Source organism: Anolis carolinensis, chromosome 1 (genome assembly GCF_035594765.1).
Source record: "Anolis carolinensis isolate JA03-04 chromosome 1, rAnoCar3.1.pri, whole genome shotgun sequence".
NCBI lineage: Eukaryota > Metazoa > Chordata > Lepidosauria > Squamata > Dactyloidae > Anolis > Anolis carolinensis.
The window spans coordinates 287,914,641-288,058,819 of NC_085841.1; the positions used below are offsets into that span (position 1 = coordinate 287,914,641).

At 39.4% G+C, this 144,179-nt stretch overlaps 1 protein-coding gene across 3 annotated transcripts; it reads right to left on the reverse strand.

Annotated features, from left to right (window-relative positions):
- Positions 1-10,612: 10,612 nt before the first annotated feature.
- slc6a5 (solute carrier family 6 member 5) lies at positions 10,613-117,402 on the reverse strand. Of its 3 annotated transcripts, XM_003214676.4 has the most exons (16): positions 116,923-117,401; positions 111,368-111,811; positions 105,543-105,687; positions 100,478-100,609; positions 98,230-98,403; positions 87,973-88,117; positions 84,092-84,224; positions 83,183-83,317; positions 77,594-77,697; positions 58,120-58,244; positions 52,169-52,281; positions 51,760-51,891; positions 51,138-51,237; positions 29,552-29,652; positions 24,745-24,912; positions 10,613-19,066 (listed from the first exon to the last, which is right to left on the reverse strand). In XM_003214676.4, the coding sequence occupies exons 1-16, from the start codon at positions 116,923-116,925 to the stop codon at positions 18,911-18,913; spliced, it is 2,310 nt and encodes a 769-aa protein (XP_003214724.2). In that variant the 5' UTR covers positions 116,926-117,401; the 3' UTR covers positions 10,613-18,910. The 3 variants fall into 3 exon arrangements, with proteins under 3 accessions (XP_003214724.2, XP_062823869.1, XP_062823868.1); XM_062967799.1 differs by lacking the exons at positions 111,368-111,811; positions 116,923-117,401 and having other exon boundaries at positions 105,610-105,686; XM_062967798.1 differs by lacking the exons at positions 10,613-19,066; positions 24,745-24,912; positions 29,552-29,652 and adding an exon at positions 47,437-51,023 and having other exon boundaries at positions 116,923-117,402.
- Between the last annotated feature and the right edge of the window lie 26,777 nt (positions 117,403-144,179).

The window sequence follows — 144,179 nt, forward strand, 5'->3', positions numbered from 1 at the left end:
TGATGTTGGTTTGCTCTTTAGTGTGCAGATAAGACCCATTGACTTTATTAAAGTGGAGATTAAAACTGCTAGAACACATTTATTGATTTGGATCAACACATTTGCCTACATTTTAGGATTCTCTTTGTGGGTATGGAGCTAGATTATGAGGATCTGCACTCCAACATTTACCATAGAAAAGCAGCTATGTAACCAAGTAGATACATTCTTGAACTTTATTTCCAATCTCTTCTGGCAAGCTTAACCAGATTATTTTTAAATTATGATTTTTTAGAAGTATTTATTGGTAGGTTTCATATTTTAACTGATTGTAAGTGCTGTGCGTGTTGTTGCTCTTCTTTATCCCTACCCATAGAGGTAGGTGCGTAGGAAATGTATCCATGGAGGAGATATTACTGAGCATACCTTGCAGACCGACAACCATGGATAATAGTGAACTCTGCTGAAATGAGTGATTTCCACAGGGCATTTTGATATAAGAAGACCTAGAAAATTAACAGAGAAATGAAATATTTTGTCAGATGCAGGTAGGTTAAACTGAAGTATGTGAGTCATTTGTTGTTGTTGTTGTTGTTGTGATGTTTGCCATTCTTGCAACAAGCACATTTGTAATTTGGAATAGTCAAAATTCATTTGATGAGTCTTGTAAATGGATTAGCCATGATATAAGGATCTTTTTCAAACTACCTACTAATTGTATGCTATGGAAACTGGCTGATCACAAATTCTTTTTGGTAATTTACAGGTCTTGGGAATAAGGGCCTTCAGGTCTTTTTCTAGTTATCTGTGTTGTGAGGACATTTTTCAAATTTGCAAATGAGATGGAAGCATTAGTTTCTTGGCATAAACTCCAAATTCTACGCCATACACTTTGACTTGGAATAATTGGCTTGGCAGCCCTAACTAAAACTGACAGTTTTCTTCCAATGAAGAGGGAAATGACTGAAATGAGCTACAAAAGGTGAAGAAAAGGAGAGAAACTAAGATATCATGGAACATGAAAATCCAATTTATAAGCAACACATTATGTATTTCCTAACCATAACTTGTGAATTCAGTAGCATCAGTGTGATTAGCCTCATGAAGATCTCAGAAGTAAACTTTGCAAAATGAAAGAGCTGGTATTTGCACCAGGCTTTGGATGAAATTTGTCAAAGTCATCATTTTCTGTAGATTATCTCTGGCTAATCCTTGGAAAAGAAATATAGGTTCAATTTTGGAAAAATAATTTGTCTTTTTGGGAAAAACAATTTATTGTGAAGATTTGTATCCAGCTATTCTACGATAAACATATTAAGAAGATTTACAGTGTTTTAAATTATTAATGTAACAATTAAAACAATTAGGTGGGGTATTTTAAATTTAAGTACAGTAGAGTCTCGCTTATCCAACTTTCGCTCATCCAATGTTCTGCATTATCCAATGTAGTCTGCCTCCTGCCCGGATCCACAGCTGTTTTTCTAGGCAGCAATGCACAGTGGGCCAACACGCCCAACAACAACAACACAAGTGCAGCCGCACTTCTAAACAAGTGGCAGACTTGTTGTAAAACATGATGTTTTGGTGCTTAATCGTAATGTAATTTGACGTTTAATAGGCTTTTTCTTAATCCCTTCTTGTTATCCAACATTTTTGTTTATCCATTGTTCTGCGAAACCATTTATGTTGAATAAGCAAGACTCTACTGTAGTAATTAAATACAAACACAAAGAAGAAAAAGCCTATTAGAACGCTGCAAATAAATAGAAAGCACTGAGCACTAAAAAAGATGTATAAGTGAAGGCTGAGCTAACCTTCCAAAAGAAATTGGACAGGATACCACATTTGACCCAATAAAGATTTATGTCACCAGTCCGAGATATCTCTTGGATGTTATCACTGTAATGTAGTAGCATCTAAGCCTGAAAATTCTATCTTAAGAGGTATGAGCCTGCTTGCGGCAGGGGCAATAGTATTCATGCAATAAATGTGTGGTGTGAGATATATGGGATCTTTACCTCTTGACTTACCTCATGATCTTTACCTCATGTGAGTGTGGAGAAGAGCAAATCACAGAATCACTGCTACAATGCAGTCTGAGCCCTGCCATGTGCACAATGGAGGACCTTCTTACAGCAACACCAGAGGACTAGCTTCTGGTCAAAGGAAATTTAGTGTAATACCAAGTTTTAACTTTGTGGTTTTTTAATGCATTATAACTGTGTTCCTAATTTGCTTCTGACACAATAAATAAATAACTTCATGACTACCTCCAATTCCTTTCAATAAGGCTACTGCTGACAGAAACAAGCAGCTTATTTCCAAAGTCTGGATGAAAGACCACAAAGTATTGCTAAGTAGTAGACATGAGCAGCAAACACATTCCTGTGAGGCTTTTATGTCTTCAAGAATACCTGAAGAGTGTTGTAAATGTTCTGTGCCCTGTGTTGTGATGGTCCTTGACTCTACTCTGGGATAGTTGCATTGTTTCCTATCAAACAAAGTGTGGCAATATGGCCACAATAAACCATTGTTTCATTTACTTGAGTGTTATTGTTGAAGGGAACCACAAGGGCCATCTAGTTCAACCTCTGCCATGCAGGAAAATATAGTTGCAGAGTTCCTGAGATGCCCATCCATCCTCTGTTTAAGACTTTCAAAGATGTCAGCTTCTGAGGCAGTCTCTTCCACTGCCTAACTGCTCTTTTCAGAGGGGAAAAAATCTTCCTAATGTTTAGCTAGTATCTCTTTCTTTGCAATTTGTAGTTTCCAGAGCAGCAAAAAAACAAGCTTGACACATCGTCAGTATGGTTAGCAGGTTGGCTTTTTCTGTGTTCATTTCAAAATGTACTTTCTGTAGAATGTGCCTGATTATTTCTAATGAAAACCGAGTCAAGCCAGACACTACTAATCTCTACCATGTCATTCAGTGGTCGGTTCAACCCAGGAGTCACCTCACTGTTTCCCTTCCTAGTAGATCTGGACGCTTAGTTTAAAACATATTACTTCATGAATTTATCAAGGTCAGTTCAAAACAGTCTCTTTGCCTCAATTCAGCAGCAAAAGTTGCATATAATTGAGAAAAATATGTCACTAGAGACCTTTTTATAGTTATTGAATTATGATTCCACTTTAATTGCAATGAGAACACGCTATGAAATCCTAGAATCTGAAGCTTAGGAGGAGTATTTTGAATCCTCTGCAAGAGAATTATTCTAGGGCCTTTGCAAACCCCAATATTCTGTAGAAATCTGCCATGCAAAGTAAAGTGAAATCATAGTCTTATAAGGACACAGCATGAAAGGCTCCCTATAGGTGTTGCCTTTCCCCCCATAGCGTTCATTGTGATGGGAAGAGCTGCCCCTGACAGCGCATTCCAAGTGTGTCCTCAGAGGTGCTGTTGGCACTAAGGCACAGATTGGGAAAGTTACTTTATTTGGACCAGGATTCCCACAATGCCCAGGCAGCACTCCTTCAATGGGTCCTAACCCTTCGGTTGGCAAATGACCATTTATTGCAGTTTCAAACTGGTGTTGAAGAAAGTGGTTTCGCTGTGCAGGAAATCCTGGAACCACTTTGAAGCCCAGACAGTGATTGCACAAACCACAAAGTAATGACACACATAAAGGGCTTTTTAAACATGCTTTTGGGGGTGTTTGTCTGGTCACTGCAGTTTGGAGCTAGCTTTGAACTGCATTGATGGTCAGTGTAGATGGGGCCTTAGGCCCCTTCCAAACTGCCATATAAAATTCAGATTATCTGCTTTGAACTGGATTGTATGACAGTGTAGACTCATATAATCTGGTTCAAAGCAGACAATGTGGATTATCAGTTTTGATAATTTGGATTGTAAGGCAATGCAGAAAAGGCCTTAGAGACTGAGTGAAAAACATTGGTAGCATAAAATTTCACAGACTAAGAATGCAATTTAATCACCACTGTAAGTGCTCAATTCTATGGAATGATGACAGTTGTAGTTTTACAAGGATTTACACCTTCTCTACCAAGGAGTGCTGGTGTCTCAGCAAATTATAAACCTAGATTTGTATAACATACAGCAATAGCAGTTAAAGTGTTATCAAATTGCATTAATTGTATAGTGTAGGCTTTGTCTGTTTCCTCAGAGGCATGGAGTGAAGTGCTCAGAAACAGATGATATGATACGGTGATGACATGACAAGTTGAATTCTAATTATGGTCACTGAGGGACAAAGGCAAGAGGAAAGACATTGCCTAAAGTCAGGGCGAAGAGATAAACATATGAATGGTGGAGGAATTTAATAGAGTGTAATCTGATGCTGGCTAGGGACCAGAAAGGAGATGTGACAGACTGGCCAAGAGAGTCCCCATGAGGCAGGGGTGCTAACTAGTGTTATCATATATGTAATGTGCCAGGAAACCATCATCTCTGTTCAACTGTCAATTGACTAGATATATTCCAGTTTTGCTGTTTCTCTTTGTCATCTTCCTTTGTAGTTTTTCTGTTCAAGGACAGATGTTTTGAGGTCAGAAATTGAATGCCCAGGGAGTTTGGAGTGTTATGCAACTGTTTTTTCTGTATTCCCATTTCTTATTGTCTGATGTATGCCCATGTATCCTCTGGCACAGTGACTGGTCTGTTTGTCCAATGTAGAGTGCTGAAGTGCATTGTTGACAGTAAATGGCATACATCACATTGAGGATGAGCAACTGAAAGTACTGCAATTACATTGCCTGAGTAGATGTGTGGGCAGAATTGGCATCTAGGTTTGTGAAACTGTCTTGTGCCTATCTATGTGGCATGTTCCCCTGTACGGTAAGTAATGGTTTAGAATTGAGAGCCTGTCTGTAGACAAGTAAAGGTCTGCTACCAAGACCCTTTGAGAGGGCAACTAGATTGAAGACAGTGGTTATTTTATCTATATGGGGTCTTCAAAAATCTGAGCTGACATGACAACAGTTAATAACATATACACATGCGGTGCAATTTTGTGTTAACCAGCTTGAAAATCATGTCCAAAGCCCCCAAACATGTGAAAATGTGTAAACATCCTTCACACAAAAATGCTTTCACTGCCACTTTGGAGAGGGAGAGGAAATGGAGTAAAAGGATAAGTATGTTGGTGTGTTTTCATTGAGGTATAGGTTGTGGGGAGCACTCTCTGGGAGTACCCCTCAAGAATTTAATTTAGACAGGAGACTTTCCCATTCTTAATTAGAGATGCTGGACATTGAATCTGAAACCTTCAGTGTGAAAAGCATGAATTTCTTTCATTGAGTTATAGCTTGGGTAGCCATGTTGGAACAAGGCAGAGTCCTATAACCTTTACTGGCTGTTGGTCTGCTTCTGGGCATATTTCAAAGTGCTGGGTTTGACTTATATGGCTCAGATTCAGGGTGTTGTTTTTTTTTTTTTGAAGGATTATATTCACCCTTAAGAATGTCAACATGGTGTAGTGGCTTGAGTATTGGACCATGACTCTTGAAACTAGTGTTCGAATTCCTACTTAGACATGGAAACCCTCTGGGTGACTTTCTGCAAATTCACATTCTCTTAGTCTGAAAGGATGGTAAAGCAAATTTCATGTAAACAAATCTTTTCAAGTAAGCCCCATGCTTAGGTTCACATTTTTCTTTGTCCCACCACCTTCACAGCTACATCTGTGGGAACATGGGAGAGGCTTTCTTAATGGCTGCCCTTCGACTCTGGAACTCCTTTCCTAGAGAAGTTAGCCTGCCACCTATTCTCTTTTCACAAACAAGTAAAAGTGTTTCTATTCTCACATCTATTTGATGAGTGATTATATGACCTCCATCTTACATAATGTGCTGGATATTGCTAATTGTTATGCTGGTGAGTGTGTTATAGGTTTTACTCTTTTTGAAAACATTTGTATCTTATGCAGGAAAGGTGGGACAGAAGATAACAACAATGGCAGCAACTACTCCTCACCCTTCTACAAACCATATGGTGGAACCATGGGAGTTAATGTAGAACAATACTGCTATATGTAGTGTGAATAGGGACCTGAATATTATGTTAACTGAATGCCATAAGCACCATCAACTACATGGACAAGCCACTTGGATCTCTAGATAGATGACGATTTCAAAATATTGTAAATTATCATTGCTATATGGTTCTCCTCATCACACTTAACCAAAGGAAAGACTTTTACTTTCAATGAACACATTTAAATGAAATCTTGCAAGTGTCATTGTCACTTACCTCGATTCCCCAAAAATAAGACCCACCCTGAAAATAAGACCTATCATGATTTTTCAGCATTTCTGACGATGCTTGAAATATAAGCCCTATTTCAAAAATAAGCCCTGGATATAGTTCATTTAAAAAGTCAATTTGGAAAAATAAGACTGCCCCTAAAACAAGCCCTAATGCATCTTTTGGAGCAAAAATTAATATAAGACCCCATCTTATTTTGGAGGAAACATGGTAACTTGCCATGTATTTTTGGTAGTTTGTTATATATTTAGGTCCCTATCCTTACAGCCACATAATCATTAATGCTCTATAAAAATATCATGAGGAAATTAATCATATATATAATAATATCCATTAATCCCTCTCAGCTACCCTTTTCTGATCTAAAATAAGTCCTAGACAGTTTAAAGATTCATTTTCACTGACACTCATCAACCTGCTATTTGTCTTCCTTTTATCATTGTAAATGATTCATATAAGAAAGTGGGTCTCATTAAAACAGGTGACAGAGAAAGCTGTTTGCCCTAGTAAATAAGCCATCAGTATAGAGTGAAGAAGAGCAGGAAAGGAAAAATTGCAGTGAAATAATGACTGGAGATAGTTTGTTCTGTAGCTTAAGAATATCATTATGAAGGGCTCAAATGAAAGAGGGAAAGAGTAGGTTACATTAAAACATTCTTACTGCCCTGGAATCAGTTTGTTTTATAATCCACTTTTGTTAATTTGGAGATGACTATGACATTGCATTTTTCAAACATGAAAATATTTGAGAAAATAAGTGGAAATCATCATTATAAAAATTAGTAATGGAGAGGCACAATATGTAGTTATAATATGTCTTGTTCATAGTAGTCTATGACATTGTGCATTCTCTCCCAATTCAAGGTAGTTTAATGATGCATCCTAATGAATGCAAGACCCAAGCAAAGATTTGTTTGTAGATGCCAAGAGAAACCAAAGGACTATGTTTTTAAGAAGTGCAGAGCTGTCTCTGCATCCTATTGTATTTTTCTCTCTCTATTGATATAATGTTGGCTGGCATTATAAAATTTCTATATATCCCAATTTTTGATAAAAAGAAAACACTTGTCTCCAAACTTTTCTTGGCAACAAGTGCTTCTAGCATTTTAGCTTTGTCTGAGTCAGGTGTGGAAAACTTTGTCTCAAGGCTATCTATGCTAAGTGCAGAATCTGGTTTCCTTGCCAAAAAACAAAGAGATAAGTAAATGCCTTTGCTGGAAAGATAAGATCAAAGTGTATGCAATCTGTCAAGCTGTACGGCACTTTCAGTCAGATTAGAAGTTCAAGAAAAAAGGAGGATGTTAAAACATATTTTAAGTTTATATTGTGAACTCTAGCTGCTCCAAACATAAGTTATTGTCTTACATGTTGTCTTTATTTATTCCAGAGGATCTGCACAGCTATCAAGACTTTGATTTATTAATTTCAACTTTTGCTATTTTCTGGAGTTTTTTATAGCAACTTTGCAGTTTGCCAAACAAGAGAACTGGCAAAAATAGTATCCCTCATTTCCTCCAGAAATAGTCTTTGCCCAGTGCCAGCCAGTAAGTGCCCTTCTGTTCATGGAAAGGATAGTCTGATGCAATTTCCCAAATGATCCTGAAATGTCACTATATGCATAGTTTATTGCTCAACCTTGCCATATTGATTTCTGGTAGTAGATGTTTGTGTCACAGTTTACATTGTATACATTGATGAGTCATTTAATGGCTACGTTTTGGTGGGATCTTTGAGTGAGAAACAGTTGGGAACTATTTGAAAATGAATCAAGTGATGTTTGATGCTATGCTGTTGCACTAAGAACCTCATCACACTTACCAAATTAAGTGTCCTAGGATGCTTGCTAGTCAGTTGAGGGATGGATGGGCATGCAGCCCATTACATGACATCCCTCAACGTCTGTCGGAGGCCCTGCCCCCAACCTAGGACACTTCCTCGTCAATATGGGAAGGCTCCCATGTTGTGCTGGTTCCAATGCTGGGGGGGGGGGGGGATAAGGTTCTAAGAGTCAAATTTCAAAATTATATGGATCCTATATGCTCCGTATATAACAAACTCTTTTCTTGTATCTTTATAGTGAATTTTTTTCAACTCTGTATTTCTGTTTATAGACTCAATACTATTACCATTTCTAACTACTGTAAACCTATTGAATCAATTGTCAATTCTGAGTCAACATGTAGGTAACATTAATTGGTAAAACATCCGGGTGTCCCATTGCAACATCCTTGCAGATGGCCAGTTCTCTCACACCAGAAGTAACATGGAGTTTCACAAGTTGCTCCTGACACTAACAAAAAAGGTTCTTTAGTTCTATGGAAGCCACAAGACTTTACAGAACTAAAATTTACTATTATCTTAGGACCCCAAACATCTCATGTTAGAGCTTTTTTTTTAAAAAAAATGTGGCTGCACAAGATAAGGAGACAGAAATGCAGACTAGAGCTAGAATTTTGGCATAATCCAAAATTCTGAAAAATAGCATCGTCTGGATGTATTGGACTATAACTATAACCAGCTGATATGTTTCAGCCCAACACATCTGGAGAACTCCAGGTTAAAAGGAGGCTGGTCTAGCCTTTCATTTTGCACAAGCTCCTCTACAAAGTTAGGCTTCCCCAATAACTACAAAGTAGAAGAATAAATATTATTTGTCTTACATTTTAAAGAGCTGTACTCCATGCAGATCACCATGCTGCAGCCCCTATTCACATAGGTTTGAAACGTGTGCTGCAATGGGATGCAAAGATGTTTACAACAAATGTACCATGTTGAAGCTTAAATTTAATGTGAACTTTGGCCTATGTCTTCATAACCATAACATTATGCACATATCCTCTTCAGGTTGCTTACTCATTTTGTTTGTCTCTGTATCACACTGTGGTCTTATGATTAAGTGTCATTTGCCTGCTTTAGTTCTTGGAGAAGAGTTATCAGAATCATTTGTTTTTCAGCATGTATCAGTACTAGCTCAAGTAACTGATACCATTACAATATGTTTATTATGAAAGAGTACATGCCTTTTTATCACATAGTGTGCTCATCTTTATATTTCAGCAAAAGCTCATATTGACATTTCAAATTTTACAAGATCTGCGAGTGGGATGGAAAGGCATCTGACAAAGTTATGCATTTTCAGTTAGATGATTTAAATGTGATACTAATTTAGCACATAGATTCATACAGTTGAAAGAGACTACAAGGGCCATCCAGTCTAAGCCTTGCCATGCAGGAGTACACAATCAAAGCACTCCTGCCAGAAGACCATCCTATCGGCATTTAAAACCCTCAAGAGAAGGGCACTTCATTCACTATAGTTGGAGGCAGTGTATTATATTGTCAAACAATTATTCCTGTCAGGAAGCTCTTCCTAATATTTAGATAGATTCTATGGCTCTGTGTGCTTGTCTCTGAGGCACCAGAAAACAGGCTTGCTCCCTATTCAATATGACATCTGTTCAAATATTTAAGCACGTTACTTCTCAACCTTCTCTTCTCATCGCTAAACATACCTTGCTCCCTAAGTCATTCCTCATAGGACATGGTTTCCAGATCTTTACCATTTTGGTAACCTTCCTCTCAACAAGTTCCCCCTTATTAATATTCTTCTTGAATTGTAATGCTCAGAACTAGACACAATATTCCAGGTAAATTCTGATCAAACTAGGATAGGAGGCTACTATTATTTTCCTCAGTCTAGACCCTATCCTAATATTGATGCAGCCTAGAATTGCACTGGCTTTTAAAATTGCTAGATCACACAATTGGCTTCTTTTCACCTTGTTGTCTACTAAGAATTCTAGATTTCTTTAGTCTCTCCCATTAACATAAATGGGTGCTTGAATTTATTTGCTTTGGCCTTGTTGCAGCACCTGGGCCAGTTGAACTGTGTGTGATCCTAAGCATGTTTATACAGGCACAAGCATGTTTCAGTGACACTGACCTAAGCCTGCAACCTATGTTAGAAGTCAGTCTTAACACTGCATCCTTTTTCTTTTCTTTCTTCCATGAATTGTGTTTTGCTCTAAATGTCTTTTTCTTCTTCTATTTTTGTTTAATATTCCATGTGATTGATTTAATGCACTAAAAGGATTTGAACAATTCCAATCAGTTCTTTGATAAGTAATTAATTATTCAATGTGTAGCAGAGCATGCTTATCGTTAAGGCTCTAGCCATCTAATTGATATTTGCTTCTGCATCTGTGCGATATTTCATTCCCATAAGAGCACTGGAGGTTTTATTTTAGGGTTTTTTTGGTTGCCAGTCAAGTTTTTTAATAAGCATATGAATGGCTTTTCATAATGAAGAGGAATGCCAAGTAGTAGTAACAAATGTTTACAGCAAAATAGTAGCTGTTTTGAAATATGTGTTATATCTTAAAATATTCAAAAAAACACTGTCACAATCCATGTCTTTTAAACACAGGACATTTATTTAGGTTTTTTTCCCCCTGAACTCATACATTATAGGATAAATTCTAATCTGTAACATCGGAATATAATAGCCAAATATATAATACAGTAAATTGCATTTTTACACATAAATACAAAATTTGAGGTAGGGCCTCAAAAACAATGACTTTTTAAATGAATAATGTATAATATATTATCATAGGTGCTATATAAGATACATATATATTTATATATAAGATATGCATCCTTTGAAACATAATGTATTCTTTTCCCATTAGCTTATACATGGAGAAAATATAATGTCCTGATTAGGGTACATATCTTTATCCATAGGCAGCAGTACCCCTATAGAATGCCTGTAAGTATTTATGACATTACGCAAGTAATTAAGTATTAACCTATTCCATGATAGGTTGACCATAAAGTGCCTAGAAGACACAAAGTACACTATATACTTTCGATGACGGACAACAATATATTCTAGTCAAACACTAATTATTTCTAACAATGAAATACACCTATAAGGCAAATGGTTACCTGAAGATGTATTTAAAACATGGCGGACAAAATCATACTATTGCAAGCAATACGGTCCAGCCCAGCTTTCACATTTAAAATTCAGCCCCTCTAAGATACACACTCTCGCGCTCTTTGGTTATTGGCTGCCTGATGATGATGCAAAGGCAGAAACCATTAATACTTTAATTGCATTTTTCTTCCCTTCCTTTCAAGTCTAAAGTGGAATGCTAAGTTTCAAGCAGGTCAGTATGCAAAGTGGATTATATGCAAGACATTTTAGTTACAAGCAAGGAAATCAAGAGTCACACAAAACGCACTGTGGTCAGTGGCAACACTTAAGGACTTCTGCCTGGAATGCTTCCTGGGATTAACCCAGGAGACCTCACTCCCTATGAGGTGGTAGTGAGAGTCACATTTAAAGGGATGGAGGCTGTACAGCAGCAGCAGAGTTTGCTGGATTGACCTCTCCCTGTAGCAAAGGAATACCTGGCATGCCTGCAACTGGAAGCACTGACATTTCATTCTCATCTTTGCTCATTTGAGTTACAAAACTTGCAAAAAGTGCAGTTTAAGAGGAAAGGAAAAAAGCAGCATCTGCATGTAATAAGCAATAAGTCTAGGAAGAGATCTCTATAAACCCATAAACCACATAATTGCACACACATATATATAAAGGGGAATAGAGAAAAGGTTCATTAATGTTAAATGACATTTTATGGCAAAATAGAAACCATAATAAAGTGGAAACGATTATTATAATTATCAGTATTATTATTACTGCCCTGTGCAGAGGCACATCCGTTCAATTAGTGGAGTAGAACCCAATTCAAACAATAACTTGACCCAAATGAAACATTAGCTTAGGGACAGTCTAAGGCTTATTTTGTTAAACCCTTGTTTTGGCACCAAAGGGCTGCTGTGTGAAACAGAAACACAGGTCCTCTGTACAGATGACCCTAAAGAATTTGAAGGTAGATCATTTTGCATTGAACATTTTAAATGTATACAACAGTGCATCTGGCTTACTCAAAATTGAGACTCATTTGTTAGACAAAATGTGCCACAAGGACAATCTACCATGGGATTCTCAGTCTTTCCCCATTATTATTTTCAAGGTCATATTATAAACACTATATTACCTTTATGTAAATATGGCTTTTCTTTCATTGTTTATTCTTTAACATTTTTAAAAAATTAGCTACTAAAATACTTTGATGGTATTCAGGAAGTGCTCTTCAAACATGTGCAATTGTTACTAGACAACTCAAACAGTTATGAAATACTTGATTATTTTATAACCAACATTTGTTTAATAGATTAGAGTCAAATACTATGCCTGATTAATTTAAGCATGAACTAATGTTTTTCCCCTCCACTGAAACTATCAGGACAGTGAAGATTGATTTTTTGTTTTAAAAAATTTATAGATTCTGTACTGTAGGCACTAGACAGAAACTAAAATTAGACTGTTCACTTTGAGCACCCTCGACTGAAGCTTTTGTGTCAAGAGTTTTGCCATCAGATTCAATGGAAAATTACTACCATTTGTAAAATAAGAATTTTATAAGAGTTATTTCTCCCCTAAATGACTCAGTGCTACCAACTGATGTTCGTATCCCATAGCATATACTTGCTCTAGATTACATGCTTTGCAGTTCTCTGGCTCAGTTGTGCATTTTAAAGTGACTGTATAGATTTCTGTGGCATTAGATGCAATTTAAGTGCCACTGTCACTCAACCATCAGAGTCACAATGACCCTTGAAAACTGTTTGACATATTTGTGCATATTGGCTCACTGCTTGCAAACTCCCAGAACAAAAACGTTCAGATCTGCCACCCCCTGCCTTTTTCGAGTGACTGACAGTGTTGGCCAAATTCTGAGAACACCATGTGGCCACAGCTGTGCATGATTGGCAGGGAACCAACTTTCAAAGGCTTTTCAGAAAGGTCAGTATGTGTCCAGATGGTTATATGAATCAGACCAAATTCGGGCACCCGTATTTTGAGGTCGACAGTTTGTTCCGGTTCAACAAATATAGCTTCTCAGAGAGGGAACTCGCCATAGCAGCAGACCTGAAAAGTAAGCTTCTCAGGGAAGTATAATGGTAGTCTGAAGGCAGAATGTATAGCCTCTTTTTAAAAAAGTTGCAGACAGACAATTTATGTAAAATATTGAACTCTTATTGGTACAGGTTGGGCATCCCTTATCCAGAATTCCAACATCCAAAATACTTCAAAATCCAAAACAGTCCACATAGGTGACTGAGAGAGTGACACATTTGCTTTCTGGTGGTTCAGTGTAGACATACTCTGATTCATACACAATATTAATAAAAATATTGTTTAAAATTACCATCAGGCTACATGTATAATATGGATATGAAAGATAAATGAATTTCATACTGAGATCCCATTTCTAAGGTATCTCAATAGGCATATGTGAGTACTGTATTCCAAAGTAAATCAACCAAAAATCCAAAACATAGAACACTTCTGGTCCCAAAGATTTTGGAGAAGGAATGCTCAACCTGTAACAACTGGAGAAAGTTCAGCATGTGTGTAAGTTAGCACTGAAACTAATATGATGCTACCACCCATAACTTTGGCACAACAATATCCTATTTATTTTCAATTGCAGAAAATAATGGCTATTCTCCAGGTTGCATTGGCACTGCTGTGGTACCAGTTATAAACATTAGGTGTGCAAGTGAAGTGTATTATTTTCCATAGGAATGAAAATACTTAGCCAGTGTAATATAAAACATGTAGGCATAGGAAGCTGTTTTAGACTGAGTCACAGCCAGCAATGAATTTATGTGCAAGTTAAATAAGCTGAGCTCCAGGGCACTAGACAGAGGGAGGCTTCTAAATGCAAAAAGAAAAGAAAAACCCAAAATGCAAAATTTCTGATTCTTTTAGAATACATTTTTGGAGTTAAAGAGAGCCCCTAGTGCATCTTAAATCTGATATAGCATAGGTCCTGTGCATGTCTTAATCCAGTTCTAGTCAGAACCGTTATTCATTTGATCTAGTGCTGTTTACAATGACTGGCAGCAGCTCTCTCTAAAAAGATACCCTTCCAGCACTGCTTACCAGGGGAGTTCACAGGGATTTCTCTTTATCAGTGGTTCTCAACCTGTGAGTGCCCAGATCATTTGGCCTTCAACTCCCAGAAATCCTAACAGCTGGTAAACTGGCTGGGATTTCTAGGAGTTGTAGGCCACAACACCTGGAGGCCCACAAGTTGAAAACCACTGATCTACATGAAGTGAGTGTGCTCTGCTATTGTAGTTCCCACTCTAGGTGGAAGAATATTTGGTGTCATTGCCCATATATAAGAAAAAATTAGAAATACCCATATATTTGGGCTTTTATTTATTTATTTATATTGTGGTTATTGTATCTGTTGAATTTACCACTGATTGCCTGAAATAATATGCAGTCTCCTTCAAGAATCCAAAACCTCCTACAGCTTGAGGAGAAATGGCAATTTGCTTTTAATTGATATTTTTGTCTGGTGTTGCTGTGCCGGGCTTAGCACAGCAGGTTGGTTGGCAGTTCAAGCCCGGGTCGGGGTGAGCACCCACCCTCAGCATCAGCTCCCTGCCTACCTAGCAAATCAAAAACAGAAATGCAGGTAAATAAATAGGTACCACTTTAAGCAGGGAGGTAATAAAAGGTGCCCAAAAAGACATGCCAGCGATTTGATCAAAAGGAATCTAAGGACGACAAATTTCTTGGCATGGAAGATGAAGCAACAGCATACATCCCGGTGGCCGGAGTCAAGCACAGCCTCCAGATGCTGGAAATGGAAAAGATGGGAAAACCTTTATCTCTGTTTATGTAATGTCTATCCTTGTTAATTGTATAACGGCACTGAATGTGTGCCGTATATGTCTTCTGTAATCCACCCTGAGTCCCCTCGGGGAGATAGAGCAGAATATAAATTCTTATATATATATATATATATATATATATATATATATATATATATATATATCTTTTGCTTTCCTTAGTAGTTGCTTTGAATGCTGTTTTCATAATGCTCATGACTAAGCACTGCTTTTAAAAAAGCAAATAATAAAATATTTAAAAATATAATCTGTGTTTAGAAAGTAACTTGATTAGGGCTAACCCATAAAATGAAGTCAGATTTAAAACAGAAAAATTAAAAAATGCACAAAACAAGGTCACCTATAATTTATTACCCAGTATGAATTGACTTAAGTTGACTTGTTTTTGTCATTAATTTAAAAATATTCTATTCTGATTACTCATGTTAGTGTCCAATACACATTGATGTGTGTTTGCAAAAGTTCATTTTCAGCTCAGGGTTATGAAACTGAAATGGATCTTTAAAGCACAGCTCAAACAAACAAACTAAATCCCACCTAGACCAAGTGTAGAATAGTAGTTCCCCACTGAATCATCTGGCAAAAGTGTTCCCAGCACTCAAAATTAAGGCTGGTACACTAATGAAAGGTGCACATACTTAATTCTTCAAGCTACATCAGGATCAAGACAGACCCCCAAAAGGCACACACAACATACTGAAACATCACCTGCCCAGTGGAATCAAAGAGACTTTGCACATGTCCCTGAATTTCCTAGAATATCTGAGAGGGCGATCCCAGCAAATTGTGCTTAATATGGGGATGGGGAGGGGGAGCGGGCTAGTAGAACATTTTAAAATCTTTTTCCATTCCAACTGATGGCAATTTGTTTGATTGTGCTTCCTGTCGGCTGCCCAAGGGCTAACAGTCATCCAATAGCAGCAGAGAACTGGCAACATTATTCTGCCCTTTCAGAAGAGAAAGTTCAGCAAAATGATTCCAGGCAACAGTCCAGCCAAAGTCAAGCACATTTAACTCTCAGTTATTTGGATGGAAGTAATTTATCATACTTTTAATTTTTCCCACTGAAATCAATGGCAAGTGCTCAGCTTTTGCTTTGACTGGAACATGCCCCCAAATTTCTGTATTCCATATAAATATACTATGAATATTTAGATATAATATTTTAAAACATCTATTAAGTTTCAATCATTTTAGATTCTGTTTTTAAAACATTTCTCCCTAACAGGATGAAAACAGTAAATCTACAAAACAGAGATATATATATTTTCAAACTCAAGATTTACCTGAGACCCTGTAATGGGAAGACAAATAGAAAGATGAAGGAAAGGTTATGATGTAAAGAACAGTTCCCTGAAAGGAAATACAGTTAGACTGGCTACCACAAACACTGGGAGGGGAAAATAAACAAGCAAAACTACTCTAAACTCACCACCTCTACACATTGGTTGCTAAGATATTTCATAGGGACATCTAACAGCACTAGTACACACTACATGAACACTGATCACGTCTTAAAACCTCATATATGCATGTATAGAATACAAGATGATAGTAAAGGTTACAGTTTTGCCAATTATTAAAGATGTATTTTTCTCCCTCATTGTATAGTGCATGTACAATAAATAGGGTGGTTATTCCTATGGAGTTCATGGAATGTATTCTTACAAGCTTTATTTTTGACATACTTGATAGTTTAAAAAGTATTGATTAATTCTTGTATATCACTGCACATATTGTAGTGCAATGCTATGGAGTGTGCCCTAAGCAGCACAACACAGAGGTGTTAATGGATGATGTACCAACATATTCTTCTTTATTTCTACACGGTCCCTCTACTTATTTGAGTTATGATGGTGGTTTGTGGCCTGCGAGTTTTAAATGATCAGAAGGATGAGGACAGGGGAATAAAAGTATGTACACATCAAACTGGCTGTTTTGAGGAGTAATCTGACATTGCGATGAATTGTACATTATAACTATAATAATAATTACAGTATATCTATTTAGAATAACTTCAGGGTTCAGTTCTTTCTCTCACCCTGTGGGATGAAAGAGGAGAATACATCAAAAGGCTGTCTATAAAGAACCTTGTAAAAATGGCATGGGCAAATCACACTGCTGAACTACACAGGTAAATGCTAACAGTTATTTTGTACATGGAAGCTTGAGTATATATATTGATACCACTGTAGCAATATAAAATTAGGCACAAATTATATGATGGCTTCTTGAGATTGTAAACAAAAGTGAAGAAAGCAAAGAAACTGTACATGGGATAAACTGAAAAGCAGGTTTTGTCCTTCTTCAGTTTATCACTAAAACTGAATCAGTAAATATATTCAGAACAAAAGACTTTTAATGAAAGGGAGGCTAGTAGATCATTAACTGAACTGCATGAAATTAATTAAGACAGAGGTGCCCATCTGCCTCAGCTTGGCACTCTTTTTACATCAGATTTCAGAAGAATGTAGCTTTGTCTCACACATTATATCTCCTTATGCTTTCACATTATTTTTACCCTGCCCCACAACACACCTTTAAAAAGCCTAAAAGGCTCACTAATCTTTCTGCATCAAGGCCAAGTCTCATATTATATCAGTGCACCTTATTGAAAGACTGCCTCCTTGCATGCATTGAAGGCAGCTCTGCTAGTGTCAATATAACTAGCAGCCACTGAATGGAAGACATGTTGGCAGAATTCCTGGGCCATGTTTGGCTCCTATGGCATAAATAGTGGAGTACTCTGTTCAAATTCTGCATGAAGCCCTTCTGCATTTTTGTCTAGCAATACCGAGGTAGGAATCTAGTTCCATATGTTGCATAATATTCTCAGCTGCATCGTGCAATAGTTGATGGCGTTTCATACATCCAACTCTTACTTTGTGAGTATGTGATAATCATAACTTCAGGTGCAAAATAAGGGGCCCACCGCTTTGTATAAGAGTACAGATATCTTCACATATGATGTCTCAGAATAAAAGGATATCAGGACAGGAAAGGCTTTGGCTTAAGCCACCTGGCATCAGAACTGGTTTTAAGTCAGTCAGTAGCAATAGGCTACTAGCCTGATTGTTCTGTTTATGTATCCAGTTACAACCAGACATTGCATTAAAATGCTATGATACTGTAGTTATAACTTGGGGCAAAAGTACAAAACAGGTTTACCTAGATGACATCTGAACCACTTAGTTTTAGTCATCAGATAGTTATGCTTAATTTAATACCCTTTAAAATCAACAAACACAGAGCAGGAAACCAAATGGTATGCTTTCTCTACCCTCAGCAATGCATAGTCAATTTGTGCAACCCTAAAATTAGGCAATAGAACCTCTGTGCTGGACTGATTTTGTGACGTGAAAGGCATACATTTTTTAAAAACCCAACAAGATGGCAAGCAAGCATAAACATATAACTTCTGACGAGTTATCTGCCTTGTATTGTAAACTCACAGTTGCCAGCTCATTTCTGTTTCAGCAAATTGATGTAGGGGTCATGGAGTGCCCAGATGGTGCTAGAAAACTTGCATTCTACCCATGTGGCCACAAGAAATTAAACTAAGTTATGTAAATTAATTAGTCCCAAGAGCAGAATTGGCCCAACATTCACAAAAACAATTTCCTAATATAACTCACTGATTGTCACTGTTCCACGGTGAAAGCACTCCTTCCTGGGCACCACTGTATAGGAACTAAATCCCAGTACTTAAAGTGGTCTATAGTTCTTTACTGTATGCATGCAACAATAAATCTTACTCCCTAACAACCACTTTCAGGCACTGTGAGAAAAGAAAGAAAGAAAGAAAGAAAGAAAGAAAGAAAGAAAGAAAGAAAGAAAGAAAGAAAGAAAGAAAGAAAGAAAGAAAGAAAGAGAAAGATCAAAGCAATGGGCTGTACAACAGGGCCACAAGTGGGAGAGTTACTAGCATGGTGTCTCCAATTCAAAATCTTTTGGTGGCAGTTTAAGTCCAAGAGATGATGTTCCCAGTGGGTCTATCATGTTCTGGTAACGTTCCCCACGATGCTTAGCCAAGAATGGTCCCCAATCCGGCTGTGGAGAGCAGACCAGCTTGAGCCTCTAGAATTGAAGGGAAAAGATCAGATGTAAAACAGATGAGGGAGCACTGAAATTACTAGTGTAAATTTCCCTATATACTCATGTATAAACCTAGAAATTATAGTCAAAGAATTTGCCCAAATAACTTGGGTCAATGTATCCACAGGTCAGTGCAAGTATGGTATCTTAGCTCTTATCAAAAAGGTAGCCATCCCCTTCTCTATGCAGAGTGGCAAAAGGCAAGAGCTTAGATCATCCAGGCAGAACCTAAAAGAAGCACCAATGCCCTTTATACAATCTCTGCTGTGGCATGGCTTCTGACTTTTTTGAATGCCTGGGTGGTAAAGTAGTGGCTTTGGCAGCACTAGTCCTTTCCCCTCTCCACAGAATGACCCTCGACTTATCCACGGGTCATTATTTTGGTCCAAAACCTGTTCTTGACTTATACATGAGGTTGACTTGTACATGAGTATATATTATAATCTATATAACAACAGAAAAATATCCTGCTCATTGCAGTTTGTTTTGTGTAAAATGAGCAGGGAATAGACAGTATACATTTTAATTATATTTTTACCATCTCCCCCCCCTCTCTTCCGTTCCTCTATCAGAAACAAGAAAACAATTTACACTCATAGTCACCACTCACCAAGTTCTCACACCAAAGGAAGTGAGTGAGTTATATTATTAGCAGTTTGTTTCTACCTCAGAATAATTAGATTGTTGTTTAGAAAATTTCCCCAAAGTATACCGACCCAAAAAAGTAAAGCATTTCAGGGAATGAGCAAAGATTTTAATTATCATACCATAAATTAATTTAATTCTGTCTGTACTGTGAGTGCGGATAGATGGTGCTTAGCTAATTTTGCAGAGATGAAAATTTTGCTCATCGTGCCACTGAGACTTCTTAGTTGAAGATAAGATTTGATGGGTTCATTTTATATGGGAAAACAGAAAGAAAACTTATTTATGATGTTTTAAGAGGAAACAATTATATCTTTATTATCTGTTAAAGTGAACCTAGTCCCAATAACAGTTATTTCAATTTCTGCTTAATTACCAACTTGCAACCTTTGACTTTCTAATCAACCATAATGAACTGGTTAATTCAGGCAGCATTGTGCTGAAAATAAATAAATAAATGCTGTAGTGAAATTAAATCTGTAGTGAAATTAACAAATCAACAAGGCATAATTATTTTGGTACTGCTTTGAGTAATTTGGTTTAAAAGTAGTACTGATGCCCCTACTTTGACTAAGCAATTTTTAATATATTCCTGAATCCTTCATAAAACTAAATGTTCAGAAAAAAGGAACTGGGAGGGAGAGACCTCATCAGAGAACCAGGAAAAGGTTACAATTTTCAGAATGTATGTTAACTCACTTAATTAAATATGCATTTATACTCATGAATAAGTCAACCCCATGTTCAAGTTGAGGGCAGGTATAGGGGCCAAAATTATGGATTTTGATATAGCCTGTGGGTGGGCCAAGTGTCATTCCATGAAGAGGGCAAAGTGCCAGTGTCTTCTGAGGGGGACAGCCACCCCAGATGCCATTGCCACCATTTTCCCATCCAAACATTCAAGAAGGCTTTTTGCCACTCTGCTCAGAGGAAGGGGATGGTTCTTTTACTGATAAAACTACATTACAGTATTAACTCTTACCCACACCCCAAAAAAAGAACCAACCCTTCTTTGAATAGAATGGCAAAAGGTAAGAATCTGAAAGAAACACCAGCCCCCTCTACTCTCTCAATGCTCCTTTGAGGGGAAGTACTAAAGGGTTACTATGGCCATTTTCCCACTAAGGTATTTTAAAAGGTGCTGTGGTTATTGCTTCTTTGAGTTGACCTGGGATAGACTACATTCTTGCCTTTCACCATTCTACTCAGAGAAGGGGATGGACTACTTAGATTGACCTTTGGATAAATTGATCCAGATTTTGAAGTTCATTTTTAACTAATATTTCTAAATGAATATATGAATGTAAACAGTACTTAAGCAGAATCAAAATAAAAGTATATATTTTAGTTGTCCTTGTGGGAATGCATGATCCCTAAAACTCCCAAACTGTATTCTTTTCTAATTTTGGCCAAAAAAAAAGTCTTATAAATGGTACCGTAGAGCCCAAATCCTGCTTCATCTGTTTCTTTTGTGGTTTTGTACCATTTCATTCATTCAGGTTGCATGGAATGGAACAACCCCATGGGAACAAAAGAAATTGTGAAACGAATTTAAAAAGAAACAGTAGCCGTTTGGTCGGCTGATTTTCAGAGCTTGGCTGTAGGCCCTGGCTGGCAGGGCCTACAGCCAAGCGCCAGGCACTCGATGGTTCGTAGGCCCTGCCTGCCAGACCTACAGTTGAGCGCTCAACTGTAAGCCCTGCAGGTTGGGACTATGAGCCATTCAATGCTCGATGCTCGTAGGCCCTACCTTCCATGCCTACAATTGAGCACTCGACTGTAGGCCTGGCTCACAGGGCCTGATGCTTTGCTGCCCAATGCCTGAAAAATCTTTTTTTTCTGGACCTTGGATGGAAAAGACTATTTGTTCCATTCATATAGACACCCATTTCCATAAGCAGCGGACGGAAACGGAAACAGGGCCAAACGAATGGAACAAATGGAAACGGTAAGTAATTTTATACAAAAACGCAAGTCTAATAAATGGTGTGAATGATGCATTATGCTTATCTCCAATTCTGTGGTTGTCCTAAGTTCTAAGGATGTATTGCTGTCTTATTCCAGTGTACATGTATTATTAATTAATAATGATTTAATGTGCATTTATTAAAAGATATATGGAAATATTTAGAATCTTCAAAACATCTTACACAAATTGTTTCAAAAATACTTCAGACCACCCAAATTGTTTTGCCTTGATTCTATCATTTCAGAGATGCTTTGAAAAACTACTTTTGAGACACTGTAGCACCACTGCTCCCTTAGTGTCGAATCATTATTATTTCAATCATTTTAGAACGGAGCTGACATAAATTTGGTCCTTAAAATTCTCATCCATACAAATTCCTTAATTTGTATGTCAAGTACCCCCTAGAAATTCTCTGGCTGTTTAAATATTCTGAAAATATTATCTGAGCCGTCCATGTAGATCAAGCAACCTGCTATTCTCATCCTAATTTCAAAAGCCCTCAGCAAGTGCCCAGTTCAGACCTCTGGCAATAGCCATCTGTTCTTTTCCTGAAATTACATTCAGCACAGAGAAAGAGACAAGGCAAACACAGAAAGGTAAGGCAAAGACAGATTTCAAAAAGGAACGTTGGAGCAAAAGAGAAATAGCCTGCTGATTTTCAACTGCAGTTCAGAACTTCAAAATGCTACATTTGGGTTCTAGTTCCCAAAATGTCCCAGCTACCATGGCCAGTAGAATTCTGGGGAAATTATGATTTTGTAAAGAGGAGTGACATTTCTAGGCTCTGCCCAACATTTGGCTTCCTTTCTTCCAACTGCTGGCATGTGCCACAAGTAGATTAGCCCAAAACAAAAGCAGCCTGCTAGGGAAAAATGCCCCTCACCTGACATAGAATTTTATACTCCCATAGCTAAAAATACAAACCTAAATAGTTGTGTGCTTGGCTGGTTCAAGGTAATAACTTTAGGAGAATCAAACTCAAATTGCTAACCAAACTATTTATTGTTCTCATTGACTACTGTCATATTGGCAATAAGAGACCTCTAAGTTGTGCTATCATCCACAGCCCTATTCTTGAAAACATAGGAACATGTTTTCATTTGATTGACTCTATTCATCTGGAATGTGGTTATCCTCCTTTCCTACTTCCTTCTAAATTATCAAGCATTATTGCCTTTTCTAGTGACTCATGTGTCCTAATGGTATGCCCAAAGTACAACAGTCTCAATTTAGTCATCATGGCTTATAGGGAGAATTCAGGTTTCATTGGCTCTAAGACCCATGGAGGTATCTTTCCACATTGTTCATAGAACTCTCCTTCAGCACCATATTTTAATGAGTTGATTCCTTCCTATCAGTTTTCCTTACTGTCCAGCTTCCACAACCAACATAGAAAATAGATATCCCACAGCATGGAAAATTCTAACTTTAATTTCAGTTATATTTCTTTGCACTTTAGGGTTTTGTCTAGTTCCTTCATAGCTGAAGGAACATATGCATTGGTGCATATGCATTGCAGAATTAATGCAATTTGATCCCACTTTAACTGTAATGGCTCAATATAATGGAATCATGAGAATCGTAGTTTACAGGGTCTTCAGTTGCAAATAGTGCTGGTGCTTCACCAAACTACAACTTCCATGATTCCACACCACTGAGCCATAGCAGCTAAATTGGGGTCAAACTATCTTAATTTTATAGTGCAGATGCACCCTTAGTGTTCTTCTGATTTCTTGACTACAATCTCCATTCTGATTAATTACCGAGCCAAGAAAAATCTTGAACTTTATTAATGATTACATCATCTGCTTTAAAGGTATGTAACTTATTTGTGGTCATTACTTTTGTTTTCTTAATGTTCAATCTACCTTTGCACTTTCTTCAATAATTGTTCTAAGCATTTGCTATTTTCTGCTAATGGAATGGTGCCATCTCTACAACTTAAATTGATGTTCCCTTCCTTCAAGTGTAATTCTATTTTATATTTAATGTTACAATATACAAGTTAAACCATTAGGGCGACAGAATGCAGCCTTGACTGACCTTCTTTGGCAATTGAAAATCATTCTGTTTCTCTGTATTCTGACCAAACAGCAGCCTTCTGTCCTGAATACAGGTTACACATCAGGACTATATACCAGCTTTTAAAAAATGAAATCTTTACATGGATACATGTGCTACATATAGAGACTAGAAGTCAGCTGTGTATTGAAAGTAACTATTAAAACTGTGAAGTACAATCTTTCTTAGTTATAATATTTAAATATGTTTAAATTATGCAAATGCTTTAAACTCTAAGGCACTTTGGAGACAGACACTTTCCAGGATGAATTTTCTAAATCATCAAAAGAAATTTTGTTTTGGCCTAGACCTATTCAGAACTCTCTTTCCCTCGTATAAATGAATGAGATGTCATTCTTTTCTAGCTATGTAAGCTATTGGTACACTACTCTGTTCTTTATTGCTGGGAAAATGTGCAAAGCACTGGGCCATGAGGGAACAGCCCATGCCATCGTTCCCTCTTGCAAACATATCTATATTATTGCAGTACAACACCAGTACTGAAACAACATATGGTGTGAAATTTCAATGAGTCGAAGAACTGGATGAATAGGAAGAAATAGAACTCCATTATCTCCTACACCAGCTGTGTAACATCAGACCCTAACCTCTTTTTTTAAGCCTCTGAAGACTTCCGAGACACTCTAAAGTCCCCAGACCAAAAGGAAGGCAGAAATGGGCCCTTTCCTCAGCTTAGCTGCCCACTGCTGTGCCCCATTTGAATATCTGCAGATCCGTTTCCCTGCAGACCTCTTGTAGGCAGCATGACTTCAACATCAAGTCAGCTTTTCCTTTCCCTTATTCTGCAGCACCTTCCTGTGAAAGAAATCTAGAACTCTCAAAAGTCATATACATCTTCTCTCCCTCTTAGTTAGCTCTATAAAACATGCGTTATCTTAATATGGATTCTGAATTTTGTTTCTCCAACACATAAGTCCTTATCCTTTCTTTAAAAACAAAAAGGGAAGTAAGATAAAAGACTTACCTCAATAAATTTGCCAGGAGCTATGTGCATTTTTATAACAAACATAATAGGAATCCAGATAACAGAGCAAGCCAACATCAACCATCCGAGTACCATAGACCATCCTGGATAGTGGTAGCTGCCATAAGTCATTGGTTCCCATTGGTAAAAGCTGAAGCAAAGGATGAACTGATAAAAAGAAACAAACACATATTTTAACTGTCAACACCTTCCAAAACTAACTGTTCATTCATGATAAAATCTGTGTGTGTTTATTTTATTTTTTTATAAAAAATATATGTACCCCTGCATGCATAACAAGCACACATCCATACACAACAATAAATGGGTCTAAGTCATGAGATCATTGGCTGTGTGATGCCACTGTAAATCAAGCATAGCCCCCCCCCCCCCGCCGCCGCCCACCCCCCAGCAATCAATGAAATGGAGTTAGATTTACAAGCAGACATGAAACCAGAGACTTGTACTGCCAGTAACAAAAAAAAAATCTTATTACACAGTCTATTGGCAGTATAGCTTAATATAATTATCTTGTTACTCCATTGCACTTGTGGTATAAAGAGCAATGCCTCTGCTTCTGTTGGTGCATAATTCAGGAATGCCTGTGAACTGCCTACACATACAATAACTTATTGCATAAGATTTAGAGCTATGTTACCACAAAGGGACATATGACAGCAGCTAGTATTATTTCAGGAGATATGGATCAATTTCAACTGTAACCTTAAAGCATGCCAATTCATCAAATATTAATGTTAATGAAGAGAGCAAAAGAAGGCAAGAAGCTTCTTTATCTTTCTGTTTTGTACCAAAAACTGCATTTTCAACCATGAGTAGAAAAATTGTGTTTTTTTATAGTCAAACCCTGGTTAATTGTACAGTTCCATATTCTAAAATTTACCCAAATCACACTGTGGGTGGAATGAGAAGCATGCAAATGACCCTGAGTTGAAAAAAAGCAGGAATAGAAGGAGCTCAGCACTGCTTCTTCCACCATTTCCTTTATTTAAACGATCTCACGCTGCCTTGAGTCTAGTTATAGAAAAGATATAAACAACTGCAAGTCAATGGCATTTCATTATTTTAACTAGCCTCATATTAGCCAAGTGCTTTATTTCTACTTTCCCTCATTATTGTTCTCTTACAAGATCAGCTTTTATAAGTGATAGCCCATTTCTTATTTCATTTAGGAAAGCAAAGCTTGGGTCAGGAAAGTGTAAGGGTCAACATTTGAAACAATTACACATATAAAAGACTGATCTCACTAAAACATGCCCAAGGCTGTTATTTAGACTAGCAGTGGTCAACTGCATTGCATTTTCTACATATCTTAAGAACAATTATCAGAGAGAAAAGATCACTGTGGTTCTAATAGTTGCACATAGTTGTGTTTGAAGCTGTTCTACTCCACTAAGCCATTCATGTGACAAGGAGGGGAGGAAAGTGTTTCTTAAAAAGCTCAGTGCTTAGAAAAGATAATGGACAAGATCACAGTGGGAAGGAAGCACAGAAGTCTCCTTGCCTAGGAATTCAGATTCCAGACAAAGTGAACATATTATTCTCCTGTTCTTCCTTTAGAATATTGAATCTGATTGTGGACATGTTTTAATATACCCTGAAAATATAATGTATTCCTACCCTCCTTAACTCTTTCAAATGCATGCTGCAGTGAAACAGAACTCTGGCTTCTTTTGGGGCATTATAAATCTCTGTCTCTATCAGCACCTCCCAAAAACACACAGACCTTATCTTGAAAAAGGTAAACTGAAAAATGGAAATGAAAAAAATGTAGGCCTGTAGCTTTAACTGTCATTTTTTCTTCTGCATGCTTTTTAATATCCTTGCCTGATGAAGAAGCCAATAGAGCTTCGAAAGCTTGCAAGATATATTTTGTGAACTTTTGGTTGGTTGAAATATTAATGTTTCCGGGCAAGCAGTAGCTGGGGGGGGGGGGGGGCTTGAGGGGCTTCAGCCCCCCTCCCCCGAAATTCTCAGGATGGTTATTGAGAAGGCCTCAAATTTATTAAACTGTTGTCTTTATTCATATCATGATCTGATCACCATGCTCAATATATCCCATATGCATGGGGGTATTGGGATAACGATACTAAAAGTTTACTAGGGTAGATCCTCTCTCACTCAGACTCAGCCCCCCCCCCCAACCAAAATCCCCCCCCCCCAATAAAAATCCTGGCTATGGGCCTGTTTCCGGGCTATTGGAAGTTGCTGTACTTCTCGCTCAGGTTCCACTGGTGTTCCTGATATAGAGTGACACCTAGTGGTACTAGGAAGCAGCCCATCCTAAATGGCTCTGTAGATTTGTTCTCTCTGTAAGGAATCTTTTGCTATGCAATGGAATACATTAGCTGTGCATAGAAAAGCAAAATCCATGTTTAGTACAATGATTTGTCACAACAGCTTAGCTTCAGTAAGTGAACATGATTAACAGAGTAAACATTCTAGCGAGAAATGAACACTTGGCAAGAGATTGTGCCTCAAATATGGGATCACTTTTAAGCATGGTGGCAGTTCCACTGCCACTCTGAAAAGGGCGTCATGCCATGTCTGTTCTACAACATATGGCTTATTTTAATATACTCATCCTCATATCAACTACCATGAGGCTCTTTTGTGTCTGTAAGTGCCTTGCCAAACCTGGACGCTCAGATTTAATGCTTTCCAAACTGCCAAATAAAATTAGGCTTAGGAAAAGCTGTCACTTTACATTAGTTAGACAACATTAGTTTCATGATTATTCCACCCAATGCCACACTGTTGTGTTTTGTGTGCTAATACAGTAGAAGTCCCTTCTGGGCTAACTCAGATCAAGAGGACTTAGCAACTTTTTCACATCCAAAAATGTTACTTTTTTAACACTACAACTCTCCCAATGAGTAACCATGTTAACTGGATTCTAGGAGTTGAAGTTATTTCCAGCAGACTATCCAAGAAATGTAGAAGACAATCTTTATGTTGTACCATCTTTATACTTGAGCCTAAACATCTAGATCACTCTCCTCTTTTCAGACCAGGTTACATAGGGATGGGGGCAAGTTCTCACTAAGTAGCTTTGGCATACATAAACTAGCATATCAATGTAAGATCCCAGCATGAAGCACCTCCCAGAGGCCCTAAGCAGTGGTTCTCAAACTCTGGGTCCCAGGTGTTTTGGCCTACAACTCCCAGAAATCCCAGCCAGTTTACCTGCTATTAGGATTTCTGGGACTTGAAGGCCAAAACATTTGGGACCCACAGGTTGAGAACCACTGTCTTAAACAAAGGATGGATGGGTATCTCAGGAACTCTGCAACTATGTTTTCCTGCATGTCAGGGGGTGAACTAGATGTCCTTTGTGGTTGAGAACCACTGCCCTAGAGCATGGGCAGGGAACATTTGTACCTTTGGGTGTTGTTAGAAAGCACTCTGATCAGTCCTAGCAAGAATAGCAATGATGAGAGTTTTCAGAAGATGCAATCCAGCAGTATCTGTGCATTCGCTATACTTCTTCAGGGTATTCAGTGACACTTTGTGGCTTTGCAGGATTAATTGTCAGTATAATAATATATAATAATATAGTCATGAGTGAATGCAGGACCAGTATCTTCAGTTTCATTAATCAATGTCTGGCATAATATGTCCTCTCTAGACATTGTTGGCGGGTTTTCCAGTGAAATATGTTATTGTTGGGATAGAAGTCCTTCATTTCAATAGGGTTCACTATTATCCACTGTTTCAAAAATATATCCCCTGTAGATATGGAGGCTGTATTGTGAATTGTTAATACAATGAACCTTTGAACCTCCAGATATTTTGGACTGGAGCAGGCATGGGCAAACTTTATTGCCTTGGGGCCACATTGTGGGCCCAATCGAGGGGGCCGGGCTAATAGGAAGGGCGGCCAGGCACATGCTGGGTGGGACAGGCCTGGAAGGGAGAGGGCCTGTGAGAGGGTGGGGCTGAGAGGGGGCAGAGCAGGGCCGGGTCATCCTCAGGTTGTCCTCCTGGCATAAGGATGGGGCTGCTCATTCCATCCTTATGCCAAGAGGAAAATGAGTCATGCGGTGACTGCCCTGATCCTCCTCCTCAATCCTCTTCCCCCAATCTTCGGGCTGTCCTCTCAGCATTATGTCAGGAGGAGGGCAAAACAGGCTATGGATGAGAATGCTCTGGAGGGCCTCTCGGCATAAGGCACTGTCCTTATGCCGGGATGAAGGTGAGACATGCGGTGGCTTAGAGCAATCCAGAGGGCTATCAGCTGCTGTGTGTCTTCTTTCCCATCCTTTCTGCATAAGGATGCAGAGGACCAGCATGTCCTTATGCAACAGGGAAAATGAGGAGGGACTGATGTAAGCACCCAGGGGGCCTGCGGGCCTTAGTTTGCCCATGCCTGGACTCCACAGTCTCCACAGTTTCTATTGGCTATGATGGCTAGAGATTCTAGGAGGTCAAGTCCAAAATATCTAACATTCATCATGTGTGTAAGTGTGTGTGTGCATACGCACACACATAGATATATCACAAAAGTTAAGAGTCATGATTTAAAGGACAAAGAACATTCACAAGAGGTAAACAGATTATGCTGGGTGCATCAAACTCCACAAAGCTTCGATACACAAAATTATAGCATTTATGTGCATTTTTAAAGATGGTATTTCAGTTTCATGATTGCTGCCTTTGGGAAATAGCACATTTATCGAATAGAAGTTGAAGTCATTGCTGCATAAATAGTAGGATGGCAGAGAGTGAGAAAATAGATATTTTCCAGGGTAATTTTTCCATTTCAGCCCCCAATTCCTCTAGTCCTTACTGTTAAAATTGTTGGGGTCACAAAAGCCCAACAGACTTTCCAGAATATGCTTGGCTGGAATCCAATCATCATCTCTATATCTTCGCAAAATCTTTGCAAGCCTGCAAAATAAACAAATGTAAATCCAAAATACAAAAGAGATCAAGCTGTAGCTTACAAAAGAGCTATTGTGTTCTCCCCTGTGTCCAATTACGGGAATAGACACTTTGACTTGTCAGTCCAACTCTTCAAGAGACATTTCTAACCATATGGTAGAATGTGGGACTTTATATATGAAAAGCTGTTCTAATAAATTATTTATATGATACAAAAATGTTACCCATATTTCTGGGTTTTGTTCTCTTATTGAATTTGAATTCAAAGGATTATGAGTATTTTACTAAGTACGATTCTTCTCTTCATTTTCTCCCCAAAGAAGTCACACTGTGCCCCCCCTCCCCCAGTGTGATGAAGATCTCATAAAAATGAATGGTGGTTACAACAGAGTTTGCCAAAATGCTCCCTTGAAAACAAACTTTCAAGATATAGTATATATTTCCAAAATGCGTAGCTCTGTTCACACATTTGCTAATGATTCTGTTAAAACAGATGTAAATTGTTTCCCTGGATGTAGCCCTATTAATGTATTGCAGTGAACACAGCCAAGAGTCCTGTAGCAGCTAACCAGTTTATTACTATATGAATTTTCATGGATTATAGTCCACTTCATCAGATGCACAGCTAAATGAAATTAAAGCACATAGATAAGCTTTCACTTTATCATGGGTTGCTATTATTTCACATTTCCTTTACCAACCTAGTCAAACAGGCTGTGTGAGGAGCAGAAGAAAGTGTACCTTTGTGTTGAGTTCTTAATATTATATGTATGGACCCAGAACCAAAAGTATACAAAAGTAAATCTTGAAATGTAGCTATCCACCTTGATCCCCATAGCCATGCTCTTAAAGAAGGCAGTTGTGATAGCTGCTGTCTCTTTCTTTCTGTGTGTATGTGTGTAATCATAGAATTGGAAGAGACCATAGGGGCCATCCACCATACCCTGTCTACCATATATATCCACATAAATGAAGAGCCGAGGTGACTCAATGGGTTACACCCTTGTGTCAGCTGAACTGCTGAACTGAAGGTTGGGTTGTTGACCTGAAGGTTGCCAGTTCGAATCCACAAGATGGGATGAGCTCCCATCTGTCAGCTCTAGTTTGTAGAGACATGAGAGAAGCCTCCCACGGGATGGTAAGACATCCAGGCGTCCCCTGGGCAACGTCTCTATAGGCAGCCAATACTCTCATACCAGAAGCGACTATGTTCTCAAATCGCTTCTGACACAATTTTAAAAATACATATACACATACAGTACACATCCATTTTCAATATTCTTTGCCCCCTAAATGAGGGAGAAACAGTTTTATCCCAGCTATCTGTGTGGTACCTAAACCAGCAAAATAACCCATATACTACAGCACACTGACACAAATTCCCCTGTCCAAATTCAGTTCAAGATTTTCTCTTTTTATTCTGTTCCACCCATCCACATCTGAGCCCAGTCATAAATGAAGCCCCCACTGCTGAAAAAAAGGAAAAAAATTGTCATTCCCCTTGGGGCTACTGATCCACTACCTTCTCTGCCAAGTACCTCCCTCTTGCAAAACCACTTGCTCAGAGGTTAGAAAGAGGCACAGTCACACAACTGGTGATGAGGAGTAGCTCAATTGACCTGCTCAGCACCCCAAGGAGAAAGACAGTTTGTTTTGCCTTTTCAATGATATGGGTTAATCCCTCAATCACACCCCAACTCAAAGAGATACATTGGAAAAAATATTTCCTCTATAAACTGTGAAACAAAAAATTAGTTTTTAATGCATTCAATTCTCTCAAAAGCACTTTCACTGTTAAAGCAATTGTACCTTGTGTTTTCCTACCATATAGGGAATAGAGATGGATACAGATTTTTTTTCCTTTGGTATAGACAGTCCCTTAGAGCAGTGGTTCTCAACCTGGGGTCCCCAGATGTTTTTGGCCTTCAACTTCCAGAAATCCTAACAGCTGGTAAAATGGCTGGGATTTCTGGGAGTTGTAGGCCAAGAACATCTGGGGACCCCAGATTGAGAATGACTGCCTTAGAGGATAGCAATTTGTATCAGAAGAACAAGGAGGTTTGAAGTAGATGATAGCTGATATCATTATCCTTGAGAACTACAAAATCCCAGAGCTTCAACCCTGACTCCACTCCATCACCTTTCTCTGCATGGCAAACCTATCAAGGGTAAATTCTGTAAGTGTACTTGAGGGTCAAATGTGAGGATTACAATGCAAGGTGTGTTTAAGTTTGTTTCAGAAACAATATATTTGATTCTCTGTTGAAAAGATCATGTTAGAGACAATGAAACATGCAACCAAAAGAAAGCACGAAGCATAAAACCAATTGCAAACCATCTTTGGTAGTATATCTCAGCAGCAACAGAATCATATCTTTTGATGGCAGCAATAAAATTATAATATTATACTATAATAATATTTATCATATTATTTCAGTCCACTGCCTCTTTTGTTTAGCAGGCCTTTAAAAGACTATACATTGCTATCACTAGTTCTATATACACAGCAGGCACCTTCTGTCTTCATTAAAAGAAACTAATATTGATTGGGTGCAGCTTTTTTTTCAGACTTATGGCTCAGTGATACACATCTTTTACACCACATGATGACTAGACAGTATGATTTCTGTTTCTTTGACTTCTCACTGCTTTTCTCTGCACTTGTTTACTGCTAAGTAAACTGCCTCTGCTCAGTAACAGATGTTTTCTAATAGAAACCCACACAATACAGAAACATTGCCATAGCCGTTAATTATTCACTCCTAAAGAACAAAAATATCCCACTTCAAAACAAAACAGAAGGTGTAACTTCTCTATGGGTGACAGTGACAGATCAAAGCTGAATTTGCTGCTCTGGCATGCATTTCAAACGCTTAGGTCCACTCCAAGTAAAAGCAAAACTAGGTAAAGTGGAAGGCAGAGAGTCAGCATAGTACAGTGGATTGAGTGTTGAACTAGGACTCTAGGTGTTGTGGCTTCAAATCTCCACTCAACCATAGAATCCCACTGGATGACCTTGGGAAGCCATTCTTAGAGTAAAGCATTTAATAATTTTTGTTCAAAAAGTATGAAATGAAGCCAAGGTAGCTGCCATATTCATGTCCCAAGAAGTGTCCAAAAATTCAAGCAGCACTAGCAGATAGTGGTTCCCTGGTAAATTGGGCAGGGATTCCAGTATAGATTTTGATCTAAACTTCAAGAGTGCTATCCAAGGTGCTGAACTAGAACCCTGAAATAGGTCCCAGACTTTGGCTACTAGGACTCAAATTCAAGCCAAATCACCGCCCAAAGAGAGATGGGAGTTATTTCATGCCGCTGCTAGGTGACTGAGTTGATCCATGTCAACAACTCTAGCCGTTCTCATCTCCATCAAGAACAGGTCTTTTTAAAAGGTAATTAATTACCCACTAATTAATTACCCACTAATACAATCAGCCCTCCACATTTGCAGATTTGATTTTTCATGGATCTGATTTAAAGGTTCTCTCGAAGAATCTCTAGCTCCTCCATTGTGACTCTATATAGACAACATCTGTCAGAGGTTGACCATAGATTCATACTGGGAGGAGTACAAATTCCAAGACAGAACACTACTCAATCTCTAGGTCTTCTAATGCCAGTCTATGATTAACAGCTAGAAGATGTTGACCACAGAATTGTGCTGGAGGGCCTAGACATTTCTAAAGAGAAAAAAGTAGTGACCTTTTTATTTGTGGTTTTTCCACTTTTGTGGGAACCTTGTGCCCCTAATCCCAGTGAGTGTGGGGGGCTGGCTGTTGTTCTTCTCCCTGCTCTTTGCCAGCCCTTTTGGTTTTACCTCCTGTATGTCTGATACACAGCTAGGAAAAGTTATTTATTAAAAATAGGATTTCCAGAATTTGGTGTTGGCAATTTGGTGGTGAACACAAGATATTGTATCTTCAACATGTGTGACATATATCGCTTGAATAAAAGAGAAAAAAACAACAGTGATTCCTAGGCTGTAGTCCAAAGCATATTTACATATTAATATTACTTCCGAATAAATATTTATACTGGGAGCCAGCATGGTGTAGTGGTTTGTGCAATGGACTATGATGCTTGAGACCCAAGGTGTGAATCCCACCTATCCATGGAAACCCATCGAGTGACTACATGAAAGGCCATAAGTCAGAAATGAGTTGAAGGCACACAACAACAATGACAACAACAACAGCTACAAAATGGGACCTGTAGCCCAAGCCAGTAAGCTACATTGAGGTGTGAACTGGGCAGATGTCTAGGTTTCTGCAGTTCCAGTTTTGCACTGATGCTCACAATAATTTTTTAATTGCAGTTCCACTTTGGTGAGAACAAACATTAGTTTTGTGTAGACTTTGGGGATACAAGTAGAAGTACAGTTGCCTTAAAGTTTTATTTGATGTTGTCATGGGGACTTGCACATGTTCAGAGGAGCAGCAAACCAAGTGGTTATTTTCTGTCATGGACTACTGCACTGGGATTCATTGTGTCATTGGCCACTTTACTTTGCTGCCTGTTTGGGCAGAGTTACATAGACCTGGAGAAAGTTCACATTTCTGTATGTTTAGTCTTTTTGTGTCTGTTGGACTTTACACTAAGCAAGAGCAAAAGAAGTAGTAGCTATGAGGATGTGTTGTGTGCTTTTTAGGATACTTTTGAGTGCTCATTGTGAAAGACCATGTGGATCCAGAATATGTCTTCACAGTCATTTAGAGATACCACCACCACCACCCCACCCCACCAAGACTCCGCTTTAGGAAGACAATCATACTCAGCCATGAGTGATTGTCTATGATGATGATGTTGTTGATGATGATGATGATGATGGTGATGATGATGATGATGATGACGAGTGGATTGGGATCAGTTAGCATGGTTAGCTATGGAGATCTGAGGAGTCTGTGTGAGAAAGTTGGGAAGGCTGGGAGAAAGTGTGGTGTAGATTTTATGTCTGTGTATGTGCATTCAAGTTGTTGACTTATGGCAACCCCATGAATTTCAAGGTTTTTTTTTTAAGGCAAGACAGACTCAGAAATTGTGCCATTGCCTTACTCTGAAATATAGCCTACAGCAGTGTTTTTCTGACTATCTGATAAAGGGTAAATGCAACAATTACACTTCAATGTGCACTAAATCTATACTGATTGAGTACCATTGTTCCTTTCTTTCTTGGAAACTTGCCAGGAACCATGACTTTGAATAGGACTAAACTACAGCACCTTTTCCCAGAAAAAAATAAGAACCAACGTAGCTGCACTTTTATGTGTATATTTTAAGCAAGGGAGTGTGTTCAAAGCATTTTAGTGTCACTTCGCCTTTACTGGTGTCAATATGTTCCTAAAATTTTAAGAGGGGCTGAACAAAGCTCTGGAGAAAGGAAGAAGAAAGTCCCAAGTTAGTCATGTTTGGTTTTGCAACAACTGTGGCAAACTGTTAAGCTTCTGTCAAGCTTTAGGAAAAATTTCTGCACAACAAAGTTAAATATGCTTGAATCTCTCTGGACTGGAATGTAACGTGGACATTAGTGTTGTGTGCTGTATTGTTCCATTTTTTTTCATTCATGTATACATTTCGTACCATCCAATCGGAAGGCATGAAACGAAAGACCCCATTTTCAGATGAAACAAAAGACGACACGAAAGAGAAAGCTGCACGGTCACCGTGGCTTTCTTTTGTTTTCGGGCCGTGTGGCTTTCCAGGGGAGTTCTTCTTCAGTCATCAGAGGAGAAGGGGGTGATTGTTGGCCAATCAGAGGCCAAAGAAACAGTGATGTGGCCATTGGCCACAGGCTATTTAGGGAGGCAACAGCCCCTAAAGCGCCCCTTGTGGGCGCGTCCTTTGCTGGCTTCAGTGGCTTGCTTGCCTTTTGCCTTGCCTTGCCTTAGGGGCCTTGCCTTGCTTTGCTGCTTCCTTCCTTGCCTTGCTGGTGGGGAACGGTTTGCCTTGCTGCTGTGGAAAGATTTGTATTTTATTTTTTGCCTAGCTGCTTGGCATATTTTTTTTCCTTTGAAGGGAAGGGGCTGGGATTTTTGAAGGAGTGTGGGGGTGGGTTTGGCTGGGGGCCAGCGTGGGGCTTTGGGAGTGGAAGAAAGAAGGGGATTTCTCTCTTGTAGCTACTATCTAGCTAGCTTTGTTGTACTTTAATATTTAACATTCTTTAAATCTTTTCTTCTTAATTCTTTGCTTAAAACCCTCCTTTTCCTCCCGCATTGTGTGTGTGTGTTTTTTTTACAAAAGTAATATTTTTCAAAGGAAAGAAATTATTGGGATTCCTTTTTCAGTTTAGAAATCAAACCTGTTTTTCTCTATATCATCTGAAAATTTTTGTATTTTCAGATGCAAGTTAAAAATCTCATTTGGATATGGACCCATTTTCGGAAGCGGAAAACAAAAACAAAAACGGTCTGAAACGAATGAAACAAAACAAAACGGAAAGTGAATCCATACAAATGCACATCACTAGTAGACATATGCACTGTGATGGGAATTTACTGAGTAAAACTGCCCAGTCACTGCATTCCCTTTTAAAGCTACACCCTCTTTGTGGCTAAATATATTCATGCTGCATTTACGTGAGAACTTTAACTTCCCTCCTCAGACTGAATCAAATGTACAAAACCTCCTTTGAACTAAACAGATAACTTATTATAATAGGAATCAATGCATTTTCAATTGGAGCTATGCTGATTTGTCCTAATCTGATTTGCAGAATAATAGTCCTAATTTTTATACTCGCTTTTTTAAAGCTATATCTGCATGGAGGCATTTCTCTCTTCAGTCTATTATCTGTGCTTTTAAACCATGTCTATAGTTTTCTCAAATATGTTAATAAACCTTGTCTGTCAAGTGGTTTTTTAAAAAGACTACTTCTACAGGTATTATATATTTCCCTTTGTTGGTTTCAGTGAAAATGAATACAAGTGAACAAAGTGGTTTAAAAAAAAACCTAGGAAATACATGTACAGGGACACTTGCTTCTTGACCACAAGTTACTGATTGGCTGAATTTATTAGCAGATAGGTAAGACAAATGCTTTTGCTACAATTGTTTAATTTGCATAAGAGAAAGAGAGAGATGTTCATGTTTCAAGACACAACTGCAAGATAGATAGAAATAGAAAACCAGATCCTTTGCCTCTCTGGTGTCCTCTTGGCCCCACCCTCTGCCCCACAAGATTTACCCTGTTTCCCCCTAAATAAGACCTATCCTGAAAATAAGATCTATCATGATTTTTCAGAATTTCTGATGATGCTCGAAATATAAGCCCTACTTCAAAAATAAGCTCTAGATATAGTTCATTTAAAAAGTCAATTTGGAAAAATAAGACTGCCCCTGAAAACAAGCTCTAAAGCATCTTTTGGAAGAAAAATTAATATAAGACCCTATCTTATTTTGGGGAAAACAGGGTAGTAGGTACAAGTTGCTACTAAATATTACTGTGCTTAAAGTCATATCCATTCATGCATTTCTATGAACAATTTTAAACAACAAGGTAACTTAACATGTTATGATAATGCTGCTACAATAGGTAACCCAGCTAATAATAAGGTACTTGACAGCATATTCAAAAGCAGTTCTGAATATGATACTTGAACTTCCATGCTTCTAAATTAAAGATCCACACAGAATGGAATGTAGGCTTGGCTTGTTACTTAAGTGCTTGTCCTATAAATTTTATTTCATGTTAATATTTTGAAGTGATGTGAGAAAGTCCAAGACTACAAATGTATGTAAATCCAATTAAACATATTAGAGTATCTTTTGTGAGTAAACATGCACAGGATTGAACTGGGGGAGAACAATCCTCCACCCAATGGCAATAACCACAGATTCATCAGAAATAGGTTCATATTCAGATGTACTAGTGGATAAATCCTTAAAAGCTCACATGGAGGGTATATACACAACAGAAAAAATATTCCCATATTTTGGCCACAGATTCAAAAGTAAGTTCAGAAAAGAAGCATATGTCACCTCATCTCAATTTGTTTATCGTCTTCTCTTGAGAATGCTCTAGCTCCAGATGTCTTACCTCAAGCAAGAGGTTGGACTGAGGCCCTTAATACTACATAATAAAGCACTGGTGGCTCTGTCTAATGGCTTCCTTGAACTTTCAGTTTAAGAAGGGACATGTACACTTTCCAGTGTGCTCTAGCAGCTGATCAATTTGCAAACTCCACAGGATACAACTATGACAGATATCATAGTACTATATTTGTGTGGTATGAAAGAGTCTATTTGATGTAGGGGACTGGTAATCTTTTTTTTTTTCTAACGTGGCAAGAACCAGTACCATATTTCCTATTGACTACAACTGTTTCTCACTTTCCTGGCCATAGACTAGCAGCCAAAGGCTCACCAACTGGCACTAGTCCAAGGATCACCACTCAGTACAACTTCTCTTCCAAATCTATAACTGCTACATACTATCCAATATTTTGAGAAGAGCAGCAAAGCAACATTGATTGTGGTGAAGATGGCAAACATTATTAATGAGGAAGAAGGCACAGCTAAGGAATGACTGCAACAGTTAGCTTTTGCCCAAGCCTGCTGGGAAGAGAAAGATGTCATCACCTCCTCTTCATTCCTACGTTTCTAATTTGAATTCAGTTTGCAGAAATTGAACTAAGCTTAGGACAAAGGAAAAAAGTGGGAGAAGAAGGCAGAAACTTGAACATGGTAAAAACATATGGAAAAGTGGGACAACAGAAGGTTAACTGGGAATGTCCCTGCCCAATTGGGACAGTTGGAAGGTACGTTATGACAGGCTAAGTATCAATGTGTTGTCGAAGGTTTTCATGGCTGGGATCACAGGGTTGTCGTATGTCTTTCGGGCTGTGTGGCCATGTTCCAGAAGTATTCTCTCCTGACTTTTCACCCACATCCATGGCGGGCATCCTCAGAGGCTGCGAGGTATGGAAAAACCTCGCAGCCTCTGAGGATGCCTGCCATGGATGTGGGCGAAACGTTAGGAGAGAATACTTCTGAAACATGGCCACACAGCCCGAAAGACATACAACAACCCAGGTTAAGTATCCCTTATTCTAAATGTTTTGGGTCCAAAAGTCTATTGGATTTAGGATTTTTTCCAGATTTCAATATACCAGTATTGGAAATGAGACCAAGTCAAAATGCAAAATGTATTTATGTTTCAAATATACCTTGTACATATAACCTGAGTGTAATTTATCAATGATATTTTAAATAATTTTGTGCATGAAGCAAGGTGTGTGCATACTGAACCATCAGAAAGCAAAAGTGACACAATCTTAGCTACCCATGTGGACAATTTTGGATTTTGGAATACTTTGGATTTTGAAATTCCAGAGAAGGGATGCTCAATCTGTGTTTTCTCACCCAGCACTGGAAAAATTATAGATACATTAGAAAACAAAGACTGGTAATAGACTCACTTTTTGCTATAAGGGTGGGAAGAGAAATAGAATTACAGTTGATGGCCTACATTCAAATCTCAGTCTTATCCCAACCAAGGTAGACCCCTAAACCAATGCGAACTTCACAAATCTGCCGTTATGTAAGTTACATTGGTAATTGTATCAATTGTAGTTCCTGACAATTTATTCAGGTCAATGTAGGAGAAGTGAGCCTACTTTACAAAATGTATGATTAATAATAAGTATATGGAAAAATAAAGTGTTTGTGAAAAAGTAAGCACTTTCCCTTTGGAGAATATTAGGTATACAGCAGTCCATAATTTAAACATACAACTATAAAACACAACCATAAATTAGCAACAGCACAGCCTTATATTTCATCCCGTGACTATTCCTGCAGAAAGAAACATCTTGTGCACTCACTGAAACATAAAAAATAAGGCTAGTTTTGATTATTCTGTCATGGATAGGAGGGGAAAGATGGAAGCAAATTTAGTTTAAAACTGAAACTTAGTTTTCTTTCAATATTCAGAGCAGCTTAGAGGTTCTTTGTGTATTGCTTTGCGTTTCAGAATAAAGCAAATGAGGATTATGCAGGGAGATTATGACAGGCAATGTGAAAAGCCTTAATAGTGCCTTGGCAATCATTCATTCTTAATCGGGAGAACGAGCAAAGGAACATTTGTGTGTTCCACATGAAATCCATGCCAGCCTTTGGAAGGATTATAATGCAGAACGAACGCAACAATCTTTGGAAAGGAAAATTGGTGTCCCCCATCACCCATGCAAACACTTCACTCATTTAAAACTCAGTAAACTCAGTGAATAGAACATGCAACTAGAAGTGAAAATAGATTTGTTTCCTCAAAAAAGGCTCCATTAAATACAACACCAATCTGTAAGTACATAAAGGTGTTACCCTACACTGACCCTGTTTGACAGGGAACTCCTGATTTAACCTAACTCTCTGTTATCCCACTTGTTCAGTTACTTTTAAAATGTCCCAGAGTTTCTCTTCTCTGTCTGCTTTCTCCCTTTGCATTCTGCTTCCTTCTGTTACAGCAAACTGAGTTCAAAGTGCAGAAGCACTCATAAATTCCACTCTGCAGAGGGAAGAGAATTAGCAGAGCCAAATGTTGCACTTCCCATTAGACTCAAGTAAAAGCAAATTGCTGCAGCCATTCCTAGTTTGTGTGTTCTTCTTCAGAAATAAATTTTGCCATCTCGAAACACTCAAATGATGTTTGGCCACACATGTGTCAAATTTCATCTATAGCATGTTGCAGGATATATAGTTTGTGAAACTATTTGGAAAGAGGGAGGAAAACATAAGTGGCCAAGTGTTGATGGAATATTCCAAAAATGGGTATTTCTTGAAACAACATGAGCATTGGTTTATAGGGAGATGTTGTTAATGTGCTCTTGAAAAGAGAAGTCAGCCAATTTCAAATCAAATGATGCCTGACAAAGTAATGAGGGTTTGGCAAGGGGAAAAAAACCACGCAGTGCAAAACATTGTCTCCTCTACAAAAACATCCTTAGCTAATTCTCCTATATGGCACTTCAGAAGAAATGTTCCCAAAAGGCATGTCTGTTTGTATATGTGTGAGCATGAAAGGTTTTTTTAAAGAAATCAAGACTAGGGAAAACAATGAAGTAGAGCTGTGCTTTGCTTCCCTCATACTATTGTCCTAGTGAAAACAATATCTGGTATTGAATGCAATCCCATTCTTCATCAGTCTCCTCCTCCTATTTATACTGACAATTACAACCTACCATTTAACAGAATATCTGGCCCTTAGTAAGCCTAATCATCGCTAGAAGTATAGTTTAATGGGTTTATCCATGTGTTCTTAAACAGTTCTGTGCAATGGTTAGTTAGAGCTACAGAATTATGAGTGACTATAACTCCCATAATCTCTCAGCCAGGGGATTTTGGGAAGGGTAATCCAACTGTAAGGATTTCAAGATCTATATGGGACAACAAGCTTGAAATTAATTATCTATCTCTATTTTAAATATTGGTACTATTGTTTTTTAAAACTGTATTTTCCTGTTGCCTTGGGAAAATGTTTACAAACTAACAAATTGACATCATTGATTCCTCCTTTTTTTAAAAAGCTAGGAATGTGGCTGTTTTGTGATATGGCTGCAGGTGAAAAGGGAAAATACCATGCCTAGAAAAAGCATAGTACAATGCTGGAAGAGTCAAGACATTAACTATTGTAAATGATAATTTATGGTTTATCTGTTGAAATGCAGATGTGCCCAAAAGAAGGGTGACTTCATTTCAAAGAGGGGACCAATTGCATTGGAAGTACATGGGTTCTTTTTTATACTGGCAAAACCTGGGTTTGGAGAATGGTTGGGAAAGAATTGCCAGCCCCAGCCATGGTTATAAAGCGTGAAGCTCAGGAACCCTAGTGCACCTGAAAAACAATCTCTCTGACATTGACAGAAAGGCTATTAGAATGGAAGTCAGCAGAAGGGTTAGCACACACATTATCCCCCCATCGCTCTTGTTTACCACTCCTGAAACATTGCCTATTTATTGCGACTGACTGGCACCCCGGCTTGACACGGAAACAGCTTTTTCAGAGAATTGACAGGACTGTGAAGGAATTATTCTTTGACAAGATGGGTGTGCTCATCTCAATTTCACCTTTGGATAAACAGGTATTGCAGGTTCAAATGGGTCTTTTTAAGCTTATATAACCCACTTAACTAGATGTGACAGTGGGATGTAAAAATGTATACAGTTAGACCTCCATATCCTCCATTCTGCATCCAAGAATTCGATCATCCATGGAATATATATATATATATATATATATATATATATATATATATATATATGAAATTCAAAAAACAAACCTTGTTTTTATATGAGGGACATCATTTTACCAATAGGACTTGAGCATCCATGGATTTTGGCATTCACAAAGAATTGAGCAGGAGATGCTGTATGCTGTTCAGATTGTTTGCAACAGTTTTATACTTATATTTGATTTTCAACTGAGTATTTGGTTTTCAACTGAGCTGTTTTGATAACGGTAACAATTAATTATAGCTTCATATTTATATTTTGTAGGTTTTAAAATTATATAGTTTTTTAAGTTGTGCATTGGACAACGGGGAGGAGGAGGCAGATTATCATTGTTGTTGTCATCCTGGATACTAAGTTTGCTGCTTAATAACCTGAGTTATCACTGTTTGTGTATTTTGTACCATTATTTAGATTTACGTGTATCTCATTTGCTACTGAATTTCCTTTACTCGGTCTGATGTTATTTCACGCACATTTGTACTTTTATATGTTGGCCTCAGAGAAATGCTGTTCCTATGGCAACCAGTTATACAAGCTGTTGTCCAGTGGAGGCCAGATGAAAGAAAACGATGAAGGTTGCAGCATATGGCTGCTAATAAAATATACACACTTTCCTCACAAGGGAATACAACTTTATTGTTTACAAAACAAAACAAAAAAAAGTGTGCCTTCTGGGGTGTTTCTGCGCACAGCTGAGACCTGCACTCAGTGCTTGTGAGATCGGTCAACAGATGTAAAAAAAGAAGTAATAATCACAGAATGAAGACAGTTGAAGAACATTTGTCCTCAGCGGTCTCTTTCTGATGGCGAAATGTAGCTGAGCTTTAAAGGTAATAAAGGTAAAAATAAAGAATAAGCTTGTCCACAAAAAAGGGCTACTTGGGGATCTCACTCCGTGAATGAAGGAGGAGAAATAAAACTAGGAACAAAATGATGTCCTAAGTGTTTTTACAACTAAAAGATGATAGATCTTCGGACTTTATCACAACCCACAAATTTGAGAGCTACAATTATTATTTCAAGTTCTGTTGCTATCAATAAACATACATTTATGCTTAAAATACCAAGACTGTCCTGGTTATTGAATAGAAACAGAGTGGGTCTTTAGTAATCGCTGGCATTTGTGTCCGAGACTCCCCATGGATACCAAAATCCATGGATGCTTATATTCTTTTACATACAATGGTGAAGTAAAATGGCAAATCAAAGTTTACTTTTTTGAATTTTTAAAAAATCTTTTCAAGCCCTGAATGGTTTGGGGACTGGGATTAGCACAGCGGGTTAACCGCTAGCTGCAGAAAATCCTGCTGATCAAAAGGTCGGCATTTCAAGCCCGGGTTGGGGTGAGCACCCACCGCCAGCCCCAGCTCATCTGCCCACCTAGCAGATCGAAAGCAGAAATGCAAGGAGATAAATAGGTACCGCTTTTAGCAGGGATGTAATAAAAAGGTGCCCTTAAGGACATCGATTGGGAGGATGTCTAAGGATGACAAAGCTTCTTGGCATGGAAAGAAATACTAACTAGAAACTGGAACATATTAATTAGAATTAGAAAATATTAATTAGACATACATAGTATTCTTTATTAAGTAGACTGAAACTGGATTTTAAATTTTTGTGACTGTTTTAGCAGGATTGTATGTTTTTGTTTGATGATGTTACTTTTGTTGTATGGTTTCCTGTCAGAACCCTGCTTTCAGGGCCTGGATTACGGCACCAGAAATCAGGGTCACTGACATTATGAACTGATAAGACACCTGCAACACATAACCCTGAGAAGAAACGGCTGCTGGACTTGGCGGGGAAACTTCACAGGGGTTTTGTCGGGCGGGAACTATGTCTTTGAATGAGGGGGAGGGTATATAAAGGAATGCTGACTGGTGCCTCACATTCTTAGCTTTTTCATGTCGATTTTTCCTATAGTAAAGTTTCTAGTGATAACACAGCGAGTCTCGTGTCTTCATTTAGGAGCGGCTATAGTGAGCCAACAGTCTCCTATTGGCAATTGAAGGTTTTGCTTATGTTGGAAACCTCTCTGAGTCCTCTGAGGGAGATAGGGCGGTATATAAATAAAGAAGAAGAAGAAGAAGAAGAAGAAGAAGAAGAAGAAGAAGAAGAAGAAGAAGAAGATAATGATAGTGAGTCTTAGTAATGTTCCGTACCTGATAAAACTCCTTCACAAGAGTTGTGTAGTTCATCTCTAGAGTTGCAATACTTTAAAAGGGTTTTCATAACTGAATGGTTTCAACTGTTTTTAACCTGGCATATTTTGCTGGCCATGCTACTGTTTAATGCTGTACATCTAGGAATGATTTTATACTTGCTAAATTACATTTTGAAGTATAGGTATTCATGTTGTTGTGTGCATTCTTGAATTTTTAATTTTTGCTGTATTATATTGCTCTTTATGTTCACCTCATTTTTTAAGTATTTATTTTTGCTGCCTTGGGTAGAACGGGGAGGGAAGGCAGGCTGTTAATACAAACATTTAATAGAGTCATCTCAACAGTAGTAAAAGGTGGGTGTGGTTAAAAGGAAATGTTGAAGTTAAAGGCTAACACTTCAACTTCAATAGCATGTTAACTTCTTTATTTTGAATACAGTACTACTTCAAGTATCTCAAGTAGTTTGCTGTAGCCCTGCCACTCAGTGGCCAAAGACAGAACCGCACAGTTTTACTATATCAATCTTTATTTAAAAAAATACAGGGAGAAATCAAATATATTCTTCATGGGTGTTGGAGGAAAAATCAAAAGAGCAATCTTTTTGGCTGTTGTGCTCTGTAATTTTATTGATTTTAGTTGTGTATAATGTTATGGATTGTTTACTGAACAAAATAATTGTTCAGTAAGGAACCTTATACAGGAAATCATTAGGAACAAACAACAAAAACTCTTGCATTATGTGTCCCTGGGTTTCTTTAGAATTGTTGGATACTGTATGAAAAAGATGGTGTGTTAAATGAACCTTATAACCAAATGTAAATCTCTTTATTTTCCCAAATGGGCTATTTTGAGGAATCAGTAAAGGAAAGGCAATATTCAATTATTTATCAGGGGGTTTACCATCTGTTTACGGGCACCATAATGTCTTAGGTGCACCGTGTTCCCTCACTTATCGCAGGGGTTACATTCCAGGACCACCCACAATAAGTGAAAATCTGCGAAGTAGGGACAGTATATTTATTTTAATATTTTCACATTATATTAGTACTTAGGTGGCCTTTCTCCCCTTCACAAGCCCCAGGGAGGCTTGCGGAGCAGAGGCAGCCAGAGAAACGGAGAAAGGCGGAAGCCCTGAGGAGGAGAAGCAGCAGCAACACTTCAAGGGAAAACTGCCCCTGGACACCGATGAGAGGGAGGGCGCATGCGCAAAAGGGAAACTGACACTCAGAGAAAAACCGTGAAACAGCGAGTTCGCAATAAGCAAACTGCAAAGTAGCAAGGGAAGACTGTACATTCAAAAACCTATGATATTGATAACCCCAAGTACTACTTAATATAGTAAAAAGTTGTTTAGGGATGTAGAGTCAAAATCTAACATAATACTTGTTGTTGTGTGCCTTCAAGTCATTTCCAAGGAACAGAAACTCTAAGGTGATCCTGTCATAGGGTTTTCTTGGCAAGGTTTGTTGAAATGGGATTTGCCTTTGCCTTCCACTGAGGCTATGAGAGTGTGACTAGCCCAAGGCCACCCGGTGGTTTCCATGGCTGATCAGAGACCCCTTCTACACTGCCATATAATCTAGATTATCAAAGAAGATAATACACATAATCTGCTTTGAACTGAATTATATGAGTCTACACTGAGTCTCTATTTCAAAGGAGATAATCCAGATTTTATATGGCAGTGCAGAAGGGGCTAGAGATTTGAATCCTGGTTTCCAGAATCCTACCCCAATGATTAGACCAATACATCACACTGGCACAGCTGCCAGATTAACATAATTGTTACCCCATAGCAGCTATGGTCTAAGTGAAACTACAACAAATGCAGAACATTTTCTGCAACTTGATCATTTAATTCAGTCCAGGTTTACGCTCGCTCTGTGCAACAATACTTTTATTTACTGTTATGTTTAAATTTATTGTTTTTTTCTAATTTGGAATTTTTATTATAATTAACATGTTACCATCATTTTATTTTATTTTATTGATATTAAATCAAGTAGTTGTGGCATTGAATGTTTGCCATTTAATATGTATGTTAATCACCCTGAGTCTCTCTGGGGAGAGAGGGCCATCTGGAAATGATGATGATGATGATGATGACCACATGTTTGCACAAACTGCATTTAAAAAAACCTTCCACTAATGCTGAAAATGTAAAACTGCTAGAGCAGCAAGCCTGTAGTAATACAGTGACTTTTTAACTATGCCCTCAGACATTTCACAGTGGGAAATTGAGACACATGTCGCTGAGAAACATCAGAATGCAGTCGAAGTATCAAAAGCTATTAATGAAGAGCAGCACACAAGGTAGGAAAGGCTGCAGCAGTTTGCTTTTGCCGGAAACTTACTGGAAAGGGAAAGCTTTCACCTCTCCTCTCCACCCTGCTGAGTTAACACCGTACTTTTGCAGTCTGAACCTAGTTTGCAACAACTGAAGTATGCTGAAGACAAAGAAAGAAAGTGGAAAGTAGGAAGAGGAACTGAGCCATTTTAAAAGCTGCTGAATGAGTAGCAGAAAATAAGATCAATCAGGATTTCCCCTGCCAAATTGGGACAATTGAAGGGTGTGTGTTACACAGGTTAAAGAATTTAGAAACATTTGCCACATAACATAGTTATTATCAAAAGCTTTCAACACTGAAGCAAAAAAGCTCAATGACAACCTAAAAAGACTTGCCACGTGGGATCTGTGGCTACAGAGGGTTTCAAGATACAAATTTAAATACGTATGTACTTATATTATATAAACAAAGCAGCACTAAATATGCCCTGTTGTAGTAAAACTATAGTTAGGACTACCTCAAGGATAATTGACAAGCTACCTTTTTGTATATAGGTACAACTATATCAGAAAGCATGTGTATAACAAATAACAGAAGTGCATAGAGAAGCAATTGATAAAGGATGGAAAGAGTTGTCACCAGACTGACAGAATAAAGAGCTTGAAAAGAAAAAGTCAAGGATATTGAAGTTGAAAGAGTGCTAGCAATGTTGTTGTTGGGGGGGGGGGGGGGAGCAAGATCAGCCAGTACAGGCAGGCCCCAGGTTACAAACATCTGGCTTACAAATGACTCATAATTAAGAACAGGGTGAGACAACAGGATGTGAGAGAAATCTACCCCTAGAAAGGGAAATCTACCTAGGAAGGTTGGCGGTTTGAATCTATAGGATAGTGTGAGCTCCTGTTGTTAGCCCCAGCTTCTGCAAACTTAGCAGTTTGAAAACATACACATGTGAGTAGATCAATAGGTACCGCTTTGGTGGGAAGGTAATGGCACTCCATGCAGTCATGCCAGCCAAATGATCAAGGAGGCATCTATGGACAATGCTGGCTCTTTGGCTTAGAAATTGAGACCCCCCCCCCCCACCAGAGTTGGACCCGACTAGACTTAATGTCAAGGGGAAACCTTTACCTTTACTAAATTTCATGGGGGGAAAGTGTCTCAGCTGAAGCTTTGACTTACATACAAATTCAACTTAAGAACCTATCTTGTTCATAACTTGGGGATTGTCTGTAGTAACATCAGGGTTGGATGAGGTAAAATGATTTATGATAGAAAATTCATGCATCTCACACACTATTGTAACCTGTAGGCTTTTAAAGGAATCATGTGATCTCCCTTCCCTGAAGTTCTTTCCAAAGAGAAAAGAGCACAGCAATAGGATCTCTTGACTCCTTTTCTTCTACTTCACATTCTCATCTAGCACTTGAACATGTAAACAGAGCAGATCTACTCTGAGACAACTTATCTTCAGTGGTCCTTAAGCAGAGCTAAGAAGAAATGGTTAGCAAAAAGAAAGAAAGTCGGGAATGCCTTGCTTGAGGCAGGAACAGAATCCTGTTTGTGTCTCCACTAAGCACCAATTTCTTACAGCTTGTAAGGAAGCTGTTTTATGAGAATTCCTTCCACTTCCACCTAGGTCTATAATGTGTTTCTATTACAATAAAATAGCACAAAGGGGCAATACAAATCTTATAAGCAGGTCTTAAAGTTGAAATGCCTTGCAATATATCCAGTGAGCATTCAATTCATTTACAGTAAGTCAAACCAGAAGATGTAAAGAGAGATGCCTGACACTTTAATGCTTCCTTCTTGAGACATACAGCGGTACACAATCACCCATTTCATAAACAACATCTGGTGCAATGATTTGGGATACTGCAGTTGCTGCTGTAAATGGCACAGGCAGGGGTGGGAGGACCCACTTCATCACGGATCTACAGACAATACAGTCAAGATGGGTATTCTTCATTTCTGACTCAGGCCTGTCAGCAGCTTGTTTAGATCTAAATCTTTCTCTTAGATAAGGGCACATATGCCTTCCACTGGTTTCCATGGAAATAGGGTATGAGCATCCAATGGCTTTCAAGCATAACTTCTTCTTTTTCAACTAATGTGAGTAGTTAATTGTAAAGAATGGTGAGTTAATCCACTAGACATTTCATAAAGAGTGCCATTATTGGTATGTTTCTATTTATCTAAATCTCTAGAGTTGTTTTTGCTTCATTTTGAGAAGTCTGAAAGAAGCACCCAAAGCCATTACTCTTTAGGATTTCTCCAGTTCTTAATATTGCATTTAAAGGTCAATCATGCCTCCATGAAGGATGGCCAATCCTTTTATTCTACTTTTTTTAGATATGAAGAGGTGTCAGGGTCTGAATAAATGGTGGGTGTGAATCAGCAAAATATGGGGAAAGGCAAACAATAGTCCCCAGACTATAGGCCCTTGTTAGTGGAAAGAGTTGCTTTCGTGGGTCACAGTCACACTATACTGTATAATTATAGCACTATTATACCACTTTAATTGTTATGGATCCAGCCTAAGGATGGTAGTTTGGTGAGGCAATGGAGCACAATGGGGAGATTTCAAAATGCCTCTTCCTGCACCGTGAGTCCTAGGATGCCATATGATGAAAACATGGAAGTAGAATAACAGTGCTATAATTCTGTAGTGTGAATGGGGCCCGGCTTTGTGTTATTCTTCAACACAATCACTGTGATTGGCAAAAAGCTGCAATTTACAGTATCTGACATGGACCTATAAAGCTATTGGCAGGAACTTGGATACCCAGTCAGAATGACTGATCTGAAATCGACTGCACTGCCCTCAGACTGTCTTTTTATATCGTGGCTCAGCTTGCCTTCCTACTTTCCTGCTTGGTAACTAACAGCAATGTTTCAGATGGCCATAATGTAAAGGCAGCCCAGTATCATTACTCACAGAGCACTATATGTCATAACCTACCCAAAACCATTCAAGTCTGTTAAAATTTCCAAAATTAGAGAAAAGCTACTAGTGTTGATGCAGAATGGGATGAAGAGGCAAGGAAATTGCAAATGATGCCTCAGCAAAAGCAAGTGTAAATTCTGCGGAATAGTTTTGCACACTGGTTCAACAGCTTCTAACTGAACTGGCAATAACTAAACACCAAAGTGTTCTGAGAATTATCAACAAAAATCAACTCGGTGAGCAACTCAGCATAATAGAATCCATGCTGAGAACACTTGAGAAAGGGAGGAAACTCACAACTGCTCATAGAAAGGAAGCTCTTCTGTGCCTAATAGTCATATCAGCTATCAGAAACAGTATGCTGTGTATTTTTGACTGATTCAACACAGATTTTTAAAAAGATAATGAGAACCTGATCATGTAAATAATGCCAATGTTTACCCACCTGAGGTCAAGTTTAATTGTAATAAATTCCATTTAACTTATTGATAGGACATGCCTAGACGTATAAAAAAATTGTTTGAAGATCTATAAGAATAGTTAGAGTATGATTGCATGGAATGGCACAAGCATATTTTCAAATGCTTTTTGAGTTGATGAAGAGAAGCAGGGGAGAAGTGGCAACCAGATCCATTTTGGAATCCAGGTCTCATATTACCCACTTTCCTTAGTGGTGGGGTCAGAAGGTAAACATTCATACTCTGTGTTACCAAACAGTATATCTGGAGGAAACCGTGGATCAAGATAGAGGTGTTTCTATTTTTGGAGAGATAGTAAATATCCTGATTTCTGTGTATATTTCCAAAACCTTCTACTCTCTTTCAGTGGTTTTGGGGTAGACATCTGTACCATGTTCCCATTGATTAAATGGGTCTGCTCTAGCTGAAAGAAACAATTGGATTTGGACAGAACAATTGTATTTCTTCTAATGTTACAGGTCACAATAAAAATGTATATTTCCAGAAATAACTTTGTGAATATAAAAGTTTAATAAACTTGTTTTTTTTAGCTAATTTGGCAAGTCAGTAGGCTTATGGTTTATCCTGATCAAGAAATCACAAACCTTACTTTTTCTGAAGATGCTGGACAAAATAGAACCATGTTCAGCTGCAATGTCTTAATAACAACCAAATACTCTTAGCATATTTGCAGGTTGAAGAGAAATGGGGTAGCTGTTATGTGAGAATGCTGCATTCTGAACATGCTTGTATAAAGCAGCATTAGGAAAGGTTCAAAAGCTGGGTGTTTAAAAAGATCTCATTTTTTCTGCCATATCTTCCATGTGTGCAAGAGCAGCACATACTTCGTTAGTCTGTAATTAATAATATTGGTGAAAAAAATTCCTGCTTGAAGACCCCACCCATTAGATGTAATATATTGTATTGTATACATATTCATATCGTTTGTAAATGAAATTGTTACAATTGCAAGGACATGGTTGTGCAATCATTCTTAAAATAAAATAAATATAAGCCATTTGTAGAATTTGAAACTTGCTTTCTGAAAGCCCGACTGCACAAATTTATGCCAGTTAATTTGCTTCATCATTACTTGTACATTTCCCATTGCTATTAATTCTACATTCACATTAATTATATTTCACTGCTATCTATTTCAAATGACTTAATAATGTAACCTTCCCAGCTGTGGTGATATGAGCAAAGCTAGGCTTTTCAAGTGGAATTCAAAATAATTGCTTGTATGTGCTCTTTAAGGCTTATTTTGAAATGATGATGATGATGCCCTTCATTTCTAAAAAAGAAAAAAAAAATCTCTGTATTTTATTTATCCCATTTTCATATACACTGATCACATATCAACCATGCAACATTTGTGTAATGGACACATAATATATGTTTTTCTTACCATAAATGTATGAAATGCCAACAAGTTCAAAAATGGCTATTATAACCAGAGAGTAAGATGCTGCATAGGTGTCCACAAGCTGCAACATGTACATTCCACCCTAAAAATAAAATAGGTAATTACTGACAGAAATCCACAAAGCTATTTGGAGCTTGTCTATCAGCTACGCCTGGCTAACAGGTTCAGAAGTGGCACAGATTTGGGTTATGCCCAAAGTGGCATAACTGAGGGGACCAAATTCAGGGTATCTTGGAAAAGTGGAGAAACTTCACAGCCAATTCTGCTACCACTAGCAAAATGCCCTGTTTTACAGGGATGACTGACACCAGTAGATCAATATATATGCAACTCATGTCACCAGTAACATGGTGTAACTGGAACCTTCATGGAGGAAATGGTCCCCATAGTGATAGAATCCCATCTCTGACCTATGCTAACAGCAAGTAGATCTGGAGGTTAGGGCTGCTATGAAAACCTATTTTAAAATTTCACTTTGAGCTATACATTTTCTTTTCAAAGAGAATAGTTTCATGGAGCTATTACTATTAACTGTAACATCAGCCTTTTTCCACTGGAAGAATGCATAGCACATAATTTGTCTATGTCAAGAAAATGCTTTTACCTGAGTGATCATAGGAAAGCCCATGATGAAAAAGGAAACACAGCAAACAAGAGTGAACAGAGGCTTGTGGGTACGTAAATACTTCGGAAACTCATCCGCAACTGATGTCACTATTGTCTCAATAGTGGCAAACTGGGAATGTCAAAGAAGAGAACAAGTAAAAAAAGAGTAAATGTAGAAAAATACATGGCATATCTAATCCTTTTCTTAAAATCAGAAAACAGAAGCTTTAGTATGCAGGCTCTTTGAAGATTTTCTGGTTCACTCTTCAACTTAAAGAAAAGCCCATACTTTAACAAAAGCATCTCTGTCTTGAAGATGTAACCCCTTATCACTCAACATATATATAATGTTATGCATCATGTCCTCTAATGAACTACAGGAAAGTAGGTGAAAAGCCCAAATTTACCATCGTGTCCAAGCCAAGTGTTAGGAGCATCAAGAAGAAAATTATAGCCCAGAATGGTGAAAGAGGAAGCCGAGTTAAGGCTTCAGGATATACTACAAAGGCAATTCCAGGACCTGAAAGTAAGAACACAAGAAACAGATATTGTTATGTTGGTCTGCAATACCAAATAATTTTGAATTAGTTTATAAAATATAGAAGTTTCTGCTTCCTGCTTTCCAAGTTCATCACTATATCAAATGGTCACTGAATATGTGTTGCAGTGCTAAACCTCTTTAAGAGATAACGCTTTACTCATTTTCCTTAAGAGATAACTCCTAAAGAGAGGTGGGAGATAAAAACTGTAAAAAGATACCAAATGGCATTTGAACAGAAACACAGATTTTGCTATAAATATTGAATTACATATATGCTACAATAAAGGAATGAGAGAGACAGCAATGTTTTGAAAGTATTTTCACTATGCTCTGATGCCTCTTAGGAGCATCACTATTTAATTCTATTCTAAATCAGGGGGTTGGACTGGGTGGCCCATGTAGTTCTCCCAAGATAGCAGGAGAAGATTGCAACTCATTGAAAAGTGAATTGACATTCTTTAGGTCTTTTTACGCTACACAATCATAGCACTATGACTCCACTTTAAATGCCATGACCACATCTTATGGAACCCTGTGTGTATTTTGGTGAGGCATTAGAAGAGCTCTCTGCCTAAGAATTCTGAATACCTGTTCCTAAACTTCCAATTCCAGGTTTCCATGGAATAGAATCATGGTAATTAAAGTAGAATCTCAGCCCTATAATTGTTTATTGTGAAAGGTCCCTTCTTTTTGGCCAGAGAAAGGATGGTTTGTGGCTGCAAAAGGGGGTCTGCATGCAACCAAAGGATAATAGTTCATCCACCCCATTCCAAAATGTGCATAGATGCATGGGCCCTGGAATTATTTTTACTTTGATGCACAAGATGTTGTGAATTTTGCTTACTTACAAATTTGTAGGGGAGGGCAAATTACTTTCCCCATCTATTATCATCAAAACATCCTTAAATATGAAGGCTCCTATATGTACTCTGCATTAGAAGTGTCATCCATGTGTTCATAGAAACTTACTCCTAAGTAGATGTGTACAGGTTAGATTGCAGACAGTCTGTGCTATACCAGAGAGGGCTCAAGGACAATAATTGTCATGATGTTTCTTAGATCTTGCTCATTTAGTACACTTTTGATTGATAATTCCAAAGGGGAATAAACTACATAGCAATCCTGGCAGTCCAGTTTTTCAAAGTCATTTCAGTAGAGGTTCCTCACATTTTCCCATGTTTCAAGGTCAAGACACAGAGAAAAGAATGACTGTGTGAAGCCTTCTTCACTATTCCTTTATGTTATACCTACCACACATAGATTTCTACCTACTACCACCACTAGTTTTGAATGATGCTATTCTATAGCAGAGCTACTCCATTTCAGCAGCAAAATTGCTAATTTTAATATGCACTTTACAAAGTGTTTGGGATATCCTTGACAAACATTAAAAGTATTGCTGGTGGAAAAATATTTTTATTGCTGTGATGCCATGCAAGCAGCTCTCTTTAAAACCTGCTGTTAACTGGCAGTTTTTTCTGAGCAAAAAGGCTTAGGGGACCTTATATATTCATGAGCATGCTCTTTCATCTCTTGATTAAAGATTTCTTCTTGACTGCTGTAGATAAGAAGGTTGTTTGCTCTAGCATTTCGCATCTGAAAATTAAATTAAGGAATCAAAATAATGAGTTCCTAGAATTCATCATACCCTCTGGGAAAATTTAATTGAAGAAAATGAAATTGCAAATCTCCCTTGATTGGGATTCTCTAAATTAATCTCATGGGCAAGTAAGAGTTATGCCCAGCAAGAGTAGGATATATATTGGGCCAACTACTATATTTCTATAACTATTTGTGTAAAACAAACATTCTTCATTTTTCCAGAATAAGTCAACATTTAGGCAATGGTCCCACTCAGCATATGACTACCACCATGTTTGGATACAAAGCAGAATATAGCTACTTCCCTTACTACCCCCAATTATCTCATGTACTTTTCACTTTTATTGTGGTAAGACTCAAAATAACATATGTCATGTATAAGTTGACCTGAAATGTAAGTCAGGGTTTGAGGGCCAAAATTATGGATTTTGAGTTAGCCCATGGAGACGAGAGTCATTTCAGAGAGGGAAAACACTAATGCTGCATCAGGAGGCCACGTTCCTTGACCATCACTGCTGCCATTTCCCTGACCAGGTTTTCAAAAAGGCCAGAAGCAGCATCATTCAGGCACAACTAGAAGGGGTCCATGCTTCTTTTAGGTTCCCCTAGGATCCAGGTAATCTTTCTCTTCCATTTCCCATTATACTCAGAAAAAGGAATGGTTCCATTTTTTGGTAAGAGTTAAGCTAAGGATGAGCTATGGATGCATGGATAAGTAAACCTAGGTTTTTGGTGTTGATTTTTTACTTAAATTTATAGACTTATACATGAGTATATGGGGTATACATTCTACAAACTGCTGAAGTTATTTGGTTCTGAAGTTTTTGCTCTTGTCTGCATTAAAGATATAAACACTGAATATTAAGCAATGTACTCATGGTACTGATCTTTTCATTCCCTTCATTCACTGTTTTGTTGTCATGTGCCTTCAATTTATTTCTGATTTAGTGACATGAACCTCTCATGAGGCTTTCTTGGCAAGATTTGTTCAAAGATTAATCTTTTCTGTCTTCTGAAATGAAGGCTGGATCTATGCTGCCATATAATCCAGTTCAAATCAGATAACCTGGATTCAGAAACTGGATTATATGGCAGTGTAGATAGGGTCTAAGAGAATGTGACTTGACCAAACTCACCCAGTGGATTTCCATGGCTGAGTAGGGATTTAAACCTTGGTCTCTTGGTTTGTTTTCGAACGCATAAGCCACTACACCCTACTATCTCTCTCCTTCCACTAGGTTCCGGCAAAGTCATTTTGTGTTCTGTCTTTCATGTTATCTGACAAATGTAGGATTTGTTATGAAGTTCTTGTACTTTGGCAAATGACAATGAGTCTCAGTTTTGCATGTGTAGCTGTTATTTGGCTAGGTATTTTCTGTCAATAACTGGACAGAATGTTAGTCCATTTGATGAAAAAGAGATCACATCTCTCCACTGAACAAAACTGTCAGAAACGGCAGACAAACATGGGGTGTTTTTCTAAAGTGGATAATTCCATTCTTCCATTCTGTGAAAATGAATGACTTGCATTGCCTAGACTGTAAAACAAGCAACAGAGGTCACATCAGTCAGGAAAACAAATGCCTACCCTGAAATGGCTGCTTCCCCTTAAACAATAGGCAGTATGTTTTTCCAAAAGTGTTTTATGGGAAGCTGAAGAGGTATTATTAAGCTAAAGCCTTTCATGTTTAAACAATAGGAACAGTGTGCTCTGACAGAAATAAGGGAAACTGGGACTTCTAAACATTTTAAACATATGGGTACAGGTTTACTTGATACATATTCTCATATACTGTTTTTCATCACGTAATAGTCACATTTGTTGCCTTTTTTGGTCCAAAAAAAGGAGGCGCCCTTTTAGGTGCAATGTTTTTTTTATCGCGTAATAGGTGCACCAACTATTATGTGATTTTAAAAAATGCACCTAATATTCACTGGGTTTTGGGTTTATTTTTTAAAAAAAAACCTTTTTAGCCTCTGAGAGACAAGGAGCAAGGAGGGAAGAAGGAGAAGATCCTGCAAACTTCAGTTTGTTTTCTTTTTTACAGACTCTCTTACCTCCGAGAGAGGTTTTTTAAGAGCTTGCTTTAAAGGTGCATTTTCTTTATGTCTCAATGTACAGGCAACTGAGAAAGAGATTTTTTCTAAGGGAGGAGAGAGGATTAATGCGATGAATACATGAAGAAAAGCAAGAAACAAATTTTGGGACTCAAAAGAGAGAGTGATACTATTATGCAGTGGGAACTATTATACAGTAAAATACAGTATGTATCTATTCCAATAGTCCAAGGGCGCTTCCAGACAGGCATTTATCCCAGGAACGCTCACGTTTAAAAAAGCCTGTGCTTTCTGGGATGGGTGTCCAGATGTTCTCCCGGAACTTTCTGGGAGAACACCCGGACACTGCCACCCTGTCCCCAAAAGCCTCCCAAACCCCTTTAAAAAGTAAAAAAAAAAGTACTGTGTCTCCATTACAGTGTTCCAACAGCTCTCCTGGCACATAGCAATGATGTGCCAGGAGAGCGGGGGGGGGGGGGGGGGAGGAGCGATTCCCCCTGCTCTCAGGGCGCATCATTGCTACGTGCCAGGAGAGGTGCTGGAAAACTGTAATGGAGGCACTGTAAGTTTTTTTTATATTTAAAAAGGGGTTTGGGGGCTTTTGGGGAGGGGGGTGTGCTCACGGTTTTCCGAGCTAATTTAGCCTGGAAAACTAGAGGACTGCTGTCTGGAGTGCAGTCCAGACAGCAGAAGTACTAGATTTATCATGTATCTTCCTGGAAGGCACAGAATAAACCCACTATCAAATTAATTCATCACAAACCAGGGCTTTCCTGGTGTGTGGCGAATTCATTTGTGTTTTCCAAAAACATCATCTGGACAGCCCCCTTTTTGTTGTGGGAAGTCCAGCATTAAAGGGGCTGTCCAGATGGGCTCTAAGTTGCTGCACCTGAGGAGAGTATGGTTCTATGCACTTTTATCCTCAGAATAAGGCAATGGCAAATGTTTTCTGAATAAATCTTGCCAAGGAAATCTTATGATAAGATTGCCATCAGAGTTAACTTGGAGCAGCATTAAAAATTCAAGTACTAATCATATGGATTCCAGCCATACTGTTCCTTTTTCTTGATTCAGAACATAACCTAGGAAGACTCAGGCTAGCTATAATTTATTTTAGGTTTTCCTTTACTACTAGTACTACTAGACATCATTGCTATCCTGTCCATTGTTTCTGAGATTCTATAACAATCCAGGAAAATCAAAGTTCAGATGGGTCTTTGATCATCTTACTTTAGGAGAGTCCTTGGTGTCCATCTCCTGACCTTTTTGACCTGAGGACATAATGTGCTATCAATAGCTGGAGATGGCATGCCTATAACTCTCTTTGTTGAGATTATGCTCCAGCCAGCACTTCCTGTAGTGATGACAGCCCTGTCCTAACTCTCCTTTTGAGAATATATTCTGTTTTTCCTGATGTGACTCAGCTTTCTCTGTCATTACTTTGAACAGTCAGCAAGCTGTGAACTCTACTACAGTCATCTCTCCAGGCCTCAAACAAAGCCAGGATGACAGCACCACTCAATATTTATATATTCCTGTCAAAATACACAGTGCTCTACAAAGTAATGTGAGCCAAAAGATGAGCACTTTGTTCACGGTGGTTATAATTTACATTTTTACAGTTGTTGGTATACAGCAGAAAGAAAGACTGGTGACAAAGAAACAATGCACAACTGAATAAAAATTATTCAGATTATCTGGGAATTTATTGTAGCTATCCAAATGCATGACAAAACTATGGCTACCAATGGTCCTTCAAAATAAGATAATACAAGCAGAATGGCTTGCCTAAACAGTTTAATTCCAGCTACTCTAAGCAGCCCCATGTGTTTATTGATGTAATTCATCTCAGGATCCACAATCACGATGTGTTGAATATTACCAAGTTGGGAAAAACATAAGTTAATAGGATGACCTTCAGCCTGTTGTTGTACACTCATAAAAAAGGAGATGATCTGAAAGTATATAATTAATGTTTTAAAAGATAGTGATCAGAGTTTATCTATCAGTACCTGGAAGTGGTACCATTTTGGACCTTACATTTCAAAAGGCTCCCACTTGTGTTATCTACAAGTTGACTTGCACAGAGATCAAACAAACATTATTCCGTGTTGAAAAACTGATTAACTAGAGTCATACAAAAGCAAACAACCATACCTTGGTCTGCAACATCTTCAATGTCTACTTTGAGCTCATTTGCCATGAATCCAATAACTGAAAAAATGACAAAGCCTGCAAATATACTCGTGGCACTGTTGGTGCAAGTTACTATCAAGGTGTCCCTGAGGAAATAGGAGGGAAAAACAAATTTTAGCTGCATTAACAAGCAAATTAGATATGACTATTTATAGCCGTTATATCAGTGGTATTAATGGTGAAGTGTCAGTATACTAGTAAAAAAACCCTATTGTATACCTATTTTTAATTTTAAAAAATAACCCATACCCCTCCCTTCTATACAAGATAGTTAAATTATATTCTAATCTACTCTGCTACTATCATAGAACCTATCAATAGCAAGTAACCCATGTACAACTTCCCATTACAGAGGAGTCAACTGTAAAAAATGTATTGTAGAGATAGCAGTAGCAAAATGAAGGATGTTTGTAGCATAATAATTTGAGACTTTACCCTGAAGAGAATGATAACTGTGATTCTAGGGCACTCCATAATGCTATTAACATGCATATGGTAAACTTTGGTGAACTTAATAAAAAAAACTGAAGTCACTTACTCCCTCCACATCCATGCCTTTAGGATGAGAGGCTTCACACTAACTGATGATGTCTACATCATTCCACATGGTTTATAAATAAGCACAGAACAAAGGGGTTTAATGTCTAGAGTGTAATTTTTGAATGTGAAGATCCCTGGTTCAAAAGGCTATTTGGCTATGAAAATCACTACATAATTAAATCTCTCTCAAACTATTCAGGGAGTTGCTTCAGGGACATGCTTCTCTTCTTAAGTGCTGGAGGGAGATACAAGCATAAGAAACAAACAATAGCTAGAAGGAATGTCACATGTGTATGCAATTTGGATTGACAATATTTTAAAAATGAGGAAAGATGTATCAGGGAACAATATTACATTAGAACAAGAGCTATCTTGAAGTAACCCCCTAAGCTCCTGAAGCAATATACTTGAAGAAGTCACTCAGAGGATGAGCAAAAAAAAACCCCTGTCTATATGTGTTACATCTTTGGGCCTTCTGAACAAGATAGGTAATTCCATGACAATGTTGTGTTTATTCATGAAAGCACTCAGCTTTCCATGGGTTTAAGTGTGGCATTCGATATTACTTCTTTACTGCAGGTAAAATCAGCTTCACCGGGCTTAGAAACCTCTTACTTCCTTGCTGACCATGACTTTTCATTTCCTTTCTGCTTTCTCTTCCAAGCCAAAACTTCCTTGTTGGTCTCCATTTCCTCTTTAAATGTGCATTCAGTCTTTCATCCTCCTTACTGTCTTCCCCACCTTAGCAGGCATCAGCAACATTAGTTTCCCTAAGGGTTGCCATCTTCTAGTTGCCGAAGTGTATGTTATTTGTTCTTTATGGAAATCAGGTAGTGAATCATAAGACAATCAATTGCCATTGAAACCTTTTTTGAAAAACCACCTTTTATCTTCATAGAGCTCTTGTGCCTTAACAACTGCAGGAGATGCATGTATTCAATCATTTATTCATCAAGAAACTAGGTTACACAGAAGTACAACCTATGCTATGGAAACAGTGAGATAAACCAATGAAATTCAAATAATCTCATTTCCTCTGCATCACACCCCAGCTACACTGCCATATAAAATCCAGATTATTTGGTTTGAACCGGATTATATGGCAATGTAGACTAAAATAATCCAGTTCAAAGCAGATAAGTCTGGATTTTATATGACTGTGTAGATGGGGCCTCAGTCTCAAGGTTGTTTTTCCTAAAGATCCTGCTTCTTGTCATCTAGTGGTTTAACGATTTAGCGCCACATAGTAATTTAATACAGTATGGCAAACTATCAATAATACATTAAAAGTAATTAATTTCTAAAACAAAAATAGTCCCATGATGCAAAACCTCAAGGATTCCCTAGTCTGCATAACAAGTTTCAGAGATTTAGGTTTCAGAGGCTTTGATATTATCCTTGCGTCTTTTAATATTACAAGACACCTAGGAAAGACATATATTTCATTTAACCCAAAAAGTAAGCTGAACTGATATTCTAATGTTTTCTATGGAAATGGCTAGAATTCATTTAATGCAACAATTAATTCCCTGAAAAGGGTACAGGTTATTCAGCAGCATGTGAATTAACTTATGTTAGGAGGATTAACTGTGGAGATCTTGGAAGACTAAACCACCCAACCACCCAACCACCTCTGCAAATACCCTAAAACAAGTTTTTTGGGTTTTTTTTTGGGGGGGGGGGGTTATTGTGTGTTCTTACCATGTTCTGGGTGAATTTTTGAATAATGGGAAGTGAGAAGAAGTCACTTTCTTCTCCAAAAAAACCCTTCTCCTGAGCATAAATTGGCTGGAGTTATAATATAATAATAATAACATTTTATTTATATACCGCTCTATCTCCCTGAAGGGACTCAGGGTGGTTTCCAATCATAAAAAACAGCGTACACTACATAGCCAGCATAATAAAACACATTATTAAAATGAGGTAAAACTATACAATTAAAATAAACAATAAATAACAGTTACAACAAACCTTGATCAAGGGGACGGGGAGTTTCCAAAACAATGGCAGAAACACCCCCACACCACTAGAGGGCATTTTAGGGAAGAAGAAAATGAGACAATTTTGACCCTGGGGGCTACAAGAATGGCTCCTGGAGGGCTGCACTTTACCCAGCCCTATTATATGTGTTCGAAATCTTAGTAAATTCATAAAGGTGCTATAGACATCTGAACTATCTTCCTAGAGAATGAGGTTACTAAAAAGCTCTTGTAGTCCCAATTCTAGCAATAGTGACAACAATGCTCCTGCTCCCCCCCCCCCACACACACACACACCACTTAGCAATAGTTAGCTTTTGACCCAAAACAAAAAAGTAACTTTGCATGGATAATCATCATGATCATTGTTGAGACTGGGGCTAGAGCTACACTGTCATATAATCCAGATTATCAAAGCAGATAATCCACATTATCTGCTTTGAACTAGATTATATGAGTCTACACTGTCATATAATCCAGTTCAAAGCAGATAATCTGGATTTTATATGACAGCGTAGATCCAGCCTGGGAGGATGGAGAGGCCTTTCAATTGATGTTTGCGACTGTCAAAAATGAAAAGTGCTAAAGATATCCAAGCGCTCATCCACACTTCAGAAGAGCATTTGTTTCACTTTTACTGTCCTGGTTCAATCCTATGGAATTCTGGTGGTGGTTGTTTGGTGAGGCACTGGTGGTGTCTGCAAATCCTCGGATTCCACAGGATGAACCTATGATAATTATAGCAGAGTAATGATTTATACAGTTTGAATATCCCTTATCTGAAATGCTTGGGACCAGAAATATTCTGTATTTTAGATTTTGGTGGGTGAGGATTTAAAAATTCTTACATTGAAAATATAGTGGAGATGGGACTCATTGATAAATACAAAATTCATGTATGTTTCATCTACACCTTATACACATCACCTGAGGATAATTTTACACCCAACGTTTTTGATAATGTTATGCATGAGGCACAGTTGGTGTACATTGAATTATCAGAAAGTGAAGGTGTCACTATCTTAAACATCAATATGGATTATTTTGGAGTATTTTGGAATGCTCAACATGTAGCTTGGTAGTGTGAACACTCTGCACCTACCCAAGCTCCTATGTGGACTAGACCATTTGAAACAGCAATGCTGCAGTCAATACAATCAAGGTATCTCTTACAACCCCTTTCAGAAGTTCTCTTTTGCAGAATAATTGTTGAAATATATGTATTGACTTTTCTGCCCCTAAAGAGGAGTCAAACATGCAAAGTTCCAACATTGTAGAAAGTATTGATGAGCATAAGCAGCAACAGCAGCTGTATGTGTATGTGTGTGGTTGTGTATCTGTACACATACATGCATTAATAAAGCTGTTAATCAAAATGTAAATGAAGGTATTTCCTCCCACAAAATATCAAAAGCTTCTGTTCCAGTGACATTTATGTATTAAATGATGAAAAGTAGACTGGAAACCTGCCAAGAATGGCACCCTGCAGTTTCATAGGAATCTCTAAGGGAGAAACCTTAAGCAAAATAATGCAATCTATTATCATTTTTCCTTCCTGCTGAGCCTTGATAATGTTAACTACAGATGCAGATTGCTGTGTTCTAATCTTTTTCTCAAGAAAACTTTTTTTGGCTCTATATCAATTTCAAATGAAAAGACGCTCAGTTAGAAAGTTTATTACTCACACTGAATATTAAAATGAGATATGTGCAGCACCATAAACTGTTAGAATTTCAAGATGATTCAAGCTAAAATGCACTAAAGGGTGGCATGTTTAAAATGAAATTAAAGTTGTGTTTGCTGTGCTGGGAAAAATTATGAGGTAAAAGTAGTTCATTTCGTTATTTTTCTTTGCATTGTAATTGAACATGTTTATATGCAAACATGAGAATGGGAGAAGTCCCAGCAGATTGGAGGAGGGCGAATGTGGTCCCTATCTTCAAGAAGGGAAAAAAGAACGACCCAAACAATTACCGTCCGGTCAGCCTCACATCAATACCAGGCAAAATTCTGGAAAAGATCATTAAGGAAGTGGTCTGCGAACACTTAGAAACAAATGCGGTCATTGCTAATAGTCAACACGGATTTACCAAAAACAAGTCATGCCAGACTAATCTGATCTCTTTTTTCGATAGAGTTACGAGTTGGGTCGATACAGGGAATGCTGTGGATGTAGCGTACCTGGATTTCAGTAAGGCCTTCGACAAAGTCCCCCACGACCTTCTGGCAAACAAACTAGTAAAATGTGGGATAGACAAAACTACGGTTAGGTGGATCTGTAATTGGCTAAGCGAACGAACCCAAAGGGTGCTCACCAATGCGTCGTCTTCATCTTGGAAAGAAGTGACAAGTGGAGTGCCGCAGGGCTCCGTCCTGGGCCCGGTTCTGTTCAACATCTTTATTAACGACTTAGACGAAGGGTTAGAAGGCACGATCATCAAGTTTGCAGACGACACAAAACTGGGAGGGATAGCCAACACTCCAGAAGACAGGAGCAGAATTCAAAACGATCTTGACAGACTAGAGAGATGGGCCAAAACTAACAAAATGAAGTTCAACAGGGACAAATGCAAGATACTTCACTTCGGCAGAAAAAATGGAAATCAAAGATACAGAATGGGGGACGCCTGGCTTGACAGCAGTGTGTGCGAAAAAGACCTTGGAGTCCTCGTGGACAACAAGTTAAACATGAGCCAACAATGTGATGCGGCTGCTAAAAAAGCCAATGGGATTCTGGCCTGCATCAATAGGGGAATAGCGTCTAGATCCAGGGAAGTTATGCTCCCCCTCTATTCTGCCTTGGTCAGACCACACCTGGAATACTGTGTCCAATTTTGGGCACCACAGTTGAAGGGAGATGTTGACAAGCTGGAAAGCGTCCAGAGGAGGGCGACTAAAATGATTCAGGGTCTGGAGAACAAGCCCCATGAGGAGCGGCTTAAAGAGCTGGGCATGTTTAGCCTGCAGAAGAGAAGGCTGAGAGGAGACATGATAGCCATGTACAAATATGTGAAGGGAAGTCATAGGGAAGAGGGAGCAAGCTTGTTTTCTGCTGCCCTGCAGACTAGGACACGGAACAATGGATTCAAACTACAGGAAAGGAGATTCCACCTGAACATCAGGAAGAACTTCCTCACTGTGAGGGCTGTTCGACAGTGGAACTCTCTCCCCGGGGCTGTGGTGGAGGCTCCTTCCTTGGAGGCTTTTAAGCAGAGGCTGGATGGCCATCTGTCGGGGGTGCTTTGAATGCGATTTCCTGCTTCTTAGCAGGGGGTTGGACTAGATGGCCCATGTGGTCTCTTCCAACTCTACTATTCTATGATTCTATGATTCTATGATGGAAGCAGGGGGAAACACTATATTTCACTACTATCTCAGTTTCCTAAAATCCATGAACTAATGAACTTGAGCAGCATCAATCCATGGCTGTGATCCTATGACTGAGGGTAAAGAATTTAGCATGAGAGACACAACTACAATGTTTCTGCCTTCACAGCCAAGACTGCTTCAATAGTGCACACACACACACACACACACCCAGGCTGGGTGAGGGGACTGATCATTGTGGAGACAGAAGACAATAGCAACTTCCAGAAGGTTTAACTCCACTTTATGTTGACTCAACTCCATTTTATGCTGGAGATGATAGATAGATAGATAGATAGATAGATAGATAGATAGATAGATAGATAGATAGAAGATAGATATCAGCATAAAGTGGAGTTAATCTTTTGCATGCCACTAAGAGGATGCTGGCAATATGTGAAGAAATTATCATAATTTTCTTCTCATGTATCATTGTGTGCTTTCTAGTAATTTATAGCTGATTGCAGTCCTAAGTGGACCAATCACAGGATTTATTCAGAAGAGATTTTCCTTTTCCTTCCTCTGAGGCTAAATGAGTGTGATTTCAGCAAGAAGTCAAATATTAGTCACCAGAGTCATAGGACCTTAGACTGGGATTCACCATGCATCATGGTGAATCTGGTGGGGCCCAGTGTGGGGCATGGGAAACACAGCACCCTGTATTTCCCGGCTTCCCTTTCACCCCATCCCACGGGAGGAAGTGTCCACTACCCAGCTCCCCCTTCCCCCGTTGTTGCCTATGCAATACGGGAAGCCTCCTGTGTTGCCAGTGCAGTGGCTTGCAATGCTCCCTCTTCACTTGTACCATGAAGCCCCTGCTGGAAATAGATCTACACCACGGGATGAGAGCCAGTGGCCTCCGTGCCACAAGTGAAGTAGGAGCATCATGCGACTAGCAATTTTGCACATCTGATGAGGTCGATAGCTTAGTGGCTACCATCCTCTAAATGTGATAACAATAGTATGAGGCTTGATCTAAGTTCTTTTGGTGGTGATATTTTTTAAAAACCTGCAATAAGATTTACAAAGGCCCCATCTAATCCCAAATGCTTGAAATATATCATCTTATTCTAAAGGATGTTCTGTTTCAAACTACAGGAAAGGAGATTCCACCTGAACATCAGGAAGAACTTCCTCACTGTGAGGGCTGTTCAACAGTGGAACTCTCTCCCCCGGACTGTGGTGGAGGCTCCTTCCTTGGAGGCTTTTAAGCAGAGGCTGGATGGCCATCTGTCGGGGGTGCTTTGAATGCGATTTCCTGCTTCTTGGCAGGGGGTTGGACTGGATGGCCCATGAGGTCTCTTCCAACTCTACTATTCTATGATTCTATGATTCTATGATTCTATGAATGTACTGCTATGGGGTTTTCTGCCTATGGATTATAAATTAGCTTAAAGATCTGTGTTTTGCTTTGGATAATTTTATACCAGTGATTGAGATTCTTTATTCCTGTTCTTGCTTCAAGAGACAGGTGAAAAAAAACTGGCCTCACATACAATATAACTAAGAAATAAGCTAGCTATTATGGCTATATAGCCTTTCTTGTGTTGTGACAAGTCATATAAAGTACTTCCTTTGCACATGTTCCCTTCAATGTATAGTTATGAGAACAGTATTGTGTACATAGTTGTGCTGTTCCTTGGATTGAGGTCTTGGCTTAAGGTTACACAGTACATCCAGATTTCTAGACTATCAACAGTGAATGCTCTAATTTTACATCATTCTGTGTTTTGGTGCTTACAAAGAATTATTTTCTGAAATTAGAACATTCAATACTCTTCGACAAGGAAGATATGGGTTTAAAGCTTGAAGTTAATAGAGATACCTCAGGCAAGCACGTATCTTTCAGCATTGTGTACTTTGCAAACTTATTACAAAGATCAGTTAAAATGGGATGAAGGGACAAATTGAAACTTAATCTACACAAGAGAGAGGTCCTCCTGTTCAGTCAAAAAACTGACCAGGGATTCAGCCAATGCTGGACAGAATTTAACTTCTTCTGAAAGCTTGGTGTATTTCTGGAGTCACCCCACAAGTTGAATTCTAAGGTTTTAGTGGTTTCAAAAGAATGCATTTGCATAATTGAAACTATAGTACCTGTTTTGTCAATTCCTGAAAATGTGAGATCTGGAGACAGTTGCCTTGATAACATCCCATTTGTGCAACAGTAACACATTCTACATGGGACTGCTTTTGGAAACTGTTTAAAACCTTGGGTGGCTCTAAAATGCTGCAGTCAGAATGCTGGCCATGGCTGGTTACTGGGAACACATTACCCCTTTGTTGTGATGGCTTCCACAAGCTACCAATTTGTTTCTGGAGAAAATACAAAGTGTTTGTCATGACTGGTAAAGCCATTCACAGCTTAGGTCAAGAATTTCTGAAAGATCAAATCTCCCCGTAAAAGATTGTGTAGGTTTTAAGATTCTTGGGAGAGGGATTCCTCCCAATTACACAACTCTGTTTAGCGAAGACACATGACGCAGTCTTTTCAGCACTGTTCCCAGGCTGTATAATTGTCATACCCAGGAGCAAGGATGACCCTCTTTCTATTATCCTTCTGCTGAAGGGGAAATGCCTTTAAATATAAACAGGCATTTGGGGACTAACTAGATACATAGAAGAGTCTTTTTATAGGATTTTTATAGGATTTGTTCTATAATTATGTTTCAAAACTATGTTTTACTGTTTCAATTAATGACATTTTAATTTGATTGCATATTTAATTGTGTGTTTTTTAAACTTTTGTCTCATTTTAGCCATACCTTGTTTTAATCTTGTTGTAAGAGAAAAGTAGTATAAAATCAATGAAATCAACCCAAGCATACTACTTCTGCTTTTCGCCAAGAAGGCTTAAGACAAGTAATCACTGTTCTGCAATCAAACAGCCACTATGGGTCCCACACAGGAGTAAAATGGAATATAAATTTAAAAATATAAATGATAGTATAAACTTATCAACCTGAAATGTACTATTTGCCTAGTTCTCTGTCTGGCATTAAAGGGGATGTCCAAAAAGAGTGGAAACAGGAGCTAAAATGTACTTTTTGAAACTGCAGTTCTAAACTGATCAACCAGGAAATAAAACATTGTTCTCAACTGGTCTGAGTTAATGCACTTGGGACTGCAGTGCCAGTGTGGGAAAACTGCTTATGCTCAAAAATGGCAAAGTTAAAGATCTTCAATCTGCAGAGAGAAAAACTCTTTGCGATGGCTTCATCAGTATGCAAGAAGCAACCAAGAAATATTGATCATGGCCACACACCAAAAAGGTTAACAATCATTAGAAAACAAATCTAACGAGACTTCAACAACTCCCAAGTACAGCATTAATTATCTGCACCCAAGGGAACCTTGTATGGATTGTTTCATTGTGGGTTTTTAGGAAGATAATAGGCAGAACACCTTTAAGTATATTGGTGAGGCAGTAAAGTGATAGATAGTCTGTCTCTTCCAAAGCCCTGTCCACTCACACCAATCAAGGTATGCACAGCCGAGCAGGCTTGCCTCTCTTTTCCTGCTACTTACAAACCATATTTATTTTACCTCCCATTGGTTTTAATTTGAAAAAAGTCAATGGCTTCTCTAGATTGGGTGTAAGTGAGGAATCTGATCTTCAGCTTACAAAGGAAACTTAGCATGCCTTGGCTCCAGCAGATACCAGTCTGTCTCTGTTTCACCTCTGTCCTAGATGCCAGTCAGAAGTATCACCAGAAGCAGAGTTTTCCATTGGTGTATAAAAACTCACCAGGCAGATCATGCCTCCATACTGGGAGATCTCCCATTCATTTGCAGATAGGGTTTCCAGTTTATGATCATCCCAGGCCCTGAGGCTTCCAAGGCAAAACCTGAGACGTAGGGACATTCCCTGGAATGTGTCCATAGAAGGGTGACTGAAATGATCAAGGATCTGGAGAACAAGCCCTATGAGGAACGGCTTAAAGAGCTGGGCATGTTTAGCCTGCAGAAGAGAAGGCTGGGATGAGACATGATAGCCATGAGGGGAAGTCATAGGGAGGAGGGAGCAGGCTTGTTTTCTGTTGCCCAGGAGACTAGAACGTGGAACAACTGCTTCAAACTACAGGAAAGGAGATTCCACCTGAACATTAGGAAGAACTTCCTCACTGTGAGATCTGTTCAGCAGTGGAACTCCCTCCCCCAGACAGTGGTGGAGGCCCCTTTTTTGGAGGCTTTTAAACAGAGGCTGGATGACCATCTGTTAGGGATGTTTTGAATGCATTTTCCCTGCTTATTGGCAGGGGGTTGAACTGGATGGCCCACGAGGTCTCTTACAACTCTATGACTCTATGATTCTAATGTAAATCAACTGCTATGTGTTAACTACAATTGCTCATAGCATGTTTACAAACACACACACACACATGTACCATAATATTCCAGTTTTTAAATTAAGACAAAAATCTTAGCTTAGGAGCTGTCCCCAAACTGCAGTGAAATGAGGGGATTGTTCCTTCCCACTTACATGTGGGAGAGAAAATAATTGTATAGTCGTCTCCAGAAGGCACCACCTCAAATATTAGATTCAGCTTAGAAAGTCATTCAGGCTTACTATTTAAAATAAAACTTCTTGGTGGCAAGAGCAGTTCAAATGTGGAATCAACTGTCTTGGAAGATGGGAACTTTCCTCTGCTGAAGCTTTTTAAAATAGAGATTGGATTACCACAGCTCAGATTATGCTTTAATTATGGAATAATGTACAGGCAGAGGGTTGGACTACATGACTGTTGAAATCCCTTCCAACTCTATGATTCTATGTGCAGAGTTGACAAGTAGATAACACAATAAAATCTGTTGAATTAATTGCAAAGAAAACATAACTGACAATTTCATGATAGAAAATACCAGCTGAGATGGATCCGAAAAAAAGGGAATCAAATGTTATCAAATGCCATTTGCAAAACCTGGGTTATTATTAAATCAATTCATAAAGACAAGAAAAATTGCAATGTTTCCATGTGGTATCTTTCTAATATAATAAAAAGCACCCACAAAAATAAATACCTAAATAAATGCTTTGGGGAGGGATAGAAAGAGGCCCTGAGAGTTATGAAATGCAGTAATAAGCTTTTTCGGAGAAATTCCCACTCTTATCTTTAAAATCTTCTACAAAAGATGACAGAACTGGGGCATGTGTTACGAAGAACTGCAAAAATATCAGATTGTGCTGGTTAGCCCTGAGGCTAAAAAAAGCACACAAAGGGGGCCTGGTATCGCAGTTCGAACATGCATGCACTGTGTATTAATTTTACATCCACTTTGACATTAAATGCACAACAGCATCAAAGGTCTATAACTGAATTGAGGACGCTCCGTGGGCAAGTCTGCAGGATGCAGATGCCTTCAGCAGTGGCCTGGACAGAAATACTCCATGAAAGGTTACTTTTAAAATGTGGCATCTCACAAGACTATCCTTTGTTGATATTCACACACACACACACTTTTTAATGTCCTTTCTGGACTGCTTATGAGCTTCCCTGAATAGTAACCACAGTAATATCTGATTATGTCAAAGTGGGCAACATCTCAAATGTAATTAACTGTTTCAGTCCAAACTTTCGTATCATCCAAAACACCCACAGTCCCAATGCTGGGTGGGGCTAATGGTATCTACTAGGCATGAGCGATCCATGAAAAAAATGGTTCTAAACTCGCTTCTAAAGTAGGGGGCGCTGGCGCTTCGTTTCAGAAACTACTTCTGAAATTTGGCCCCAAAAAGTTTTGAAGCTTAAGAATATTCGGAATATTCAAATTAATTTGTTGGTGGCGTACGCGCATGCGCAGTGGCCAAAAACAGCACTGGGGGGAATTTTACAAAACTCTCCCACCCTCATTTTTGAGCTATCTTCTTCAGACTTGGTACAGTGGTAGAACACATTTAACACTGCTAGCTCACCAAAACTCAGAATGTTTCCCTTATCCTCTGATTTTTGGTGAAATTTCATAGTTTTTATAATAAACAATTTTTTAATAATTGGGGAAATCTGTTCCTGGTTTGAAAGTCTTATTTCCTGTTTCATTGGGTTGTCTTTACTTTGAAAGTCATTATTCTAATACAGAAACTTTGTTTTTGTGGCTGAAACTTTGTTAAATTGGTGGACAGTGTCCCAGGAAAACATAATGTGCTCCATGTCCCTTGCGCAAAGACAAAGTTCAGGCAGTGTCATAAATTTTGCCATGTTTTTATGACAGAACCAATTAGGAAATGACATTTGTCACCCAGGAACAGAAATCATAGTACACCATCAAATCATTCCTGACAGATGGCCATCAGCCTCTGAATAAGGAAATCAGTTCCTGGTTTGAAAGTGCTATTTTCTGTTTCATTTGCTTTTCTGGGGCTGAGAGTGTGTGACTTGCCCAAGTGGGTGGCTGAGTGGGGAATCAAGCCACAATCGGAGTCCAACACTCAAAACTCTCCCTCCCTCCCTCTCCCTCTCTCTCTCTAAACTTCTCATACCTTCCAAGAATTCACATACCGTATGAAAGTTTGGTCAAGATGGTCAGAGGAGGGCAACTAAAATGATCAAGGGTCTGGAGAACAAGCCCAATGAGGAGCGGCTTAAAGAACTGGGCATGTTTAGCCTGCAAAAGAGAAGGCTGAGAGGAGACATGATAGCCATGTATAAATATGTGAGGGGTAGTCATAGGGTGGACGGAACAAGCTTGTTTTCTGCTGCCCTGGAGACTAGGACGCAATGGAACAATGGCTTCAAACTTCAGGAAAGGAGATTTCACCTGATCATCAGGAAGAACTTCTTCACTGTGAGAGCTGTTCGGCAGTGGAACTCTCTGCCCCAGAGTGTGGTGGAGGCTCCGTCTTTGGCGGCTTTTAAGCAGAGGCTGGATGGCCGTCTGTCGGGGATGCTTTGAATGCAATTTCCTGCTTCTTGGCAGAATGGGGTTGGACTGGATGGCCCATGAGGTCTCTTCCAACTCTACTATTCTATGATTCTATTATTCTAAGTGAGGACAAAAAGGAGTGGGGAATGTTAAGAGGAGAGGGGGCCTAGGACATCTGGGAATTGTAGTTTTAAAGCAGGCATAGTACTATTGGAGAAACGTCTGCTTCAGCCCAATGCTTTTATAAATGGGGAAAATTCAGAGGCTTTGTTCTGCTTCATTTTTAAAGCTATTGGGATGAAATTTGCCACAATCGGAGCAAATATTAATTACTCTTTACCTATCAAGTTTCATAATGTTTGACCCATCCACTGATTTCTTGGGAATTTTAAAACATTTTTAAAAAAGTCTACGATAACAATGCCCTGCCTCTCCCTCCCTCTTCCTTCCACCCTGATTGGCTGAGAGGCATGCCAACATGGCTTCACCTCTCAGTGGGGCTACAGCTACACCGAAGACATCCGAGACAGACAAAAAAAAATGCCTTTTGATTCAAATTCTTAATATTAGGAAGGCAGTGAGCTGATGTGTCAAAACTCACTTCAAAAGTGCTTTAGATCTGAATTTGATACAAATTTAACGGGGATACAAAAAATTCACCCAACCCTAGTATCTACAAGCAAAATGACAAAAAAAGTCAAACCTTTCCTGATCCTGAATTAGAAGAATTGCCCCCTTTTTATGAAAGGAGTCCTGTCTAGGGATAAAGTAAAGCAGATATGATTATTGTTTGCACATCTAACCCAGTCATGTATAAAATACAACATGAAATCCAATGTTTACAACAAAGTAGGTGACAGAAGCTGAACTTTCTTCTCCTGGCCTAGCGCACACTATTTTTTTTCAGTCTAATTTTGATACTGTTCTTGACAGAAAGCAACATAATCTTTGAAAAGTCAAACCATGGTGAGTCCACTCAATTTCTTTCACCAGGATGCCCATGACATACTTGAGGTGCAGAGGCAAAGGCAATCCTCTTCACCCATACCCAACCAAGCTATCCTGGCACATGAAACAGAAAATCTCACTAACACCTCTTCCTATAGTGGTCAAGATTTGCTTCTAATTGCAGGGCTGGCCTTGCCTTCCATTTCCTGCTTTGTAAATTGAATGGGATGGTAGCTCACTCGTAACATGTGTAAGAGTGGTGATGGGGGATTCCCATTCATTCCTATGACTATAAAGCTTGGGCTTTATAGTCCCAAGATTCCATCCTATCTTCTGTGCAAATTGAATTATTTTATTAGGCACATTACATTATCATCTCAAAATACCAACCTTTTGTTTCCTTTTTGAGATTTATTGCCATTTCTACTCTTTTTTATGCTGATGGACAACATGTGCAGCAAAACTTGTAATTATATATGAGAAATAGGACTTACTGCACAAAATCCTTCACCCTAAAAATAGTCACAAGATAATTTATGGCACTGAAATAAACCCATTTAGATATCTAAATGCAATTTACAGAATCAGAAAATTGCAAGGTATATTTGCCAATATCTGCTTCATCATTAAACTGTTTTGTACTGTTTCTACTGCTGTTTCTTCAGCTAAAGATCACTCAGCAGATTGGCAAATTAATTGAAAACATGTTAAAAAAGCACAAATAATCAAGAGTGATCTAATCATTTAGCAAATTATTTAACTAAGCAAATTGATTTTCTTGAAGTTATTGAAAGATTTAAATTGACAAAAACTGGAAAATATACTTTGTGATAATATTTGATTGTACATTTTACATAAACACATATAGTTTTCATAAGGAATATAAATATTATTTTTGTGTTATCATTTTATCCCGAATCCTGTAGAACACATGTGTCAAAAGCCCATGGACCAAATCTAGCCCACCTTGTCATTTTATGTAGCTCTCCAGATGCTGGACTACAACTCTTGTATTCCTCACTATTAGACATCATGATCAGAGATTATGGGAGTTGTGATACAATAACATCTGTTCTGTTAAATCAGAATAGTGGGGTTTAAATTCAGGTGCAAGTCTTGTGGATATGATGTCTGTCTTGAAAATGTCCTTTAACCTTTCCTCAACTTCAGAGCCACAAGTGCTGTTGACTTTCAGTTCCCATTATCTCCAGTGTGCATGGCAGATAATCAAAGGTGATGGGAGTTGTCATTCAATAACATATGGGGATCCACACTGGGTAAAAACTAAAGAGCACTGACCGTTATGTAAAAAATTGTAGCTGACTCTCTGTATCCACAGATTCTTCGTCCACGTGTTTAATAGTCCTTTGAAGGCAACCATCAGGCTGATGTGGCTTTGCATGAAAATGAGTTTGACACCCCTGCTGTAGAGTATCATGATACCCTGAATCTTAGAGGTAGGAGTGCAGTCTGCAAAAGATCCTGGCCAGGGACCTGCTTCAAGATATGGGAGTCATGATATATATGAAGCCTATAAGTGAGGACACTGGTAATTTGGAGATTGGGTAGTCATTGTAATATGCCTTCAAGTCATTTTCAACTTAAAGCAATCCTTGACCAGCTATTTTCTGGGGCTCAGAGTACATGACACAGCCAGGGTCACCAAGTGGGTTTCCATGGCCAAATGGGTAGTCAAGTCTGCTCTCAAGAGACATAGCCCAACATTCAAACCACTAAACCATGCTAGCTTTCAGTAAAACTGACAGGACACTCTGCTCTATCTCTCCTTGTTGCTAGCATCAATTGTGTTTGGCAGATACTCCACCAGTGGCTTGGTTCTCTAGTGAAAAGAATGGAGGCCAGTAAATTGAAATGAATCCTGGTGAAAATAAGACTTTGTGGAATGGTGGCTTCTAGGCTAGGAACTGACCAAGCAGCTGCCCTAGATGGGTTAACATTCTGCCTATGGAGGCATATGTTTAGCTTGGAGAAAAATCTGGCTCCACTCTGTCACTAGATGCACACGATGGCTGAGAGTGACTAGGGCCAGTTTCCGCTGATCTGCCAGCTATGATCTTCCCTGACCACAGGGGTTTCAGGAACTAGTAACCTCTCAAAGAGACCATAGCATGATATCTTGGCCTGTACTTGAAGATAATACAGAAACATTAGCAAAATGCAGCAGCTAGACTGTTAACTGGAACATCAGTATAACACCAATTTTACAAGAATCGTACTAGCTACTAACACACTTCCAGTCTCAACTCAAGGTGTTGACAATGACATTTACAGCTCTAAATGGCTTGAAACCTTGATAATCGAAGGAACACTTTCTCCTATATTTGCCTGCTGAGAGACTCAGATTTACTGGAAAGACTCATCTTTGTGTACCACTAGTAGGAACTAGGGCTGACAAAGTTAAAACTGGACAGTGTTCCTCCGCTTCTAATGGTTGTATAGGAGAGAGAATTTCAGCAGATGCTGCTTTATATCTGGTAATGGAGCCCTCTTCAATATTCAGAGCCAGCATGGTTTAGGTGTTTGAGTGTTGGACTTGGGACCATGCCACACTACACTGTAATACAGCTATTATTCCACTTTAACTGCCATGACAAAATTCTGTGGAATTCTGGAGTTTGTAGTTTATTGAGGTGAGGCCCAAGCATTCTCTGGATGACAACACTAAATGATCTTCCCTAAACTGCAGATGCCAGGATGTAAAGATGTCCTTGCCAATGTTTGTTTTGTGTCATGTTTTCTTTGTGACTAGATAATTTAGGCAATAAAATCCTTTGCATAAAATTATATTTTTCAGGTATAGGTACTTGAACAAACAAGGTATTTTCTTCTATGTGCAAACATAATTACATTGAATGGAGATTTCCCTATAGAAAGAGAGGTGGAATTCAACAATTTGTTCATTTGTTCATAAAGACTCTGTAGAGGCCAAGGGGTCATAAAAGACTGAGAGATATTAATAAAGAAGATCATCTTTTTTACAGCTAGATAACATTGAAAGTTTAGGTTTCAACCTAAGACAATTGCATGGAACATAGCCTCAGTATTTTTCATCTAGTGTTTTAAACAATAGGAATGGCTTAGCTGAATGAATAATTTGGTAAGGAATATTATTTATATGTAATAGTTCTAAGCTCTCTAGAAAAAACCTTGGACAGTTCACACCAGTTCCCATTTTGTCTTCTTCAAAACACATAGGTTTCTGAATTCTGAATTCTGTTTTATCTTCACAATGCTATAATGCAGGTAGGCAGCCCATGCTAGTGACCATTCAAATTCAGATGTTCACTATGATATATTTGCTTTGATATATTCTACATCACACTCTCTCTAGTGCCCCCTCGTGGCTTCCACCTGGATAATGGAACAGTCCCTTAGTTTCTTCAAATGGTGACAGTCAGAATAGAAATATATTGAATAACCAAGCAAGAATTGGGACTGTGTTTATATGTGAGAAATAGACATTTTTTTAAAAAGTCAAATATTTTGGTTCTTTCTCAACTCTGTAGAAAGGTATCAATTTATCAATTACCTTTAATTGAGAGTTTCAACATCAAGGCCTTAGAGAGCTTTCCTTAATCCGAACTTGGTGTTAATGCACCTGCAGGAATAATCACCTTGCTAGTGATAAAGTAATAGCAGCAGCAGAAACTGCAGATTACTCTTGCTGGTACTGAGTGCTCAACACAGCTGGATTCTGACCTATTTCTAAGTCTCTAGACTTTCTCCAGCAGAGATAGACTTATGCTGTATTTCATGCTGCTATCCCTGGTTCTTGACAACTCCCTAGTAGGTTTTCAATTTAGATGGTTTTTAATTAGGACAAGCATTCAATAGGAAGTAGGACACACAGACCCCACGGGTCCAATGGGTTTTGAGGCTCTAAATTACAGATAATAGACTGTTTTCAGACTTGAAGGGAAATGTGTTTAGGACTAGGCTTGAGCACAATGCTGATAAAAAATGCCACAATTTTCTTAGCCATGGGAGCAAACACAAATGTAGAACTTTCAGGTCCAATAAGTTCAGAAAAAACATGCGGTATGGGAATTTCTAGACTGAACCTTTTTTATTATGTGGTGTGTGGTGGTCATTAGAGTTGGGCCCGAATCCTGTTTCATCTGTTTCTTTCATGGTTTTGTACCGTTACATCAATTTGGATGGCTTGGAACAGTACAACCCCCTCTGAAATGAAAGAAGCAGTGAAATGGAAAAAGGGGAGAATGGTAGCCATTTGGTTGGCTGATTTTTGGTGCTTGGCTGTAGGCAGTGGCTGGCAGGGCATACAGCCAAGTGCCGGGCACTCGACGCTCATAGGCCTGGATCGAAGGGCCTACAGTCAAGGGCCAAGCACTTGACACTCGTAGGCCTGGCAGGCAGGGCATATGAGCCATTGAGTGCTTGATGCTCATAGGCCCTGCCTCCTGGGCCTACGAGCATTGAGTGTTCAGCTGTAGGCCCTGCCTGCCAGGTGTACGAGCATCGAGCACTCCGTGGCTTGTAGGCCCAGCTCACAGGGTCTAAAATGGAGTGCCGTACACTCAAAGCCCCTAGGTCCTGCGTGCCAGGCCTATGAGCGCTGAGCGCTCGGCTGTGGGCCTTGCCTACTGGGGTCTACAAGCATTGAGCACTCAACGGCTCATAGGCCCATCTCACAGGGCCTACAGTCAAGTGGTGAGTGCTCAACACTCCTAAGCCCTGCCTGCCGGGCCTAGGAGCATCGAGTGCTCGACGCTTGACTGTAGGCCCTGCGAGCCAGGCCCAAGAGCATCAAGTACTTGATGCTCGTAGGCCTGGCAGGCAGGGCCCAAAGCCAAGCCCCAGGCCCACTCGAATGTAGGCCCTGGCTGGCAGGCCCTGGCACTTTGCTGCCCAAGGCCAGGAAAATCTTTGTATTTTCAGACCTTGGGTGAAAAAGCTCATTCATATAGGCGCCCATTTCTGTAAGCGGGGCCATACGAATAGTATAAATAGAAACAGGTAGTCATTCAATACAAATGCACAAGACTAGTAGTTATATATTTCTTTTCTGTAAAAAGATTTTCTATGTACAAGAACTTCTAATATGTAGTACAGGGTTGCCAGATCAAGACTATTTCAGCCTTAGATCACCATTATACACTGCCCTATATCCCAGGATCTGATCCCAGATGATCTGCTTTAAACTGGATTGTATGAGTCTCAATTGCCAGATAGTCTGGGATAAGAAGATAATCTGGGATCAGATCCTGGGATATAGGGGCAATGTGGAATTGGCATGAGATCACAAAAGAAAAACCAAAGACTTGGGGACTTATGAAGACACAGAAGGTGGACTGCAATTGTTTTGCAAGTTTCCTGTTACAATTAGCACCCCCCAGAATATGTTATTAAGCATGATGAATATTAGGTATCAACCACAACTACCTAGAGTAGTCTGTTCAATCACAAACATCTTGTGTAACTAATGAAGACAATGCATACATCTTTTTCAAGGAATATTCCCTGGAATTTCTTCCCCTTGTTGATGTGTTGGAAAAGAAGTATCATGCCCTGATATCTGGGGACCCTAGCGTGGTAGTATGTAATAATCTCCTCACCATTTAAAATTGTTGCACTATGTGATATCTCTGAATACATAGTTTCATTCTAAATCTATTCAATTCTATATGGTGCTGGAATCAATTTAACCAACCAGTTATCAGAAAACTAAAAATTTTGTTGAACGTGCTGCAACTTACCTGTATAGGTTGTTATGAAATTTGTTATAGGAAGACAAAGTAATCAGACCACCCCATGCAGCAGACAAAGAGAAAAAGATTTGAGTGGCAGCATCCTTCCACACCTAAAAAAATGTCCAATGGAGATTATTAGTGAAAACTTCAACAAATGTTCTACAAAGGTAAATAGGTAACTAATAATCTGGACTGTGATTCAAAGGAGTTATCTAAGATTCCATATGTAGATTGGGCCCAGTTAACTAGGCAAACCAGATAGACTCAGGAAGCAGAATTTAGGGGAATTATTGAAAGCAAGAACGTGTGGCTTTCAAAAATATAGGACATAGCAAAGGAGTTCTGCTTCAGTATGGACACAACACTGATAAGTTGCTTTCTAACAATGTCATCAGATGAGTCATTTTCAGCATCGTAGGATGCTTTCACTCCGGCTGAACCATGAACCCTGCCACCACCCACTGATGCAGGCTCATTTCTGATGGGGCTCCATCGTTTGAGGCTCCATAGCTCAACTGGAGTGCAAACATCCCATGATGCTGTGCCAGGAACATGGGAGACTTCCATGTTCCATTGCAAATCACGGGGCCAGCTCAGGGGGAAGCTGTGCAGCGATGCTTCCCCATGTGTGATGGATAAGTGCTCTTGTGGGCGAGGTGGGTCACCAGGATTTCCCCCCTGCCCTGCCGATTCTCCATGGAGGCTGATGAATCACCCACGGGGACCTCATCAATATGATGAGGTCCTAAATGTTACTATGGCTGACATATACAATTGTATACTGTGATTGGGCTCCTGGTATCATTCATTGCTTAACTATAGGAAAATAATGGGGATCCTTTAGACCAGGAGTAGGGAAAGCATTCTCCCAATCCCTTTTTGACCCAACAAATCCTCCTTGAGTTCTACTAAGTTCCAGCCCTACTACCACCATTTTGAAAATATTTTTCTGTGAATGATCACCTGAATAAATGACAGGGATAAATGCAAGATACTTCACTTCGGCAGAAAAAATGGAATGCAAAGATACAGAATGGGGGACGCCTGGCTTGACAGCAGTATGTGCGAAAAAGACCTTGGAGTCCTCGTGGACAACAAGTTAAACATGAGCCAACAATGTGATGCGGCAGCTAAAAAAGCCAATGGGATTCTGGCCTGCATCAATAGGGGTATAGCATCTAGATCCAGGGAAGTCATGCTCCCCCTCTACTCTGCCTTGGTCAGAACACACCTGGAATACTGTGTCCAATTCTGGGCACCACAGCTGAAGGGAGATGTTGACAAGCTGGAAAGTGTCCAGAGGAGGGCGACTAAAATGATTAATGGTCTGGAGAACAAGCCCTATGAGGAGCGGCTTAAAGAGCTGGGCATGTTTTGCCTGCAAAAGAGAAGGCTGAGAGAGACATGATAGCCATGCATAAATATGTGAGGGGAAGTCATAGGGAGGAGGGAGCAAGCTTGTTTTCTGCTGCCCTGCAGACTAGGACGCAGAACAATGGCTTCAAACTACAGGAAAGGAGATTCCACCTGAACATCAGGAAGAACTTCCTCACTGTGAGAGCTGTTCGGCAGTGGAACTCTCTCCCCCAGACTGTGGTGGAGGCTCCTTCTTTGGAGGCTTTTAAGCAGAGGCTGGATGGCCATATGTCGGGGGTGCTTTGAATGAGATTTCCTGCTTCTTAGCGGGGGGGTTGGACTAGATGGCCCATAAGGTCTCTTCCAACTCTACTATTCTATGATTCTATGATTCTATGATTCAAGAGCACAATTTGAAATGCCACTTTGTCTTTATGCACTCCTCCCCAAATCTCTCAAATTGGCTAAAGTGTGTTGCCATTGAAGAATATCACCTTATCAGAAAAAATCAGGTAATCAAAGTCTGGTTCTTTTTCCTGTGCCTGGTAAGTTTGAGGATACATATTTGGCTGATAATTGCAATTCTGTGGTCTAGAGTGGAACTTTGAGAGAAATATTGTTCTTTATCACCGTTGCCCACCACTTTTCTAGCCTTCTAGATATTTTGGATCACAATTACTAGAATCCCTTACCACTGGCTATGTCAGATGGGGCTTCTGGAAGCTGAAATCCAAAATATCTGGATTTCTTCTGTAATCAAGCCTAGGGTGGGAGATTTATGAAACATACATCCAAATCCAACCAGTAGAGTCACTGAAACAATTGAACTTACGTGTTCACTTACCAAATTCCCATTGATTAAACTGGTGTACTCTAACCAGGACTAGCAATTATATTTCAGCCAAGAACACATCTCAGCATGAATTGATATGATTAAGAAGATCATGTTTATTCACAAGAACTATCAAAGTGGAATGATATTCTCACTAATTATTCATAGAACAATGTTGGGGTTTTGTAATCAAGTAATAGTCTTGGTCTGCATATGATGTGGGCTGAACATATTAATATTGTTTAAATCGGTTCTTCCAAAACTTTGTTCTTCTAGATGTTTTGGACTTGTATTCCCAGAATTCCCCATTCTTGGTCAAGCTAACTGGGGCTTTGGGAAGTTGAAGTCCAAAACAGCTGGTGGACCAAAATTTGAGAAGCACTGATTTAAACCAAGGTTAGCCTAAAATCAATGGTATCTATTCCTTTTCAAAGTTGCAGCACCAATGTACAGTTGCAATTAAACAGTGTTTCCTTCATGCTTAATTAATTTTCCCTTGATGTCGAAGAGTTTATTATTTCAGATATTTACATCATGGCTTTCAGATTTAACAAAAGTTCCCCATTCCAAATGAAATACAAAAACTTAATTCAAAAGAGGATTCAATATAAAAACACAATGCAATATCAATACATTGATTAGATAAATAAAATCAATATGATAAGATAAAACAGCAGAAAGCAACAATGTATTTATCACCCAGAGTTGACATCACTGTCAAAGAAAAAACAGTCCTAAAACCCATCCAGGTTGATAAATCTCAGGAGAAGAAATGCTTTCATGGGAGCACCATCATGCAGAAGATCTTTAGATCACAACCTTCCTAAATTCCAAATCTCTAAATATCATCTGAACAATTGTGATGGTTCCTATAGGATAAGTAAGTCCTTTAGTGCCTCAAGCCTTGGATATAAAATTCTGTAATAATGAAAACTAGTGAATTATAGTGGACTAAAGCCAGTGGAGATGTTTTCAGACCACTCCAATCCCCAATTCATCATAATAATCTTTCTACCCTATTTTGCTCAAGTTGAGGCTTCCAAGTTTTACTGGCCTTCAAGATATACTTTTTAAAACCAATTAGTTTCAAATATCTTTCCCTTAATAGTTTAATTGTGCTGTGTGTGTGCATGTGTGCATGCACCTTCAAGTTACTCATTAATTTATGATGACCTCATTAATATAATTTTTTCTTAGGCAGACCTTAGAGGTGGTTTGGTAATCTTCCACCCAAGTGCCAATCACTCAAGTTCTCCCACCCAAGTACAATCTCCCACCCAGGCCTGTAGCCAGGAGTGGGGGGGGGGGGTTAGGGGTTCAAACCACCCCCGAAATTTTTCAGGTTAAAACAAAACCTGGTTTACTCATGAATTTTAACTGGTTAACCAAATCCCCATGCTAAGTCTATGAGACGCAAAAAATTAAGAGTCCCTCCAGGCACTATCTCAAGCAGATATTGACAAGCCTGTAGTCGGGGGGGGGGGGGGGAGGTAAGGGTTCAACACACACACTGTGATGTCTCATGGGTCTCAGAGTTCTGATCCTAGCGCCATCATGGATAATGATGACGAAAACATGGGTTTTCTGCCGTCTCAGCAGGAGATGGATTTCTTCCAGATGCCTGTTGTTGACGAATCTACCCAGGACTTAATTAAAAGGGACCTTGAACAGATTTCTCCTAGTGTCTCCCCTCCCTTTTCGAGGAGGAATTCCTATACTGCAAGTCGGGGCCAGAAGGAAATAAGGAGGAGAAGCCTCAGATTAGCAGCTAAACAAGACGATAATTAGCTATGTTTCCCCTGGGAATTTCTAGGGAGGAACGCATCTGGAGGAAGATGTGTTTCGCTTCTCTTTCCCTTGGGAAAGGAAGCTCTGGACACCTGCTTTGCAGGAAGATTGAACTTGGTTAAAAGTGCCCGACACGGTGGATTCTGTGTGGAGTCAACTGATCAACTTCAGGAGTAACATCGGCTCCATTTCTAGTGTGAACTACGTTAAGTCTGCAAATCCAGTTACCTTGCCTTGTTGTGCCTTGATTTGCCTTGTCGAGTTTTCAAGAACTATCTAGTCTCGTTTCCAGCCTTGGATTTTTGTCTCCAGTATCTAGCCTTGTTTCCAGACCTCGCTTTGGACTTATTTTGAACTTCAGAATTATCTTGGATGTTTTCCCCACTCTACTTCTTGGAAGGAGAGTGTGTTTCGGTTTTGGGATTATAACTTTGAACTCTAATATTACATATTGGACAAAATATTTCTGGACTATATTTGACCTTATCTGAAAGGTCTATTGCTGGACTATATTACCTACTTGTTTTTATCTTATTATTACATTTCTTTAATAAAGATATTAGATTGTATTTGGCCTCCGTGTCTGGTTCTTAGTGCTCCACTGCCTGGGCGTGACACACACACACACACACACACACACACACACACACCCTGAAATTTTCAAAAACCCCTCCGAATTTTTTTTTTCTGGCTATGGCCCTGCTCCCACCCACTTGGCAGTCTCCCACTCAAGTCCTAATTATGGCTGATCCTGCTTAATTCTCAAGATCAGACAGGTGCTGGTGCATTTAGAGTATTGGTCTGAAAATATTTTGAAGATTTTTATATGACTATCATTATTAAATAATCCTGGTCAGTATTGAATTTTCTATTGCTGTTTATTAAATATTTCTGTTAATGCCTCATTTTAAAGAAATCTTGTAAGTGCAATGTCCTTCCTTTTAAAAAAAGGTTATTGCTATGTGCCTTCAAGTTGTTTCTAACTTCTGTTCTGGCCACCTTAAGGCAAAGGGGTTCCTTGGCAGAGCAGGTTTGTCTTTGCCTTCCTTTGAAGTTAAAAGAGAGTGACTTGCCCAACAGGTTTCCAAGGTCAAGTAGGGATTCGCTATAAAATAGTTTGTTGTTACCGGAACTAGACAGTTATTGGTGCGCTCCAGCAATGCTTATCTATTGAGTTATATACACATTTAATCATGACTAACAGTATCCCCACAAAGCTCAGGTGCTATCTACTGTAATGTAAAATCACTAGATTTTGCATTATAGACCGACAAGTGACCAAGTGATTTTTTCACTCAGACCCTTCATTCCATCCAGCACACTGCATGCATAAGGGGCAAAAATAGCCTGAGGACAATTCAGCATATTTATGGTCGTGTTGCATATTCTTGCACATAGAGTTGATGTTGCCCACCAAAGCATGTACCAAAGGGAAGCAAATAATGAATTTTATAAAAGTCTAGTGTAAAAATGCATAACAATTAAGTCATAAAAGATAGCATGAAGCTAACACAATATTGTTCCTACATCTATGTTAGCTTTTCTGATGTACAGCAAATAATAGGTTCGTATGAGTTATTCACCCTATTAGAGTGCTAGAACTGGAATTATAAGCCCACCATAGCATCAGTTAGTTTCTCCCACTTAGGTGTGATGAAGTACCAGATTCCAGCCCCGGCTCCTGGAAGGGTTACTCCTCTGAAGAGCAGGATGATAAGCACTACATAAGGGAATGTAGCAGTAAAATACACCACCTAAAGAGACCATACATAGACAAAGAATTACTCACTGGCATTGCTCTTGTAAGTAGCGTTAATGCCTTACTGTCTAAAATAAATCATTACATATGCAGAGAGTCAATGATATTGAGACTTATAGAGATAATAGGATTATCAGTTAAACAGGTCTTCATGAGTGTAATGCTTAACCAAACAGATCTTGATAAAGCATTAGCAGAGCAGACATCTTATGCACCAGATCATCAGCCTTTATTGACACTTAATAATACCAAGGCTATGATCTTTATAATGTATATACTTGGGATTAAGTTCAGCTGAGCCTACTTCAAAGCAGGCATACATAAGATTGAACTATAACATAACTTTGTTGTGTTGTGGTGTTTGAGGTTAACAGAACTATTGCATCACACTGTTATGACTGGGATCCATAATGTGACTACATAATTTAATCATACTTCATAGTCAAGTATGAAGATATAAATACACTTTATACATGTATGCTAATCTTTTTTTAATGTGGTTCTGTATCCTTAAATCTAAAAGGATAGGAATTGTAGAAGGCATGCCATGAAAAATCCACACATGAAAAGCAAGCACTTAGAGCATAACAAATACAGTATGCGTATCAATGTACCGTCAACTTTTCTTCAGCTGCATGTGAACTGACAATTGTCATGATAGTATCACATTTCTCAATAAGCTATTAAGCACTAAATATTTAGTACAATGTGTAAACCACCAATGGATCTTTAAACTTAAAATTTGATCTGAAGAAAGATATCCACTTACTTTTCCTGAAGTCTTTATTCCTTTAGCCAGGGAGGCATAAACAATTGCCCAAGCCAGAAAGAGAGCCAGTGCTAAAGGCCACCTGATTTCACCAGGATATTCAATCCCTGCAGAGATTTTCAACACGTGGTACCTGGTGGTTAAAATGTCAGTGTGGGTCATTGTGGGCTACATTCTAAAGTGCAGTCATCATTTTTATCAAGTTAAATATAATTCTAGTATTCTATAAGTACTGCAATGTTGTTATTTTTTAACTTTTGTATCATAACTTTAAAAAAAACACACTGTATACTTCACAGCTGTAGAGGCCCAATAGAAATGTGTTATTTTCAGAAAAATGTGGAGTTTATAACAGACATTAAATATAGGCAAAAGAACCTATAAGCAAATAGACAGAGATTACTTTAATCTAGAATGTCTGATTTAAGTTCTTACTGTTTAACATGAATAAAGAGTAAAGCCTTGTGGAAGTTGCTCTCTCAAGCAGGATGATCGCAGAGCAAGGTTTTGCGGATGAATGGTTTAAGTATTGTATATTGTATTGTTTTAAATGTATTTATTGTATTATGCTAAATTGTTTAATTGTTTTAATTGCTTATATTTTGTCTTTTGTATTGTATATTAGCATTGAATCTTGCCAGACTGTGAGCCACCCTGAGTCCCTTCAGGTGAGAAGGGCAGCACATAAATGATGGAAATAAATAAATAAATAAATAAATAAGTGGAGCTGTTTCTCACAATGCTACACAAAGAAGGGGATAGTTCATTTTTATAAGAATTCAGTTACAGTATCAATGGATATGTTGACCCATGATTTTTGGGTTGATATTTTGGACTAAAATGCTAGACTTATAAGCCAATATATATAATAAAAGGAAGAGCTCACTGTTGAATAATAATAATAATAATTAAAAAAATCTTTATTTATACCCCGCCACCATCTCCCCGTGGGGACTCGGGGCGGCTTACATGGGGCAGAGGCCCAAACAACATAGGACAAAACATAGGCAACATAATACAAATCACACTATAAAAAGATAAAACAGTAATACAATATATCAATTAAAACAAAAATACAGCATAAAAAATGCATTTAAAACACATAAATGGCAAAATCGTAATAAATACAGGATAGTTTATTTAAAAAAACCCTCTGGGGCTGATTAATTAATGACTGTATCTCGAAAGGCCTGCCGAAACATCCAAGTCTTCAGTTGTTTCCTGAAGGAAGGTAGAGAGGGAGCCAACCTAATCTCCCTGGGGAGGGAGTTCCAGAATTGGGGGGCCACAGCCGAGAAGGCCGTCTCTCTCGTCCCCACCAAACGCAGTTGTGAGGAGGGTGGAAGTGAGAGAAGGGCCTCCCCGGAAGATCTCAGCGATCGGGTGGGTTCATAGGGGACGACACGGTCACGAAGATAGGCAGGTCCCGAACCGTTTAGAGCTTTATAGGTAATAACCTGCACCTTAAATTGGGCCCGGAATATAATCGGCAGTCCGTGGAGCTGCTTGAACAGGGGGGTTGAGCGCTCCCTATAAGCATCTCCAGTTAGTAACCTGGCTGCCGACAGTTGTACCAACTGCAATTTCCGGACCGTCTTCAAGGGCAGCCCCACGTAGAGTGCATTACAGTAATCCATCCTTGAGGTAACCAGAGCGTGGACCACCATGGCCAAGTCAGACTTCTCGAGGTACGGTCGCAGTTGGCGCACTAGCTTTAGCTGTGCAAAGGCCCTCCCAGCCACCGCCGACACCTGAGCATCAAGTGACAGCGATGAGTCCAGGAGGACCCCCAAGCTGCAGACCTGCGCCTTCAGGAGGAGTGCGACCCCGTCAAGCACAGGTAGCCACCCTATGCCCCGATCGGCCTTGAATGAATTGTGTAGTGGTTGATCCACCACCATTATGCTCTCATTGTATTGCACAGCAGAGCTTTCTCAAAGGTTCAGAGTCTACTGAAAGTAGGAGTTGTGGTAGAACCCTCAATGGTGCATTATAAAGGATTTGCAAGATGTATTGATATTAACATCAGCCATATCTTTCATATTTTATTATGTTTTAAATGCATTTCAAATTGTTTCAACCTTGTGTTTAATAGAATTGTTGCTGAACTATGATGATGATTATGATAATGATTTTTATTATTATTATTATTATTATTATTATTATTATTATTATTATTATTATTAGAGCTGTAGTTTTATTTAAATTTGTTGTAAGCCACCTTGAATCCTGGGCTGAGAGAAAGATAAGATGTAAATGCAATAAATAAATGCTTAGGATGCCTCTTCTCTTCATGTCTACTTGAATTCTGACACATTTTCTGCCTCCTCCAGCTGAAGTTTGGCAAGAGCATACATGTCAATTACATTTTCAATAGTTGGGTCCCACTGTAGAATAGAGGTCCCATTCTGATGTTCTAACAGCACCAAGCAAATAACTTTTTATCTTCCTAAGGTTTTCAAATCACATTGTAACTTTTAATCCTACTTCTGCATTGCTGAATTTTCATTACCTCATCTCTGTGTTTCCTTAGCAGGTTCCAACCCAATGTGGTATTGTTTTAATGTTGCATATCTGTTATACAACCATCCTTGGCTTGAACATATTCCCAAAAAGCCAAAAAGCAAACTCTGATTTTGCTATTTTATATAACAGACACCATTTTGTTATACATACATTTGTATACAACAGGCCATGAGCAACCATGGATTTTTATATCCATGATAAGATCCTGGATGACCCAGCAGATACCAAAGGCACACGGTCCAATCCTTCCTGTTATATATAATTACATTGCTGTTGTATTTTGTAATCCATTCGGATAATTTTGTGCTATAAGGTGGCCTATGCGTAAAATAAGCAGTTAAAATATAAATAAGCCTGTGAACTAAGCAGATATTGCATTATCTATCTCCACGGTTTTTCTTCAAAACTCTATAGCACAGCCAGTCCCTCAGACTCAGCTCAGTCATTTCTGTGACAAAGTATCATTTAAATTCTCTGTTGTCTTTCCAAAAGCAAATAAATCTTATCTCTGGAAGGAAACTTTTGGGGAAGACAAGTAAATATGTTAAATGGCAATGGATTTTGACTATGTCAATGAGATGGAACTGGTTTTTAATGTAATTGGTTTTAATATGTTTTATCATATATTGTTGTTTAATCTTTGTGTTTTGATTTTTTATGTATTTTGAGTCAGTATTGTATTATGTCTGAATGACATCAAACTGTTGCAGAGTGTTAGCCGCTCTGAGTCCCTCAATAAGGGAGAATGGTGGGATATAAAACAAAGTAAATAAATAAATTCTTACAACCATCCTGTTAAGTAAACCATTATTCCATACATGGTGTCAGATGTAAGCAATCAGGGCTTAAATGTAACTTTTTGGCACTTGTACCAAGATTCAGAGATTATATCTCAGCCATTGGACAGCATATTAGTTTCTTGAATACCATAATTATGCGCTTTTTTGGTGTATATATATCAACATTCCATTAAATTGTATTTTTCTACATTTAAGCAGCAATCAACTCATTACTGAAGTCCAGTATATGAAAGACATATCTAAATGAAAGTCTATGCATTCTACCAATGAACAGAAAAACTATAGAAGTAGTAATTACAGTTTTTTGTTTGACTAATAATATACCATAAGTTGTTTATTAAGTGAATATTATCTTTGATGAGTCTGGAAAGAGGATGTGTAAATAAAAACTGGTGGTTATATTTTAAATTAATGCAATGTTGGTTAGCATAATTTGTAACTGAAAAATCTTTATGCAAATAAATTTTAAAAAAACATAATTGTTTAACTGGTGACTTATCCTTAGATTTCCTTTTTTAATTGTCTGGTTCGAAAAGAATTTTTAAAAAATCTTACTTGAAGTACTCTTCACTGCCACTGACAAAGGTTTTGTTGACATGGCTGGTGGTGTAATTTACCATTGTCAAGTTTGGATAGGCACTCATACAGAAAGTGGAGTTCTTTATTTGTAATTTGGGCCGGTCACCAATGATACAGGAATCTGGCAAAAGACACAATGCAAAAAATTACCTATTTGGGCTAAAGGATACCTGAAGACCCTTGAAGAATAGCAATGAAGAAGAACAACAGTGTTTCCATCTAAAGCATGTTTTATTTCATCATCCAGAAATGTAATTAAGTGTCAGCATCTTGTTGAACAGGAAGATACAGCCTGCTTCTTAGCATTAATCACAATGGAGACTTATTTTCTATTGATGAGTTTAATCTGTCTCAGACTGATGCATATCTCATTCAAGTCCTTGGAATATTACTTGATTAATACAGTAGTATCAAGAATCACAAACCAGCAAAACTGAATTGAATTTAAGGTGAACTCCACCCCCCCTCCCTCCAATTACTCTTTGATAGTGCTTCTCCTAGCACAGTCAGCCCTCCACATTTGCAAGTTTAACTTTTGTGGATTTGATTATTAGCAGATTTTCTTTTAATATGTTCTCTCTAGGAATCTCTAGGTGCTCCAAATACAACTATATGATCAACATCTGCCATAAATTGGTGATAAAATTGCACTAGTGGACCTAGAGGTTATTAAAGAGAAGGCTTTCTCGATGTTTGTTTGCCCTCCAGCATGATTCTATGGTCAACTTCCAACATACGTTGACCATAGAATCACACTGGAGGACCTATACATTTCTAAAGAGGTGTTCTCTTAGGTAAGGGTTATTTTATTCACAAGTTTTCTATGTTTGTTGGAATCCTGCACCCCAACCACAGTGAATATGGAAGACTGGCTATACAGTGGAAATGAGATCATTCAGTTAGACTGCTCATCAGCGTGTATTTGTTGCATATGCAAAAGTCCAGAGTTGTCTATAAGTATTCTATCCATCATGAGTCCAGACTGATCAATACACAACTGATACTCAAATGAAGGAGAAAATTCTATAATGAATCAAAAGTTTTGTGAGCAGGACCACGGTCAGTTTCATGTGGTACAAATGACTCTATAGTTCCAAAGAGTGGTGTAGTCTCAGTTTTAGAGACAAGCAAGACAAACTTCTGCATCATAGCCTCCCAAAATGTTTTGCACCCATTGCTACAGTGCAAACCTTTGCCAGTAAACACACAGCATTAATTTGCTATGCAATATACACAACAGAATGAACTGTAGGTGTTAACCAATGGTTTATGATTTCACAGTTGATTAATTTATGTTATCATTAATGAGCTAGTTGTCTACTTAGGTTTCTCTGGCTACTGAAAACAGCAACCACAGCAATAAATAAATACAAAAGATGTGTTCTATATATTTTGGTTACAAGATACATAACTTATTCTAACTGCTGTCCTGGAAACTGAAGTGGAAAATAAACTGTAAATCCATTTTGGATATTGCTATCATTATCACCCATCCAACCCATTTCCCAATAGTGGGACTCAAAAAAGATTACGAAATAGCAAACCCAATATAGGCTGCAATACATACAAAATATAATTGAAATATATGGAGGTAATAATTATCTATGGAATTACAACAATTTGAAACCAATTTAAAAGAAGCAAACACTGTGAGATGTCCAAGCTGGGTTCAGGAAAGGAGGTGGCACTATGTATCTTACTGCAATTATACTTTGGTTAATGGAGTGCACCAAACAATTTCAGAAGACAATCAACTTATGGTTTATAGATTATAGCAGTGGTTCTCAACCTGTGGGTCCCCAGGTGTTTTGGCCTACAACTCCCAAAAATCCCAGCCAGTTTACCGACTGTTAGGATTTCTGGGAGTTAAAGACTAAAACATCTGGGGACTCACAGGTTGAGAACCACTGGATTATAGAAAGGCCTTTCATTGTGTAGATCAGTGGTTCCCAACCTTTGGTGTTTTGGACTTCCATAAATTACCAGCTGTTAGGAATTGTGGGAGCTGAAGTCCAAAACACCTGGAGGTTCAAAGGCTGGGAACCACTGGTATAGACCATGAACAACTATAGACTACTATTAAAGAAACGGGATCGTCTTGATGGGTAGGTAACCTGTACTCAGGACAAGAGGCTCCCATAAGGACAGAAAACAGAGAAGCATAGTGGTTTCCAATTAGCAAGGGGGTCAAGCAAGCATGCATTTTATCATCCTATATATTTAACTTGTATGCTGAACATATCATACATAAAACAGGATCAGACTTAGATGAAGGGGAAAATATTGGCAGAGAAGGAGGAAGAGTAGATGGAAGAGAAGCCACCCTCCTCGTTGTCAGGAGCGGAAGCCTAGAAGAAAGGGAACGCGCTGGATTCACGGATACCAGTGAGGAGGAGCTAGGTCCCATGGAGGTGAAGGCCAGGAAGAGGCTCTGCCCAGGGTGCTGATGAGCCCAACTTCCTGGGCCCAGCTGTGGAACAGGAAAGCTGCCATGTGTGTGAAACCCTGCCTCCCTGCCCCAACCTGCCTGGCCTTCCTGCTCCCTTCCTGCCCGGCCCACCCACCCCACTCTGGCCCACTAAGTGGCCCCCAAGTTAAAAAGTTTGCCCATGCCTGAACTAGACAATATTCTGAAGTGTAAAGGCATATCACTGAAAACTAAAGATAAGATTGTCAGTGCCATGGCATTGCCCATTCCTATGTATGGCTTTGAAAGTTACACAATGAAGAAAGCTGGTAGAAAGAAAATCAATGCATTTGAAATGTGGTGCCGCAAAAGAGTTCTATGGACACTATGGACTGCTATAAAACAAATACATGGATCTAAGAGCAAATCAAACCTTAGAAGCCAAGATGACTAAACTGGGGTTGTTGCAGTTTAGCCAATCATGAAAAGGCATAACTCACTAGAAAATACACTAATAAATTATAAATGGATAGACTCAATCAAGGAGGCCACATCTCTGAGTCTGTAAGATCTGAACAGGGATGATGATGATAGGGTGACTTGGAAGACTCATTCATAGAGTAACCATAAATCCAATAGTACTTGACAGGAGTTAACAAGCTATTGGGGAGATCAAAGAAAGTAATCCCTTTACATCCCTCCATTTTTTTCAATCCCCCTGGTGACTTCTATTGTAATAATCTTCAACCATTCTACACAAAAAATATGTGCAAACCTCTTAAATAGAAGTTGTTGTACCTCAAAACAACCAGCAGAGAGTGTAGTAGCATGCACCTTCAACTCCTTTTTTTCCCCTCAAGGCTAAATTTTCCAAATTGAGAAATGGATATTGAAAAAATTGTAGACTTTTTTGTCCCCAGTACTATATGCCTCTTTGTCCAATCCTTTTCTATAAATGTTTCCCACTTATGTAAAAATATTTAACTTAAATGCTATCACAATGTAGTATCAATTAAAAACTATTTTAGTGTATTCAGTTAATGTAAGAAAATACATTGAATTTATTCCCCTCTCCCAAAAAAAAATTTAAAAAGAAAACCTTGGTTTTGTCATTTTATACTAGGGCCACAACTTTACTGGATCATTGTATATAATGAGACATTGCATGTAATTGGATTTTGGCATCTATGGGGCATCTAAGAACCAAATCCCAACAGAGATTGAGGACCCGCTGTAATACTCTAAATATGAAACAACTGATCCTTTTAAAAGATATTACTTCAGTTTCAGAAATTATGTGTGACCAAACTGAAATACTAAACAAAGAAATAAATATCATTGATATATTCTGTCCAACTTTTTCCATTGCTCCAAAATTTTATATTATTGCAAAGACAGAAACACAAAATAATTTTAATATTCCAAGTCTCTTCATAAGAATAATCATATTTAGAAGAAATGACTGTGCATAACCATTATTGTGTGACTTCTCAATTTCTAAAAATCTACAAAACATGCAGTTTTTACACATCTCAGAAGCATTGAATTCATGAACCCCCATAAGATGTATAGCATTGCACTTTTAATTATTTGTATTAGCGGGTGTGCATCACCAGACACAAAGAGTAGTAAACTCTACACCATGTCCAGTTTTACCCTCTTTAGACCATAGCATAGCATGAGTGAGATCACAGTATGACACATAAGGTCATTTTTGCTGCACTGCAGCAGACTTTTTTTTACAGATAAGCTTTCTAGAGCTATTCATTTCCCTGCACTACATAGTTCAGATCAGCAGAGGGCAGAATCACTTTGCAGCAGAGGACAAACAAATCTTTGCATGCAGTGCTATCCATCAAACCTGAAGTGATAGATAGGAAATAATGACTACGCTGAATTGAAAGATGTCAGCATGAAAGCACATTTTCATGGGCAGTTAGTAATAGGTGAAAGTATCCTTTTGGAAAGTACCCTTAAGGAAAAGGGACACTTTTTTCAGTCTTTTAAATTTTAAATAAATGATCACAATTTTGAGCCTTCAAGTATGCACAAAGACATAAAAAGGTCTGCAGTTCCAAACATTCAGAAAGAAAGATAAAATTGTATTTTCAGTCCGCATGTTTAGGATTAGAAGTGAATTCTGAAAATAGATTAAGAGACTGAACAAAAGCTGGGCTCACAAATCCCAAGACAATGAATACAAACGGTTTTGTGTAAGGAAACATGTAAAAACCCAGAAGCATGGACAAATCTGGATGTGTTGAATTCAAATTCAAGACATATGTATTTACTTGAAAAAAATAATTGAAATTCTTAATTCCTGGTTGATCTTATGAACACGGAACTTTCCCTGCCTATTTCTAAAAATGCCCAAATATTAATATCAGCTACTTCAGCTCTTTTGTTTTTTTGCTTTTGCCCATTCTTTGAAGTTTCTGACACTTCTTTCCCTAAGGAAGAGCCAGATGCACTGGTTGAAAATTCAGCTTTATAACATAAATATATTATCAACACTTAGCTCTTATTTAAAAAAAAAACAATGAATATAAATCATCTAATTGAAGGAGTGTTGAACAGTCATGCTTTGGCCAATTCTACACTGTTTCCTACCTCTGAAAAAAAACATCAACAGCTTTTGCACGGGAGGTGTAAAACTGCAAAGGGCACTGAGAAGCAAATATTCCACACTTTTTTCTGCTAATGCTAACATATGCAGTCAGTTCATGGAGATTCAAAACATGATCATGAAGATACATTCAACAAATAGTTAATACTTCATGGCCTAACCTGGTATCATTCTCTACAGAAAGGCCATTGTCAGCAGTTTTCCCCTGGTGCCTCATCTTGTACTGTCGCATACTTGACATATCTGAAGGTACTAGGAAGCTACAATCCATACAGGGTACAATGTGGCACACAAATCATGCCAAGAAAACCATTGCCGATGCTTGGGTCACCATAAATTGCAATTTATTTGAAGGCACACAACAGAAGCAGCCGCAGCCGCAGCCGCAGCAGCAGCAACAACCACCACCACCACCACCACCACCACCACCTCCTCACTGGGTGAAGTGGAACTTCCTTCTTAGCAAACATGTACAGGATTGCACAACATGATGGCAATCTTCACCAGTTTACCAAGATATCAGTCTCATTCTCACAGAGATCAATGGGATTTGTCACTAAAAATACATAAATAAAATGTTAGTATTAGCACCTGCATTCAAACCAGGGAACATATATAATGTCCTTCAGATGTTGCAGGCTTGCTCTCCTTTACCACATAGCCAATGGTGGGGGGTTGAGATGATGCAATGCCACAAAATTGGGATGGCCAAACATTCGGGGCCATTCAGAAGTGATCTTAAGAAGTTATAGATAAATCCTCCTAGTGGCAGGGAAACCTATGTTTAATTATAGGTAGCCATAATAATTTTAGGTGATGGTCAGTACAGAAACAGTTTATTCTTTTCCAGTGTTATAAAATAAAATTTCAACTGGAAATGAATGAACTGTTCAACCTCTTGAAGAGATGGAATCCAGCATATTTCAGTTTGTTCCTAAATTTAGGCTGAGACATCCCATTGATACTGGGTTATAAGGATGCCCAAAAGTTTTATTGGTACTAAAGGAGTCTATAGGATCATTATTCTCAAAAGATGTACTTCTTTAGGATGAGGATCTTCCTAGAGCTCTTGTTATTTTGTCTTTTTAAAAACATGATCACAATTTTTTGGAGCCTTCATGTGTTCAGAAAGATTCTGTTGATGAGTTTCTGTTTCTGTTGATGAGTGGAGAAGGGGCTCTACTAGAGGAATTCTATGTAAAGAAAGCCAATCTTGCAAGGAAGCAAGGGATACTGTACCAGGGAATTCCCTGCAACATTAAACTGTTGGAATAGGTCCCCTTTCAGGTATATGATTTTCGTAAACTGAATGTACATTTGTAAAAGCACAGCTACCCAATCCTAGCAGAGTTGAGAATAATATATTCAACTAATTATCTCCCGTGTTCTATTAATATCTGATGGATGCTTTAGAAGTTTATACCAATCATATTTAAAACTTACAGTTGTCAATATGAAACTAGGGAAATCAAGCAAATGCCATTCTGTGGGGAATATCTGTAATGATACAATCTGAAAGCGGCATTTCAGCCTCAGAAGCTCCCCTCTCCATTTCCATTTTTTTCCTTTCTGAGGAATATAAACACTGGAAAGAAACATTCAAGAAAAATGAAATATAACCTATAGTGTAATCCTATACAATCTATTTCACTGAGTTTGATAGGTGTTAGAATCATAGAATTGGAAGAGACTACATGGGCCGTCCAGTCCAACCCCTTGCCATGCAGGAAAAGCACAATCAAAGTATCTATGACAGGTGGCCAACCAGCCTCTGTTTAAAAGCCTCCAAAAAAGGAGCTTCCACCACACTCTAAGAAAATGAGTTCTGCTGTTGAGCAGTTCTTACAATCAGGAATTTCTTCCTGATGTTCAGGTGGAATCTCCTTTCCTATAATTCAATATCCCTAAGACTGAAGCCTTACAACTGAGTGGTTGGATTCTGTCTTCAAGATTTTTGCACATATGACAGATCTTGATGGAATATGTAATAGCTGTAGACATAACATATCTGCTCTGTATATCTATTAGAGATATCAAGTACTGTATTCTGTATAGCCATCACTATTTTTCCTTTAGGAGAAATTGCAGTAAAAGGCTTTATAACACATACTGGCATGTTCAAGCCACTTCTGTATGCTAAGGAACATTTAATTTGAATCACATTTTTTCATATATTCAAAGTTCAGTAGAATTTAGTCCAATGGAAGCATGCTTCATAGCCTCTGGCCGTTGGGCAAATAAAGAAATGTTTAGGCTGAAGTATACTAACTGCAAGAGTAATGGCTATAGTTCACAAGTCATGTCCTTAAAAATGAAATATGGCTGCCCCTTCACTGATGAAAAAGAGCAGATAGAATATTTTCTGGTTCAACAAATATCATCATACCTAAAATCAGGATATCCAGAGCCACTGGTTTATTTTTGTAGTTAGGATAACTAGGGAACCAGCCTCTTGTATTGATTTGAGTGTAGGACTAGGACTCTGGAGATCAGAGTCTGAATCCCCAATCAGCCATGGAAACCCACTGGTGACCTTGAGCAAGTTACACCCTTTAAAAGAAAGGCAAGGGCAAGTCCCCTCTGAGCAAAGCTTGCCACAAAAAAATTCTGATAGTTTGTCACGATCACCAAAATTATGAAATGGCTTTAAGAGCAGCAGCAACAACAACAACAACAACAACAACAACAACAACAACAACAACAGTTAACTATGTGATGAAGATGCCATTGGGCACCTATTTTCTTTGGAAGATATATAGAAGAGAAATTTATCATTCTACAGTGTAGCAAAAGACTTTATCGAATTCTTATCCAAATATATCTTGTTATGACACATTAATGTAATGCTATTAATAATAAATTCATTGATAAAGCTCAAACTTCAAATGAGCACAATAGCCATTCACTCTTTGCAAGAACACTCATTCTGTACTGTAGTGCATCTTTCTCCCATGATAAGGACTTGCTTTGTTTTGATTTAGTTATTAGGCCCCTTCTACACTGCCATATAAAATCCAGATTATATGCTTTGCACTGAATTATCTGGCAGTGTAGAAGGAGCCTTAAAAGAGAGCTAATTCCCTTACAGCATCTGAAGTCGTTTTAGGAAAAATAGTCAAAAAGCCACGACTGGACCAACCAAATATCATTGCTCAGCATCATGGTTTCACATAACAGGCACCAGCTCTAGCTAATGTCATCTTGGCAAAATGATTGAGAAGACAGTTGCCCTCCAACCTCATGCAGTCTTGGATGACACACACTTCCTTGACTCATTTCAAACTGGCTTCAGAGCAGGATACAGAATTGAGCGTTATGGTTGCCTTAGTGGATTATCTCTATCTCAACACCAACAAGAGGAGTGTGTCCCTGTTGATGCTTCTAGACTTTGTGATACCATTGACCATACTATCCTACCGGAGGGGGGGGGGGGGAATAGGAAACAGAGACAGTGTGTTGCAGCAGTTCCAGTTGTACCTCTTAGGCAGATCCAGATGGTGGTACTTGGGGATAGCTGCTCTTCAAAAAAGAAGCTGTTGTGTGGCATCCCACAAGGTGCCATTCTATCACCAACACTTTTTAACATTTCCATGAAACTGCTGGGAGAGATCATCCAGAAGCATGGGGCGGGATATTATCAATATGCTGATGACACCCAAATATATTTCTCCATGCCTTTAAAAACATTCTCAGCTAAGGATAACATGTTTCCTTTGAATGAATGCCTGGAGGAGGTAATGCGCTGGATGAGGAAAAACAAACTGAAACTGAATCCAGACAAAAGGGAGGTGCTTACCTCCAAGAGTCCTAATCTAGGGATGAAGATGTGTCAACCAACTGAAGATCCATCTGTTCTGGCAGGCCTACCCAGCCAGTTTTAGTCAAGAATTTTAAACTTGCATTTTATGTTTAATCTTTGTTCTGTGTTTTGTATATGTATTTTGTAGAAATATGTTTTAAAATGTCATTTTGAAGAATTTTTTTAGATGATTGTGTGTGTTTTAGCGATGCTGTAACCTGCCTCGAGCAATTATGAAAGGTGAGAAATAAATTATTATTATCATTATTATTATTATCTGCTGTTTGGCAGTAGAAGCTGACTCTCAGAATGTAATGGCAGTTGAAGCAGCTGGCTTTCATGTGGTGAATCTGCTCAAAGCTTTAGTTTTAACTTTAAATGGGTTACCCAAAGTGCTGAAATGTATACTCAAAATTGGTACAGCACTTTGGTTCGCTTCTCTACATATTGGACTAAAACTCAAAATGGATACATCATCCCACTGAGATGGGAGCCATGCACCACCACTGGCCAAATGTAGAGACTCATTATCATGAGTGAGGGTCTTTAAAAAACTTTACTGCTCTACAGCATTTTTTAAAATGTATATTCTGTACTGCTTTCTGCAGGTAGAAATGATAAAAATCTGTCTTGAATCCTGATAATGTTGAATAAAATGACACCTCCGTTTTGGAATATCAATATGGACCCATGAAATGAACTGACATTTTCATAGAACCATCAAATTGAAGGAGAATACAAAGGCCATCTCATGTGTTCCTCTGCTATGCAGAAATATACAACTAAAGCACTCTCAACCTGTTTATAAATCTCTGAAGAAGACTCACCATGCTCCAAGCCAGTCTACTCCACTGTGAAACAGTTCTTACAATTGAGAAATCTGCCTAAGGTTTAGGTGGAATCTCTCTTCTTGTAATCTGAATACATTGGTTCAAGTTCTAGTTTCTGCAGCAGCAAAAAAAATCACTCTCACTTCATCTTCCACATGATACTCATCCATTTATTTAACATATTTAACATATGTCCACCTTCTCTTCTGCACCTTCTCTTCTCTCTATACCATTCCTCAAAGAGTTTGATTTCCAGACATTTTACCATTTTGGCTCCACCCCTCTGAATGCATTGCAATATATTTTGGATGGCTGTCTTTCAGTACAACTTCAGTTGTTTTTACCATCTCTGATCTGCTTCTATCCAGGGAGACATATGATGGAAAACATATCTAGACATTTACACTCAAACATTTATGATATGTTGATTGCTCTGTATTCTGAAGGGGTCTTGTCTGATGCATAGTACAAATTGTCCATCTTTATACACTAAGTTAGCAGTTTAGGGTAAATAAAACTTATTGACAGATACAAAGACTGAAATATAATGGGAAAGCATGGGCTAACTTACCTAACAAAAGTTTGTCTTTATCTCTGCAATCCGGAGTGTTCCATGGATTGTTACAGGAAGCCCAAGGTAACACATTTACAAGAGATGCAAAAAGGTAGAAAAGTGTGTAGCACAATATAATATTGTAATATATGGCTATTAGGACAGAGATAATCAGCATGGCAATGCCACAACCTATGGGAGAAAAAGAGAAACAGGGAGAATTAGACAGTAAATGAAACAAAAAAATCTTTAAGTTATTAAATCATTAAATAAATAGATTCATATCCTGATTCATTCTTGTGTAAATTGTTAATTTCTTTATTCTGGTTCCCCTTTTATAAGAAACGTAGGTCAGAAGTAAGCCCCGCTAAATTCAAGGATGTAACCTCCAGGTCAGTAGCCATTAGAATGTGGTCTCCTCCAAACTGCAGAAAATGTACTGTAATTTCAGTTCAGATTATCATTAGGACAGAGAAAAGGAATCACCATCCCAAGTTTGAGATCCCATGTATTTATTCCAGTATCTGGGTCTATTACTTATTATGCCATATTTTAAAGCAAAATGAATGTTTTTAGAGTATTCTTGCCATTTGATTGTAATCTGCCCAAGAAGAGGCCTTCAAATCTTGACATGTATCTTCCATCACTACTATACAGATGCGCAAAGAAAACTCTCAAATGGCTGTTCTCCAAGACATTATCAGCAGAGGAAGTGGGAAACTAATGTGCATGAGTTACTCAGCATTGGAGACAACTATTGCTATGTTATTAAACATGAGAGATACAGTCAAAGGAATATAGCTATCAAATGTTCCCCTGCTGAGAAATGCAATAAGAAGTCACTAAAGCAGAAAAAGTGCTGTGTTAATTCTATTTCTATCTACCAATGGTTGTCCCAAGGTCAAAGCATGACTGCAGTGTCCTCATAAATACGTAGTAACAATGCCACACTGTTAAGAGAATCCATTCCCCCTCTCTTGTTTAAGTAGAAGACAAACCACATAAGCAAAGCTTTCCAAACTGTGTGTCGTGACAAACTGTGTCACCTGTACTGAGTCTATGTAAAATAAGCAATAAATCATATATTTTTACAAATATAAATGAAAGGTTTTGATGATATATGTTGTGTTCCTATATATTGTATTATTGCAATTTATATATACTGAATATACTCGAGTTAAGCCTAGTTTTTCAGCCCTTTTTTAAATACTGAGAAAGCCCCCCTTGGCTTATACTCGGGTGAGGGTCCTGGTTGGCTTATATTTGAGTCAGCTTATACTCGAGAATATATGGTACATTTATTATTTTTCTCTATTATTGTTGCTACTATTACATTTACAGTAGAGCCTCACTTATCTAACATAACGGCAGAACGTTGGATAAGTGAAAATGTTGGATAATAAGGAGGGGTTAAGGAAAAGCCTATTAAACATCAAATTACATTATGATTTTACAAATTAAGAATCAAAACGTCATGTTTTACAATAAACTGATAGAAAAAAGCAGTTCAGTATACTGTAACGTTATATAGTAATTAATGTATTTATGACTTTAGCACCAAAACATTGCAATGTATTGAAAACATTGACTCAAAAACATGGACTACTAACAGGCAGACTGTGTTGGATAATACAGAACGTTGGATAAGTGGAAGTTGGATAAGTGAGACTCTACTGTATTTTACTCTATTTTTTATTATTATTAAGACATTTATTATTTCACTCTGATCTTCTTCTTCTTATTATTATTATTACATTTATTATTTTACTCTATTAGTACATTATTATTTTACTCCATTTATTATTATTACATGTATTATTTTACTTTATTATTATTAAAAGGATACATAAGCACATTTACATTGAAGAAGATGAGAATAATGATTTAATCAGAGTTGGACAGTCTTATCTTAAATTTGAGCTTTATGTAAATATTCAAAAACATTTAACCTACTGATGCCTCAATTAATGTAATTTTATTGGTATCTATTTTTATTTCTGAAATTTACCACTCTCGGCTTATACTTGAGTCAATGTTTTCCCAGGGTTTTTTGCGGTAAAATTAGGTGCCTCGGCTTATATTCGGGTCGGCTTATACTCGAGTATGTACGGTAAATGTCTGTATCTCTTATAATGGGTTGATTTTATCTCCGGTTTGCTAGTAAAACTGAATTACTGTGTTGTGAAATGATGCATGTTTAAAAAGTGTGTCCCCCCATGAAATGTTTGTAAAGCTCTGCCTATAAGGCTGGTTTGGTAAGACTCACCTTGTAAGGCAGGGATGGCTTTCCAAACAGACACAGGACCCTGACTTGCAAACTGTCCCAGAGAAACCTCCAAGAAAAAGATAGGAACCCCAGCCAGAGCCAACATTGTCAAATAGGGAATAAGGAATGCACCTAATGGGAATGGAGAAGAGAAATCTCAGATAGAGTATGGGAGAAATAGTTCCACTCTCACTATCATTCCTATTTTGCATAGCATGGATGTTTTGTGCAAGATACATATTGGTCAATGGTCACCCAGACACTGACAATCATTTTGGAGCCAGATCTTTCCCCTCGAAGATCTCTTAGGATTGCAGGGATGGAGATCCTATGACCTCCAGATGTTGCTGAGCTGCAGCTCTTAGCATTCCTTACCATTGACTAGACTGCCAAGGGCTGCTGGAAATTAGAGTCCAACAAAATCTGGAACAGGCATGGGCAAACTGCAGTCCTCCAGGTGTTTTGGACTTCAACTCCCACAATTCCTAACAGCCTACTGGCTGGATTAACAATCTTGAGGTTTTGATACTTGCTAAAAGCTACACACACTCCCACACACAGCCTTTATGGATTTTCCAATCTAGTTTTATTGATCTGATGATAAAAATGTATTTATGGATATTTTTATTTCTTTTGTTATTTTATAAACACACAAAATCTTAGGGGAAAATCTTTTTCTTAGGAGTTATAAAAGGGGCATTAAACAAATTAACAAATCTACAAAACATGTGCAGCAAATTTCAAAAGTAATCTTACTGAATTCAGATGAGCTTAGAAATACAATCTAACTTGAAAACCTGTGAACTGAAATGAGGGGGCTGAAAAGAAGGTCAAAACATGAGCATAAGGCTCAATTTAGCTAGAGCCAGGCAAGAAATGGTCTGTTTATTCACAGAAGATGATATTCTCTTAGGCCCCTTCCACACAGCTGAATAAAATCCCACATTATCTGCTTTGAACTGGAGTATATGGCAGTGTGGACTCAGGGCCCTTCCACACAGCTTTATAACCCAGAATATCAAGGCAGAAAATCCCACAATATCTGCTTTGAACTGGGTTATCTGTGTCCACACTGCCATATATTCCAGTTCAAACCAGATAATGTGGGATTTTATTCAGCTGTTTGGAAGGGGTCTCAGATATCCCAGTTCAAAGCAGATATTGTGAGATTTTCTGCTTTGTTATTATTGGGTAAATGGCTGTATGGAGGGCCCTTAGTGATTTCAGGTTAAGTTAAATATATCTGAAACATCTTGCAAATTCCTGATAAGAGAACAGTTAAAACATCAATGATTTTAAAAAAAAACCGAAGTACATATCCATTCCGTTGCCCTAGTGAAAACTAGTGAGGTCTCCTGTACCTTTAATATTTGTGTGGTTGTATAACAACACCTGCTGAACTCTCTTTTGCACAACTACTAATGGTAGAAAAGCCATCTCCAATTTTCACTCTGGCAACCCCAAATATGGGAACTGAAAGCAGTCCTTATTATTCCTAAGAAAGCTGGAACTCAATCTCTGTCCTAATATTTTTAGTGCATTATCATTTAGTGGATTTCCAATTGATGACTTCTGCAGAAGATCAGGTGCAAATAGCTTGGGGGGGTTCAGCCTACTAGGCTGTTGATTTATGGCAACCCCATAAATTCAGTAGGATATGCTTAGGTAAGGAATACTTGGCCCCTTACACAAAGTTGTATAAAATCCGCACTGAACTGAATTATATGGCAGTGTGAACTCAGATAACCCTGTTAAAGCAAATATTGTGGATTATCTGCCTTGATATTTTGGGTTATATTGCGGTGTGGAAAGGCCCTAAAAGATGGCCTTGCCATTTCCTCGCTCTGAAATATAGCCTACAGCACCTGATATGCGTTGGCGATCTCCCATCCAAATATTAACCAGGGTTGACCCTGCTTAGCTTCCAAGATCAGGCGGGAATCAGTAAACCCCCCTCCTTTTCCCCACAATGTCTATCTACCTGAAACGGCCCTTCTCCACTACTATATAATCCAGAATATCACATTATCCACATTATCTTTTTGAATTGCATTATCTGTGCCTACACTGCCAGATAATCCAGTTCAAAGCAGAAAATCTGGATGTTATACAGCTGTGTAGAAGGAGCTGAAATTGCTGTTGGAAAGAGCCTCCTTTTATTAACATCAGCACTCTGGCAAAAAAAGCTAAAGTCTTTGTAAAACAACAACTCCCATGATTCTATAGCATTCAGCCATGGCAGTTAAAGTGGTATCAAACTCCATTCATTCTGCAGTGTAGATGCACTTTTGGAGCCATCTGAAAGACTGTCACAAAACAGCTAAGGAAATACTGTTCATAATAAATCTATGCTCTGTGCCCCTTTAGCAACAAACGCAACCAATCCCCGGTTGCAAATAAATTATAACAGCCACTCTTCTCTATCACTACCAGCCTCCTTGTCCATAAACGGAAACAACCGAATCCTTTTGTTTAAGGGCAGGAAGTATTATCCATATATTCTAGATCAAGCATGGGCAAACTTGGGCCCAAGTTTGCCTATGCCTGATGTAGATGCACTTCCTACTGATTGGCCCATTGCTATGTCCAATCAAAAGACAAGCTACTAGGACCCCTTCTACACTGCCATATAAAATCCAGATGATCATCTTTGAATTGGATTATATGACAGTATAGACTCATATAATCCTGTTCAAATCAGATACTGTAAATTATCGGTTTTGATGGTCTGGATTACATGGCAGTGTAGAAAGGGGCCTTGATTCATCAGGTCAACCATTTTTATATTTGACTTTTTATTCAGAAGGTTGAACCAATTTATTTGGTGGATAACCAATCAAAATACTTAAACTAGTTTTGTAATTCTCTTGGCTCCATCCTACAGTAGTTTGGTGGAGTAGTTAGAATTCTATGATTCATAATTCTAGTTGAAGGGGGTGTGCTAGAGATCTCTAGCACACAATTCCAAGTCCCTGGCAGACTACAAATCTCAAAATTCCATACAATGGAGCTGTAATAGTCAAAAAGATATTTGATGAAATTTATGATTTATTAAAAAGTTTTATTTTTCCAGTTCAAGGAACTGTGGCAGAAGATTCTAAGTACCCCACGAGACTACAAATCTCAGGACTCCACTAAAATGAGGCATAAACATTCTAAAGCAGAGGTACTTTCTAAGATCAGGTCAACAGGGGAAGGTTAACTTCTAAGGCTGGACCATGGAACCACACTGGAGAATCTAGAGATTTCCAGGTCCCTTCTACACTGCCAAATAAATTCCAGATTATCTGCTTTGGACTGGATTATATGGCAGTGTAGACTCATTGAATCCAGTTCAAAGCAGATAAACGGGATTATTTGATTTGATAATCTGGATTATATTGCAGTATGGATCCAGCCTGAGTGAGCAGATGTTAGGCTAGGAGTGCATCTACATTACAGAATTAATATAGTTTGACACCATTTTAATTAGGATGGGTCAATACTATGGAATAGAGATTTGTAGCTTGGTGAGGCACTAGCACTCTTTGGCAGAGAAGGCTAAAGACCTTGTGAAACTATAACTCCCATCATTCCATAGCATTGAGCTGTGGCAGTTAAAGCAGTTTCAAAATTCATTCACTCTACACAGTTGATGCTCCCTAGATCATGTAATGGAGGCCCCTTCCACACAACTGTATAAAATCCCACATTATTTATTTACAGTATTTATATTTTGCCCTTCTCACCCCGAAGGGGACTCAGGGCAGATCACATTATATACATATAGGGCAAACATTCAATGCCCATATACACATAGAACCGAGACAGACACAGAGGCAATTTAACCTTCTCCTGAGGGGATGTTCGATTCTGGCCACAGGAGGAGCAGCTGCTTCATCATCCACTGTGACGGCACTTCCTCATTCCAAATTAGTTAAATTTGCCTCCCCACTTTATAAGTGGTACCTTGTTTCCTACTTGATAGATGCAACTATCTTTCAGGTTGCTAGGTCAGCAACGAGCCCACTCACCCCACCACCTGGCCTCGAACTCATGACCTCATGGTCAGAGTGATTTATTGCAGCAGGCTGCTCACCAACCTGAGCTACAGCCCGGCCCCTGATTTGAACAAAACATTATCTGCTTTGAACTGGGTTATATGGTAGTGTGGACTCAGATAACACAGTTCAACACAAATATTGTAGACTATCTGCCTTGATATTCTGGGTTATATGGCTGTGTGGAAGGGCCCTTACTCTCACACACATTCTCTCATTCTGCTACATAAGTGCATCCTCCCAAGTCACTGAATAAGGATTACTGTAGATGATACACTTTCACCTATGGGGCCCCATCTACACTGCCATTTAATCAATTTCTGATTCCAGATTATTTGCTTTGAACTAGATTAAATGGCAGGTAAACTCGTGTAACCCAATTCAAAGCAGATAATCTGGGATCAGATATGGCAGTGTAGATCCAGCCTGGGTACCATTTGGAAGAAAAGTGGAGAAACTGGGTCCTACATGGCAGAGGATTGGACTGGATGGCCTTCATAGTCTCTATGATTATATGATCCCATGGAGACCGTGGTTTGAATTCCTGCTGGGTCATGGAAATGCACTGGGGGACCTTGGGAGAGTCACACTTTCTCAGAGGAGAGCAATCCCTCTCTGAAGAAATTCTGCCAAGAAAAACCTCCTTAGGACCGATCGTCACAATCCAGAAATTATTTGAAGGCATTCAACGACATGAAGGGCCATTCTCATCAACATTAAAACGACCCTGACTATAATGTGATCCTTGTAGGGGAGGAATTTTGTACCGCGGATTGATCCTTCCCCAAGAGTTGACTGCTTCCTCCCCATCCCTCAATTTCCCACCATCCCGGTCCTTATTGCCACCACCTTCCCTCCAATCCCTTGGCTCAAAGCCGAACCAGAAACCCAAAGCGCCGACAATGTCTACTTTAAGTGGACCCTCGGGCCCGTTTAAGGCGTTTTAAACGGGCTCGTGGGTCCGGGCACCGGCGTTATCGCTTTCTGAACCGCAGCAGGATGTAAAAAGAGAGGAAAAGCCATACCTCCCCCATTCTTAAAGGCCAGGTACGGGAATCTCCAGACATTTCCCAGCCCTACTGCATAACCCACCATGGAGAGGATGAAATCCAGCTTGCTAGACCAGTTTCCCCGGGCTTTATTTTCGTCCCCTTCATCTTCTTCCGTTTGCTGCAGGGAGACAAAACGCAAAAAAAAAAAAAAAAAAAAAAAAAGGGGGGGGGGGAGGAATTATATGGACCTGGAAGCCAGAGGTAAGGATGCCTCTACAGTGGGGAATTAATGCAGTTTGATGCCACTTTAACTACCATGTGGAATCCTGGGAGGTGTGGTTTGCAGGGTCTTGAGCCTCCTCTGGCAAAAAAAGGTGCCGATGCCTCACCAAACTACAACTCCCATGACTGAATAGCATTGAGCCTTGGCAGTTGAAGTGGTGTCAGGCAACATGTCGCCTTGTGTCCCATGTTGGGAAAAATCCCGACACAAATACAGTCAGTCTTCCATTCACTGGGATTTAGGCCCCTTCTACACTGCCATATAAAACCCAGATTATCTGCTTTGAATTGGATTATATGGCAGTGCAGACATACAAAATCCAATTCAAAGCAGATAATGTGGATTATCTGATAATCTGGATCATATGGCAGTGTAGAAGGGACTTTAATGGCAGAGGGCCCCTTGAAAGTGAAAACTTTGAATTTAAAAAATACTTTTTAAAATGTGTTGTCGAAGGTTTTCATGGCCGGAATCACTGGGTTGCTGTGAGTTTTCCGGGCTGTATGGCCGTGTTCCAGAAGCATTCTCTCCTGACGTTTCGCCCGCATTTATGGCAGGCATCCTCAGAGGTTGTGAGATCTGTTGGAAACTAGGCAAGTGGGGTTATATATCTGTGGAAGGTCCAGGGTGGGAGAAAGAACTCTTGTCCGTTGGAGGCAAGTGTGAATGTTGCAGCTAATCACCTTGATTAGCATTGAAAAGCCTTGCTGCTTCTAGGCCTAGCTGATTCCTGACTGGAGGAATCCTTTGTTGGGATGTGTTAGCTGGCCCTGATTGTTTCTTGTCTGGAATTCCCGATTTCTGAATGTTGTTCTTTATTTACTGTCCTGATTTTAGAGGTTTTTTTAAATTATGGTCGCCAGATTTCGTTTATTTTCAGAGTTTCCTCCTTTCTGTTAAAATTGTCCACATGCTTGTGAATTTCAATGGCTTCTCTGTGTAGTCTGAGCTGGTGGTTGTCTGAATGGTCCATCATTTCTGTGTTCTCAAATAATATTCTGTGTCCAGATTGGTTCCTCCAGTGCTCTGCTATGGCTGACTTCTCTGGATGAATTAGTCTACAGTGCTTTTTTAACCTTCTCTTGGAATTTCTAGGTTCTTCAGCATGACTTCATGCAATGGGCTTTCACTTAAAGATGACCATAGAACCACAGTGGAGGACCTAGAGAATCCTAGAGATAACATTTTAATCAAATCCCCGAATTATCATCAAATCCACAAAAGTCTAACCTTAAACTCCTTAAACTGCCAGGGCTGCATCCTATGGAAACCTGGTGCTTGTAGTTTCGCGAGGGATTATAGAGACTCTGCTCCAAACATTCTTCACTTAACCGCTTAAGCGGCTGAGAAGGAAAAGGAAGGGGCCTGAGGCTGTGAGGAATGGTGGGAGTTGAAGTCCAAAACACCCACAGGGCCCAAGTTTGCCCAGACCTGCTCTAGAATAAATACGAATAGGATCATACCAAGCGGGAAAACGGGATAAAAATATACGCATTGTTGCAGAGCATTTCAAATACTCAAATTCATCTAAAACCAGAATGGTTTCTTTCGGAACGATTAGATTACTATGGCCGAGTGAAATTGATAGGTTGAGCAGAAATGAGCAAACTTTGTTCCTTAGTGTCATCTCCCAAAGACGGGAAACCATTTATGAACGCTTTGCAAAAACAGAAGAAAAAAAATAAATTGACTTGATCAGACTTTGTTCGGATCATTAGAAGGAATTCGTTATGCGTGGGGAAATCAGTGCTAATTATCAATTATGAAGAGTGATATACGAATAATTATGTGATGTGTAACTGTTGAAAAGAGTAGCAGAAATCAATAGATTTTAATAATAATAATAATAATAATAATAATAATAATAATAATAATAATAATCCCTTCCCTTTCTCTTCTTTCTTTCTTTCTTTCTTTCTTTCTTCCAATACATGTTAAATATCCCTTATCAGGAAATCCGAAAATGCTCTAAAGGTATTGCTGAAAGAGTGATAGCCTGCCATAGATGTGGGCGAAACGTCAGGAGAGAATGCTTCTGGAACATAGCCATACAGTCCGGAAAACTCACAGCAACCCAATGACAACACAGCCTTCGACAACACAGTGATAGCTTTGCTTTTGGACGCTTCAATGTACACACACCTTAAAGCTTGAAACAGAAATGAATTCCGTGTTTGGACATAGGTGCCATCTAAAAATATTATGGGTATGGGTATCCCAAAATCTGGGGGGATAGAAAATCCAAAAAACATCTGGTCCTTTTTGGAAATTTAATAATAATAATAATAATAATAATAATAATAATAATAAGGTTGTGAGTTTTCAGGGCTGTATGGCCCTATTCCAGAAGCATTCTCTTCTGACGTTTCACCCACATCTATGGCAAGCATCCTCAGTGGTTGTAAGGTATACCTCTGAGGACGCCTGCCATAGATGTGAGCGAAACCTCAAGAGAGAATGCTTCTGGAACATGGCCATACATCCCGGAATCCGGCTATGAAAGCCTTCGACAATAGACAATAATAATGACTTCGGTCATCTGGAGAGGCCCTGCTTGTGATCCCGCCTGCCTCGCAAGCAGGGTTGGTGGGGACACGAGACAGGGCCTTCTCTGTGGTGGTCCCCCGACTCTGGAACACCCTCCCCAAGGATCTCAGACAGGCCCCTACATTGGCAGTCTTCAGAAAGAACTTGAAGACCTGGCTGTTCCAATGTGCCTTCCCAGATTAATAGGAAATTTCCAATACCAAGTCCTATAAGCACTTTATTAGAACTTAGATTGCATATCGCACCCTACACTTGCCCTATAAGCCTTATATTTCACCTGTCACATCAGCACTTTTAATCTTGTACCCATTACTCTGGCCCGGTCCAGTTTTATTGTGTTTTAGCGTATTGTTTACTGCTTGTTGTTTATACTGTTTTAATTGTTTTAATTTGCCTTTTGTTTTGTATTGTTATATTGTGTGTTGAGGCCTTGGCCTTTGTAAGCCTCATCGAGTCCTTCGGGAGATGCTAGCTGGGTACAAATAAAGTTTAATAATAATAATAATAATAATAATAATAATAATAATAATGATAATAAATTATTTCTCACCTGCTCTATCTCCCCAAGGGACTCTGGGCGGTTTACACATACAAAAGGCAAATATTCCAATAGGCAGCTGGATCTACACTGCCCAATATCCCAGGCTCTGTTTCCAGATTATCTGGCAGTATAGACTCATATAATGCATTTCAAAGCAGATAATCTGGGATAGGGCAATGTAGATCCAGCCTCAGCCTACATTCCCGAATGTCATCCCCAGTTTCAGGGCGAAGTCCCTCTCCTGTGCCAACTGGGGACCAGCTGTGCCCGGCAGGCTTTATTCCCTGACCCCAAGTAACGATTGAACTGTCAGGGAGGGAATGATTGATCACCGGAGCCGGGCCCGGTGGGGTTGGCTTTGGGACCCTGCGCTCCTTGCTTGGGTGCGCTTTGGGGGTGGGCTGCCTGCGGGACCCTCTTCTCCCCCACCAAGACAAATTGGGATCACAAACTGTGCGTAAAAAGCAGACCAAGCAGGGCGCTGTTTATCGAAATCTCTCTGCCCAGCTCTGTTCTTCTCCATTGTTTTCTAGCGAGACTCAAACGAGGACCATCAGCCAACATACGTTAACACTGTTTCTGGGTATATTTGGTCTGCTGATTCCAAAAAATGACGTTTGTTTTCCCCCTATCAGCTCTGGGTTGTGAGATACAAAACACAAGCCATCTACAGTGGACCATAAAAAAACATGATACTCATATCTAAAAAACAAGAGCCGAGGCAGTCTATTTAATGCATTTTCTGACTAAGCGTCCCAAGTAAGGAAGGATTGCTGGGGAATTTGAGCTGTTAGGCTCAAAAATAACCCTCATTTGGGACAATTCCACCAAAAATATCTTTGACATAAAAACTTGTGCAGTCCAGGGATGAAACCCAACAAGGATTTCAGCATATTTCACATCTTCCATCATGTATCAACGAACCCACCCACCCCGCCTTTGCTCCAGTGCTTTGATTTCTCACAAAAAAGGTCTCACTCCCCTTTTGTTTTGGTGGTTCCTATCCGGGGAAACCGGGAAACAACGTGGCAAAATGATTTGCACAGAGGACTACATGATATGGCAGCTAAGAACCTGCCTTAGTAATCTGCATAGCAGGGGCAGTGTACACCCATATACTTCAGTTCAGTATGCGTTATCTGGGTCTGCACGACTACACGCATATAGCAGCAGCGTAGATCCAGCCTAGGACTCTGATCCTGCTATTTTAGATCTCCCTTGCTGTCCATCCGAAACTCAACCTGACCATTCTGTCTGCTTGCAGTCCAGCATAGATGGCTCGTGCTTTGTTTCAAACATTACAGTCCTATTCTCTATAGTTATATTCAGACTAGCATACAATCAAAACAGTACAGACAATTTAAATCAGGTCCAGGTAATAACAATAAAGTTATTTAAATAGAATAAAAGTATACTAAACTGATTGCTATGGCTCCATCTATGCTGACCATTTAATGCAGATCGAAGAGCAGCGTCCAGATAACAAACTCCCATCAAAGGTGCAAAAATCGTATCTATGTATATGGTTTAAAAGCATTGTTCAAGACACACGTTCATGCCTCAGATATTGGCCCTGTTTCTGGTTATATTTGGCCTGCTGATTCCAAAAATGGCACCAATGTTCCGTTTCCTGGCTGCATGGCCATGTTCCAGAAGCATTCTCTCCTGATGTTTCACCCACATCTATGACAGGCATCCTCAGAGGTTGTGAAGTCTGTTGGAAACTAGGCAAGGGAGGTTTCTATATCTGTGGAAGGTCTAGGGTGGGAGAAAGAATTCTTGTCTGTTGGAGGTAAGTGTGAATGTTGCAATTGGCCACCTTGATTAGCATTGGAAAGCCTTGCAACTTCAAAGCCTGTCTGATTCCTGTCTGGAGGAATCCTTTGTTGAGAGGTGTTAGCTGTCCCTGGTTGTTTCATGTCTGAAATTCCCGTTTTCAGAGTGTTGTTCTTTTTTTTTACTGTCCTTGTTTTAGAACCCAACAAAGGATTCTCCCAAGCAGGAAACAGCCAGGCCTTGAAATTGCAAGGCTTTTCAATGCTAATCAAGGTGATTAATTGCAACATTCACACTTGCCTCCAACAGAAAAGTGTTCTTTCTCTCACCCTGGACCTTCCACGGACATATAAACCCTACTTGCCTAGATTCCAATATACCTCACAACCTCTGAGGATGCCTGCCATAGATGTGGGCGAAACGTCAGGAAAGAATGCTTCTGGAACATGGTCATACAGCCCGGGAAACTCACAACAACCCAAGGCTTCAACAACCCGTCCCTTTATCAGCTCTAGTTTTTAAGATACAGAACATATGCCATCTACCAGTTGCCATCTGCTCCTCGTGATAGGCAGCATCTAAGAACTAGAGCTGAGACAGTCTGTCCAATGCAGTTTTCTGAAAAACAGCTAACCCCAGGAGCAGGCCTAAAAATCAAGACACCGACATTTGTTTTTTGTTGGGCTTCCGTAAACTTGGGAGGGCACCTACCTCAGGGACCCTGCCGCTGCTGCCGGGGAGGACCGAGGTGATGCCATCGGTGCCCAGCACCACGGTGCTCTGGCTCATGTTGATCCAGGCGTTGTTCTGCTCCAGGCCGCCCTTGCTCCCGGCGGGGCCTCCCTCCCCGCCGCCCTGGGCCCTTTGCAGCGGGGCGACCTTGCAGGGGGCGGAGGGGGCGGCGCTCTTGGGGGGCGGGGCGCCGGGGGCCTCTCGGGGGGCCTGCGCCGGGCCCGCTTGGCAGATGCCCACCCGGGCCTCCTCCGAGAGCGCCGTGGCCACTTGGGCCAGCTGGGAGGGGACGTGCGAGGGCGGGTTCTTGGGCGGCTGCTCGCTTTCGGGGCTGTTGCGGATCAGGGCCGCGGGCCTGGAGGCCATCGGATCCGGGCTGTTGGCCGGCGGCTGTTGGCTCATCTCCTTGGGGCCCGTGGAATCCTGCAAGAGCAGAGGCCAGTTACAAAGCAGGAAGGAAAAGGTTCCCTGGTATTATTATTTTTATTATTATTATTATTATTATTATTATTATTATTATTATTATTATTATTATTATTATTAGCGCCCTATTACTACATCATCATCAGCTAGATTTACACGGTCAAATAACTACATTATGTTATAAAGCAATGCTGGCATTGCCCATTCGCCCCATGTGCAAGGGAAAGTTGCTGCCAATTGTGAAAGAAATAAGGCTGAACACTGTAAAAGCCACCCACTGTATAGCTATCAGCCACCTCCCAGTAGACTTAAATCAAGGAAAAGCTTAATGAGAACCATCACGCATCTAAATATCCCTCCAGCAACATGAAGAATATCCTTGTGGACAGCAAAATCAGCAATTCCAACTGGATGCCCCCCCCCCCCCCCCCCACAGGGCAACTTGGAAGTCCCTGAAAAGACTCAGAAGTGGAGTTGGCAAGTCAAAAGACAATCTGGCTAAATGGCACTAAGAATCCTCCACCTTGTGTGACTGTGGAACAGAATAAACAGCTCAGCATCTGTATGCTTGCCTACAATGCCCTGCCTTATGCACAGAGGATAAACCGTTTAAAGCTACAGACAATGCAGTCGCTGTTGCCCGTTTTTGGTCTAAAATTATTTAGCTGCTTGTGATCCCGTTATTTCATCAGTTTTAAACTTATTTATTTATGCAATGCTTTTAACAGGAAATAAATAAAAAAAACTACATTATATGGGTCTACACCAGGCATGGGCAAACTTCGGCTCTCCGGGTGTTTTGGACTTCCATCTTCCAGAAATCCTAACCAGTTTATCGGCTGTTAGGAATTATGGGAGTTAAAGTCCAACTGGCCATATAGTGAAATTCAAACTGCATTGTTTGGCAGTACAGTAGAGTCTCACTTATCCAACACTCGCTTATCCAACGTTCTAGATTATCCAACGCATTTTTGTAGTCAATGTTTTCAATACATCGTGATATTTTGGTGCTAAATTCGTAAATACAATAATTACTACATAGCATTACTACATACTTTTTCTATCAAATTTGTTGTATAACATGATATTTTGGTGCTTAATTTGTAAAATCATAACTTAATTTGATGTTTAATAGTCTTTTCCTTAATCCCTCCTTATTATCCAACAGATTCTCTTATCCAACATTCTGCCTGCCCGTTTATGTTGGATAAGTGAGACTCTACTGTATATATCCAGCCATCATTATTAACTGAGCATAAAAATACAAGGAAGCTGGTTTAACACAAATCCTGCTTCCAGGCCAGAGTTAACCCATCCAATCCATTGGGTGTATTTATATATTGATTTTCTTGTGTGCCCTCAAGTCCTTTCCTCATTTATAGTCACCTTGAAGGCCCTTTCTTGGCAAGATTTGTTCAAGCGAGGTTTAGCGAGGTTTAGCCTTCCTCTGAGGCAAAGAGAGTGTGACTTTGCCTAAGGTCGCCAGGGGCATCTGCAGTGTGGATTTAATGCCGGTTAATGCGGCTCAGGGCTTTGGAACCATGGGAATGATAGTTGAGGGTGGCACCAGCCTTCTTTTGCAGAGATCTTGCAATACTACAAGTCTCATGATTCATTAGCATGGCATTTAAACGGGTGTCAAACTGTATTACTTTTGAGTTATTGTGAGTTTTCCGGGCTGTATGGCCATGTTCTAAAAGCATTCTTTCCTGATGTTTCACCCACATCTATGGCAGTGTTGGGTTATCTAAGCAATCATGCATGCATTTTCAATGTGGGATGGTTTATGTAGTTAGTTATGTCTGTTGCTTAGTAACCTGAGCCAAGCTGCATTCCAGAGTTGATGACACCATTTAAGGGTTTTGCATATGAAATGGGAAATGGGTGTATCCTTTCTGGGGACACACAGGAAGTGATGTACAGATGCCTCTTCCTGTCTCTTCCTCTTTGCTCCTGACCATGCCATGCTGATGTTCCTGTATGTTAAGAGATATGTAGTTTCCTGAACTGTTTTTCTTTGGAACTAAGATGTTTTTGCCTGTATGACCATCATCATACAAGATTGTGAGTAAACATATTTTTGCTATTTTATTTGATGTCTCTGATGCTTATTTTATGTGCATGACTTTTAAAAGGGAAAGGGAGGCTGGATATTTTGTCTTACTGTTTAATTTCTTTTTACCTCTGCTCACATAAACCCCTAGTCTTCTGCGTTTTTACTGCTCTGCATGAATGTTTAACCATATTGGAATCATAATCTTAACAGGTTATGAAAATATATTCCTATTAGGCAGAGGTTGTGATGTATATTGAAAACTAGGCAAGGAAGGTTTATATATCTGTGGAAGGTCATGAGTGGGAGAAAGAATTCTTGCCTGCCTCAGGCAACGGTGCATGTTACAATTAATCACCTTGATCAGCATTGAAAGGCCTTGCAACTTCAAGGCCTGGCTGCTTCCTGCCTTGGGAATGCTTTGTTGGGAGGTGTTAGCTGGCCCTGATTGTTTCGTGTCTGGAATGCTACAGATATATAAACCTCTATTGCCTAGTTTCCAATATACCTCACAACCTCTGAGAATGCCTGCCATAGATGTGGGCAAAACGTCAGAGAAGAATGCTTCTTGAACATGGCATACAGCCCGGAAAACTCACAACAACCCAGTGATTCCAGCCATGAAAGTCTTCGACAACATATTGCATTAATTTTAAAATCTAGCTGCCCCCTTAGCGGGTCTTCATGGATTCGAACCCGCATCCCGCTCTTCCTAAGATGCATCTCCATTGTAGAGTCCGTGCAGTTTGCCTCCCCGTTTAACTGCCAAGGCTCAATATCAGGGAACCTGGGATTGTAGTTTTAAAAGCCTTCTCTATCAAAGAGGGCTGGTGCATCAGTAAATTCCAGATCTCAAGATTCCACAGCGTCGAGTCAGGGCAGTCAAAGTGATGTCAAACACAGTAGATGCACCTATACCACACTATCTCTCTCCGGCTGGCTTCCCATTTAACTATTGAGGGGATGGGTTTCTTCCACTTGCACTTAACCAAGAGGATGCCAGCCACAGCTAGCTTTTAAGACTGTCAAGAAGGCATCCTTAAAGGAGCGATTTCGAGCCAAACAGCCACGTTCTGGCAAAGGACCACCGCATCTTTTCCTCCATCCCATCCCACCGGCAGCCCTCCTTGGTTTTCCCATCACGGGCAAAGGGTGCCCCCCCCCCCCCGGCGCACCGTTGCAGAGAGCATCTTTAATTTTACGCCCCATTTCCTTCCTGTCATTCAGCAATGCAGCCTGGCTTTGGACTGGGGGGGATCCGAGCAGGCGGGGAGGGAGAGGAGCCACGCTGCCCTTCCTGCAGCCATGCCACACAATCCAAGGAAAACACTTACTCTGTTTCTAGCAATACACCTCTCCCAATTTTGACTATTTTGAAGGCGGAATAAATAGGCGCCATTCCAACCAATGTTGGCGTGGCTTTTCTGAAGAGTATAGTCTCCGAAAGGCGGATTGGAATGGGCTGGATTCAGACTTAATCCAATTTAACAGTAACCTTACTTCACTCAGGCGGCTGGAGTTAGTCGAGTCACACGGAATGCAATGGATTTACTAAGGGAGGGTGCCTATACATGGTTTGGCTAAGGGAGGGTGCCTATACATTGTAGAATTAATGCAGTTTGGCCACGCTTTAACTGCCATGGCTCAATGCTATGGAATCGTGTGAGATGTGGGATTTACAAGGTTTTTAGCCTTCTCTACTCAAGAGTGCTGGTGCCTCTCCACATTACAATTCCCAGGATTCTACAGCATGGAGCAAGGGCAATTAAAGTGGTGTCAAAGTACACTGATTCCACAGTGTAGATGAGCCCTCAGTCTGACTCTGGATTCTGCTCCAAAGGGATTTCCTTCCCTTTAAGCCCTGCAAGTGGGGGCCCTTCCACACTGCCATATAACCCAGAATATCAAGGCAGAAAATCCCACAATATATGCTTTGCACTGGGTTATCTGAATTCACACTGCCATATATTCCAGTTCAAAGCAGATATGTGGGATTTTATTCAGCTGTTTGAGTGTGGCCTGGGTCTTTTCTCTCCCGTCTTTCTCACACATCTTGGCTCCACAATCACAAGCAGTAAAGTTTCCCGAGCAGACAGTTTCTGCAGGAAACGGGGTTTACTTTTGGGCATGCAAAAATCCCAAACAGAAAAGAAAAGAAAGAAAGAGGAAGGAAGGAAGGAAGGAAGGGAAAATGGATGTAAGGAAGGAGGAAAAGAAGAGAAGAGAGAAAAGAAGCAGTCTCTTTGGAAGCTTGCAGCACCCCACTCCCACCTCCTTCAGTGACAGAAACCCCTACATAACCAGAAAAAAAATATATAAGTTCAGAATTTCATCAGTTAACAATGAAATTGATAATAGAACCAAAGTGAAGACAAAAAGCATAACTGTACTCCGATCTGAAGAAATTAAGAGGGAATCGCAGAAATTATAAGGAAACATGTTTGGACAATTTATGCTACAAAGGAGTAGATTAGAAGTCAATTTTTTCTTTCCTATCTTTTCCTCTACTTTTCTTCATATCCTAAATCGACTTTACATAATTTTAGTTATGTATTTTAGATACTCCAATATACCTTCCGTACTTTTCCCCATCTAATTCAACTTTTAAAGTTAAAAAATTAACAGTAAACATTATTTTTTATATTTTTTTATTTTTTTTAATCTTGTAAATTAATAAAAATTATTTTTAAAAAATATCAAAAGACACTGTCGAATTAATACTTTACAAGCAGTAGCTTCTCTGCCCAAGAGCGATGGTGCCTCACCAAGCTTACAGACCCCAGAAGTCCATAGCATTGAGCCATGGCAGTAAAAGTGGAGTCAAACTGCAGCGTGGCTGCATCCTAAGAAGCCCGAAAAGAAAGGTGCGTTCAGCACCCTGGACAGCGCTCTCTCTGCCTGACGCGCTCCCAACCCAAAGAACGTTCCCAACCTGAGTGGTTTGCCTTTCTAGCCACCGGATCCCAAGTAAAAGATCTCTTTCCTTAGCTCCTCAAAAGGAAACAGGGGAGGGATGGAGGGAGGGACCCCACATACCCCCATATCAACCCCCACTTACCATCTCTACAACAGCATCGGCTGGAAGAAGCGGCAGGAGAGGGGATTGGCTTGGCCGAGCGAGAGCAGGAGCAGCAGCAGAAAAGCAGGAGGCGGGCGAGAGCGCCAAGCTTTCTATACCTCTGCGGGAAAGACTGAGGGTTTGCGTCAGTGTAGAGCAAGGTGCCTTTCGTGTGACATTTTCGTGATAATAAGAGTTTGATAAATCATTACCCTTGCGTTCGGAGGTTAGGGCTTTTTTTAAAAAAAAAGGACAACGAGGAAAAGCCGGCGCCCTGTCACTCAAGCGGAGGTTGGGATTTTGCGTGTTGGGTGTGAGTCACGGAGTTGGAGGGAGAGGGAGGGAAGAAAAGGGAAGGGAAGGAGGGGTGGGGACTGGCGTGGGCTTGGTGATGCGCCTGTAAGCCCAGCCCTAGCCAACGCAGAACTTTCTTGCTGTATTTAGATTTAGAAGAAGAAGAAGAAAAAGAAGAAGGGGGGGGGGGGAGAGAGAGAGAGAGGACACCAGAGAGACACGTCCAACTGCAGCCAAAGCACAAACACGAGCAAGAAAAGACTTTCTCTCCCCCTCCCCTCCCTTCAAGAACCTCCACATCCAACTCGGAGACACTGAAAAACCGCATTGAGGGTCTGCATTGAGGGTCCAAACAGCTCTTTGCCACCCTTTTCAGTCCGGAGGCGGAAAGACATTGGTATTATTAGGGTAGCAGAGTTGTCCCTGAAGTTATTCTTCAATATATTGGGGGAACGTGTTTCTTAATGTATCGTTAGAAGAGTTGGGAATGAGCTGCCCATCTACAAAGCCAATGACACCTCTTTCTGCGACGCTTGGGGCATTATTTCGCCTCATGTCCTTTAGATTAAAAAAAAAAGTTTAATTATAGAATGATCGATCAAGGAAAGACGTCATTCCTTTTGCAGAGTCTCTGGGCATTTATACAGAGTACCTGTTGGGATCTAAAGCATGTCCAAAGGCTCTCAATCCCACACTCTCTCGTTTAGGCTCAGCGTGAGGCTTGATCTAATACACCTGCCATGAAAAAAAAAAGAGTTTTCCGGGCTGTATGACCATGTTCCAAAAGCATTCCCTCCTGATGTTTCGCCCACATCTATGGCAGGTATCCTCAGAGGTTGTTGAGGTCTATTGGAGACTAAGCAAATGGGGTTTATATATCTGTGGAAGGCCCAGGGTGGGAGAAAGAACTCTGGTCTGTTTGAGGCAAGTGTGAATGTTTCAATTAATCACCGTGATTAGCACTGAAAAACCTTGCAGTTTCAACACCTGGCTGATTCCTGTCTGGGGAATTCTTTGTTGGGAGGTGTTAGCTGGCCCTAATTGTTTCATGTCTGGAATTCCCCCTCTTCTGAGTGTTGTTTTTTTTTTTAATTTATGTCCTGATTTTAGAATTTTTTAATACTGGTAACCAGATTTTGCTCCTTTTCATGGTTTTCTCCATTTTGTTGAAAAAAGAGTTTATTTATGGTCTACCTAAAATCAAATAGGAATTCCACTGATTTTAATAGCAAAAGAACCACTATCTGTCCCTCCGACATAAGTGGGATTTCAGCGCGATAAGCTTATATATTTCTTGTATGCTCTCTGTATGTGTGCCTTAAGTCGTCTGTCCATTTATGGTGACCCCATGAATTTTACCCACGTGTAAAAAAAATAGCGAGGAGATGTACATTTCTCTCTTCAGAATACGTTTCCTACATTGCACCCCAAGTTTCCTACATTGCATCCTCAACAGCCTCGCTGAGGGTTTTGGGGGCCTTTATGGCTTCCTAGGTTGAGTATTTCCCCCATTTTTCCCACTGCCATCCCAAGCATTATTGTCTTCTCATTTATTTATCGTGTCAGAAGCAAATTGAGGATTATAGTGTATTTAAAAACACAAAGTTAAACACTTGGCTCTCCTTTGACCAGAAGGTGTCCACCCGGAGTGCCTCTGGTGTCGCTTTGAGATGGTCCTCCATTGTGCATGTGGCAGGGCTCAGACCGCATTGTAATAGGTGGCCTGTGGTTTGCTCTCCTAGACACTCGCATGTCCTAGACTCCATTTTGTAGCCCCTCTTCCTAAGATTGGCTCTGTCTTCTCATGATATGTCCAAAGTATGACAGCCTCCGCTTAGTCCTCTTGGCTTACAGATTTACCTGAAAGGAAATTATTTTGAAGCCAAAAAGCAACATACAGTGGCGTAAGTAACACTGTACCCAGAAACAGATATTTCTGAACAAATGTCAGTGTATTTGGGGAGGTCCTTCCCTCCTTTTGCCACCCCTGAAGTTGTGTTTGGTGGAGAAGCCAGAGAAAACTCCAGGCTTTGGCGCAGGCTCTCAGCTAATGAAAATCGAGATTAATCTCTTCTCAATTATTCTTTCCAAATATCCTTCTGTATTCAGATGGTTATTATGTTAACCCTGGGTATTTAGCAGAAGGGAGGCTTGACTACTTAGGTGTTACTTTCTTTTTTTAACCAAGAAATGTTTTTGGTTTGTTTTGTTTTTTTAAAAAAATCTAGTTCTACCTTTTTGAATTATTTATTTAAAAAAAGAAACGAAATATTCTAACTTCAGTTGTGCTAATTTTTTGGAAGAAAGGTGGAAAGATAATATGATACTGATAACCAGCTTCAAGGTGTTGGACGATTTGGAGATCAGGATCCAAATCCGAACTCAGTCATGCAAATAGACATGTCATACTCTCTCAGCCTCAGAGGAAGGCAATATCTCGGATCAAAGCTTGCAAATAATCCCCTCGAAAATGTTGCCTTGGGGTCGCCATAAATCTGAAACCACTTGAAGGCACACAACAATAACAAATGATACTATGACCTTGTGTGTATGTGTGTGTGTCCAGAGAAAGTGAGATAAAGAAACAGAAATAGCCTGTTTCCCCCGTTTGAAAAGTCAGTTTGGAAAAACCGTGACCAAGGTTCTATTTAACCTCGGAGCAGAAGGAGATTGAGAAAGACAGGTTTTGCTCTTAGTGGCATCTAATCCAGCGTTTCAATAATTGATTTTGGACTTCAGCTCCCAGGAGCCCCAGCCAGCTTTGTCAACAATCAGGAATTCTGGGAGCGGAGGTGCAAACAGCTGGAAGACCAAAATTTGGGAAACGTGGGTTTCTACATAGTCCCTCCTCCCCTGCATCCATCGAGGTTAGCAAAACCTTATGAAATATGTGGTGTTTAGACTTTTAAGGCACACATAGACCCTATGAACGTCATAGAGTTTTTTTAAGGATGGAATATTCAGATTTGGCCAGTTCCTTGCCACAGTCCTGGTATTCACTGGCGGTCTCCCGTCCAAGTACTAGCCAGGGCTAACACTGCTTAACATCCAAGATCAGACTGGATCTGGTGCCTTTAGGGTATTTTAGGCCCCTACTTCTATTAAATGCAAGAAGTAAATTACAAGAGACAAGCAATCAATTTATGTGATTAACTTCGTGAGGTAGAGCATCACTAGTTGGGGAGTGGAAATTTCATGACAAAAATGTAGTCGAGTATCGTTTGTATGAAGTCTAGAAATCTATTTTCTTTTCTTTCTTTTTTTAAAAAGGAGGTATATCCTATTTTTTTTTCCACAAATACTGAGACCTGAAACGAACGAGTCATTTATTTTTAATTAAAAAGGAAAGTACAGATTTTTGAGCAATCATCACAACAACAATAATAAAATTCCAGTGGAAAAAAAGATTTGGCGTCTAAAGTATCCGAATTAGGAAGGGAAATACAAAACATCCCACATCTCATGCGACTGCATTGTTCGGTTACTACACACACACACACACACACACACACACACTAAACGGTTGATTTTCAGGGTGGATGTATTTTTAGGATTTTTATTTGGGGTAATTTTTTATTGAGCAGAGAAATCTCAGAAGCTGTTAAATTGCATTAGGTTTATGTGAGTTGTCCGGGCTGTCTGGCCATGTTCCAGAAGCAATATCTCCTGACGTTTTGCCCTCATCTATGGCAGACATCCTCAGAGATTGTTGAGGTCTGTTGGAAACTAGGCAATGGGGTGTATATAATTGTGTAAGGTCCAGGTGGGAGAAAGAACTCTTGTCTGACGGAGGCAAGTGTGAATGTTGCAATTAATCACCTTAATTAGCATTGAAAAGCCGTGCAACTTCAAAGCCTGGCTACTTCCTGCCTGGGGGAATCCTTTGTTGGGAGGTGTTAGCTGGCCCTTATTGTTTCCTATTTGGAATTCCCCTATTTTCAGAGTGTTGTTCTTTATTTACTGTTCTGATTTTAGAGGTTTTTTAAAATACTGGTAGCCAGATTTTGTTTATTTTCATGTTTTCCTCCTTTCTGTTGAAATTGTCCACATGCTTGTGGATTTCAATAGCTTCTCTGCGTTATCTTAAATGATTGTTACATTTCTCGACCCTTATCTGTCATGTTTACCAATATTTCCAGTGCCCAGCTCACCTACATATTTACAATTTCCGAGTCCACAATTATGCCTGGCTTTCCAAAGAGAATCACAAAAATTGTTCTTAAAACACTATTGATCAAAAAGTATTTCTGATTATTGTTCTTAAAAGCCCATAGGTTCCCTCTCCTTCCATTTTCACGTTCTTTTGCTTGGAATTCTATACTCAATTTTCAAGGAAGAAGCCCTATTGAATCAATGGGACTTTGCTTTAGATTGGACTGGCATGCACTTTGGAGTAGGTCTCTGTAGGGTTTCAGTGGGAACTCGCACTTTCTTCGGGAAATGACGTACAACAGGCACCCGTCGAAGAAAAAAAACCCTTCATAATTATAGTAATAGGAAGGAAGTTTATTTTCCAAGACAGTGCCTGAGATGGCTTAATGCAAGTGAGCATCATGCACCAACATTTCCATGGGCAAATTATCAAAAATAGTTTTGCAAGATCCTTCCTTCCTTGTCTCTTCCTCCTTCTCCTCCTCCTCCTCCTCCTCCTCCTCCCTCCCTCCCTCCCTCCCTCCCTCCCTCCCTCTCTCTCTCTCTCTTTGATAGAAAAGATGCGACAAACACTTTCGCAAAATGCTTCTTTCTTTCTCTCTCTCTTTTAATGAGAAGGACATCATGAATACGTTTGCAAAATGCTTCTCTCTTTCCCCCTTTCTTTCTTTTGTTGGAAAGGATGCGATAAATAGTTTTGCAAAGTGCTTCTCCCTCTCTTGGTGGAAAGGCTGCCTTGTCAGACTACACAGAGAAGCCATTGAAATCCACAAGCATGTGGACAATTTCAATAGAAAGGGGGAAACCATGAAATTGAACCAAATCTGGTTACCAGGATTTAATAAAAACCTCTAAAATCAGGGCAGTAAATAAAATGCAACACTCTGAAAACAGGGGAATTCCAGGCATTAAAACAATCAGGGCCAGCTAACACCTCCCAACAAAGGATTCCCTCGGGCAAGAAGCAGCCAGGCTTTGAATCTACAAGGCCATTCAATGCTAATGAAGGTGGCCAGTGACAACATTCATACTTGCTTCCAACGGGCAAGAGTTCTTTCTCCCACCCTGGACTTTTCACAGATATATAAACCCCACTTGCCTAGTTTCCAACAGACCTCACAACCTCTTTCATAGATGTGGGCGAAACGTCAGGAGAGAATGCTTCTGGGAACATGGCCATACAGCCCTGAAAACTCACAGCAGCCCAATCTACTCGAAGTTTGACTAAGGGAGGGTGCATATAACTCACAGCAACCCATGCGACAAACACCTTTGCAAAATGCTTCTCTTTCTTTCTCCCTCTTTCCTTTAATAAGAAGGCTATCATGAATACTGTTGCAAAATGCACCTCTCTTTCCCTCCCCTTTCTTTTGTTGGAAAGGATCTCTTGATGGAAGGGCTACCACAAAATCTTTTGCAAAATGCTTAACCCCTCGCTCTCTTTATCTTTCTCTTTCTTTTGATAAAAAAGATACCATGAAACGCTTTGCCAAATGCTTCTCTCGCCTCTCTCTTTATTTCTCTTTCTTTTGATGGAAAGATTGTTATAGTTTGACTTCTTTCTCTCGCTCTCTTTGGCGAAAGCAAGGATGCTCCCAATAGCTTCGCCTTTAAAAAGAGAGGCTCTCCACCCCACCCCACCCCGCTCGCCCCCAGGCTCCCGGCTCCCTCCCTCCCTTTTATTTAAACCGTTTTTCCTTTTGAGGACAAAAAAGGGCGGGAGGCTGGGCGGGGAGGTGGTGGTCTCGAACCCGCGTGGGCCTCGCCTTCAAATGCGGGGAATCTGCTCAGAGCCGAAGAAGAGCCCACCGAGATGGACCTGGTCCCTTTAGCCTGGGAGCCTGGTGAGCCCGCCTGCAGCATGGTCCGCAACCGAGGAGGAGGAGGAGGAGGAGGAGGAGGAGGAGGAAGATGACTCGGATTACTCAGAGACTGGCGCATCGGTGATTCAGAATCTTGCGGCTTCAAGCTGGAAGCGCCAAACGCAAAAGGCCCCTCTTTGCGCCCGGACCCAACCCCTCCACCCATATTTTCCACGGAGCCAAGGATCCACACCTGGAGGGCCCCACTTGAGATGCCAGGAGAAGCGGCGACAAGGAAGGGAACGGAGCTCCTTTGTTTCCAAACACTAGACTCTCCCTCTTTTACCCCTCTGACCTTTTCCCTCCTTTCCTTCCTTACATTCCTTCCTTTGCAAAAAAAGAAAAAAAAGAAAAAGAAAGCGCTCTCTGTACATGCTTTTGGGCAAGATTTCTTATTATTTTCAATGAACTGCAGAGCTTTCTTCCAGCCCTGATGGTGATGTCAATCTGCTGGGCGCCTAAATCCTCTTCTCTGCTACAGTTTCCATCAGTCCAGCCCTGACCTTAAGGAGAAGGAGAGGAATGGCCTTAGTCAACGGATTTGGACTGTGACAAAAGGCCATCACATTGTGCATGATTAACTTTGACATGACTTTTAACTGTCTTCTTTTCAGTGCTAAGAGGTTTCATATGCTCCCTCTTTCAAAACTGTTCCTACTGTTATGACCTGCTCTGTATCAACTGTATTGTATGCCACCTTGAGATCCTCAGTATTAGAGCGTGCAGCCAGTATTTTAATGTATTGGGCTGCTACCAGGCTGTGGAACTCCCTTCCACTGGAGGTTCAATGGGCCCCTTCCTTCTGTCTTTCCCGCAGCAAGCAAGGGCCTTTTTGGGTGGCTGAGTGTTTTATGGTCATGTTTCAGAAGGATTTTCTCCTGACATTTCACCCACAACTATGGCAAGCATCCTCAGAGGTTGTCACCTCACAACCTCTGAGAATGCCTGCCATAGATGTGGGCAAAACATCAGGAGAAAATGCTTCTGAAACATGACCATACAGGCCAAAAAACTCACAGCAACCTAAGGATTCCAGCCATGAAAGCCTTCCACAACACAAATACCTTTTTATTTAGGTGGGTGCTTGGTTTTTCACATACTGTGGTAAAAAGAGCATCCAAGTATCTTTTTACTCTGTTTTAAATGATTATTGGACAGTTTCTAACTTGTCTCTCTTAAAATGAATTACTATTTGTCCTCAAAGACTTCTGCATTAATTATTAACAACAGTACTTGGTTGTTGTTTTTTTTTTAACTTACTATGAGCCACCTTGAATCCTGTGCTGGGAGAAAAAAAGATGGGTTATAAATTGGTTGATTACATAAATAAAAAGAAAAATAAATAAACAAATACAACCACTGGGTTTTAAGATGCATTGGGTTTTACTGCCAGGAAAGGGAAAAGGAACTTGTGGAAAATTTCACCTGCAAAGTACCAAAATAGCTTAGCTAGATTTGGGTATTAGATACTTTGCCATGGATGGATGAATGAAACAGGTATACTATTCACTGCTTGACCCAGGGAGCAAAATCTCTTTGGTCAGCTTTGATCTCTACTGCTGTTGTTTTCTCCTTCCTTCATAGCTGCTGATGAAGGTGTTATTATAGGTGGGCACTGTGAAAAACAAAACCTATGCCTGTATTCTCCATAGGGCACACAGAACTGATCTTGGTGCATGCGGATTCTCTGTTCCCTTTTTGTAATTCCCTATGGAGGAACAGGGAGAATATCAGCTGCTAGATAATACTGCATTGGAGGAGTGGGGATGGCTAGGAAGAGAAGAGCAGAAGACTTTCATATGATCCAACAAGACTCTGCTAGAACACTAATGCTATGCAGCAGCCAAGTCTTCATGCAAATAAAAGTATGTATCGGAATGAATATCTAGGCTGTTTAGTTCCAAGCCTTCATTGCATTATGCCCTCAGAAATAATCTGGGTGCATATTTTGAATTCTTACCCTGCAATCTTGCTGAAATTGTGGGCAAGTCTATAGAATTAATACAGTTTGATACCACTTTAATTGCCATGGCTCAATGCTATGGAATTCAGGATTCATAGTTTAGAGTGGCACCAGCACTCTTTGGCAGAGAAGGCTAAAGACCTTGTAAAACTACAATCCCTATGATTCTATAGCATTGAGCCATAGCAGTTAAAGTGATGTCAAACTGTATTCGTTATATAGTGAAGAGGAATTGTGTGCTGACTTGGCCTGAATGGGAGACCAACTTGAGTCTGATGTAAGTGGGGTATAAGCAGCAGCATCTGATGGCTCCCATTTCAGTAGAGTGATGAATCCACACTGGACACACACTGTCTAAACTTTAAGGGTGTTATCAAAAGCTTGGATAGTTCTCATAAAGTTCAAGCTAAAATCCATAATGTTATTTACTGTCCCAAAGAGATGGAATCTACCAGCTCACTGTGGAAGCAAACACTTCCTTCTCTACCCCACTTTTTGTGTTCTAAAGACAGTTACTAAAATTTGTCCCAGATGGGGACGTTTTAATTGCAAAGAATTTAGCTGTCACTCTTCCTAGAATTAAGATTATAGCCCCTTTTCAGAATTCATTTTTCACATACACATATTTTGCCTTTCCCACAAGCTCTTCTTCTCTTCAAAACTTTAGGTAGAGCAGAAATCATTGATATTCCCCCTGCATACTTTCAGTTTATGGCTAAACATCAAGCAGCATGATAAATTTTGCTAAGATATAAATAATATCTTATTAGATCTAAGATAGATACCTGTGTGTTACAATATGTTTCTCAGAAATGAAAAGTTTTGAACTGCACACTTTAGTATGGGTACAGTCATCTGTCCTTGAGATGCAGGGCATCAAACCACTTCAAGTTAAAACTATCTACAAATCAGCAGCTGGAGCTCTAAATTACTCAAACCAATAAGGATCGTGATAGGGAGCTATACTCAAAGTGAGCATCATAAAATGGGTTTGCCAATAGTCAGTCCCTTGAGAACTTGGACCCTTTCACACTATATAATACTGTAAATAAATACTGTAAATAAATAAATAAATAAAATCACAGCACTATGACTCCACTTTAACTGCCTTGGATGAATCCTGTGGAATTTTGGCATCTGTGGTTTGGTGGGGCACTATAGTTCTCTGACAACAAATTCCATGTACTTTTTCCATAAAGTGCAAATCTCAATAATTCATAGGATGGACCTATGGGCCACTGAAGTGGAATCATAGCAACTGTGTCATGTGAAATGGCCCCTTACCCATTGGTAACACTAGGTGTAAACTATGGGAGGATTCATACCTCCATGTCATGAACAAATTGACAATTGCCAACCAGTAAGATTGAGACTACTGCAGTTACCTCATGGCATACTTGCCTATCGGGTTGTTGTTGTTGTTGTTGTTGTTGTTGTTGTTACCCACCCTCTCTCCCTGAAGAGATGTGCACTCATCCATTGAGCTTCCTCCTATTTTTTTTACAAGTAAATCAACTGCTTTTACAGAGTTAGTCTTTCACCTAGAGATTATGTCTGGAATTCTGCTGGTGTGCATTAAAAAGTCTGAAGAAATAAGGCATTCAGAATTGACATATTTTGTTTGCCTTCACTTACTCCCAGTGTGATACTGAGAAAAGTGTGACTTCTAGTGCAGGGGTGTGAAAAGTATGGGCTAATGCAAACATTATGTATTTCAGTGCATCACCCTTATTATAGATAACACCCCCAAATATAGAATTTCTGCATCCTACAGCTCCTCAAATGAGCCCAAGCTGACCACAAGGAACACCACCTTTGTGTGTGTGTGTGTGGGGGGGGGGATCTTACCCCACCTCACATCAAGAGTGCATAGGAGCCAAAACTGGTCAACACCCCGGGCACAATCTCCCACCCTTCCTCTAGTGCTGAACTCTGGAAGGATTTCAGTTAACATACACAGGGTGCTACTATGATGCAAGTTATAGACTTTATATATGAAAACAAACATATGGCATTATAGGCTGCTGCTCAGTCATTTAGTCATCTCTGACTCTTTGTGACCTCTGGACCAGTCCATGCTAGAACTCCCTGTCGGCGGTCACCGCCCCCAGTTCCTTCAAGGTCAAGCCAGGCATTATAGGGTGTTTTGGTAAAAATAAGTTATCATGGTGTAAATTTGGATGGTTTACTGTTATATAGCAAATTCACACAATGGAGAAATTGAAATGACCAGATATTAGAATGCCCTAATGTAGAATAAAAAAGGGCTGCATCAAAATATGTCCAATCACATCACAAACAACTAATTGCTAAACTTAATTTGCTCCAAATTTGGCTGGACACCCAGCATATGCTGTATTGACTTAAACTCATTGAGAAGGTTATCTAAGGCGCTGCTATTCAAAATGTTATTCAAAATATATCAGATGTTGGTCCCTGGCAAATTTCCAGGGGGGAAATAGAAACAACTTGGAGCCAAAGGGCAGAAATATAGTACTAGATCCTGACATGCTGGAAGATAGTAATGGCTGTTATTGCATATGAAGTAGCTTGAGATGTGCTGATTTAAGGCAATTTTGGACACTGTTTTGGAGGAATGGAGGGATCTGGAATGTGTCCAGAAGAGTGAGACGAAGGTTGTAGAGTGAGATGAGGTTGGCACAGCTGGGCATGTTTATCCTTGATTGGAAAGTGTTTATACTTGTTTAATCTTGACAAAAGAAGAGGTAATAGGAAAGCCACCTTCAAATATCAGAAAGACTTTTATGTGGAAAACAAGAGTAGGCTTGTTTTCTGCTACTCCAGAGAATAGTACCTAACTAAAGGACCCAAAATATGATAAAAGAGGTGTCAATTACATATTAGGTAGTCTGATGGTCTTAGACTACCTTTGAGAAGCTTTCCTCCAGTAGACGTTTTTAAACAGAGGTTGTGTATGCTTTAGCTGTGGGCTCCTGCACTAAAGAAAGATGGGCAATGACCTTGAACAAAATCCCTGCTTTCTGGATTCATTTGAGAAAACTGTGAAAGTGTAAGTGGCCCAAAGTTGATTTAAGTTTAAAGTATAAACAGAGCCTAAATGTGCTATGCATTCAAGCAGAAACAACTGCCCCACAATTTACAAAAGTGAACCATAGAAATCTTCATTCCGCTCTCTCAGTTCTTGCATTTGCAGGACCAGACCAGCCCTTAGGCAACTGCCTCAATTGAAAGCAGTCAGCTAGGGTGCAGACTGCAAAGGGACATAAAGAGAAAAGGGCATAAAATGAAATTTTTATATGTTTGAAATCAAAGTTTTTGAGAGACTTACATTCCAACATAACATTACACAAGATGATAATAGTTGTACAGTAGAGTTTCACTTATCCAACATAAACTGGCTGGCAGAATGTTGGATAAATGAAAATGTTGAATAATATGGAGGGATTAAGGAAAAGCCTATTAAACATCAAATTACATTATGATTTTACAAATGAAGCACCAAAACATATGTTTTACAACAAATTGACAGAAAAAGCAGTTCAATACACAGTAACATTATGTAGTAACGAATTTAGTACCAAATGATTGCAATGTATTGAAAACATTGACTACAAAAACATTGGCTACTAACAAATTGACTACAAATAAAGATAGAATTGCATAAAATGAACTTGGGGTAACAACATTGTCGGAAATTAAATCTGTAAAAAGTTCAGTCCTTGCTGCCTAGAGAAACAGCTGTGGATCTGGGCGGGAGGCAGAAAGCGTTGGATAATCCAGAATGTTGGATAAGCAAATGTTGGATAAGTGAGACTCTACTGTATTAATTTATGCCCCACTTTCCTCTCAAATTTGGGGTTTCAAGCAGGTCACAATTTAAAAGAAGAATGCAATTGAAAAAAGACAAAAAGTAAACATGGAACTTTTATTCAATATTATTGTATGCTAAAACATTTCTGCTTGCATTAGAGCAAGAAAATCATTTTTTGTTTTAATTATTCTTGTTTTTATTTTTTTCTATAAAATGTATGTTTTTGAAAACTGAAGTTGGTAATTTTTCAAAATTGAATATACATGCCAGTAGTTAGCATCTCCTCAAGCACAAAATATCCTGACACTGGTTGGGTGGTGCAGCAGAGCAGCATTGTAATACGACCTGCCATTCTTCTGAGCCCTTTGGACAATTCTTTCTTCTTGGACAGTGGTCCCCAGATGTTTTTGTCCTTCAACTCCCAGAAATGCTAACATCTGGTAAACTGGCTAGGATTTATGGGATTTCTAGGTCAAAAACACCTAGGGACCCCAGGTTGATAATCACTGTTCTTGGAGAACAGAACCATACTTCCCCAAACTACCATGCAGCCCTTGGGAATGCTGGAAGACCCAAACATGTTTCCAATGTTGAAATAAGGTTTATCTACCAGTCCAATTTTGAACTGGACTTCAGTACCTGACAATGAGGAGGGTGCCATCTTGTCCATTGCCTCAGACAGCAAGATGACTTCATTAAGTCCTGCTGGTTTGACATACAACATTGCTCTCAGTTGTGACTCAAGCTTCCCCTTCATTCTTTAAGCAAGATGGCATATCTGTGCATAATGATGAACCAATTTGATCATGCACTGCACAGATTATTGCAATCTGATAGCATTTTATCTGCCACGGCTCCATTTCAAAGCACCTTGGGATTTGTAGTAGTGAGATATGTGGAATCTATTTTTCTGGGAATCTCTCTTCCTCTCCCCTTCTGGGAAGGGAACCCTAAATACCTCCTAAGTACAAATTGAAGTATTCCTAAAGGGAGAGCTGCAACTTGGAATACAGTACTCCCATTCTGTGCTATAGATAAACTTGGTGCCATCAACTCTAAGGGGTTGAGGAAGGGAGACTGGAAAGGATTCAGAGAAGATCCCTGTCAGGGCCAAGCCTGCCAGCCATCTGTTTGGCATTGCACACTCCCAGCACTGGGTATGGTAGACAAAGCTCACATCCTGGCTGCAGGGATTGTGTCATGAGACCCACAAGCATAGGCATCATTTGCACACATGTTCCAAACCCACAGTCGGGGTAATGGGAAAGTGGGCAAGAGAGAATAAGAGTCATTCAGGACTCGCTCCCTGTAGCATAGCTCCTTCCCCACTCCCCCCAGTCTCCTCTGTTGCAGCGCCTGCAGCCTCTTCTAAAAAGGAAACATGTCCCCCTGGAGTGATTCCTTGCTCTCTGGCCTCCTGTTTGCAAGGGATAATCGTTTCCCTTAATGCTGAAGCAGAACTGATTGTAAATCTGCATCTATCACCGTAGCAGCTATTCAGATTGAATTAACAAGTCACTACAGCCTTAATTACTTTGTCAAAGATGAAAAATAGTAATTGATCTTGTCCCGGATCAGTTCACACATACCCCATTTCCCCCTTGATGTTCCTTCTGGCCCATTCCAAGCCTTAATAAGATAAGCAAAGAAATAAAGAAATGCAGGGAAATACATAAACAAATTCCCAAATGCTGGGAAGTAGAATTAGCAAGCTCAAACAATGCCCTTAGACCTTTCAGGAAGGAAGGATAGGGAAGAGGTTAAGCAATAGCCATGAGAAATTGTTTGTAAGTAGATTTATTTTTTAGTACAGAAACACCACAACTTTCAAAATTCTCCCCTTGGATGATTTGCCTACTGTCTTGGCCTTATGTGATAGTGCACCTGCTCACTGAAACTGACATGCTATAATGTGGATAGAATGGGGTCCTAGAACTGGCCAAACACATTTTGAGATCTGGGCAAAATAGATATGACAAACCTAACGCTATCTAATCCATTCACATTATGGTGCAACGCTGGCCAAGTTACACTGGTACATGCATTTGAAATTATTGTAAGCACGTTGTCTGAGCCTGCAAGTCAACATAAATGACAAAATAACTATTCAGTGCCTTTTAATGATACCTCATCTGCTGCCTGAAGTAGCTCCTTCACTCTGTCAAATGGTAGGGTTGGCCCGGACTTGAGGTCAAAAATGAGATAAGCAAGCATAGCATCAAAGATGACTTTAAGTTGTTTGTCCCTGTAGGACAATTGCCAAATTGGCACAACAAATAGATGGTATGTATTTTAACTGGTTTTACTATGTTCTGTAATCCACCTTGTGGGGAAATTACATTCTGAAAATGCCATATAATTTTTAAAATAAAGGGGATGGTTCAACCCATATTGAGTACATCAACTAATATTTAAATCTTAAGAATTTACAAACTGTTTCACAGAGAGAATGTTTTACAGTGCATCAGAAATATTGTCTATTTTACCCTGACTTAGCTGAATATTTTTAAAGAAAACAAACAGCATAAAAACTCCTTGTGTTATAGCATGTTAGATGGGTGGAAGGCCAGAACAATTGTTCTGCTGCCACGGATATCTTTCAAAGAGATGCCTTGTTTTATAGTTCTTATTATAAAAAGGGAAGGCAGTGTAGTCTGCAGGAAATCAAATGGATGCAATCAGTCACGCAAGACTGTTTCTTAGGTTTGAGCAGCCCTCTTTTACTGCAGAACAAAACCATCAAGCATGTGCAGATATAATGGTCTTGGCTGGAGGTAAGGCATGCCTTTGTCTTTTCCTCTGCATTTTAAAAACCAACCAACCAATTCTGTGTGCTTCCATATTTCCCAAATTAGAAAATAAGCAAGAGCCTGTTTTTCATGTAGTGCTTCTATTTAGAAAATGCAATGGATTGATGAAGTAAGATGTTTTGAAAGAAGGCAAGAAAGGAGGGGAAGTTATTATGATCAAGGACTTTCTATGAAAGCCAAAATAATGCTGGCAATGTAGTCTGTGGGATTTTCTTTTCAACCAGAAAGGTGAATTCAATTACAAAAATGTTAGGGGTGGGAGGAAGGTTTGTGAATTGCTCTGGCAGGCTGAATTTTAGAGGAGTTGTTCAAGGTGCTGAATCCTGCCACAAGCCAGCTTCAGCACTGCATGGCTCTTTTAAAGTTTGGCTTGAGACCTAGAGCAGATTCACCACCCCATCAGCCACCATCGGGTGGAGACAAAAATACTTGCATATTTTATTAGAAAGCACTAATTAAGTCTAAGAAAAAGGCCTACAACTTTTTTAAAGATGGGAGAAAAGATGTACAAAAGCTGGGGAAGCAGCGAACAATGATTATCATGGGAAAGAGATCATGGATCTTTAAGGAAGTTGAGGGCTGGATTGGGACCCTAGGAAGACTGGATTTCACCCCAGAAATCCCAGTCAGTTAACCAGCTCTTGGGAATCATGGGAACTGAAGTCCAAAATGCCTAGAGGACGAAAGCTTGGGAACCACTGCTTTATAGTGACAGGACATACTGTGAGCGTGGCAACCTCAACAAGGTCAAGTGAAAGGTGTTGTTGTGTATAGAAGGAGTAGGGAAAATGCAGCCATATAGATATTACAATCATGCCATACAATTGGCTATTCTGACTAGGGATTGTTGGAGTTGCAGTCCACATTTGTAGGACTATAATTGTTGTTGATGTTTGTTGTTGTGTGTCTTCATATTCTTTCTGACTTATGGTGATCCAAAGGGAAGGCTATCACAGGCTTTCCTTGACAAGATCTCTTCAGGGGAGTTTCCCATTACCTTACCCTAGACCAAGAGAATATGACTTGCCCAAATTCACCCAGTAAATTTCCATGCCTGGATTTCCAGAGTCCTAGTTTAATGTTCAAACCACTACAATGCACATCATATATAGAAATACATTCCCAATTGATCTCAGTTCTCCAAGTGCAAATCTTTAGGTAATCAAAATAACTTCCAAATAATTTGCCATTCCTATGTATGTTATAAGGAGCCCTGATGGCACAGTGTGTTAAAGCACTGAGCTGCTGAATTTGCAGACTGAAAGGTCCCAGGTCCAAACCCCGGGAGCGGCGTGAGCGACCGCTGTTAGCTCCAGCTTCTGCCAACCTAGCAGTTCAAAAACATGCCAATGTGAGTAGATCAATAGGTACCGCTCCGGCGGGAAGGTAATGGTGCTCCGTGCAGTCATGCTGACCACATGACCTGGAGATGTCTATGGACAACGCCGGCTCTTCGGCTTAGAAATGGAGATGACCACCAACGCCCAGAGTCGGTCACAACTGGACTTAACGTCAGGGGAAACCTTTACCTTTTTTATGTATGTTATATATGTTCTGAAAATATTTTAAACCTATTTTATATGACATATAGAAATAGAATTAACATGCAGTACATAGATATTAGTTGGCATTCTGCTGATTGTCTTATGCATGCACATATTTCCTTATAATATTTCATATAATCAGATGTATATGGGAATATATAAATATGTTTATAGGGCTAGATTTTTTAAAAATGCAGCTCCAATTTATGCATTAGGCAACCAAAGTGCTAACAGAGGAGGAAGATTGCAGAGCTCCTGCTGCATTTGCATTTTGGTTGAACCCATGATCACCAGGGATGGTAATGATAGGAGCACTTCTTTGTAGTGCTTTCCTTCCTAGCTGCAATATGTGTCTGAGTACTAACAATTATATAGGTGGCATTACTTGCATGTGTTTTCCTGATAGAAGGGTGGATAACGGGCTTAAGACAAAAAGCAAGCAGTGCTTCTGTAGCCCTAGTGCTGGCCCAGGGCAGATCATCCTGTCCTTCCCTTTCTGCAAGGCACTTGAGACACCAATCAAGTCCGTTGTTGTTCCAATCCTCAAATAGTGCATATACCCAAGGGTAGTCAAACTATTTTGCCATACAAGGCAGATTTTTAAAAAATTATTTATAGTAGGCCCTTGGTATCAGATTTGGTTCCAGGATCCCTTGTGGATACCAAAATCCATGGATGCTCAAGTGCCATTATATAAATGGTGTAGTACGATGGTGTCCCTTGCATAAAATAGCAAAATCAAGGTTTGTTCTTAGGAATATTTTCACATTGTTGATAGCTGAATCTGTGTATACAGAAAGCCAACTGTATTTGATTTATATTTTGCCATCTTCTCAAACTTAGGTCTCAAAGTAGGTCAAAAACCCTTATAAGTTTCTCCTAGGCCTGAAGGAATTTATAAAGATATTCCCCAGCCCTAATCTAAGTTTTGGGTTAGATGTCAAGGACTGGCACCATATCTGTTCCCATTGGCTTTAATTGTTACTTGATTTCCTGGAAACTTACTGGGGACCAGCACTAGTACATTGACTGCCACTACCCAATCTGGAGGAGATCAGACTGGGAGGAACTGAAGAGTGGGCAGTGGGAGAAGTAGGCATGGTCTGCCTACCTTGAGAAGCATCTCTTATACAGGTTGAGCATTTTTTCATCCAGAATTCCAAAATCAGTTCTCCATATTAGCTGGGGTTAGAGGCACAGAAGCCATGAAAGTGACAATTCACAAATAAATTTTTTTAAAAAAAAATCTGGTAGAACATTTATCTAGGACAGTGTTTCTCAAACTGTGCTCCTCCAGGTGTTTTGGATTTCAGCTGCCAGAAATTCCAGTCAGCTTATTAGCCATTAGGAATTGTGGGAGCTGAAGTCCAAAACATCTGGAGGAGCACAGTTCCAGAAACTCTGCTCTAGGAATTTCTAGCTCCTCCAGCACTTCATGGTCAGCTTCTGCCAGAGGAACTAAAGATTCCTAGGTGTTAAAAAAAATCAGCTTTCCTGAGGAATTTGACCACTCTGAAGGACCTAAAGTCCTAGACATAACATTTGTATCAAATCTATGAATAATCAAAGTGACAAAAGCCAAATCCAAATGTGTAGAGTACAATTGTACTCTAAAATCCAGAAATGTCCAAATGGGTGGCTTTTGTTTTATTCACAAAATTATTAAAATGTTATGTATAAAATTACAGTTTAGACTTTGGTCTCATCTCCAGGAAATATCATTTTGTATACAAAAAATATTACGAAATTCAAAAAAAATTGTGACATATGGAACACTTCTGCTTCGAGGCATTTCCAATAAGGGATGCTCAAATAATAGCACACTTATTACGTGGGGGAAAATAAGAAAGACGCTTGGCATAAGTTTGGGTGCCCCCTTCTTCCCATTCCTGTCTCTGATAGTTGATGGTTCTCTTTAGCTATATTTCATACTATGCAATAGCTATTTTTCACAAACTCAAATGCTGAAAGAACTGATCACTGTTGTTGGGAGGTGGGATGTATAATAATCAGAGGTTCTATCTGTTTGTGTTTTTCAGGTACAAATTTCAGACAAAGAATAGTAAAAATAAACATTTTACAAGTTACACTCTGTTTATTAATTCTGGTTTCAAAAGGTAAAATCTCTATTTTAAAAAACTTTTGTATTTGGTTGGCATGTCAGTGAACCAGGTTGTGAGAAAGAATAACTTTCTTTGTCAAGAAACCTCATTAAACTTCCAGCAGACTCTGTGAGCTTGTTATATAACTGCAAAGAATTTGTTTCTGTGAGTCACTACAGTTAATAAAAAGCCCAATCACTATGACAGGGAAATCATTACCTTCTAAGAGCCCTCTGATAAAAATTCTGTCTCATTCCAGTTGAAATTATCCCCAGATTATTCAGAGTCTGGTAAATCTTTAAAGCATTAATTGCTTGCTCAGGTGGCTTCTCTGATGGTTCTCATCAGAAAGGTTTTACTTTTCTTGTCACCATTCACTTCAATCAGTGAAAGAAGCAGTTGCATGGACAAATTAAGCATCCTAAATTCTGACATATACAGAAATGTTAGCTATAAGAAGATCTAGACTAGGAATTGTCTCACCTCTATTCTGGGGAATCCTGCGGTTTGGAATTTAGAGACTTATTGAGGGTGTGTCTACACTATAAAATTAATGTTTATCTTCACTTTAACTGCCATAGGCCAATTCTATGGAATCATGGGAGTTGTAGTTTGAAGATACACCAGCACAATTTGGCAGAGAATGCTAAAGATCTGAAACTACAATTTCCAGAATTCCATAGCACTGAGTCATGACAGTTAAACTGATGTAAAGATGCATTAATTCCACAGTATATATACATTGGTAGAATTTTCTGCTATTGAACAGTTCTAGTACTTGAGTTCTCTAGGTAAAGATAAAAGTTTTTCCCTGACATTAAGTCTAGTTGTGTCAAACTCTAGAGGTTGGTGCTCATCTCCATTCTAAGACGAAGAGCCGGCGTTGTCCGTAGCACCATTACCTTCCCGCTGGAGTGGTACCTATTGATCTACTCACATTTGCATGTTTTAGGACCCTAGGTTGACATATGCTGGGGCTAACAGCGGGAGCTTACCCCACTCCCCAGACTAAAACTGCTGACCTTTTGGTCAGCAAGTTCAGCAGCTCAGTGGTTTAACCTACTGTGCCACCAGGGGCTCCTGAGTTCTCTAGCAGGCAATGTTATCACTGAGAAAAGCACACTTACGAGACTTCCCTTGGACTGAGACAGGTTAGTTAAAGTGGCAGCAGTGTTCTATATGCATAGTCTAGATACACTCCAGGAGAACCTGGCTTATGAATGGAAAGCAGAGCGGGCATTGGCTATAAAGGGGACCAGGTGGCAAAAAAAAACAGAAGCATCTGGAGAAAATTTCTGCATTATTGGGCAGGCAGTCATGCTGCTAACAGCTATTATCCCCTGGCCATGTACCCCTTTATACCACCAAGGAGTTTTTTTCTTCACTAGACCATATCACTGTAATAAAATCTACTCATTCAACATGATTGGATTTTTGGCATGAACCCTTATTTTCATCTGGGCTCAAAGTAGAGCCTACCCAAGTAAACATGCAGACTAAGGGTTTGATGAAAAACAAGAATGATGTCACAGTGCAGCATTTTCCAGCCCCAGATCACTAGATTGCAACTCTCATAATCCCAACCAGCATGGTCATGGTTTGGGGAGAACGGGTTTATTGTTCACAAAATCTGGAAGGAAATAGGTTAGGGAATGCTGTAACAATACATTATAAGGTAAAGGTGAAGCTTTCCCCCTGACATTAAGTCCAGCCGTGTCCGACTCTGCTGGTTGGTGCTCATCTCCATTTCTAAGCCAAAGAGCCAGCGTTGTCCAAAGACACCTCCAAGGTCATGTGGCCGGCATGACTGCATGGAGTACCGTTATCTTCCCACCAGAGTGGTACCTATTGATCTACTCACATTTGCATGTTTTAGAACTGCTAGGTTGGTAGAAGCTGCAGCTAACAGTGCGTGCTCACTCCGCTCCCTGGATTCAAACCTGTGACCTTTCGGTCAGCAAGTTCAGCAGCTCAGCACTTTAATATGCTGTGTTACTGGGGGCTCCATGCAATACTTTATATAAATCATTAATGCCTTCATGGGCTGTACTGATAAACAAGGATGGTCATGTGAAGATGAAAATCGACTCCTGTATCTTTAATGGGAAGAGAGCACTTCAATTGTGTAGTAAGTGCATAGGATCATTTTTTTTCATGTGGCTTCTGCAGGTGAAGTTTGCATACTTAGTGTCTGAAGGCTAGTCAGATGCCTGCTCTCAGCTGTAGCCAAACTGAGACCAAAGGGGAAAAGGCTAGCTCATGAGCTTAGCAAAATCAATGGGACAAGCCTTATGATCTATATTTCACATAACAGCGGTGGAGAGAATAATACAAAATTTACAATAGAAAAACAAAACAGGTTTTTGGGAAAGGTTTATTAAAAGTATTCAAGTCCAGCACAAATAGGGAAAAGAAAATATACTGTTGTGTTTTTCACTCCTAGCATAATAAAAATGCTGCACTCTGCTAAAAGAAAACGTATTATTTGCCACTCCACTGATTTAAGCTATAAGGAGAGCAAAGATTTCAAATGGGAAAGAACTGAGCCATCACTTCTTCATCTGTGTTTCCCCTATGTAGCATTAGAAATGTGGCTAATGCTCAACTTGACCATATCCATTCCCATTGGCATACTGGAACAGATCCAATTAATCAAACCAAAGCTATAGTGCTTTAAAATATTACAATGGATTATAACATAATCTGTTCCCATTGACTTTCCTGTTCCTTCTAAAATTTAGTTTCATCCCTCAGTTGGGTGAGGAAAACATTTGCTCAGGAAAAATATGCTGTTGTAAGTAAATACCTATTGGAAAGATTTTAGGGTGCCAGTCATAAGCTGGCAATAAGAATCTATCAGCTGGTGGAAATGAGGACTCATAGAAATGGCTTATTGATATGGCTCAGCACAACTCACAAAATGTTTTGACTCCCTTTGAAAGCCACTACACCATTTAAACTGCCACTATGGGTCTGCTCAGCCCCACTGATGGCATTTTTTACTTCTCTATTGGGTCAGACCCAAAAAGGGAAGCTTTGGAATTCGGCACTGCCAAGCACTTTTCTAGACCTTATCTTCTTTTTGACCTACTATTGTATTGCCCTCCAACCAACACAATGAATGTCATTGGGTGTAGGTTCTGTTAGTACTAGCTGTTAACTAGCATGTTTGTTAAAGAATGGTGAAGCATTTGAGGCATGACCTTAGAAATGTCCACAATTAACTCCTTTTTTGTGAATGGTGATAGTAGGGGAACAGATGGGAAGAGAGTTGGGGGAAAGAAGGGATTAGGTGAGATGACAAGATGAAAGGAAGCATCTTCATGGGCCAGTTTTATGCACACATATTCAGAAATAAGCTCCACTGAATTTAATAAGAAAAAAGTCTGTTTTTCCAATGTTTTACTTTGTTCATGGCCACTGCACCCATGGCTGTTTCTCTCCTGGTGTTCGGGTATACTCTGGCATAGTTACAGTAACATAAAAATCAACATGATCCCAACCTTAATTATGGAGACATTGCCTCTTTTCCCATTGCCTCTTTTCCCATCTAGCAAAAAGCTAAATTTGATTAAAACTTCTTAATAGTGAAAGGAGCCTGAATCCAACCTCCTGGCTTGACTGGAAACATACCAAGAAGAAATGTTAAATTTATAATACACATAACATACATTTATAATGCAGATAAGGACATTGTTCATGTATTTTAATGGATATTGTATTTTTAACTGATGTTAGTTGCTGTATTTCAATCTATGGGGGGAGGCAAGTAATAAAATTATTATTATTATTATTATTATTATTATTATTATTATTATTATTATTATTATTATTATACAAATTATAATTAATCCTAGATAACCTCACAAAACCTTTAAAAATGACGGCACCAAAAGAATAAATAATTATGTGTTTAAACCTATATTTGTAACTACTTTGCAGATATTCATGATCCAACATTAAGATGAAAAATTGCATGCATATCAAATCAAATTTTAAGTTTAAGGCAGAAAATATATGTTCTTGGTATGTTTATTACATTATTTATGGTACCCTTCATTTTAGATATTCTCCAATGAAGGATATCAAGTGTAGTGCCTGAACTTGTGAACCCAGCTCTTGTTAAATGAATTACCAGACATCTCAGCCCAAGCCACTAAAGCATAAACCTCAGATATGAAGCCTTTTGTCTTCTTAAAAGAAGCAAGCTACTTGCAGGGAAGGGGGATGGCAACAAATAAATAAATAAAAATCTGGAAACATGTTTTCAGTGATTATCCATATCAGGGATGCAAATAGAGCCACATAAGCCAATTAAAAAAAGAGAATATTTCTCCTCCATTATAGTTACAATAGCTCACCAGTTACGGCCCCTTATCTCAGTCTTCTCATTCCATTCTTCTACTGCTTGGCCATCCAGATAAGTCAGGCTGACAGGATGCTTAATAGCCTGGCCGTTTCCCAAGAGATGGGATGGTTCACAACATTGCCGTGATTGTGACATAGATTAAGAGATCATTGATGCTAATAGCAAAGCTTCTTTAGATTGGTTATCTAAAGCCTTGTTTTAGCCCTCATTTAAAAACAGCAAACAGCATTAGATGCAACTGTGACTAAAACTGTTGATTACACAGAAAACAATTATATCAAGGCTATTAAACACAGTGTTGTTTTGTTACAATGCTGTAACCCCAATGCTGGACAACTAAGAGTTGCATGAAGCAACTTTACTTTTGGGACTAGGTGGGCCTTGTCCTGACTAGTTCAATGTTAGAAGATCTGAAAATCTTGCATTAATCCTTTAGCTTTTTTTCCTCCTTGGAGGTTTTTTGAAGTAGCTTTTGAGGGACATGGGGAATTACAGGAAGATACAGAGCAATGATGGAGGCTGCTTGGTCTTGAACAAGAACCACCACCAGGTTGAAAGGCATCCTAAACAAATACCTACTCTTTAGCCTACTGCTTTTTAAGATGCTTCAATTTGCTAACTCGTTCAATATGTTTTCAATCTCTTTAAATTATTTTATTGTGTTGTTGAAGGCTTTCATGGCCAGAATCACAGGGTTGTTGTATGTTTTCTGGGGTGTATGGCCATGTTCCAGAAGCATTATCTTCTGATGTTTCACCCACATCTATGGCAGGCATCCTCAGAGGTTGTGAGGTATATTGTTGTTTTATTGTTTTAAATTTGGAATAAACTGCTAACTTGTGCACCATACTGAGATTCTATGATATGGCATGTAAGCATTTTAATAAAATAAGTAAAGCTTAAATAAATCATGACACTGCCAGAATACCCAGAAGTGAGAGATTCACAGAATCCTAGTGTTTGAGGGAACTATAAAAAACATGTCTCCTTACCACACGGGATTATAGTTAAATTATCACTAAAAGATGCTCATCCAACTTCTGTTCCCTATTCCACTGATGAACAATTCTTACCAAAAGGAAGTTCTTCTCAAATGTTTATGTGGAATCTCTGTCTTGCAATTTGAATCTAGTATCTGGATCAATAAGAAACAGCTATGCCCATCATTCTCAAGAACAGGCACAAGTTAACATAGGGCAGTGGTTCTCAACCTGTGGGTCCCCAGATGTTTTGGCCTTCAACTCCCAGAAATCCTAACAACTGGTAAACTGGCTGGGATTTCAGGGAGTTGTAGGCCAAAACACCTGGGGACCCACAGATTGAAAACCATTGACATAGGGGAAGCATTTTCACCTGGTACAGGAAAGAGAAAAAAAAATCCATAGGCACAGAAACATTGCTGAGAAAGTTATTTCTTTCACTGATACACACTGTATGTCAGAACTTTTAAAAGTTAGCTTTGGACGACAGCTTGCAAGAATGCCTTAGTGATTTTGAGAATTATAGTTCAAAAAACACCTTAGCTATCATGACCAGTAGCCCAATGATGGGCTGATTCAGCAGAAAGTAACTCTGTAAATTCACATTCAAACTGACAAACAAAAAATAGTAGCTTTCTTTGCTTTACTGAAGCCAATCAGCATGTGGTATCCTAGCTCAGCCATGCTTGGTGATAAAGGTACTTGAGTAAAAAAAATCAATTCCTATTTTCTTTGCTTTCATGAAATTCCAGAGCCGAGGGGTGAAAAACTTGCCTCTCTATATCTTGTCTAGGAGCAGAGCTGCTCTCTAAATGACACCAAGCTTCTAAGTAAGTATAGTACAGTCCTGGCAAAAACCCTTCTTATCTCTCCGTGCTGCTCCCTATGCAGGTGGAGAGTTGCACAGAATCACTGGTGAAACTTCAAGAGAAAGACAGGAAACTGGTAAAGATGAGCAGGAATGTTAAGATGGTTAGGGTCAAATGAACGTGTCACTCTCTCATATCCTGAACCCAGATGATAGCTTTTCAGAGGACAGGAAAGTAGAGGGCAGGTATATGTGCAAAAACAAGGGTTCCTGAAAAGTTTTCTTCCAGAAGTTTAATTTTAAATGGTTGAATCACTATAGCTTGGTTGTGAAATTATAAATTAAAGGGTTCAGCAACCCTGAAGCTTCTGAACTTTTAGAAGTGATGAGGTCAACCTCTATTTAATTAAGACAGATTGGGGACTATGCCCAATGCCCTTTCATTCCTAGTGCTTTTTACAGAGAGGGGAAAGAAGAGAATTAGCCCTTGGGTGCCTACTAACCTTGCGGAAAATATATTGAAGTACAATAATGTAAGGAAGGAATGGGAATCATGGGGTCCTGCAGCTGTTGTTGGACTATGAGTCCCAACATGCATAAGCAACAGTCAGTATTGAGGCATGCTGGAATTGCAGTCCAACATCACAATTCTCACTCATGATAGAAGGCATACATGGAAACAATGTAACACACACACACTGATATATATATAGTAATAGGAAAATACAGATCTCTGCAACAATATCTGTTGTCTCTATTTGAAAGGCAGAAATACCAAGACATTTCCTTTAGAAGCACAGATTTTAGAAGAAACTTGCTAATTCATGTTATCTAGGCCTCATCATTTTAGCCCAATTTTCTACACTACAAGGCAAGCAACCTGCAATTTTTCAGATGTTTTGGATTGTAGCTTCAGCCAGTATGGTTAGTGATCTGTGGGAGTTATTGTTCAAAACATCTGGAGGCCACTAGTTTAGACTCCCAAGAAACTATTGAGGAACACTGAGAAGCATCCATAATGTGTTTATTTATTTTGTTTATTTGGTTTTTTACACTTACATTAACAACATTCATTATAAAAGGTATACAAAATTATGTGCACTTTACAAACACTTAGACCCACCACCTAGGCCTGAATAAGTACCATTTCCTTCACCATAAATATATAAGTAAACAAATAAACAAATGTCATAACCAGAACTCCTGTCCAATGAGGTTGCATTGTTTACCTTGTCACTCTCTAAAATGTATTGAATGAAAACCGACCAACATGAATCAAATTCTGATCTTTTAATTTCCCCTCTTAGCATCCTGATTTTCATAGATAATTTGTCATTTAAAGCTACATTCCATATCTCCCGATACCATGCTCCCATGTGAGATTGGTTTCTATCTTCCAATTCCTTACAATTATAAGCCATGCCACTGTAAGTAGAATAATCACCTTTTTTTCCATCTCTAAATTGAACTTTGTGGCATCCATTAGTAATGCTAACATAGCATTAAGGGGCAATGTTTAGTCCTATAATAAAACCAATTTCCTTGCTGCAAGTTGCTGCATCTCGAGCTCTGAGGATTACCTGGGAAGGAATCCCACTGGAGCATTGTAGTACACCAAAATTGTCAAAAGTCAGACGCCATTAGAGAGCAAAATAGAGTTTATTAAAGCAACAGTCCAAAAAATAGCTCAACAAACTAAAAAGATTTACAACACTTAACTTTCAGTGTTATTAAGTAGAACAAGCAGGTAAAACCCCAAAAAACAAGAACTGGCAAATAATCCGGATTAGCCAGAGATATAATCCGGGTTAAACTTAAAGTTCTAGTACTTGACCCAAAAGTTCACAATGGGCTGAAAAACGGAGGTATGAACTAAAGCAAGCAGTATTGAAGCCCACAAACCTTTCCCAAAACTCAAAAGTACAAAAGGAGTGCAAAACAAACAAACGCCCAAACTGAGCTAAGGAACTCCCAGTTGAGAGCAGCAAAGCCAGCGAAACAGCGAAACGCTGGCGAGCTCGCAGCAACCACTGCTGGAACATACACCAAACCAAGAGTTAAAGGAGCAGAGCGGGAAAGCGTTGTCAAGCCATTCCGAAGTCTGGATAAACTAGAAGCGCCAAGCTGTAACACCTCTAGGCTGCGTGAACACTGGAAACCAACACGGAGGCCAATAAACAATCTAATATTTTTATTAAAGCAATAAAAGAATCAAACAAAAATAAGCAGAGTGTATAGTCCAGCAATAGTCCTTTAAGGAAAGGTCAAATATAGTCCAGTAATATAAAGTTTAATGTCCAGTATTAGAGATCAAGTCTTCAAATCCAATAACCGAAACACACTCAAACTTCCAAGCAGTTTGAGTGGGGAATAAAGCAAGGTCTCTCAAGAAAGTTCCAGGTTCAATGTCCAATGCAGGGAATCAAGGCAAGGCAAGGAAGCGAGGCAAGACAAGGTTGGTCGTGGTGGAAACGAAATGCAGTCCAGTCTTGGCAGGGAAACGGGACACAATGCCCGGTCTACTCGAGAGTAGCGCGCCGTCAGGCCGCTGAGATTCACAGGAACAAGAGTCGATGTTAA

Excerpts from the sequence above, each read along its gene's own strand:
- slc6a5 (XM_003214676.4), bottom strand. Across the intron at positions 84,225-87,972 it reads GGCAGTGAAGAGTACTTCAA|GTACCACGTGTTGAAAATCT; the intron begins GTAAGATTTTTT and ends TTTAACCACCAG. Across the intron at positions 52,282-58,119 it reads TGAAGATGTTGCAGACCAAG|GTCCTGGAATTGCCTTTGTA; the intron begins GTATGGTTGTTT and ends TCTTACTTTCAG.